This window comes from Coregonus clupeaformis, chromosome 18 (genome assembly GCF_020615455.1).
Source record: "Coregonus clupeaformis isolate EN_2021a chromosome 18, ASM2061545v1, whole genome shotgun sequence".
NCBI classification, from domain to species: Eukaryota; Metazoa; Chordata; class Actinopteri; order Salmoniformes; family Salmonidae; genus Coregonus; species Coregonus clupeaformis.
Genome location: NC_059209.1, coordinates 1,612,681 through 1,756,859, shown reverse-complemented (window position 1 = coordinate 1,756,859; position 144,179 = coordinate 1,612,681). Strand labels below are relative to the sequence as shown.

The following is a 144,179-nucleotide window of genomic DNA, read 5'->3' as shown; positions in this document are numbered from 1 at the left end:
TGCCGAGGCTGATGAGAAGCAGGTGCGGTTAATCGAGAGATCACCCGCCTAGCAACGTCGCCCGGCAACCGGACAGGGTGCGTTCAGGCACCTACAGGAAACAGGAGATACCGAGCAGAAAAACGGCAACACAGGCAGGAACAGACTCAGGACGCAGGGTTCATGACAGTACCCCCCCTCCGATGAACGCCATCGGGCGGACTACCCGGAGCGCCAGGATGGAGGTGGTAGAAGTCACGAAGGAGGTCAGCATCAAGGATCTGACGCCGAGGAATCCAACTCCTCTCCTCAGGTCCATACCCCTCCCAGTCCACGAGATACTGGAAACCCCGGCCCCGCCGTCTGGAATCCATGATGCGGCGTACCGTGTAGACAGGACCTCCTCCGATCATCCGAGGAGGAGGAGGAGGGGGCGGAGGGGGCAACAGAGGGCTGAGGAGAACAGGCTTGAGGCAGGAGACATGGAAGGTGGGATCGACTCTGAGCGTCCTAGGCAACTTGAGTCGAACCACAACCAGATTAATCACTCTCTCTACCACAAACGGACCAATGAACCTCGGCGACAGTTTCCTTGACTCAGTCCGCAGAGGAAGGTCCCGTGTAGCCAACCAGACCCTATCTCCGATGGCATAAGCGGGGGCTGGAATACGGCGACGATTCGCCTGGAGCTGACACCGGTCAGAAACTCGAAGGAGGGCCTTTCTGGCCCGATGCCAGGTCCGGTGGCAACGACGAATGTGGGCCTGGACAGAGGGAACCGAGAGATCCTTCTCCTGAGAAGGAAACAAGGGGGGTTGGTAGCCGTATAGGCACTGGAAGGGAGACATCCCAGTGGCAGAAGTAGGGAGAGTATTGTGGGCATACTCAACCCAAGGCAACTGAGAGACCCAAGAGGTGGGGTTGGAGGAAACAAGGCAGCGCAGCGTGGATTCCATCTTCTGGTTGGCTCTCTCCGCCTGTCCATTGGATTGGGGGTGAAATCCAGATGTGAGACTGACTGTAGCTCCAATGGCCAACAGAAGGACTTCCAGACAGCAGAGGTGAACTGAGGACCACGGTTGGAAACTATGTCACTGGGCAATCCGTGAACCCTGAAAACCTCCCTAATCAGGATCTTGGACGTCTCAGAGGCAGAGGGAAGCTTGGAGATGGGCACAAAGTGGGCGAACTAGCTGAATCTGTCCACAATAGTCAGAATGACCGTGTTCCCCTCAGAAGAGGGAAACCCAGTGACAAAGTCCAGGGCCAGATGCGACCATGGTCGCCGGGGGATAGGTAGGGGGTGAAGAAGTCGGACCGACTCAGGCACAAACAACCGACCGGGTGGACCGTTACTGGGGCCGGGCTGCGTCCGAAGGGCCGCCATAACCTCCTCCTCAATCCTCCACATAACGGCTCCTACGACAAGGTTCCGGGGAAGAATCGTCTCAGTCTTGGCCCCACTCTCCTCCATCTTGGAGAACATCCGGGACAAGGCGTCCGCCTTGCCGTTCTTTGACCCCGGTCGGAACGTCAAGGAAAAATTAAAGCATCCAAAAAACAACGACCACCTGGCCTGAAGGGAGTTGAGACGTTTAGCCGATTGCACGTAAGCAAGATTCTTGTGGTCAGTCCAGACAACAAACGGTTGCTCTGCCCCCTCCAACCAGTGGCGGCACTCCTCCAAGGCAAGTTTCACTGCGAGAAGCTCCCGGTTACCCACATCGTAGTTCCTCTCCGCAGACGAAAGATGACGAGAGTAGTAGGCGCAGGGATGGAGTTTACCATCAGTGGAGCATCGCTGGGACAGGATGCTCCACTGACGGGCAGTGTCAGGTTGAGAGAGAATCGGAGCGTTGGTGAATCGCCTCTTCAAATCCAGAAATGCTTGGTCCGCCTCAGGATTCCAACTGAAGGTTCTGGTACTAGAAGTCAGGGCAGTTAAAGGAGCGGCCACACGGCTGTAATCACGGATAAATCTACGATAGAAATTCGCAAACCCCAGATCTGCAATCTCGTACCGGGCTTGGCCCAATCCAGAACCGCCCTAACCTTCTCTTGGTCCATCCTAATCTCTCCCCTGGAGATGATGTACCCGAGGAAGGATGTAGTGTGGGCGTGAAATTCACACTTCTCGGCCTTCACAAACCGGCGATTCTCCAACAATCGCTGCAGAACCTGCTTGACATGCTGGACATGGCTGGAAGGCTCCTTAGAGAAGATAAGAATGTCATCCAGGTAAACGAACACAAAAAGATCGATCATATCTCTCAGGACGTCATTCACCATACTCTGGAACACTGCTGGAGCATTGGTCAGTCCAAACGGCATCACCTGATACTCGAAATGACCCATCGGTGTATTGAAACCAGTCAACCACTCGTCACCCTCTCTGATCCGGACCAGATGATACGCATTGCGTAGGTCCAGCTTGGTGAACACCGTAGCACCCTGTAAGGAGTCGAAAGCAGAGCTCATCCAGGGCAGGGGATACTTGTTCTTGACCGTGATATCATTCAACCCCCGATAATCAATACAAGGTCGAAGAGAGCCATCCTTCTTACTCACAAAGAAGAATCCTGCCCCCAGGGGTGATGACGAGGGACGAATGAGACCAGCAGCTAGGGACTCCTTTATGTAGGTCTCCAACGCTTCACGTTCAGGTCGGGAGATGCTATATAACCTTCCCTTGGGATAGACAGCTCCAGGGAACAGGTTTATGGCACAATCATATGGTCGGTGGGGAGGGAGTGACAGAGCCCTCTGCTTACTGAACACCTCCCCCAAATCGTGATATGTTTCGGGGACCAGGGACAAATCTGGGGGGTTAGCCTCAATGACCTGACTGGGAACAGAATGGGGACAGGCAGTCTTGAGGCAGTTAGCATGACAATCAATGCCCCAACTAGTTACCTTGCCAGTCACCCAATCGAATGTGGGATTGTGTTCCTTCAGCCAGGGGTATCCAAGGACCAGAGGAACATGGGGAGAAGGCAGATTGAAGAATGAGATAACCTCAGAATGATTCCCTGACAACAGCATCTTAACCGGTTCAGTCCTCATCGTGATACGTGCCAGACTACTGCCGTTCAGAGTGGTCACTTCAATGGCTTCCGGTAGTCGCTCCTTGGGAAGCCCCAGCTGTTCCACCACGTCGGCATCAATAAAGCTGCCATCGGCACCTGAATCGATGAAAGCGTTAATCGCTAAACTCTGATTCCTGTTCATAAGGGTAGCTGGGAAACGGGGTCTGACAGGGGTATTGAGAGGTTGAAAGCCGGGCAGTTTGACGGCCGCTGGGAACAAGTGGAGATGTAATGTCCCGAACTACCACAGTAGAGGCAGCGGTTGGTCTCACGTCTATGTTGGCGCTCCTCCTTGGTTAACCCATGCCGCCCCACTTGCATGGGTTCAGAATCTGGAGGCAGGACCTCTCCACTAATCCCGTGTGGTGGACAATGATCGACGCATTCTGGTCCACCTCCTGACCCGACTGGGAACCGAGAAGCTGATTGATTGGACGGGCCCCATTGCTTCTCCCTCCTTCTCTCTCTAACTCTGTTATCCACCCGAATAGACAAAGCGACCAAACTGTCCAGGTCACTAGGCTCCGGATAGGAGATCAGCTCATCCTTGAGTTGCTCCGACAACCCCTGATAAAAGGCCGCTTGCAGTGACTCTTCATTCCACCCACTCTCCACAGCCAATGTCCTGAATTCGATTACGAAGTCAGCAACTCCGCGAGCTCCTTGGCGAAGAGAAAACAGGCGCTTAGCTGCGTCCTTACCTTGGACATGATGGTCAAACAGCTTCCTCATCTCTGCCGTGAACTCCTGGTATGAAGCCATGCAGGTGTCCTGTCGTTCCCATACGGCTGAAGCCCACTCCAGGGCTCTACCACGCAGCAATTCAATGACAAAGGCTATCCTAGCCTTGTCTGTGGCATAAGAGTGGGGCTGTAGATCGAACACTAATCCACACTGCATAAGAAAGGAACGGCATCTTCCCAAATCCCCCTCATACTTATCAGGCGTCGGAACCTTGGGCTCACGGAAGGGCACAGCTCCAGAAGCGGCAGGCGAGATGGGTGAAACCGGTGGTGGATTCTCCACCGGCAAACTGAGCTGAGCCTGGATCTTCGTCAGACTGGTAGAAAAGTTCCGAACTGACAACGCTATCTCCTGTAGCGCCGTGCTATGTTGTCCCAACATCTTCTCCTGATGGGTAGTGGCATGGCGAACAGAGTCCAGGTCCGCTGGGTTCATTTCTGGCCGGATCGTTCTGTCACGGTTCTCAAAGACAGAACCCAGAAGCAGACCAGGACAAGGTGAGTTGAACGAAGGTGAGTGTTTATTTACAGATTCAAAAGATGCAGAATAATCCAGGAGACGGAGTGGGTGGCGGAGATGAGTAGATGGAGGTGAAGTGGCAGATTAAATGATGGCACGGCAGGGGTTGGGTGAAGGTTCCGGGAGAATGACTGTAGACAGAAAAAACGGAGGTAAGTACAAGGCAGATCAACAAGGTGCAAAAACAACAAAACTAACGCTAGTACTCAGAGGCTGATACGCTGACAAACATACTGTTAATGGCTAACGATCCGGCAGGGAATGGATGTCAGGTCAGAGCTTAAGAAGGGGTGATGATCAGGACCAGGTGTGCCGAGGCTGATTAGAAGCAGGTGCGGTTAATCGAGAGATCACCCGCCTAGCAACGTCGCCCGGCAACCGGACAGGGTGCGTTAAGGCACCTACAGGAAACAGGAGATACCGAGCAGAAAAACGGCAACACAGGCAGGAACAGACTCAGGACGCAGGGTTCATGACATGACACCTGTTTGAACTTGTTATCAGTATAAAAGACACCTGTCCACAACCTCAAACAGTCACACTCCAAACTCCACTATGGCCAAGACCAAAGAGCTGTCAAAGGACACCAGAAACAAAATTGTAGACCTGCACCAGGCTGGGAAGACTGAATATGCAATAGGTAAGCAGCTTGGTTTGAATAAATCAACTGTGGGAGCAATTATTAGGAAATGGAAGACATACAAGACCACTGATAATCTCCCTCGATCTGGGGCTCCACGCAAGATCTCACCCCGTGGGGTCAAAATGATCACAAGAACGGTGAGCAAAAATCCCAGAACCACACGGGGGGACCTAGTGAATGACCTGCAGAGAGCTGGGACCAAAGTAACAAAACCTACCATCAGTAACACACTATGCCGCCAGGGACTCAAATCCTGCAGTGCAAGACGTGTCCCCCTGCTTAAGCCAGTACATGTCCAGGCCCGTCTGAAGTTTGCTAGAGTGCATTTGGATGATCCAGAAGAGGATTGGGAGAATGTCAGATGAAACCAAAATATAACTTTTTGGTAAAAACTCAACTCGTTGTGTTTGGAGGACAAAGAATGCTGAGTTGCATCCAAAGAACACCATACCTACTGTGAAGCAGTAATGTCCTGGAGTGGCTTGAAAGTCTGTGTTGCCCAGCGACAGCCCCAAAACATCACTGCTCTAGAGGAGATCTGCATGGAGGAATGGGCCAAAATACCAGCAACAGTGTGTGAAAACCTTGTGAAGACTTACAGAAAACGTTTGACCTGTGTCATTGCCAACAAAGGGTATATAACAAAGTATTGAGAAACTTTTGTTATTGACCAAATACTTATTTTCCACCATAATTTGCAAATAAATTCATTAAAAATCCTACAATGTGATTTTCTGGATTTTTTTCTTCTCATTTTGTCTGGCATAGTTGACGTGTACCTATGATGAAAATTACAGGCCTCTCTCATCTTTTTAAGTGGGAGAACTTGCACAATTGGTGGCTGACTAAATACTTTTTTCCCCCACTGTATAGTGGGTATACTTTCCAAGTTACAGTACTTCCTTTATAACGTTTTTAATGACATCACAAAATAACAACCAATATGTCATTAGTGTTCTATAGATCGCCTCCGACCATTCCCCACGTTCTATGTTAGAAATATTGTTCCAGTATTCGCTTTTTAATGTGTTAAAGTTTCAGTGGGGAAAAGTATGTTAAACAAAGACATTCCTTTGGGGATCTTGAGAGGAAGAGCTGTTAACGGGTGAGAGGGGGTCTGATTTTAAGTTTTATATTGCAAACCTGATCTGACCTATTTGGATTCTCGTGGACAGTCATGACATTTATCATGGGGTGCTGCTGCACCCTCAGCACCCCTACTTCCTGCGGCTATGCAAGATTTGTCTATGTTCAAAAAACAATTTCTGTGGTTGAGATTTCACCCTCAGAACAACAATTGATGACTTTTTACAAATCCACGTCGCAATAATGTATGTTGACGAAGATTCCATGTCACAATCTATTGACAAATTACGTTGAAACAACGTTGATTCAACCAGTTTGTGCCCAGTGGGGTAACACCATATCAATAGCCATAGGAATGACTACAGTACGTCATGTTGGCACTGGCCCATATACCTCATACTGAAATGCCATACTGTATGTTGGGAGTGCTTTCCTAAAGTAGTGCTGGCTGTTGCTCTAGTCAAAACATATCAGTCTACCATACATCCTCGTTCTGCTTCAGTGTAGGTATTTGGTTCTGGTTCAACTTGTCATTTTTTTCCTTCTTTCTTTTTATGAACAACGTTTAACACACTGCCCGAGCCACTGTAATATCATGGTGCTCACAAAGCAGACTGACAGCAGCTGGTTACAATAGCAAATTAAGAGATAGTAAACAATACCTGGCCTGTGTCCCCTGAATTCCGCTGCCCTAATATATGTTGGGTGGCCCAAGTGAAAATATAATCTAAAGAGAACGGTAAAAAAAAAGGGCAGCATAAAAAAGTATTGAGTTGAGTTTGGCGTGCCCTTCCAACTCTCTGATCTGAGAACGAAATGTATTCTGCTACCGCAACACAAACCCCCATAATCCGCTGTTGAGACTTCTCAGAGCGCATCTAGCGGTTAGTGTCAAAAATATCTGCTCTACTCAGACGCCGAGTTCCCTTTTAATTGGATGGGGAGAAAATTAGAAAGAATGAGAGAGAGAGAGAGAGAGAGAGAGAGAGAGAGAGAGAGAGAGAGAGAGAGAGAGACAGGGGACCTGGAGGAGAGGAGGGGGTGTAGTACATAATGAGTGCATTTTTTTTGTGTTGCTCAAAAAACACAAATAGTTTATAGCGATGGTTGAGTTTAGATTTATTAAAGGGAATAAGGAGTTGACACATAGTTTTTGTGACGAAGTGGTTGAAATACCTACCCAGTGTTTTAGAAGTTTTCACATTGGTATTGTTGAGAGCGAAGATTAAATATTGAATTCAGCTTTGTAGAGGAGTGTGGAGACAACTCATGGAATCTCGGACAGTTCTTCAAGGTACAACTTCTTTTTTTACATCGTGATGGAAGGGTCGTGCTTCAAGCTAACACCTTGCCAAGTCGGTAACACTTTATTTAGATAGTCTGTAGAGCATCTACAGATGGACTATCTACAGACTACCAGTAACGTTTCAACTAACTATCTACTAAACCCTACCCTAGCACTAACCCTTAACCCTTATTCTAACCCTAAACGTACATTTTTACATTTTAGTCATTTAGGAGACGCTCTTATCCAGAGCGACTTACAGGAGCAATTAGGGTTAAGTGCCTTGCTCAAGGGCACATCGACAGATTTTTCACCTAGTCGGCTCTGGGATTAGAACCAGCGACCTTTCGGTTACTGCCACTACGCTCTTAACCACTAAGCTAACTTAACTCTAACCCTAGTCCTAACCCTTAGTTTAACCCTTAATCTAACCCTAACCCTAAATTTAGCAAGCAGTTACTTATCTCAGATAGTTTGTTGATAGTATGACTGTCTGTAGAGCATTTACAGATGGACTATCCGGACTATCCAAATCTAATGTGACCTAACTCGAGTTTCCCTTCCAGGAGAATGTGTTTTCATGAGCATCTCACTGTCCGAAGTAAACCAGGACTGCTTCTCTCAGCATCTTTACTGCTCGGTAGACCATTTCTGGGCAGAAGTGAAGGGTTAAAACACACCGTGCTGAAGACAAACATACTATTATGGTATATGTACTACTGATTACTATTTGTATGTAAATATAATACATGGTATATACTGGATATACAGTACTGTCACGGATTCTGCCGAGGCTGCCCCTCCTCGTTGCTCGGGCAGGCTGCGGCATTCGTCGTCACCGGAATAATAGCTACTGCCGATCTATGTTATATGTGTCTATGTTGCACCTGTTGTCTATGTCACACACCTGTTTCACATTTGTGTAATCACGCCTACCCTATTTAACCCAGGTGCTCCCAATGTGTCTTGTGTGTGGTTGTTTTTCGTTTCGTGTGTCGTTTGGTGAGCGGGTTAGTTCCTTCCTGCGTGAAGGTATTGCTGTGTTGTTTTCTTTACTCAAGTTCAGTAAAGTACATTTCCTCGAGTTCTGTGTCCTGCGCCTGACTTCGATCCACCGCATTACACTGACACTCGTTACAAGTACCTTCAGAAAGTATTCACACTCCTTGACTTTTTCCACATTTTTTGTGTTATAGCCTGAATTTAAAATGTCTTGAGTCAATAAGTATTTAACGCCTTTGTTATGGCAAGCCTAAATAAGTTCAGGAGTGAAAATGTGCTTAAGAAGTCACTGAAAAAGTTGCATGGACTGGGTAAAAAAAAAAAGCAGACTCTGAATATCCCTTTCAGCATGGTGAAGTTATTAATTACACTTTGGATGGTGTATCTATACACCCAGTCACTACAAATATACAGCCGTCCTTCCTAACTCAGTTGCCGTAGAGGAAGGGAATTGCACAGGGATTTCACCATGAGGCCAATGATGACTTTAAAATAGTTTAATAGCAACTTAGGATGGATCAACAACATTGTAGTTACTCCACAATGCTAACCTAATTGACAGAGTGAAAAGAAGGAAGTCTGTACCGAATAGAAATATTCCAAAACATGAATCATGTTTGCAACAAGGTACTAAAGTAATACTGCAAAAATGTGGCAAAGCAATAAACTTTTTGTCCTGAATACAAAGTGTTATGTTTGGGGCAAATCCAATGCAACACATTTACTGAATACCACTCACAAATATTTTCAAGAATAGTGGTGGCTGTATCATGCTTTTAATCCTTCAGGACTGAAGAGTTTTTCAGGATAAAAAAAAAACGGAATGGAGCTAAGCACAGGCAAAATCCTAGAGGAAAACCTGGTTCAGTCTTCTTTCCAACAGACACTGGAAGGCAAATTCGCCTTTCGGCAGGACAATAACCTAAAACACAAGACCAAATCTACACTGGAGTTGCTTACCAAGAAGACTGTGAATGTTCCTGAGTGGCCGAGTTAGTTTTGACTTAAATTTGTGTCACGACTTCCTCCGAAGCTGCCTCCTCTCCTTGTTCGGGCAGGCTTCGGCGTTCGTCGTCACCGGCCTTCAAGCCACTGCCGCTCCTCTTCTCATCATTCCATTTGTTTTGTCTTGTTTTTTACACACACCTGGTTCATATCCCCTCATCAGTCCCTGTATAAGTATTCCCTCTGCCCCCATGTCTTTGTGTGTGATTGTTTCCATGTGGAAGTGTCAATAGCTCGGTGGAGCATTATGTACTTTATCGCCGGGATATTCACCCGTGTGTTTTGTTTTTCCCAATGCTCCATTAAGTCGCACTGTAGTTGTTTTACGCATTGCTGCGAACCGCTGTATTGGCCGAATAAACCATTATTCTGTGATTTACACCTCTTGCGCCTGACTCCGTCCAAATCACCCGTTACAATTTGCTTGAAAATCTATGGCAAGACTTGATGGTTTTCTGGCAAAGATCAACAACCAATTTGACAGAGCTTGAAGAACCTTCCTAAAAAGAATAGGCAAATATTATACAATCAAGGTGTGCAAAGCTGTTGGAGACTTTCACACAAAGACTCACAGCTGTAATCGCTGCCAAAGGGGATTCTAGCATGTATTGACTCAGGGGTGTGAATACTTATGTAAATGAGATATTTATGAATTTATTTTCTAAAACCATGTTTTCACTTTGTCACTATGGGGTATTGTATGTAGATGGGTGAGCATGTATTTTATATTGAATCCATTTTTTATTCAGCCTGTAACACAACAAAATGTGGAATAAGTGAAGGGGTATGAATACTTTCTGAAGGCACTTCAGAATTATTGGTCTTTAAAAGTGCATTAGAAATTTAGAGTCAGGGGTTAGTAAAATGTTCATCCTATTTCTTCCATAATGCAATTTAGTATATTATTTAAATATGAAAGAAGATTTCACATTCTACTTTATGAGGATTCTGGATCCTGGTCCATACCAGCTGAACTATTGAACTACATAATACTATTAGTTCTGCAGAAATTGAAAGTTGTACTGAGACTGAGACTGTCTTAATGTGGACAGCGTACACGCGCGCACACACACACACACACACACATACACACATACAGTGCCTTCGGAAAGTATTTAGACCCCTTGACTTTTTCCACATTTTGTTACGTTACAGCCTTATTCTAAAATGGATTAAATACATACAAATACTCGAAATTGAGCTCAGCTGCATCCTGTGATCAATTCCATTGATCATCCTTGAGATGTTTCTAAAACTTGATTGGAGTCCACCTGTGGTAAATTCAATTGATTGGACATGAGTTGGAAATATACACACATGTCTACATAAGGTCCCACAGTTGACAGTGCATGGCAGAGCAAAAACCAAGCCATGATGTCAAAGGAATTGTACGAAGAGCTCCGAGACAGGATTGTGTCGGCAGAGTTCTGGGGAAGCGTAGCAAAAAATGTCTGCAGCATTGAAGGTCCCCAAGAACACAGTGGCCTCCATCATTCTTAAATGGAAGAAGTTTAGAACCACCAAGCTGGCTGCCCGGCCAAACTGAACAATCAGGGGAGAAGGGCCTTGGTCAGGGAGGTGACCAAGAACCTGAAGGTCACTCTGACAGAGCTCTAGAGTTCCTCTGTGGAGATGGGAGAACCTTCTAGAAGGACAACCATCTCTGCAGTACTTCACCAATCAGGTATTTATGGTAGAGTGGCCAGACGGAAGCCACTCCTCAGTAAAAGGCACATGACAGCCCACTTTGGAGTTTGCCAAAAGGCACCTAAATACTCTCAGACCATGAGAAACAAGATTTTCTGGTCTGATGAAACCAATATTGAACTCTTTAGCCTGAATGCCAAGCGTCACATCTGGAGGAAACCTGGCACCATCCCTACGGTGAAGCATGGGGGTGGCAGCATCATGCTGTGGGGATGTTTTTCATCGGCATGGACCGGGAGACTAGTCAGGATCGAGGCAAAGATGAACGGAGCAAAGTACAGAGAGATCTTTGATTAATATGAATACAGGTGTGCCAAGCTTGTAGCATCATACCCAAGAAGACTCGAGGCTATAATCGCTGCCAACGGTGCTTCAACAAAGTACTGAGTCAAGGGTCTGAATACTTATGTAAATATTATATTATTATTATTATTATTATTATTAATAAATACAATTTGCCAACATTTCTAAAAACCTGTTTCTGCTTTGTCATTATGGGGATTTGTGTGTAGATTGATGAGGGGGAAAAAAACATATTTTAATACATTTTAGAAGAAGGCTATAACATAACTGTTAGATTAATTTGTATTTTAAGAATAATGACTAAAGGATTTCACCCCAAATACAGTATAAATGTGTAAACTGTGTTAGAATTATGATGTATTGCCAACCTACTAACAGAGGGGGGCGGGACTAAACATTCCAGGGTGAAGGGGACTGAGAAAACAGGTTACAAAAAGCCTCCTAAAGGTGGGCGGAGCAAAATGCCTTTGCGTGTCAAGGGGTATAAAACAGGAGTGTATGGGTTTTGGCGCCAGAGCTCTCCATGAATAAAAATACAGATCATTCTTGCTGGTTGTGGACCTTGAATCATTTATGATTAAAACCAGAGCCTTACAACCTCTGGTAATGATTCAAGCTTAGGTTGAATTAGAGATAGAAATTCTCTTGACACAAACAAAATGTGGAAAAAGTCAAGGGGTACTTTCCAAAGGCACTGTATATATACAGTAGCAGTCCAGGGTTTTTCTTTATTTTTACTATTTTTACATTGTAGAATAATAGTGAAGACATCAAAACTATGAAAGAACACATATGGAATCACGTAGTAATCAAAAAAGTGTTAAACAAATCAAAATATATTTTATATTTGAGATTCTTCAAAGTAGCCACCCCTTTGCCTTGATGACAGCTTTGCACACTCTTGGCAGTCTCTCAACCAGCTTCACCTGGAATGCTTTTCCAACAGTCTTGAAGGAGTTCCCACATATGCTGAGCACTTTTCCTTCACTCTGCGGTCCAACTCATCCCAAACCATCTCAATTTGGTTGAGGTCGGATGATTGTGGAAGCCAGGTCATCTGATGCAGCACTTCATCTCTCTCCTTCTTGTTCAAATAGCCCTTGCACAGCCTGGAGGTGTGTTGGGTCATTGTCCTGTTGAAAACAAATGATAGTCCCACTAAGTGCAAACTAGATGGGATGGCGTATCGCTGCAGAATGCTGTGGTAGCCATGCTGGTTAAGTGTGCCTTGAATTCTAAATAAATCACTAACAGTGTCAGCAGCAAAGCACCCCCACACCATCTCACCTCCTCCATGCTTCACGGTGGGAACCACACATGCGGAGATCATCCGTTCACCTACTCTGCATCTCACAAATCTCTAATTTGGACTCATCACACCAAAGGACAAATTTCCACAGGTCTAATGTCTATTGCTTGTGTTTCTTGGCCCAAGCAAGTATCTTATTCTCATTGGTGTGCTTTAGTAGTGGTTTCTTTGCAGCAATTCAACCATAAAGGTCTGATTCATGCAGTCTCCTCTGAACAGTTGATGTTGAGATGTGTCTGTTACTTGAACTCTGTGAAGCATTATTTGGGCCTCCTGTAGCTCAGTTGCTAGAGCATGGCGCTTGCAACGCCAGGGTTGTGGGTTCGATTCCCACGGGGGGCCGGTATGAAAATGTCACAACGGCTGATGTAGATGTGGTGAAGGAGTCAAACGCAGACACAGAAGCTAAGTCCAATACTTTACTGAACACGACCAAAAACATACAAAACACTGGCCTCAAAACAAACAAGAGGCGGACGATGCGTAACAATGCGCAAAAGGCTAGTATTCCAAGGCGCACGAAAACAGTACAGTGCGACGACAGGGAAAACAACAAACAAACAACGAGCCGACCTGATGACAGGCGAACAATAACACACAACACAAGACTAACCAAACGAGAAACTTATAGGAGACATAATTAACCAAACAGGAAACAGGTGTACACAATCAGACATAACCAAACAGACATCGAAAACATCAAACGGTGATAGCTAGTACTCCGGGGACGACGACCGCCGAAGCCTGCCCGAACAAGGAGGAGGAGCAGCCTCGGCCGAAACCGTGACAGTACCCCCCCCTTGACGCGCGGCTCCAGCCGTGCGCCGACCCCGGCCTCGGGGACGACCAGGAGGACGCGGAGCAGGGCGCGTAGGGTGTCCACGGTGGAACTCCGTCAGGAGAGACGGGTCTAGGATGTCTCTCCTCGGCACCCAGCACCGTTCCTCCGGACCGTACCCCTCCCACTCCACGAGATATTGGAGACCCCCATCCGACGTCTCGAATCCAAGATGGACCGAACTGTGTACGCCGGAGCCCCCTCGATGTCCAGTGGGGGCGGAGGAGTCTCTCTTATCTCATCGTCCTGGAGTGGACCAGCTACCACCGGCCTGAGAAGAGACACATGGAACGAGGGGTTAATATTCTTATAATCAATAGGCAGTTGTAACCTGTAACACACCTCGTTCAATCTTCTCAGGACTTTAAAGGGCCCCCACAAACCGCCGACCCAGTTTCCGGCAGGGCAGGCGGAGGGGTAGGTTTCTGGTAGAGAGCCAGACTCGATCACCAGGTGCGTACACCGGCCCCTCACTGCGGTGGAGATCGGCGCTCGCTTTCTGACGACGGATGGCCCGCTGCAAGTGGACGTGTGCAGCGTTCCACGTCTCCTCCGAGCGCCGCACCCACTCATCCACCGCAGGAGCCTCGATCTGGCTCTGCTGCCACGGTGCCAGAACCGGCTGGTAACCTAACACACATTGGAAAGGGGTTAGATTGGTTGAGGAGTGGCGGATAGAGTTCTGGGCCATCTCTGCCCAGGGGACATACCTCGCCCACTCCTCCAGCCGGCCCTGGCAATACGATCTAAGAAACCTACCCACATCCTGGTTCACACGTTCCACCTGCCCATTACTCTCCGGGTGGTAACCCGAGGTCAGGCTCACCGAGACCCCCAAACGCTCCATAAACGCCCTCCAGACTCTGGAGGTAAACTGGGGACCTCGATCAGACACTATATCCTCGGGTACCCCGTAGTGCCGGAACACGTGGGTGAATAGTGCTTCGGCGGTCTGTAGGGCAGTAGGAAGACCCGGCATTGGGAGCAGACGACAGGCCTTTGAGAACCGATCCACAACGACCAGTATCGTAGTATTCCCCTGTGAGGGGGGAAGGTCTGTGACGAAATCCACCGAGAGGTGAGACCATGGTCGTTGTGGAACGGGCAGGGGTTGTAACTTTCCCCTGGGCAGGTGTCTAGGCGCCTTACACTGGGCGCACACCGAGCAGGAGGAGACATAAACCCTCACATCCCTGGCTAACGTTGGCCACCAGTACTTAGCGCTAAGGCAGTGCACAGTCCGGCCAATACCAGGATGTCCAGAGGAGGGTGACGTGTGAGCCCAATATATCAGTCGATCCCGAACCTCGAGCGGAACGTACGTCCGACCCACCGGGCACTGTGGAGGACTAGGGTCGGTCACGCAACGCCCGCTCGATTTCAGTATCGACCTCCCACACTACCGGTGCCACCAGACAAGACTCCGGCAGTATGGGAGTGGGCTCAACGGACCTCTCCTCCGTGTCATACCGCCGAGACAGTGCGTCTGCCTTACCGTTCTGGGACCCAGGGATGTACGTGATCTTAAATACGAACCGGGCTAAAAACATGTTCCACCGCGCCTGGCAAGGGTTCAATCTCCTAGCTGCCCGGATGTACTCCAGGTTACGGTGGTCAGTCAAAATGAGAAAAGGGTGTTGAGCCCCTTCAAGCCAATGCCTCCACACCTTTAGGGCCTGTACCACGGCTAACAGCTCCCTGTCCCCTACGTCATAATTTCGCTCCGCCGGGCTGAGCTTTTTAAAGTAAAAAGCACAGGGGCGGAGTTTAGGTGGCGTGCCGGACCGTTCCGAAAGTATGGCCCCAATACCGGCCTCTGACGCGTCAACCTCTACCTGAAATGGTAAAGCGGGATCCGGATGCGCCAGCACCGAAGCAAACAGGTCCTTCAGTCTCCCAAAAGCCCTGTCCGCCTCGGCTGACCACTGCAAACGCACCGGACCCCCCTTCAACAGAGACATTATGGGAGCTGCCACCTGTCCAAAACCCCGGATAAACCTCCGGTAGTAATTTGCAAACCCCAAAAACCGCTGCACCTCTTTAACAGTGGTTGGAGTTTGCCAATTACGCACGGCTGACACTCGGTCAACCTCCATCTTCACCCCTGACGCAGACAACTGATAACACAAAAAGGAGATCGACTCCTGGAAAAACAGACATTTCTCTGCCTTGACATACAGGTCGTGCTCCAACAGCCTCCTCAACACTCGGCGCACCAGGGCTACATGCTCGGCTCGGGTAGAAGAGTACACAAGAATGTCATCAATGTACACGACCACACCCTGCCCCTGCATGTCCCTGAAGATCTCATCTACGAAGGACTGGAAGACTGAAGGAGCGTTCATCAACCCGTATGGCATGACGAGATACTCGTAATGACCTGAGGTGGTACTAAATGCTGTCTTCCATTCATCGCCCCCTCTAATGCGCACCAAGTTGTATGCGCTCCTGAGATCTAGTTTTGTGAAGAAACGCGCCCCGTGCAATGACTCTGTCATAGTCGCAATCAGCGGGAGTGGATAACTGTATTTCACCGTGATCTGATTGAGACTACGGTAATCAATGCACGGGCGCAAACCTCCATCCTTCTTCTTCACAAAAAAGAAGCTTGAGGACGCAGGGGAAGTGGATGGCCGTATGTATCCTTGTCTCAGAGATTCGGCTATGTAAGTCTCCATAGCTCTCTTCTCCTCTTGAGACAGAGGATACACATGGCTCCGTGGAAGCGCTGCTCCTGCCTGGAGGTCTATCGCACAATCTCCCTGCCTATGAGGAGGCAACTTACTGAACACGATTGCCAAATCCTCATACTCAGGGGGAATGTGCAGTGCGGGCACCTGGTTTGGACTCTCCACCGAGGTCGCCCCAACGGAAACACCTAGACATCGCCCCACACACTGGAAAGACCACTCCTTAAGAGCCCTCTGTTGCCACGAAATAGAAGGATTATGGGTAATCAACCAGGGAAGCCCCAACACCACCGGATACGCAGGAGAGTCAATCAGATATAGCTGAATAGTTTCCTCATGACCCCCCTGCGTCCTCATCCTAAGTGGCGCTGTGACCTCCCTAATCAACCCCGATCCCAAGGGACGGCTGTCTAAAGCATGGACAGGAAATGGGGCGTCGACTGGAAGAAGGGGAATTCCTAGTTTTAAACAAAAATGTCGATCAACAAAATTCCCAGCTGCGCCTGAATCTACTAGCACCTTATGCTGGGAATGAGGTGCAATCTGTGGAAAATGTACAGGTAAACAGACGTGCACAACAGAGAGCTCTGGGTAAGTGGGACGCCTACTCACCTGGAATGACTCCCCAGTGCGTGGCCTGTCGTCCTCTCCCCTAGGAGACCCTCCCCAGCACCGAACCGCAGTGTGCCCTCCACGGCCACAGTTGGTGCAGGGAACAGCCCCCCTCGGGCTCCTCCTCCTCCTCTCTCTAGCGCCAGCACCTCCGAGCTCCATAGGGCTCGGCTCGGAGGTGCTGGAGGGTGGAATGGACGACCCCCACTCGGTGCGTCCGCGGGTAGCCAGCAGGGTGTCAAGCCGGATGGACATGTCCACCAGCTGGTCGAAGGTAAGATGGGAATCCCTGCAGGCCAACTCTCGAAGGACGTCCTCCCATAGACTACATCGGTAGTGGTCGATGAGGGCCCGCTCATTCCACCCTGCATCCGCTGCTAGAGTCTGGAACTCCAGGGCGAACTCCTGTGCGCTCCTCCTCCCCTGTCGAAGGTGGAACAGACGCTCCCCCGCCGCCTTCCCCTCTGGTGGATGGTCGAACACGGCCCTGAAGCGGCGGGAGAACTCCGCGTAGGTGATGGTGGCGGCGTCTATTCCCCTCCATTCGGCGTTAGCCCACTCTAACGCCTTGCCGGTGAGACAGGAGATGAGGGCGGAGACGCTCTCGTATCCCGAGGGCGCCGGGTGTATGGTGGCCAGGTAGAGTTCCACCTGCAGGAGGAACCCCTGACATCCGGCTGCGGTACCATCATATGCCCTCGGGAGCGAGAGCCGAATACCGCTGAGTTGATGTTGATGGTAAGGTGTGCGGAGGTGTGGGCACCTCTCTGGTGACCAAACGGTGCAGAGTGTTCGCCACCTCGTTCATGGCGGCCTCAAGTCGCCAGATCATGGTGTCTTGATGGCTGATCCGTTCCTCCAGCGACTTGGGTGCCGCCGCTGCTTCTGCTGACTCCATGGTGGTGTGTTATTCTGTCACAACGGCTGATGTAGATGTGGTGAAGGAGTCAAACACAGACACAGAAGCTAAGTCCAATACTTTACTGAACACGACCAAAAACATACAAAACACTGGCCTCAAAACAAACGAGGCGGACGATGCGTAACAATGCGCAAAAGGCTAGTATTCCAAGGCGCACGAAAACAGTACAGTGCGACGACAGGGAAAACAACAAACAAACAATGAGCCGACCTGATGACAGGCGAACAATAACACACAACACAACACGACTAACCAAACGAGAAACCTATAGGAGACATAATTAACCAAACAGGAAACAGGTGTACACAATCAGACAAAACCAAACAGACATCGAAAACATCAAACGGTGATAGCTAGTACTCCGGGGACGACGACCGCCGAAGCCTGCCCGAACAAGGAGGAGGAGCAGCCTCGGCCGAAACCGTGACAGAAAAATGTATGCACTCACTAACTGTAAGTCGCTCTGGATAAGAGCGTCTGCTAAATGACTAAAATGTAAAAAAATTGAGGCTGGTAACTCTAATGAACTTATCCTCTGCAGCAGAGGTAACTCTGGGTCTTCCTTTCCTGTGGCGGTCCTCATGAGAGCCAGTTTCATCATAGCGCTTGATGTTTTTTTTGACTGCATTTGAAACTTTAAAAGTTCTTGAAATGTTCCGGATTGACGGACCTTCATGTCTTAAAGTAATGATGGACTGTCCTTTCTCTTTGCTTATTTGAGTTGTTCTTGCATTAATATGGACTTGGTCTTTTACCAAATAGGGCTATCTTCTGTATACCAACCCTACCTTGTCACAACACAACTGATTGGCTCAAACGCATTAAGAAGGAAAGATATTCCACAAATTAACTTTTAACAAGGCACACCTGTTAATTGAAATGCTTTCCAGGTGACTACCTCATGAAGCTGGTTGAGATAATGCCAAGAGTGTGCAAAGCTGTCATCAAGGGTGGCTACTTTGAAGAATCTCAAATATAAAATATATATATATTTGTTTAAGACTTTTTTGGTTACTACATGATTCCATATGTGCTATTTCATAGTTATTTCATTATTCTATAATGTAGAAAATAGTTGTAAAAAATAAAGAGAAACCCTGGAATGAGTAGGTGTGTCCAAACTTTTGACTGGTACTGTAACTCACACTACAGTGCTACCAACACTCCTTGTGATAGTTAGGAACTTAGTAGCAGAAGGACCTTTAAAATGAATAAACTCTGTGTGACTCTTTCTGAGTATCAATATCCAGTAGACAGGTGCCCACAGCGATACGTATGAAAGCTAGTATGACAGCCAATTTAACAGACTGTAGTTGGACCTAAATGTCATCAAGTTGTTTTTAAGGAGAAAGAGAATAATGTGGCCTAAAAGGTGGATAGCAAGAAAAATAACTGGTGGAAGGTGAGTGAGAAGGGAATAAAAAAATATGTTTGGAATGCGGTTCATTAACAACAACTACAAAGGTTAAGGCTGGGAATGGGGTATGTGTTTGATTTTGTCCAGATCACTATCTTAAACTGAGGTGCTGTTGTAAGTATCAACTAAGACTATTTTGAAAAACTAAGTGCTAGGACTGTGTTTATATAATGTCCTGAAGAGGTGTTTTCAGCAGAACATTGACAGCGCATCAATTGTCTGAAATATGTCGATTTGGTTAAGAAGTAAACAACTGTCGAGTAAACAACTGCAAATGCCTTTAATTTCATCTCTGATTGTATATAACTGTCTTTCAGTCTACGTTATGTTTTACACATATAGTTGTGATTTCTTAAACTTTGTTATAACTGTAAATATATAACTTTGTATTTTTGGTGTTTATTCTGATGAGAGAAAAAGAAGACTTCTGTGAAAATGAATAATGAATGTCAATATTGTTAGTTTTTTACTAGTCAAATATAATATAGACCTATGAATATATGAAATGTGTATAAAAATTCATCACACAACTCAAAAGACTCAGACTGGTAAATAATTTATTTGCAAAAGGGTATTTTAAAAATATTTCTACAAGAATGCATTTTATTTTTTTTATGAATTTGTTGTTTTTGTCTGCACCATCATTAAATACATCTCAATGCTTTCAAAGAGGAACAAAATAATTAGATTTCTCAAAGTTTTCTTCCTTTTCCTCTCACTATACATGTACAACAATCTTAAACATCTCACTTCTTTTCGATATTTATTTGGAAAGTGACGAGAAGACAGGCATATTAAGTGAGTTTGTTAAAAATATTGTATATATTTATATAAAACAGTGACAGATGAATATTTTTTTGTTGAAAAACATTCTATAGGAAAAGGTTAGCGGTTAAAAGTCGTGGGGTTAGATGGGGTGGGGTGTGGAAGGATTAGGGGGTAGGTAGAGGAAAGTGAGGCGAGTGTAAACTCCCTATACTTTCAGAGAGATGGGGCGATTGGCACAGAGAGAGATACTGTATCTACCATAAATGTATAGACTGCTGACTGGATTGGTTCAGTAGAAAATTATAATACTAGCACCTATATCCACACACACACACACACACACACACACACCCACACTCCATTCACATATCAGCGCTAAGCAGATATACTGGTCTGTAAGATATGATTAAACAAAAACGCAGAATGATGAACAATCGTCACCTCTTGACAATTCAAGGTCCTAAGTATGAAACATCTGTTAGGAACATCTCCCTAAAGTGTGAAAAATCTATTTGTTCCAACAATATGTTCAGAGTTGATGTGCAAAGCATTTTAATCATTTTAAGATGTGTAGCTGCACCATCAGAGCTCATCACTCATTCAGCTTCTTTTTTTCCCAGAGCATAACCCAAGACCTAGCACAGCACGTGCAACACATCAAGAGTTCAACCAAGCTCTGAGCTGCCATTTTTCATGAGTAGGCATGTCAAACATCTGATTGTATTCAGCCTTCTCCCCTCTTGTTCACTGTGTATTTTTCTTTGCCACATGCTTGTGTGTAGGCTAATGGTTGAGGTTGGCTGATTGGGTGGGGAGAGATGGGAGAGGGGGAGGAATATTTCACTTTGAGATGTTGGTAAGTGAGTGTGTGATTGCTATTCCCAGTATCTGTTTATTCTCTCTTGATCCCAGATATATCCATTATCATGTATTAATGCATCTCTATATAGGCCTATAGGCTGACTGAATGATCTCAACGTTATTTGCCGAGTTCTATTAAGTCAATGTGCTAGCTGATGTAGCATTCGTACCTCACTCATCATGGAAAATATACTTGTCTTTACATAGTAGCCATCTATTCTTTTGATTCAAAGCCAAAACTACACAACCAGCATTCTGATAGCAATCATCTACATATTAAGGTTAGGAAAGTTGTTTCTGATGCACTTTGAGAGCATTATTTTTGTTATCACTATCATTATCGTACAGTGCAACTGTTTCGGGTTAGTAAGCCCATACATGGGACTCATTGAACTGGAAATGCCTCTATTTTAAAAGAAGATTAAATTAAATCAAAATAGGGAAAACATTATATTTTTGCATAATATCCTTGATGGCTTCAGAGGGTTCAAAAGAAAGGCTAAAAGAGTAATATGGCAAGACTTGATGCATGGACACTATGTCACACTACCGTTACACACAGGAACTAATATTATTCACGTATTGCATTGATCAACTCCTACACAGACAACAGAAACTGTCTGGAAGAGAATATGTGGGGGCCAGCACTGCAAGTACCACCCCTGCCCCATACAGGTGGTTCATCCCATCCCTCAGCCCCAAACCCCACTCCCCTCCTACTAGAACACTGATGGTATGGTCCTAGGTGATGCAGCTGCTATCATTTACAATGAGCGCTCCAGATTGCTGCCTGTCTCCAGGCCAAGGTTGTTGGTCCCCGCACTGTACTAATCAGGCAGAGCCCAGACAGAATGATTGCAGCCTGAACAGGAAATACAGATAATCATAGGCCGTCCGTCCGTATGTCTGCGCTGGGCTGTGAATGTATCCCTCGGAGCAACAGATTGGCCACTGCATTAATCAGTCTGACAAGCCGGGTCCAAGGGGCCACTTGTCTGACAAAAGTGGACTAGGGCCCAATCGCGGAGGTGCACACACACTGAGCCCCCTGAAGGCGCCCCGTCTACAGACCTATCGGTTTAAGAATGGTCTCTGTCACAGAGCTATACAGAGTGGGGGGGGGTGTAACGGACAATCTTGGTAACGGACAATCTTGAGATGTACAAACACACTTTTCAATAAAATCTCCATCGACCATTGGATGTGTTTGAGGAATGGAGGGAAGTCAGGAAGTTTCATTTGGATAGGTGCATGGAAGACAACTACTGACAACTTCACAGGGCTACACAATATAAACTTATTTATAGAAGATTGAGAGAAGGGATGGTGCAGCTAAAGATCCAGTCTTGGTGGACACCTATACAATTTGACCTGAAACACACACGCTCAACATACCCACTCACACACGGAAACATACACTTGAAAGGAGAGGGAGGTTGTTGGTGCAGCGTGTATACCCCTCGTGGTCTAACCACGGTTTACCCCTTGAAATGCTAAAATCATTGCAGCTGTCCCTAACTCCTCTCTACCGCTCCCTTCCTCACTTTCTCTCTCTTGTTCTATTAATCTTCAATCCCTCGCTATCTGCTCATTTCACTCAGAATCAAACGACATCTCACAACAACACTTTCCCAGTTTCTCAATTACCATTTTGTTTTCATGTTATTTATCAGATTTTTTGTTACCAAACATTACAGGCTGTTTAGAACAACAACAAAAATACAATATCCAATTTTATATGCACGTTTTTATAATAATCAATAATTTGCAGAATCCTCTTGGTTCTTTCGTTTCCTCTTGATTGTTCTTTGGAATAAGTCCACAGTTCGAATGGCCTCTTTTCCAAGTGGGAAGATAAATAAATACAGTGGGCGGAAGTACAGAAATTAAACTAAAGTTTTACATTCTTTTTACTATTACCTGGATAAAAAATGTAAGTTACGGTGTCTTTCGTGGTTGCTCTCAGATTCTGTACGATGCATATATATTTCCAAACGTTTGGATTTCAATAAAAAACATTAACAGTTGTCCACAGAATACAGCGAAATTGTTTCCGATATAATTGTTGCTTCTTGTCACTGTTCAGTTCATGCGTTAATTGTCCATGGTGGCGATGTAGCTGTAGCTGTATTGTACAGTATTTTGTTACATTCTCACATTCACACACACATACACACAAACACGCAGAAACACAAGCACACACAAAAGGCTGGTCGGTCTTTGTATTGAGTTGCCACAGTCCTCGCCTAGCTCCCTCCCCGATCACACAAAGTGTCCAACAGGAGTACTTAGCTCTAACCTGCCATCTTGAAAGACAAATCTCCCCAAAATGATGGAACAGAAAATCTAAATGGAGGACTGATTAAAACAAATTAACAGCAATTGTTATAGTAAGAAAAACACAGTTGATGAGCCAAAATTAGCCAATGGTCCCAAGCTATGAGACCATCCTGAGTGTGTTCCCCCCAGGTCTTAGAAAAAGGTTGGTCCGATACTTTTGGACCTGGTTAGGCCAAACTAGTGTGGCCAGCTCCAGCTCACATTTGACCTCTTGACCTCTGTGACCCTCTGACATTTACCCTCTTCCTCCACATCCTTCTTAGGCATGTGCCCTTGTACATAATAATACACCTTCAATATGAAGATGGGGAATAACACACACACACACACCCCAACAATAAAACAATTTCTAGCATGGGTAGGATTTTCATTTATCGTCTCGGTGTCCAAACACTTTTTTGTGTGTGAACACTTGTTCACGTTTTCTGCTTTTTAAAAACACTTTATTCTCAAACAGTGTTCATCCTCTTCCAACTGTAATGTCCGTCAGGGGGCTTTCCGACAGATGTTGGGGTAGGGTCAAGGATCAAGGATCAAGGATATGGATTTCCATAGGAGGAATACTAAGTTCAGGATACAAGAGGTGGGAGGGGAGGGGTTAAGTCCTGGCCAACCTCACAAACACGTATGCAAACGATTACCCCACACTGGACCAAGTGACGCCCGCATGGGATATGGGTTCTCTTTCTTCTCTTCAGACATTTTTTTAAACAAAATAATCCTGTTAAAAGTCTTATCGGATGTAAAAACGTTAGACTAATAATGTGGAACACAGAAACATAAAACGTTGGCGTGGAAGAAAAAAAAGAAAAAAAACTATGACTAGTTCGAGGCACTGCAAGCCAGTTTTGTTTTCGTCTGATTGGCAGAGATGGTCAGGCAGCTAGGGTTTCCTATTGGCTCTCTCTCTGGCACAGTTCCTCCCCATCCTGTCTGTCCATCTGTCTGTCTGTTGGTCCATCTCAGACCTGGACAGGCAGTATTTGGTTCATCTGCAGTCTCATGTCCTGAATGCTGCCTAGAATCTTTTTCTGGTGGCCGGCCAATGTCACTCCTATCCGAAGAAGGTCTCTGAGAAGAGAGAGATCGAGAGAGGTCGGTCAGGCATAAACAATAACAGGAGTATAAGTCTAAAACTAGAACCCACATAATTTTCCTGGTCAGGAAAATGTTGGGCCCTATTATAAGTCATAGGGGCCGATTCCGATGTAGGAATTTACGCTTCTCCTACGCATGCCTTTCCTACTCACTTCTCAGTATTTGGTATTCAGACATACCTTATTCAGTCACGTAACCTCTACAGGTGTGGCTACCTTGCGCGCTCTGAATAAATGTCATTCAACTGCTGAAAACCCTCACACTTGCTGGCCAACAGATCTTTCTTGTGGAGTTTTCATTCAATAGGCATCCCTTTAAATACGGTGTAGCTTTTAGACAGACTAGAATATATTAAGAGAACGGGTTAAATATATGCATATTCGTCTCCGTTTCAGCACCAATTGGTAGATTAAAAAATACTCTGATCTTGTAGATTATTTAGGTTTAGGAAAGTATTTATGAATCATAAAAAACAGGTTTGGAGAGCCTTTACGCACGAAAGAAAGGAGTGGAATTATGTTTTTAGACATTTTTACAAATTATGTAAAAATGAAAAGCTGAAAAGTATTGAACCAATAAGTATTCAACCCCTTTGCTATGGCAAGCCTAAATAAGTTCAGGAGTAAAATAAATCTTAACAAGTCACATAATAACTTGCATGGACTCACTCTGTGTGCAACAATAATGTTTATCATGATTTTTTTTTTATGACTACCTCATCTCTGTACCCCACACATACAATTATCTGTAAGCTCCCTCAGTTGAGCAGTGAATTTCAACACAGATTCAACCACAAAGACCAGGGAGGATTTCCAATGCCTCACATAAAAGCTCACCTATTGGGAAAAAAAAAAAAGCAGACATTGAATATCCCTTTGAGCATGGTGAAGTTATCAATTACACTTTGGATGGCGTATCAATACACCCAGTCACTACAAAGATACAGGTGTCCTTCCTAACTCAGTTGCACATTGATCTGGTACTGGTACTCCCTGTAAATAGCTCCATTCTTGTGTATTTTATTTTATTTATCTTGTGTTACTATTTTTTATGAAATGTTTTACTCTGCATTGTTGGGAAGGGCTCATAAACAAGCATTTCACGGTGAAGTCTACACCAGTTGTATTCGGCACGTGACAAATAAAATTTGATTTTATTTTCCGGAGAGGAAGGAAACTGCTCAGGGATTTCACCATGAGGCCAATGGTGACTTTAAAACACTTAAAGAGTTGAATGGCTGTGATAGGAGATTGTAGTTACTCCACTATACTAACATAATGACAGAGTGAAAAGAAGGAAGCCTGTACAGAATAAAAATACTCCAAAACATGCATCCTGTTTGGAATAAGGCACTAAAGTAAAACTGCAAAAAAATGTGGCAAGGAAATTAACTTTATGTCCTGAATACAAACATTATGTTTGGGGCAAATCCAACACATCACTGAGTACCACTCTTCATATTTTCAAGCATGGTGGTGGCTGCATCATGTTATGGGTATGCTTGTCATCAGCAACGTCTAGGGAGTTTTTTAGGATAAAAATAAACGGAATAGAACTAAGGACGGGCAAAACCTAGAGGAAAACCTGGTTCCGTCAGCTTTCCACCAGACACTGGGGGGCAAATTCACCTTTCAGCAGGATAATAACCTAAATCATAAGGCAAAACATACACCGGAGTTGCTTACATTGAATGTTCCTGAGTGGTGGGGGGGGGGGGATTGTCTTTAATTGTCTACAGTTCTGACTTAAATCTGCTTGAAAATCTATGGCAAGACTTAAAAATGGATGTCTAGCAAAGATCTACAACAAACTTGACAGAGCTTGAAGAATTGTTTAAATAACAATGTGCAAATATTGTACAGTCCAGGTGATTTACCTAAAAATACTCACAGCAGTAATTGCTGCCTAAGATGTATTGACTCAGGGGTGTGAATACTTACAGTACAGGGGTGTGAATACTTACAGTACAGTAATATTCTCCCTATTATAATTATACAGTGGCTTCAGAAAGTATTCATACCCCTTGACTTATTCCACATTTTGTTATGTTACAGCCTGAATTCAAAAATGATTTTTTTTAAAAATCTCCCTCATCTACACACAAATTATTTTAGAAACGTTATCAAATTCATTGAAAATTAAATACAGAAATATTTCATACAGTACCAGTCAAAAGTTTGGACACACCTACTCATTCAAGGGTTTTTCTTTATTTGCTACTATTTTCTACATTGTAGAATAATAGTGAAGATATCAAAACTATGAAATAACACATATGGAATCATATAGTAACCAAAAAAGTGTTAAACATATCAAAATATATTTTGTATTTGTGGATGTGCAAAGCTGTCATCAAGGCAAAGAGTGGCTAATTTGAAGAATCTCAAATATAAAATATATTTTGATTTGTTTAACACTTTTTTGGTTAATACATAATTACATATGTGTTATTTCATAGTTTGTCTTCACTATTATTCTACTGTATGTAAATGAGATATTTCTGTATTTCATTTTCAATAAATTGGACATTTCTAAAATCATTTGTGTGTAGATGAGTGAGATTTTTTTTTTTAATCCTTTTTGAATTCAGGCTGTAACATAACAAAATGTGGAATAAGTCAAGGGCTATGAATACTTTCTGATGCCACTGTAGTACCATAGTAGGCTATACCCTTTTCTATTGCCTGCACTAACCATAGAACTGTGTGATGACACGCCCAAGCATTGCAGCATGCATCAGGTTCAAACTGTTGCTGGTTGGTCTGCGCTCCGCTCTATAATGATTTAATTAGCCTACATGTATTTTTTTTTAAATATATTAACTGTTACTAATGATCCTCAGAAACAACCCCACGGCCATGACAGAGGAAGCAAATTAAGGTAAACAAAACAATGTAATTAAATGGAATGATAATATAGGCTATACTAACAGTAACTAACAGTAAATTGGCAGTTGAATGTCTGTGGTTATTAGGCCTACTGACGGTCGATACAGACAGTGGCTAATATTAACATGATAGAAATAGGAGACAGAGAAAGTCAGGGTAGCCTATAATTAAGACATTTGAGAGTGCCCATCCCTTCAAGTTAAAAGGCCATACAATTTAAATTCTGCATAATGGCACAGCATTTCATTAACTTTACTGTGGGAAAGTTGATATGCTTCAGTTTGTTGCCATATGACTGGTTTTATAAGGTAAAATAGATCTAAAACCAAGGTCAGAATACTCAGAGAGAAAAGTGCATAAAACGGGAATTACGTTCCATTTTCGAGCGCTTAACTCGGGTCGGAATCGTCCTCATAGTGAGTAGGGATGTGCTAAACTATCACCATATGCAGTATCAAATAGTAGGACATAGGGCATTACATGGACTCTCCGATTTGGTCCTGCCGTACATACCTACACGTACACTACGGTCACAAGATGCAGGCCTCCTTATTCTCCCTAGAATTTCTAAGCCTATCCATGTGAGAGACGCAGACTTGGTCTCAACCTTTACGTCTTTACTGAAGACTCATCTTTTCAGTAGGTCCTATGATTGAGTGTAGTCTGGTCCAGGGGTGCGAAGGCGAACGGCAAGGCACTGGAGCGACGAACTGCCCTTGCTGTCTCTGCCTGGCCGGCTCCTCTCTCTCCACTGGGATTCTCTGTCTCTGACCCTATTACGGGGGCTGAGTCACTGGCTTACTAGTACTCTTCCATGCCGTCCCTAGGAGGGGTGCGTCACGTCGTGACAGGCTTTTTTGCTCTATACTCGATTTGAGTGGGTTGAGTCACTGACGTGATCTTCCTGTCCGGTCTTGCGCCCCCTCGGGCTCGTGCGGTGGAGGAGCTCTTCGTGGGCTATACTCAGCCCTGTCTCAGGGTAGTAAGTTGGTGGTCTGTTGATATCCCTCTAGTGGTGAGGGGATTGTGCTTTGGAAAAGTGGGTGGGGTTATATCCTGCCTGTTTGGCCCTGTCCGGGGGTATCGTCAGATGGGGCCACAGTCCCCCCCCCCCCCCCCTCCCCCTCCCCCCTAGGTTTCTTCCTAGGTTCCTGCCTTTCTAGGGAGTTTTTCCTAGCCACCATGCTTCTACATCTGCATTGCTTGCTGTGTGGGGGTTTTAGGCTGGGGTTCTATATAAGCACTTTGTGACATCTGCTGATGTAAAAAGGGCTTTATAAATACATTTGATTGATTTAATTTGATTGACATATGCCAGTAGGTTTGCATGAGAACAGATACAGTTTGCCCTTGTGGAAACAGTTGCAGAGAGCAGTTCCCTGTGTACACCAATAAAATGACTTCCTAAGGTCATGTCAACAAAATGGTGACCTCAGGGCACTGATACCTGGGCCAGATGTAACATACTTCAATATCCCGGCAGATGGGCGAGAGGGGGAAAATAGTAATGGGGAAGGGAGGTTAATGTTTAAACAGTGCTTTCTGCCACTTTGGGCCAGCTGGTGCATTTCACATCACTAAAACCAATCTGCCAGCCAGCCAGCCAAACAACCTGTCAGTCGAGAAAACTAGTTAGTTATTGAGAAAACCAAGTGAGTGAGGAAGTCAGTCATGGAACAGTCTGTCAGTAGCCAATCAGTTATTTCTGCAACAGACTGTAAGTCAGTGAGTCAACTAGTCAGTGATCGAGAAAATTTAATAAGTTAGTAATTAGGTCAGTCAAAGAACAATCAGTCAGTAGCCAATGACTTATTCATATAACAGACTGCCAGTCAGTGAGTCAACTGGTAGGTCATTCGATGGTGATTCGTCTAGTCTTACACAGTCAGTTAGATGACAAATCGGTCTTGAAAGACATGACTGGAAGAGAACAGTCAGTAATCTATCCTTTCAATCAATCAATCAATCAATCAACCTTATAGCAGTCACCCAGGTTGACTTGTCATTTAACCGTTTCTCAAACTGTCGGTTTCTCAAACTCTCTTCGTAGTTCAAAGAGGACAAAGAGAGTTCACTCCGAAATGCAATGGAGGAAATATGAAAATGTTGATACCCACACAGCAGCCTTATTAAAGAATGGCAGCTATGAAAAAAGCTGTAGTACCTGTTTGGCCGCCGTCAGTCAGACAGTGTAATCTAATCGTCTCAGCAGTGTTAGTTTAACACTAAGGCCTCATGTACCGGATTGTTAGGAATAATATCACAGACTGTCTTTTCTGCTCTTTTGTTTGTTTTCCCCTTGCCGATAACAAAAAAGAGAGCAAACCACGGTCGGCATCTGGGGGGAACGATTAGCAAACCACAAGGGCCCAGCGCCTGTCTGAATCCTCTCTGTTCACACAGACAAAGACACACGCACACATTTATTCAACCTCGTACACAGATACCATGCCCTCTGCTTGTCTGCATGTCTCTGTTGTCCTCTGCATTTGCACACGCACACTGCATACTACCTCTTCTATTACTTCTACTACTTCTTATTTTGGACATGAGACTTTTATTGTTATTATTGATATTGATTAACGTACTGCATTGTTGAGGGAGCTAGCACATAAGCATTTTGCTGCACCTTTTGTACCTGCTGTAAACTGTGTCCATGACGAGTAAAATTTGATTTGATTTTGATTTGACACAAACAAATAGAGCACCATCCGTGGCTGCAATTTTGCCTAGATTGAATAAATTGTGTTTTTGTTTCCATTGCAATCCCTCATCAATCCAGCAACAGAGGATGAAACGATAATAAATGCAAGCCATTAGAGGAATTACCTGCCATTAATGGCAGGAGAGAGCCACTGTACAGCACACCTGTCGGCCTGCCAAATTGAAACAAATCACCTCCATCCCCTATTATCCGCCTAACGAGGATGATATATTGATAATTATGATCATAATTCCTTTATTTGATCATAACTGGCCCTGTTTCCATGACTTCTATTACACACATTTCCTGTTATATAAATAATGTGCCAAGCTGACTCTGAAAACCAGGGTCATGTTCATTAGGCCCCAAATGAAAGAAAGCGGACTGAAACAGGGAGGGACTACCAGGACTTGTCCAATGTCTCATTTTGTGCTGCAAAACTTTTTATAACGTTTTGTTTCCTAATGAACATAAGCCAGTTCTGTGTCAACTCTAGGTCATTATTGCTGGAAGGGACGGTGTCATGAGGTAACATGCACTATGGAGGAAGAGTGTGTGTTGTGTCCTTCAAGTCTCTCCAGGATGAGGAAGAACCTTCAGGAGAAGTGCTTTTTCTCGTATTGTGTTTTCACTTCAGGGTCATTTAGTGTTTGTGGACTCTTATCCCGAATGGTCTCTCACTCCAATCACATTCAGTGAAAAAAGCAACAACAGCAGCCACCATTATTCCCAAAGCGCCTCAATTTGAAGAGTATCTCTCGAGACCAACGCTGTCCTGGTTCATACTGTACAACCTGTGTGAGAACTGGGCCTCTGTGAGTAAATATTTAAATGCAATTTGAATGTCTCCAGTCATGTAGATTTCAAGGGCCATACTCTCATTGGCACCCTAAGGATGTCTACTCAAGTAGACCATGCTACAAGACCATGGTGCTGCTACAAGACCATGGTGCTTGCCTACGGAGCTGTGAGGGGAACGGCACCTCCGTACCTTCAGGCTCTGATCAGTCCCTACACCCAAACGAGGGCATTGCGTTCATCCACCTCTGGCCTGCTGGCTCCCCTACCTCTGCGGAAGCATAGTTCCCGCTCAGCCCAGTCAAAACTGTTCGCTGCTCTGGCACCCCAATGGTGGAACAAGCTCCCTCACGACGCCAGGACAGCGGAGTCACTCACCACCTTCCGGAGACATTTGAAACCCCACCTCTTTAAGGAATACCTGGGATAGGATAAAGTAATCCTTCTACCCCACCCTTACCCCAACCGAAACCCCAACCCAAAAACAAAAACAAACAAAAAAAACATTGTAAAGTGGTGATCCCACTGGCTATAAGGTGAATGCACCTATTTGTAAGTTGCTCTGGATAAGAGCGTCTGCTAAATGACGTAAATGTAAATGTAGACATCGTCTACAATGAGGCCGTTTGAATTCACCTGAGGTTAATTCTATGTGGTTGTTTAAAATGTACTACTTCCCAACTAGGTGGTGGGGCGACTCCGAAAACAGTGAAGTGGATCGATCTACTGTAGGAGGGAGGGGCAGATTTTTTGCATATGACAATATTCATATGATTAATGTAATATTTGTTGCCACCTTCAATTCTTGCACAAAATGTATACTGAACAAAAATATAAACAACATGCAACAATTTCAACGATGTTACTGAGTTACAGTTCATATAAGGAAATCAGTCAATTGAAATAAATAAATTAGATCCTAATCTATGGATAAACATGATGCATTCTCTATGGTGGTTATACAAGGCTACTATACAAAGCCTACAAATGATAACGACATTATTTATTATTATAATGATGATCATAATAATAAGTAATGTCGTTATCATTAGTAGGCTTTGTAAAGTAGCCTTGTATAACAACCATCGAGCTGTATTGTAATAATAACAATAATTGTAATAATAACAATAAGAAGGAGATCAAGAAAAAGGAGGAAATAGGAGCGAGAACTGCGTGCATATTATCTGTGACAAACAGGTGCTGTTAGGTTACAATATAACTTTTTCTGCCTGTTTGGAACAGTGTAAACAACACTAAATAAATTATAAGTAGTACCAGTCGGTTCTAATGAAAACAAATTGTAAAGCCTTTATTACAGCATAGCAAAGATTAAAAACAGCCAAATATGTGAAATTGCTTTATCCGACATTTTGCCATTGCATGAGGCTTGGTGCTCACGGAATCAGTAGGTTATTAAACAAACACTCAAACAGGCAACAGAAGCAAGATTTGTTTTATTTCTGTAGATATATATGGATGATTTATAAAGCCAGGCAAATTTAACAGTTAGACAATAAGGCTAAGCCCTATTTGCACGGGACAAGTTTTACTATAGAACGTTGGTTATGTAATTATTACCCCAGAATGTTTTTCAAAACTGCTCCATGTAATTCTTTATTTTTTTCCAATAAATTGACAGTTATGATGGAAGCCTGGAGTTTTTTTTCTCGGCGTGAAAATATTTCAACAAGTCCAGGTGATAACAGGGCTACACTGATAACTCGAGCTTGGTTCCCATGTTTCTAAACCATACAAAACCATCTTTGGTATAGTGTCGACATAATATGTGTGATCATAAGCATCAGGATATTTTAGCGATCCGCAGTAGACGTCCTAAATGCCACCCAGCCTTCAGATGTGAGCTAAACAGTGCACTTGCATTTGAGATGCGTTTTAAGGCTATGGATACGAAAGTGAAAGTATTATTTCCAAACACTTAGGTCAGTTGTATGCTGCTTAGCGATCTATTAACAGCAAGGGTTATATTAAATAGGCGCAATATTTTTTACTGATGCATTTGGCAATATTCAATTCATACACAAAAAACATATGAACAAAAGCATTCACTGTGAACGTTGATACGTGTAGACCCTTCATATATAGGCTATGAGCAGCACTTCGTTCAATTTATCGAATCAGTTTGACAGGTGTTGCTCAAACAGTGAGCAACACCTGTCAAACTCAGACATTTCTCTCAAACACAGGGATGTTGATTCGCACAGGCCTAGTATTATCAGAGGACCATGGAGTTTGCCAAAAAAACTGTAGGTTATTCTGGCTGGAATTGTTACTCTCCTGCCATGTACAAATTACTGACATGTCAGATTCGGACTGAACAAAAATTACAGATATGTTTTTTTGTTTTGTTTGTACACATAATTACATTTACCGACCACCCCCAGTAAAACTAATCCTGTCCGAATAGGGTTTAAGGCAAGGGCTGTTTCCTCATCTTTGCTGCTGCTGCCTCCACCGTATTGTTCTCAATCCCAATATGCTGGTTAATTTTGCTATTATGCACATAGAACCATAGGGAAACATGCCAATTCTACAGCGAATTGAAGATTATGTTTCAGAACCGGTGACAGCAACCATATCCAACGTGGGAGAAACCGTATTTGTAATAAAATAATATTCGATTTATTAGTGTTGCACCATTATTTTTACATAATATAACCATATACAATTTCAGTATCACATGTCTTGGACTGTGCCATCCCTGTGGCTTCCGCAATGGATTAGTCCACTGAGACAGGCGCAAATCAGACAGGTGTCTTTTGCACCATGAAACATGTTTTATAATTGCGACTGCTCGACTAAAGAAATCTCGGTCGACCAATAGCCTATCGACCAAACAATCGACCAGTTGACTGAATAGGGTCAGCCCTATAGCTTACACATATAGCACACCTTAAAATACAATCTTCTTGTATAATGTGCTCTGCAATAAGATAAACAGAGTTTGATTTCTAAACCAGATGAGTTCTCAAATAGCAACTGCCCAATACCATGGTGGGCATGCATAATATTGGATCTATTGGAATATAAAGTATGGACAATGACAAAGAGCCTGTAGGATTATAGAAAAACCAGTTGGGAAATTAATGTTTGAGTTTCAAATACTATATGTTCAGTGAATGTGATTATATTTAGGGGGGTTAAATTATTAACTTTCCTACTAAAGTTCTGTGCCAAAATCTTGCCAATCAATTCATTATTCTACTAACTATGACTGAGTGTGAGACATGTTTTCCATAATGTAAGTTTTATGCATGTACATTCGAACAAAGAACACCATCACAAATAGTGTTTCACCATTTATTGAGTACAGAGACAAATAGCAAAGATGTCTCAGTATTTGAAGTATTTAAATATAGTGTAACCTACCAATCAATTGCCGTGGAGGGCACGATCTTACAAATGTTGCAGTCCAAAAATGAGAGCTTTACCATCTATGCCAAAAGCCTGGGCCTCTGATGGAGACTGTCATCAACGCATGCTTCAGTATTCCCCCTTCTCTCTAGGGGCATTTGTGTGCCCGGGCCCCATAAGCGTATCGAAAGGTTCCCACCCTGGTCACCAATGTAGCTGACCGATGTATAGCGAGACAAGTGCCTTAACAGAATGCAAGCTAAAGCTTGTGTGGTCCAGAGACGAGAACTCTACCATCTATTGCAAAATCATGGGCTCCTGACGGGGACAATATAATTCTCACCACTGCATGTTACAATAGCAAAATTGAGTCTTTTAGATGCTCAAACAAGCACGTGTATTGTTCAACTCTAAAATGCACTAGACTGTGTAAGACAAAATCTACAAAGAAAAGACAACAGGCAAATGCATATGTGGTCCCAATGTCTAAATAGTGATGGCAGGGCTAGTTCAAACTGCAGTAGGATGGTTGTCCTCACAGGTGAGTGAATCAGCCCATGCTTGGTGAATAGCACTTGGTTGATCGCTGGGAGCAGGAAACAGGAGAGCTGAATAGATCATGTGAGACAAAAGTGAGAGAAAATAATTAATCAAATAAATCGTCACAGCAAAGGAATGTAGTTTGTGAGCTAGAAAATGAACATCCTGATAGTCTGAGGCAGGGTGCTATGCAATCATCCTACTCCAACTATTAACAGGGATAATGTAGGATTTCTTATTTGTCAGTATGAATGACATTTGTGGGTCCTGCATTGATGATTGTATTAGCTTTACACTACTTATCCTATAGATTTTTGTAGTCTTATTATTACTTGGAATAAACTGTTAGCCAAAATGCTCCTTGTCCCGGAATGACATGCTAGCTAGTGATAAAGCTATCTGCTCCTGCTAGCTAGCATCACATCTACTTGTTGTAACTAGCTAGCTAACTAGAAAGCTAGCTACATTACTAAGGTTTATGTGTTCTAAGTTGGGAGTCATTTTACAGCTTACATTGATGGTATCACGTTTCTCTAACTAAACAGTTAAATTACAAATAAATAAATACTTTACCTGACAGCAGATATCTCTCTCGAGCTGTCACCAGCTGTCTTCTACCTTAGGTACGGATAACATGATTGGCAGACGTGATGAGCAGAGATAGTACCATGGACAGTACACAAGTTTTGATTGGTTTACAGATAAGTTCTCAGCTGCGTTTGCCTGTCCAGTTAGCAAACATAAAAGTAAGCATTTTGAAAAAAATTGCTAAAATTGACATTGCCAACAAATGGAAATGTGTTCAGAAGAAATGAATATACACAATATGTAAAAAACTGCTCCTCCCTCGACAGAGATTGATCATCTAAAAAACTAAAGCAGAAAGCTTACTACGACCCACCGCCTAAACCACTCACCCACACTTGACTCCCTTGCCATATCAACGAGGCCTTTTGAACTGAACGAAACTGAATTGAGTTTGATTAATTTAAATCGACTATTCCTCGATTCCCCTACTCACTCTTCTATCTTGCCACATCAATGGGGCCATTTGAGCTGAAAGCAAAACAATTTGAAAGCGAACCAACTTCCCACCACCCATGTCAGTGAAGCCATTTGAACTCAATTAAACCGAACCAAATTTAATTAATCGGAATTGACTCTTTCTTCACTCACTCTGCTGTCATCTGGGCCACAAGATCGAAGGAGGCGAAGCCGGCATTGAGGAAGTTGTCGCGATAGCGGCTCATCTTGATGGCATCCAGCCAGTCTCCCACGGTGGTGAAGGTGGTGTAGTCAGGGACGCATCGGTCGAGCAGGGGCTGCGACACCCTACAGGGGGGGAGGAGGGAGGAGGGGATTGAGACAAAAGAGAGAGGGTTAAGGTCACACCTCGCCTCCAGCACCAATGAAACCTCACCCCCAAACCCCCCAAACGCCACCTCGCTCTCCCCCTCGCTGCCCTTGTAGGGTCAAGGGTCAACTGCCCCCGTCGCCCGACGTAACCACCTTTGGTTACCATTGGATACTGGCTTGGCCGGGCGTGTGTGTGTGTTCTCTTTGGCGTGATGACCAAAGCCAACAAGACAAAAGGCATGCATGCACCAGAATACGGCGAAGGTGGAAAGACATTTCCTCAAGAATCTCCTGGACAGCATGGATATATTTGTGGACTGTCAACATGTGTGTGTGTGTGTGTGTGTGTGTGTGTGTGTATGTGCACGTGTGTGTATGTATACACCTGTCGACACTCAACGAAGCCCTCGGACTCTCCCAAAAACCCAACCACCCCTGATTGATGTCATAGATAGGGGGGCCACCTTGCAGTTTTAATAAACAGCAGTGGAAGTTTGAAAAGAGAGAGGGAGTGCGAGGGTGAACGATGGAAGGGGAGGGGGGGGATGGGGGGGTAAGAAAAGGACAAAGAAAAAGTATCTGTCTCTCTCTCTCTCTCTCTCTCTGACCGCTCTCTGCTCTGTTGATCCTTGTCGTCTTTTGATGGCATTAGATTCATTAACAATTAAAGGGGGATAGAAAAAAGAGAGGGAGTGAGTTAATAAGAGTCAATACAGAGGCTCCATTGAAGTGTTGACTGCTGCAGAGGGATAGGAGGAGTGCTCTTTAATAAGGCCTGTGCTTCAGGGCCCCGAGGGTTCGGGCTAGCCACCATCAACCCTCAGACACAGTTCCCTCTTAATAGAGCATTGTTAGCCACTTTCTGAAGTCTCGCGCTGAAGGGGAAGCTATCTAGCCTGATCCGAGATCTGTTTGTGCTATCTTGCCAACTCCTTATGGTCAGTGGAAAGACAGCCCAAACAGAGGATCTGGAATCAGGCTAGAAGCTGTCTAGAGTAGTCAAAGGAAGCCAAAGGCACTGGGAGAGGCCACTAAGACCGTATGTCTCATGTTATGAGGGGCAGTTACCTGAGTGGATACTCCAAAACTGGAGCTCAAATTGCAAAGATGTTGTGACTGTTTCCTCATAGTTTTTGGTTAACGGTTTCCTATTTGAAGACTGTTTCGTTTGTCTTCAGTGTAAGTTGTGAAAGACATGGATCATTGGATTTTTCCGTGTCAGGCAACATGGGTATGCATTATGAAAATACAAAAATGCTCACACACTCACACACTTCCTCACAGGCAGACACACCTGACCGCACAACTCCCCAATCAGTGACAAAATAGCTACCACTAACCACTACAAGGCACTAATGTCACACCAGATGTCACGGCAGCTCATCTCTCACTCACTCTTTCCTCGTTAGGTTTGGCGTGGGGCACACCTCTCCGCTGGCCCATTTAAAATATTTTTGGCAAATAATTCAAAGCGTTCCCGTCTTTTTCACATCACTCTTAATCTAGCTAATTACTAACTAATTACTCTCGCTTAATCTTCTTAGCCATCGCCATAGCTACAGCTCCTGATCCCCAATGGAATCACCCCCCCATTCCTCCTCACCCTCTTCCCCCTTCGGGCTCTTTCCAAGAAAGCTACAGAGGAATGTAGCATGAGGCTATGGCTAAATCTGTGAAACCATCGATCTAAGAACTTCCTTGTAGGAGCTATGGTTGCCTCGAGCGCTTTATTGAGCAACGGCAATTCTACATTTGCATTGATAACATTGACCAGTTTTTTGGTGGCTGAATGTTTTAGCTTTGGGAAGCAATGTGTACTGTAGGCATTGCTGAGTCACTGACTCTCATACACTCCTGTCAGTCAATTTGGATAAGGATATTTGTCCAGTGAAAGTGTTATCATTGTCGGCAAGACTCAGGTGATTATTGAAGTCGGGTAACTCTGGTATCACAGTCACAGATAAAAAATGGCATTGTCACTACTAAACCCAAGTCCAGGGGACGCACTGTATTTGCAGTAGACAGCAAACCAAAGAAACCCATTTCACATAAATATATTTCTTCCTATTCTCTATAATGTAATCCATCACATACATTCACTATATATACAAAAGTATGTGGACACCACTTTAAATTAGTGGATTAATTGATGACAGCTGTATAAAATTGAGCACACAGCCATGCAATCTCCATTGACAAACATTGGCAGAATAATGGTCTTACTGAAGAGCTCATTGACTTTCAAGGATGCCACCTTTCCAACAAGTTAGTCAAATTTCTGCCCTGCTACAGCTGCCCCGGTCAACTGTAAGTGCTGTTATTGTGAAGTGGAAATGTCTAGGAGCAACAATGGCTCAATTGCGAAGTGGTAGGCCACACAAGCTCACAGAACGGGACCGCTGAGTGCTGAAGCGCATAAAAATAATCTGTCCTTGGTTGCAACACTCACTACAGAGTTCCAAACTGCCTCTGGAAGCAATGTCAGCACAATAACTGTTCGTCGGGAGCTTCATGAAATGGGTTTCCATGGCTGAGCAGCCACACACAACCCTAAGATCACTATGCGCAATGCCAAGCGTCGGCTGGAGTGGTGTAAAGCTCTCCGCCATTGGACTCTGGAGGAGTGGAAACGCATTCTCTGGAGTGATGAATCACGTTTCACCATCTGGCAGTCCGTCGGACGAATCTGGGTTTGGCGGATGCCAGGAGAACGCTACCTTCCCCAATGCATAGTGCCAACTGTAAAGTTTGGTGGAGGAGGAATAATGGTCTAGGGCTGTTTTTCATGGTTTGGGCTCGGCCCCTTAGTTCCAGTGAAGGGAAATCTTAACGCTACAGCATACAATTACATAGTAGACGATTCTGTGCTTCCAACTTTGTGGCAACAGTTTGGGGAAAGCCCTTTCCTGTTTCAGCATGACAATGCCCCCGTGGACAAAGCGAGGTCCATACAGAAATGGTTTGTTGAGATCGGTGTGGAAGAACTTGACTGGCCTGCACAGAGCCCTGACGTCAACCCCATCGAACACCTTTGGGATGAATTGGAAAGCCGACATCAGTGCCCGACTTCACTAATGCTCTTGTGGCTGAACGGAAGCAAGTCCCCGCAGCAATGTTCCAACATCTAGTGGAAAGCCTTCCCCAGAAGAGTGAAGGCTGTTATAGCAGCAAAGGGGGGACCAACTCCATAATAATGCCCATGATTTTGGAATGAGATGTTCGACGAGCAGGTGTTCACATACTTTTGATCATGTAGTGTATATGAAGAACTATCACAAAGGAGTTAGAAGCAAACAAGAGAAAAGTCTATAAAACCAAGCCTTTTCACCCCATGGACGAGTCTCTTCTAGCCTATACATGGAAGCAAATTCAGATGGCAGCTGCCCCTATGTGGTATTGAACTTCCTACCTTCGTGCATAGTGGTATGACTGAGGTAAGATGAGATACATGCTACATACTTTAAGCCAGTACTTAGAGTTGCAAAATTCCCAGGTTTTCTAGAAATCCTGGTTGGAAGAATCCCAGGATATGGTTATTCTGGGAAACCTGTGGGATTTTGCAACCAGCACCAGATTGAAGTAGCTGCTAACTAGGCTGAGATGTGGCAGACTGTTTGACAGTTGATAGGCTTACCTGGAAGATTGCGTGCTGCTGGTGACCACCTTGAGGCTGGCGGCGTTGCGGATGAGCTTGTCCAGAGTTGCTACGATCTGGGAGAACTTAGGCCGAAGGTTCCTTTCCTTGACCCAGCAGTCGAGCATGAGCTGGTGCAGCGCTGTGGGGCAGTCCATGGGCGGGGGCAGCCGGTAGTCCTGCTCCACTGCGTTGATCACCTGGAGGGTTGGAGAAGAGTTAGATTGACAAGTGGGCTAGAATGAGACCTGGATCAAAATATATAGGTAAAATCTAGGGAATTATGGTTTTGAATTATGAGACTAGAAAAGGATAAGAAACAGGGTGATGACTGGGGAGAGAAGGGATGGGAGAGAAGGTGGGTTTAGAGTCAAGATAAGAAGAGTCAGGAGAGAGGGAGGGAGGGGGGGAGGGGGAAGATAAGAGAGAGCATGAGAAGGGAGAAGGGGGCAGGGGAGAGGAGGAAAGGGAAGGGAAGGGGAACAGAGAAGGAGAGTGACAGGTTGAAGATGTTACAGTGTTTTTCAGGAACGTTGAAGTCAACGTAAGCAAAGTCAAGTCCAGTAAAGTAAATTAAAGTAAGTTCCACTCACATCCTGGTTGCTCATGTCCCAATATGGCCGCTCTCCGTACGACATCACTTCCCACATGACGATGCCGTAGCTCCACACATCACTGGCCGAGGTGAACTTCCTGTAGGCGATGGCTTCGGGGGCCGTCCAGCGAATAGGAATCTTGCCTCCCTGTGGATATGCGAATGAGTAGGTGAGTGTGAAATACTGGGGATGAAGTCACACACACAGAGTTACACACATACAGAGGGAAGAGAGGGTGAGACAAACTTACACCGTTTGAGACACGTTTGATATTGATAAGATGCCAGGTAAAACTGAGGGATACACAAATACGTATACACACACTCATACACACATAAACACACAAAACTCTGAAAAACAAGTGCATTGTGAATCTTATTGACTGTACAATTTGTGATTGAATACAAAAAAGGAAAAAAAGAACACACTGATGAAAAACTGAAACACACACTAAAACCAATTTATTACCATTCATTCAAGACTTGACAAACAGCATACTGTATATACAAAAGTATGTGGACACTCCTTCAAATGAGTGGATTTGGCTATTTCAGCCACACCCATTGCTGACAGGTGTATCAAATCGAGCACACAGCCATGCAATCTCCATAGACAAACATTGGCAATAGAATGGCCTTACTGAAGAGCTCAGTGACTTCCAACGTGGCACCGTAATAGGATGTAAACTTTCCAACAAGTCAGTTCGTCAAATTTCTGCCCTGCTAGAGCTGCCCCGGTCAACTGTAAGTGCTGTTATTGTGAAGTGGAAATGTCTAGGAGCAACAACGGCTCAGCCGTGAAGTGGTAGGCCACACAAGCTCACAGAACAGGACCACTGAGTGCTGAAGCGAGTAAAAATCATCTGTCCTTGGTTGCAACACTCACTACCGAGTTCCAAACTGCCTCTGGAAGCAATGTTAGCACAAGAACTGTTCGTCGGGAGCTTCTTGAAATGGGTTTCCATGGCTGAGCAGCCACACACAAGCCTAAGATCACCATGCGCAATGCCAAGCGTCGGCTGGAGTAGTGTAAAGCTCGCCGCCATTGGATTCTGGAGCAGTGGAAACGCATTCTCTGGAGTGATGAATCACGCTTCACCATCTGGCAATCCGGTGGATGAATCTGGGTTTGGTGGATGCAAGGAGAACGCTAACTGCCCGAATGTATAAATCAAATCAAATTTTATTTGCCACATGCGCTGAATACAACAGGTGTAGACATTACAGTCAAATGCTTACTTACAAGCCCTTAACCAACAAATAGTCCGGGTAGCCATGATTTGCTGTTCAGGAGTCTTATGGCTTGGGGGTAGAAGCTGTTAAGAAGCCTATTGGACCTAGACTTGGTGCTCCGGTACCGCTTGCCGTGCGGTAGCAGAGAGAACAGTCTATGACTAGGGTGGCTGGAGTCTTTGATAATTTTTAGGGATTTCCTCTGACACGGCCTGGTATAGAGGTCCTGGATGGCAGGATAGAGGTCTAGGCTTTGTCGTGCCCTCTTCACGACTGTCTTGGTGTGTTTGAACCATGATAGTTTGCTGGTGATGTGGACACCAAGGAACTTGAAGCTCTCAACCTGTTCCACTACAGCCCCGTCGATGAGAATGGGGGCGTGCTCAGTCCTCTTTTTCCCTGTAGTCCACAATCATCTCCTTTGTCTTGGTCACGTTGAGGGAGAGGTTGTTATCCTGGCACCACACGGCCAGGTCTCTGACCTCCTCCCTGTGGGCTGTCTCATCGTTGTCGGTGATCAGGCCTACCACTGTTGTGTCGTCGGCAAACTTAAAGGGAGTACTGGAGGGGACTGGACACGCACCCCTGAGGGAACCCCGTGTTGAGGATCAGCGTGGCAGATGTGTTGTTACCTACCCTTACCACCTGGGGGCGGCCCGTCAGGAAGTCCAGGAACCAGTTGCAGAGGGAGGTGTTTAGTCTCAGGGTCCTTAGCTTAGTGATGAGCTTTGAGGGCACTGTGGTGTTGAACGCTGAGCTGTAGTCAATGAATAGCATTCTCACGTAGGTGTTCTTCTTGTCCAGGTGGGAAAGGGCAGTGTGGAGTGCAATAGAGATTGCATCATCTGTGGATCTGTTGGTGCGGTATGCAAATTGGAGTGCCAACTGTAAAGTTTGGTGGAGGAGGAATAATGGTATGGGGCTGTTTTTCATGGTTCGGGCTAGGCCCATTATTTCCAGTGAAGGGAAATCTTAACGCTACAGCATACAATGACATTCGAGACGAATCGGTGCTTCCAACTTTGTGGCAACAGTTTGGGGAAGGCCCTTTCCTGTTTCAGCATGACAATGCCCCCATAGACAAAGCGAGGTCCATACAGAAATGGTTTGTCGAGATCGGTGTGGAAGAACTTGACTGGCCTGCACTGACCTCAACCCCATCGAACACCTTTGGGATGAATTGGAAGAGTGAAGGCTGTTGTAGCAGCAAAGCGGGGGACCAACTCCATATTAAAGACCATGATTTTGGAATGAGATGTTCGACGAGCAGATGTCCACATACTTTTGGTCATATGTGTGCCCACACACATGCATACACACACACTACCACAGCGTCCTTCACACTCACCAGTGAGCTGGTGTAGGTGGGGTCCGTGGCGTCATCTTCGAGGAAGCGCGACAGGCCGAAGTCAGACACCTTACACACCAGGTTGCTGTTGACCAGGATGTTGCGTGCAGCCAGGTCCCGGTGGACGTAGTTCATGTCAGACAGATACTTCATGCCCGCGGCGATGCCACGCAGCATGCCCACAAGTTGGATCACTGTGAACTGCCCGTCATTGAGCTGGCAAAGACAGAGAGATAGAAAGACAAAGATAAGCAAGCATTATATATTATTATTCAATAATTAGTTTAAATGTTTAACATACTCCTATTCCTCTGTAGCTCAATTGGTAGGGCATGGTGCTTATAACGCCAGGGTAGTGGGTTTGATCCCCAGGACCACCCATACCTAAAAAATGTATGCACGCATGACTGTAAGTCGCTTTGGATAAAAGCGTCTGCTAAATGGCATATTATATTATTATTATTCCCATCTCTTTCCCGCTCTCTCTTTTTCCTACCAACTATCTCTTTTGTTTTGTCTCTTGCTCTCTCACAGTTTTTATCCCTCACTCGCTTTCTTATTTCCCCATCTCTCTACCTGTCTCCCCTCTAGCTCTCCTTCTGTTTCTCTCATGTCTCCTGTTTCACCCCTTTCTCTCTACCCTCTTTCTCCTTCCTTCCCTCCATCTCGCTCTCCCTCTATCTTCCGCTCTCTCTCTCTCCTTCTCAGTGTCAGATAATGTTTTATATGAAAGAGAGGCAGTGGTTCACAGGCTAGTGAAACATCTGTAAATGTCAGAGATAGCGAGAGGAGCGGCACATTTGTCAGATACTGTCAACAGACGAGGGTTAGGGCCTTTTCCACAGAGATGGAGAGGGTGTGGAACATTATTAGGGAAGATTAGGGAGACATGTTTGGGTGCTTTGGCTTGGTTGCAGTGCAGATGATGTGAAGATTACAGATACACATTTATGAAGTGTGTTCAAGAGTGTCAGTTCTCTGGGTGTTTTTATATAGTGCATGTTCTTGGTTTCAATGGATTTAGTATGGAGATTGACAGCAAGGTAGGCCTTTGTTGTCATGAAAACATTTTGGGGTTACAGTAGGTGGTGGGTAATGTTAGCAATATGTGAAATTATGTTTGCTTTTTATTACCATTGCCAAACCCTGAGCTCAATGTTTCATATCATTAACTAATTCTAAACATATCCTTGTGCGTGTGTGTGTGCACCCACCAAATTATTATTATTATTTATTAATTATTGTGTGTGTTCCACAGGTTCTCTTACCCTCAAGAAAGAGTCCAGTGCCCCGTTCTCCATAAACTCTGTGACAATCATGACTGGTCGGCTCTTGGTGACCACGCCTTCCAATCGAATGATGTTGGGGTGGTCGAACTGTCCCATGATGCTCGCTTCGCTCAGGAAGTCCCGCCTCTGCCGGTCGGTGTAGCCCACCTTGAGTGTCTTGATAGCCACAATGATCTCACGTCGGCCGGGTAGCTTGCAACGCCCGCGACACACCTCCCCAAACTCTCCTGTGAGAGCGAGGAATGGGGGACAGCGAGAGAGAGAGAGAGAATAGAGAGAGAGACGGAGGGGGGAAGAGAGGAAGGATCGGAAGAGTGGAGGAGAGAGGGGAGAGGGACAGTTTACTGGTTAGAACCAAGGAAGGGAAGCGGGAGACTGCGCGAGAGAGGGGCTAGGAGTGGCAGAGAAAAGGGGGGATGAAAGAGGAGGGGGAGAGTGAGGGATGGCCGAGGGAGAACTAAAAACGTAGTGATGAGTGGGTTAGCGTGGGTAGTTTGGGGGTGGGGGTAAAGCTTGATAAGAGAGTGGGGAGGTGGGAGGCTAGGGATATAGGTGGGGGTAGAGGGTTGGTTGGGGAGATTAGGCTTCTGAGGGGGCAGGGGCAGGGGCGTAAGAAGAGGCTGGAGGCGAGAGAAGTGTGTGAGAGAGAAGTGTGTGTGAGAGAGAAAGAGAGAGAGAGAGAGAGAGAGAGAGTGTGTGTGTGCGAGAGAGGTAAATAAGGGAAGTGAAGGAGAAGGGAGGGGGTGGAGGGAGGGAGGGTAAAGGTGAGGAGCAACAGGGTTTGGGGTTTGTCACTTAAGGCGAAGGCTGGGAAGCGACGGGTTCAAGTAGCAGCAGTAGATGTTAAGCCATCGTTGTGGTAGTGGTAGCAGTAGTAATAGTAGAGCGGAGGGGGCTCAACTGCAGGCGAAGTACACCTCAAAATCCAAATTCCCATCACCACAAGCCTTCATTCGGCTCAGATACAAGGCTAATTCTGAGTCGACAACAGTCCTGCAGTATTACTAATATTTCAAAATATCAAGATTTTAAGATTCAAGATTTCTAACTAGCACATCAAAAAGGGGTGGAGGGAAGGAGCAAGGGTGATCTAGAAGTAAACAGGAAGGATGGCCACATATGAAAATAAGCCAATAAGTGATGAGGTCAAGGGTCAAAGGGACTTTGGAGTGGCCCCCTTTTAGTGGCCCTCGAGACACTTAAAGAGGGGGGCGGAGTTTAGAGATGAACAATCCTGGCCCTGGAAGGCTGCTGTTCTAGCTTCTTGAACAGCCAATCAACTCTCCAAGATGATGATTAAGTCAGTTAGATTCAAATAGGGGAGCTAATCAATTGAAGTGATTGATTAATGACAGTTGAACAAACAAAATAACTTCCTACTACAGAGCACCTCTCCAGGACCAGGAATGGGCCGTTCTTAGAGGTTAAAGGTTTAATAAAACAAAGAGATTCACAAAGACAAAAAGTGGGGAAAGTAGGTAGTAATCATAAAGGCACTTAGGTGCCAAACTAAGAGGGAGTTACAGTTGTGAGTGAAGCGAATTAGGGGGGTGCTAGGACGCAACATTTTCTGCAAAGGTGTAAGTCCGTATTTGTGATTGGGGGGTGGGGGTGGGGCGCTGATAGTGCTGGGGGGATGCAGGGGTTTAAGGCGGGGTTGGGACGATGAATTGAGTGAAAGTACCGCTTGGCGTGAAGTCCTCTAACGGTATGGCCTGGAGGTGACTAGCATTCTTCCCCCTGTAGCTCAGGAGCTTTTGTTGGTTACCTGCGCCAATGACTTCCTCAATCTTCACGCAGGAGATGTCGATCTCCTTGGCAAACTCGCGGACGGCCTCATTGGGGTCCTCATAGGTGAAGGGGTCGATATAGACCTTCATTCCCGGCGTGACTATAGGGGATTCAATAGTGGGAATAATCACATGAATCAAGGCCGTCAAGCAGAAATTACCATTCAAAATTATATGTACAGCATTGATTGTTAACCAATGAAATGCATGAAGGCAGCCTATGGGTTGTTATGAAAGCTTTGCTTCTAATGATAATGGATTGGATTAACAGAAGATTTTACAGTCGAGGCACAAAACCAATGAGATCCACAACCACTACACTCTTAGAAAAATGGGTTCCAAAAGGGTTCTTCGGCTGTCCCCAGAGGAGAACCCTTTTTGGTTTCAGGTAGAACCCTTTTGAGATCCATGTAGAACCCTCTGTGGAAAGAGTTCTACATGGAACCGAAAAGGTTTCTTCAGAGGGTTCTTCCATCGTCCCAGTCGGTATTAAATAGAACGTTGCGGCCCCGCCCGCCTGTGGGGAAAACAGCCCTTGGTTATCTTGGTTACCCAATTGACTCACAGCAAAAACATCACCCTTTTCAACCGCAATTTTCTTGATGTCTGCTTGTTTTAGTCATTTACAAAACAACATTTAAGAAAAGTACAACATGTCTAAAAGATGACTTTTCAACATTGCCTGCTCCCAAGCGTTCTCACTACTTAGAAAAACGTAATATTTTAGGGCTTCCCTCATGCCCCTTTTCATGATGGCGCTAATGTTAGCTACGTGAGTGAGTGCTAGCTAAATTTAGTTACCAACCAGAACATTAAGCTAGCCAAGACCAACAACACAAACAAACAGAATATATAGCTACAAGTAGTGAGTGGAGTTACAAACGGACTATACTAAACAAGTTAAATCTCTAACCTGTGATGAAATGTTTTCCACACACATAGCTACATGTAGCCTACTTGGACATTATGTCCCCACATTTCCCACTCTTCCACACCGAATAGCCTGAAGCCACAGGGCTCTTCTCGCAGGCTCTATTTCCCTATTTGTGAGCATTGCGAACCATAGGTTGGAATTTTTAACCTGGTTACATTGAACAACACAGCAGCTTTTCAGCATGTTTTGTTATTTCTGTAAAACAAAAAATCAGTGATGAAGTTGGCTTTTTTACAATGGGGGTCAATGGGAAAGAATGTTTGTTTTCCCCAATTTGTGGGCGTGATCGAGGGGAATTCCTTCTTATGACATGAATATCGACTCAGAGTATGGGGACAGCCGGTTAGGTTCTAGATAGCACCTTTTTTTTCTAAGAGTCTACCGATGCTGCTTATATAATCTGTGCCTGTTATATGAAATAAACCGTCTTTTCCATTATGTGGATATAGGATGCTTGTGTTATGACTGGCTTTTGACACGTAGTGTGTGGATATACTGTTGGATGTAGGACTAAGTCTAGCTCAGAGGGCGGCGGTTAGAATGTGGAGCATGTGGATAGCTTATAATGGAGGACAGGCAGTAGAGACTTACTGTACTGCTGCAGTTTCTCTGTGTACTCCGACTCAGAGCCATTCCTCTGCTTCCTTTGGGGCAAACCAGAGTAAAAACACAAAGTCAGTCAAGTGCCGTATGTTGCAATACTCAATGGAGCAGGATTTTGTGGAGATGATTTCGGCAGTAGAAATAGAGAATTGCACTGTATTGCTGCTCACTATGATATCTTTATATTCAAAGCTAAGAAATACAGAATTTCAAGGTAAAACTACAAAATAAGAGAATATATCGGACAGGGAAAGTAGGACTCTGTTTGTATGTCTGAAATGGCAGCTGAGAGAAAACATAATGGCCCAATACGAGAAGTGAAGGACAAAGCCTCATCCAATGGCAGCCTCAGCTGTCTCCCTCAACACCCAGCTTAACACTCCCTCCTGCACGCTGGTTCAGACTAATAAACTGTTCACTCCCAATCACCCCCATATCCTCTATTCATTCTCCTCTTTCATCAGTATCTGTCCATTAATGCGGGGGAGACGGCTATGACAGGGCGAGGGGGGTGGGGTTGTTGAAATTACATGTTAATGTGGTTCCTTTGTTGTCTAACCAGTAACCGGGGCAATAATACCCGCCGGTGATTTGCATCTCATTTCCAATTCAAATGCAGTTACGGAATATGCCAAGGAGGCTCTGAGTTTTCCCTCTTTTTTTTCTCTTCTCTAGTGGCAGATGCTAGCGAGCTAAGCTAAGACAAAGAAAGAGACTATTCAGCCTGACAGGGCCCGGGCCTGTCAGAGCGGGCGGCTCACAGCGAACCATGCCACCGCCGCCGTGAAGGCGGGTGAGTGCCAGCCAGTCACCAAAAGGGAGGGTGTCAAACTTGTATGCTTCGCCAACCTGCAGCCTCCCAGTGACAGATGAGTAGTACTACGTAGAGTTGAAAGACCATGGTGAGACCAAGCCAGGCTTTTACAGGAACTGAATGGACATTAAAGTTAAATGGACTAATATCCTACAAGTGAATAGGAGTCAATAGGAATCAATAGGGATGGGCCGTGTCCAGGTTTTTGGGACCGGGCACTCGATGACAAGGGCATGAGGGCAGGCCTATTAGCTTCTAGCAGCTGCAGCTCATGCTGTGTCCAGTGGGCTAGCCTAGTGAAGGATTGGGAGGGAAATCTGTATGGACTATCCACTGGATAGAGCTAATCTCCTACTCACAAAACTCTTAGTTAACATTTCCATTTTGTTTTTGTGTGGGGGTTTCAATCTGTAAATCAAATATGCCAGGAATTGCCAGAAATATGGTGTTTTCTCACTTGCTAACATTGCTATGCTAACATTGTTTCATCCACAAACTGAAGTATGGCTTATTGCCAGCTATTATTGTATGAGCTTGGTGAACTGCTTTTGATCATGTTTATCAATGGGGTAAATCCTAGAACAAAAAATGAACTTGGCTTCAACTTCAGACGTAGATGCTTTTTCAACGTTGTCTAAACGACAAAGTGTTCACTGGGTAGTATCGACTATGTTTATTCTCACCTGAGGCAGACGATGGCGATGACGACGACAGCGATAATGAAGACTAGACTTGCAGTGGCCGAACCCACAATAAGGGGCAGCTGCTCCTGAAGAGACTTCTTGGGGTCACCTAGAGGTCAAGAGGTTAGATGTCAGGGTTACCCAAAGAACCTGTCACCACTATCACATAAATACACACTACACCCACACGGCCCTCACACCCTCCGACTAGGCGAATGCCGACGATACTTTGTCCTTGTGATGTATACGTGCATCTCCCGCCTGTATATGTACAGATGTAGGATCTTAATTTGAGCCAGTTTGCTACAGCAGGAAATGTGAATTATTATGGGGATATTATTAATGGACATTTTTGTAGGGGTTGATACATTTTTCGTAAGGGAAAATCAAGTCTGAAATTTCAAAGTGGAAATTACAAACTTCAGAAGCCTTTTTAAACCTCAAATACACTACAAGTTTATCGTTTCCTGCATTGCAGGAAAGTTCTCCTGCAACAGGGTGCTGAAATGAAGACCCTACATCTGTATAGGCTTTCAACCCTACACTTCAGCTACTCCTAGAAACCACTCCTACACTTACTCCTAGAAACCATATGCTTATGTAAAGACAGGCATGCCCTTGTGTTCACCACTCTACATCAAAGAGAATGGGAAGGATGTTTGCAGTTTCCCAGTGTACGTTTTGTATGTTTCAACCTTTAGATTCACAATACAGTACTCTAGCCTAACTGGCTCTAATATAAACTGGAATGACAGTCAAATAATGGGAGACATTGTCATAAATGATTAGGCAGACAGGCACCAAAGGTTTATTATTTCAATGATAAGCCTAAAGAAGTATAAACCTTTTGTAAGGCTTTTGAGCCTCTACATACTTACAGTATAAGCGGGGGCACAGGACTAGGAAGTGGAGGTAGGAAGTAAGTGATGTAATATGGTCAGTTAGCCGATGCGTTAATCCAAAGCAATTTACAATGAACACATATACAATAGGCTATATGAGGCCTTCGCAACAAGCAAACCCACAACCTAGTGTTGCAAGCACCGTGCTGCTACCAAGTTGTCAGTCATCATCGCAACCACAAGAGATGTGAACCTGTTTTTCAGTGTGTGAGAATTTTAGTAGTATTCTGATGCAAGCTTGTGTCAATGCCGTCCTTGTATGTGTCTTAGACTATTGACAAACCCCAATTTCCACTCATGGGGAGCAATAAAGTTCATTCAATCGTACTTTTTAGGTTGGTGCTGAAGTCGGCGGGGCTGCTATAGCGGCCATACCCAGCCACTGTGCGGGCCCGGACCTGGATCACGTATGGCGTGCCCGTCTTGAGCCCCTCGATGCGGGCAGAGCTCCTTTGGGCTGTCATGGTGTGAGCGATGGCCTCACCCTGGTCCTGCCAAACCAAACACACAGAGAATGGTTAAGAAATGCTTCAAAAATGTACTAAACAAACAACATCCCCTCATTCATCATCACCTTCCATCATCGCCTTCCCTCCACCCGTTTTGTGGCGCATTCCGTGTCCAACAAGGCAGCACGAGGCGAGAGTAGCTGGAGAGCTTTAATCGGTGAGTACAACACAACAATAAACATAGAGAGAGACACTAACCAGGTTTCCAACCTTTTTATGCGAGTAAAGTACATGTCAAATAAAACATGTCACGACAGGGCTGATGGAAACAGCAAATTTGTCGGTAAACTTTCCATTTGTCGACAAATCAAAATACGCTAGACAAGATGGTAAACTTGGAGTCATGGGATATGTTGTGTGGTCCTCCCACTACAACTGGGGAAAGCATGCAGTTATATACAAATAAGTTATGATGAACTTCACAGAGTGGTGTACAGTAGGTATCCTACCCATACTGTATCTGCAAACTGTTGGTTAGAGTGCACGTGCCAAGACCAGAGTGGGCACATTCGCTATATAACACAACATTTATTTTGACAAAACCACCAGAGTTAAAAATGTGATGAAAACCCATTTAACTTGTATTTTTTATTCATTACATAGGAATGTAACCACAAAAGCAATATTTATGTGCACTACGTCATCACGCACAGCCTTTTATCCTCAACAAGTCAATTTGATAGAAACAGAACTCTAGTAGGAAAATGCACATATTGTTTTTATGCAGATTTTAGAATATTTGCATGGGGGGTAAACAGAAAAGAAAAGGAGGAGGAATTGGGAGGGGAAGAAGGAAGGAAGGCAGAAAGGAAGGACCAACAAAACGGCGGGCGGACAGAGGGACGGGATTAAGACTTTGTCATAACTGTTGTTATTATTGTTGTGGTGTTGAATTATTTCCTATGGGGCAATATTATTACAGCATGCAACAGAGGCAGAAATAAGACTTGTGAAATAGGATGTGGAATTAAGAAGCGTTGATTTACATTGTTGTTTACCTTCTCATGGTACTTAATCTCGTAATCCAGAATGATTCCATTGGGTTTCTCAGGGGGCAGCCAGGAAAGACTCATGGTGCTCGCTGTGGCCCCCATCAGTTGAACTGTAGGTACTGCAGATGGAGCTGTAAGAGAGTGGTAGAGGGAAGGAAAAATGCACTTTAATTCACTATTGTGTGTTTTACGAGTTTTACACCCTTTGTATATCTATTTGATTTGATTTGACAAGCCTAAGCATATTGATGCTTTGTGATGTGCTGTGCTTGCTATACTTGGTATGCTATGCAGCCAGCCCTTCTCTCCCTATAGCTCTGCTGATCCTTTTCCAACTCCGCTGGGAGACAAGGGATCTGTGATTCTTTCTCAGCAACGAGGGAATCAATCAACAAACTGGTAGCGCTTAGTATTTGGAAGATCCAGTACACACCCTGTGCGGCACACACACACGCACGCACACATGCACACGCACGCACTCACACATAAACGACTCCACCCACATCAGGTTCAGTTCTCTACCCACTCTTTTATTTGTGACCTGTGTATGACTACACAAACAGCAGTCTGTCACTCTCTCTTCCTTTCTAAGTCCAGGCTTGTTTTGTTTCTGAGTCACTCCCATGTACTCTCCCCAGATCCCTCCTCACCTCCCTAGTTCCTACCCTATCATTCTCATTTATATAACATCCATTGTCCCTTCAGTCCTTTTTTAGTACGCTCAAAAATGTCCCCCTCTTTTTTAATGATTCCCTTCCCCAGTTTCATCTGTCTCTTTTCCTCCTAGTATTCCCTACTGTACCATTGCATCACCCCCCGGCCTTGTCATTGTCACCACCACCACCACACTAGACCTCCCTGTCTCTCTCTCCCCGCTTTCTCTCTTTCTTCTCTAAACCGAAGCTCCATCCCCACATAGTAGCCTACCACCAGCCACCCATCCCTCCCTGAAAATCTCAAACCTCTCCCCATAGAGAATCCTCCCTGGGCAGATTCCCCGGTCACTGGGGTCCTCCTCCTGGCCGAGACACTGGGGAATAACCAGTAACCATGGCGGGCCTCACATGGCTTATCGCCTGTATTTATTTTTGGTCTTAAAAGGTGAATGTGGAGAGCCCTGAGAGAATGGTAGGGAATCTAAGGATAATCTGATCGGGGTGGTGCCTCTCCTGCCCCCAGCCTGCTCCCCCCTGACCTACACTCCTCCTGGGGGGTGCATCGTGTGGGATGGGGGTCCCTGTCACCATGGGCGCCTGACTTTGTCTGAAAGTGGGGGTGCAAAAGCTTGGAGGGGAGAGGGTGGGGGTGGGTCAGTATATTTTTTAAATACATTTCCCTGCAATTCTACACTGTTTCTTAACAGAACACAACTATTTTTCTTAGGTTTTTCCACAATAAATTATATTGAAAAAGTGTTTTAATGACTAGATTACTAATCTACCCCCTTCCCAGAAAATCCCACCTCCAATAATTAATTAACAGGTCTGAAACCCTCCCAACCCTGTGACTCACAAACATCCTGCTCCCTCCCTGAAAATCCCACCCATAGTGATTGATTGACAGGTCTGAAACCCTACCAACTCAGTGACTCTCACAAATATCCCTGACAATCCCACCCACAGTGATTGATTGACAAGCCAAACTGTTAAGAATGTGGCCAGGATAACACATGACAATGAGGAAATTAAATCGAAAATGGGAGGAATAATATTGTTTTACCCAATAAGGATTTGAATGTGAATGATTGTAGGTTAAGAAAAAGCACTGTTCAATTGTTAAGTTTCCATTTTATTTTTATCAAAAATAATGCGATCACAGTAATTTAGTACAATTAAAAATGTGAACTTTGATTTATCTTTTAAACATTGTCTTTCTCAATATGGCAGTGTTATCTGGTAGGGAACAAGAACTGTCAACTTGAAAATGTAAACTGGAGTACATGCAAAAAAAAAATTATAATGTGAGTTACTCATATACAGACTAATTTGTTGTTGTTGTGTAGTCCTAATTTGATTAATAGAATCAAAGAACAGCACTACATACATAATCTAATCACGTCTTGGTTCTTAAAACCACACAATCCTTCTACTGTAGCCTACCTCGAGAATATTGCCTTTAAAAGATGAGAGAAAATAAAAGGGTTTGACATTTGAACAAATCTGTAGCCTGCAGTTACAGTACTAGGCTACTATCAATTATTTTCAAATTGTCATTCTGTTTAATAGTGGCCATTTGAACAACACACCACAGTGAGTATGCTACATATATGACAATAAATCGTGAAAAAACATAATAATCATAACAAGTATGAGAAATAAAAAAAAGTGTAGTCTCAGCAAGCACATTAATGTTCCAATTTTACTCAGACATGGACTTTTTTTGGCAGCGTTGTTTGAAGCGCTGTCACCATGAAAAATGTGTAAGAGCAACTGACGGCAATAAACAACTTCTCTCATAGAAAATTGCCTATATTGGCATCAATATGAGTCAGAAACATTTATTCTAGTGTCAAAATTGACCACAAAGTGTAAATAGGAAAATGTTAGTCATTAAGTCAGTCTCGTCCTAAATAGGGTTTTGTAAATGAGTTTGTTACGACGTACTTGAGGGTTTTGGTATGGATTACTTACATGCCCACTTTTGCCAATGATGCCAATTTCCCAGAGACAACACATTGTGGTCCGCCCCCATGTGGAGTTTTTGGACAATGTTGTCAAGTTTGCAACTGGGTGCAACGCACGCACATAACATTTTCGCATAACTCATTTAATCTCGGACAAAGATATTGATAACTAACCCGGATTTGCAAATTAGGTAGCTAGCTAGCATTCGGGGGCCGTCTGCCAACCCAAAACAAAATGCTTGTTCTCATAAAAGTTTATTATGTTTTTTCTAGGGAAAAAATAAATGAAGGATGGTACTTGTCTACTACAAATATGGCTCTGGCAGAAAATAACAAAACGTGTCAGCAAGCATTCAGCAACGTACACAGCTGGTTACATAGAAACGGAATTAGCATCACCGGCCTAAATCTATTCTGTACTTACAGTCCCCCTATTAGCATAGAAATTACTTCCAAACTAGAGAAAGTTATTTTTCTTGCTATATGTTTATTGAGTGATGATATTATATTTAATTCTGATGATATTATATTTAATTCACAGGCTACAACCTGGTGGATTGGTTGTTCAGCAGCATCGTGGGAAACCTCCTACCATATCAGGAGCTGTTACAGAAGGCTGAGGCAGTGGCCAGACACCAGTCCCGTTTCAGAGTAATGGAGGACAACTGGAATTCACTTAACCACCATTGATAATGTAATCAGTGCTGTGTGTATACAGTTGAACTCCGAAGTTTACATACACCTTAGCCAAATACATTTCAACTCAGTTTTTCACAATTCCTGACATTTAATCCTTGTAAAAATTCCCTGTTTTAGGTCAGTTAGGATCACCACTTTATTTTAAGAATGTGAAATGTCAGAATAATAGTAGAGAGAATTATTTATTTCTGCTTTATTACTTTCACCACATTCCCAGTGGGTCAGAAGTTTACATACACTCAATTAGTATTTGGTAGCATTGCCTTTCAATTGTTTAACTTGGGTCAAACGTTTCAGGTAACCTTTCCACAAGTTTCCCACAATAAGTTGGGTGAATTTTGGCCCATTCCTCCTGACAGAGCTAGTGTAACTGAGTCAGGTTGGTAGGCCTCCTTGCTCACACACGCTTTTTCAGTTCTGCCCACAAATTTTCTATAGGATTGAGGTCAGAGCTTTGTGATGGCCACTCCAATACCTTGACTTTGTTGTCCTTAAGCCATTTTGCCAACTTTGGAAGTATGCTTGGGGTCATTGTCCATTTGGAAGACTCATTTGCGACCAAGCTTTAACTTCCTGACTGATGTCTTGAGATGTTGCTTCAATATATCCACATACTTTTCCTTCCTCGTGATGCCATCTATTTTGTGAAGTGCACCAGTCCCTCCTGCAGCAAAGCACCCCCACAGCATGATGCTGCCACCCCCGTGCTTCACGGTTGGGATGGTGTTAGTGGAGTCTGCCAATAGCATAGTCAGTGTAGTCAGCTCAGCCATACCCATTGAGACTGTGTCTGTGCCTCGACCTAGGTTGGGCAAAAACTAAACATGGTGGTGTTCACCCTAGCAATCTTATTAGGATAAAGACCTCCTCCATTCCTGCCATTATTGAAAGAGATCGTGATACCTCACATCTCAAAATAGGGTTACTTAATGTTAGATCCCTCACTTCAAAGGCAGTCATAGTCAATGAACTAATCACTGATCATAATCTTGATGTGATTGGCCTGACTGAAACATGGCTTAAGCCTGATGAATTTGCTGTGTTAAATGAGGCCTCCCCTCCTGGTTACACTAGTGACCATATTCCCCGTGCATCCCGCAAAGGCGGAGGTGTTGCTAACATTTACGATAGCAAATTTCAATTTACAAAAAAAAAATGGCGTTTTCATCTTTTGAGCTTCTAGTCATGAAATCTATGCAGCCTACTCAATCACTTTTTATAGCTACTGTTTACAGGCCTCCTGGGCCATATACAGCGTTCCTCTCTGAGTTTCCTGAATTCCTATCAGACCTTGTAGTCATAGCAGATCATATTCTAATTTTTGGTGATTTTAATATTCACATGGAGAAGTCCACAGACCCACTCCAAAAGTCTTTCGGAGCCATTATCGACTCAGTGGGTTTTGTCCAACATGTCTCTGGACCTACTCACTGCCACAGTCATACTCTGGACCTAGTTTTGTCCCATGGAATAAATGTTGTAGATCTTAATGTTTTTCCACAAAATCCTGGACTATCGGACCACCATTTTATTACGTTTGCAATCGCAACAAATAATCTGCTCAGACCCCAACCAAGGAGCATCAAAAGTCGTGCTATAAATTCTCAGACAACACAAAAATTCATTGATGCCCTTCCAGACTCCTTCTGCCTACCCAAGGACGTCAGAGGACAAAAATCAGTTAACCACTTAACTGAGGAACTCAATTTAACCTTGCACAATACCCTAGATGCAGTTGCACCCCTAAAAACGAAAGACATTTGTCATAAGAAACTAGCTCCCTGGTATACAGAAAATACCCGAGCTTTGAAGCAAGCTTCCAGGAAATTGGAACGGAAATGGCGCCACACCAAACTGGAAGTCTTCCGACTAGCTTGGAAAGACAGTACCGTGCAGTACCGAAGAGCCCTCACTGCTGCTCGATCATCCTACTTTTCCAAATTAATCGAGGAAAATAAGAACAATCCAAAATTTCTTTTTGATACTGTTGCAAAGCTAACTAAAAAGCAGCATTCCCCAAGAGAGGATGGTTTTCACTTCAGCAGTGATAAATTCATGAACTTCTTTGAGGAAAAGATCATGACCATTAGAAAGCAAATTACGGACTCCTCTTTGAATCTGCGTATTCCTCCAGGGCTTAGCTGTCCTGGATCTGCACAGCTCTGCGAGGGCCTGGGATCGGGAGAGACACTTAAGTGTTTTAGTACTATATCTCTTGACACAATGATGAAAATAATCATGGCCTCTAAACCTTCAAGCTGCATACTGGATCCTATTCCTACTAAACTGCTGAAGGAGCTGCTTCCTGTGCTTGGCCCTCCTATGTTGAACATAATAAACAGCTCTCTATCCACCGGATGTGTACCAAACTCACTAAAAGTGGCAGTGATAAAGCCTCTCTTGAAAAAGCCAAACCTTGACCCGGAAAATATAAAAAACTATCGGCCTATATCGAATCTTCCATTCCTCTCAAAAATTTTAGAAAAAGCTGTTGCGCAGCAACTCACTGCCTTTCTGAAGACAAACAATGTATACGAAATGCTTCAGTCTGGTTTTAGACCCCATCATAGCACTGAGACTGCACTTGTGAAGGTGGTAAATGACCTTTTAATGGCGTCAGACCGAGGCTCTGCATCTGTCCTCGTGCTACTAGACCTTAGTGCTGCCTTTGACACCATCGATCACCACATTCTTTTGGAGAGACTGGAAACCCAAATTGGTCTACACGGACAAGTTCTGGCCTGGTTTAGATCCTACCTGTCGGAAAGATATCAGTTTGTCTCTGTGAATGGTCTGTCCTCCGACAAATCAACTGTACATTTCGGTGTTCCTCAAGGTTCCGTTTTAGGACCACTATTGTTTTCACTATATATTTTACCTCTTGGGGATGTTATTCGAAAACATAATGTTAACTTTCACTGCTATGCGGATGACACACAGCTGTACATTTCAATGAAGCATGGTGAAGCCCCAAAATTGCCCTCGCTAGAAGCCTGTGTTTCAGACATAAGGAAGTGGATGGCTGAAAACTTTTTTACTTTTAAACTCGGACAAAACAGAGATGCTTGTTCTAGGTCCCAAGAAACAAAGAGATCTTCTGTTAAATCTGACAATTCATCTTGATGGTTGTAAAGTCGTCTCAAATAAAACTGTGAAGGACCTAGGCGTTACTCTTGACCCTGATCTCTCTTTTGACGAACATATCAAGACTGTTTCAAGGACAGCTTTTTTCCATCTACGTAACATTGCAAAAATCAGAAATTTTCTGTCCAAAAATGATGCAGAAAAATTAATCCATGCATTTGTTACTTCTAGGTTAGACTACTGCAATGCTCTATTTTCCGGCTACCCGGATAAAGCACTAAATAAACTTCAGTTAGTGCTAAATACGGCTGCTAGAATCCTGACTAGAACCAAGAAATTTGATCATATTACTCCAGTGCTAGCTTCCCTACACTGGCTTCCTGTACAGCACTTCGAGATATTAGCTGATGTAAGAAGGGCTATATAAAATAAAATTGATTGATTGATTGATTGATTGTTCTTCGGCTGGCAAGCACCCCCTTTTTCCTCCAAACATAACGATGGTCATTATGGCCAAACAGGGATTGATTTGCACCTTTCGCACCAAAGTACGTTCATCTCTAGGAGACAGAACGCGTCTCCTTCTTGAGCGGTATGACGGCTGCGTGGTCCCATGGTGTTTATACTTGCATACTATTGTTTGTACAGATGAACGTGACTTGTGGAGGTCTACAATTTTTTTCTGAGGTCTTGGCTGATTTATTTTGATTTTCCCATGATGTCAAGCAAAGAGGCACTGAGTTTGAAGGTAGGCCTTGAAATACATCCACAGGTACACCGCCAATTGACTCAAATTATGTCAATTAGCCTATCAGAAGCTTCTAAAGCCATGACATCATTTTCTGGAATTTTTCAAGCTGTTTAAAAAGGCACAGTCAACTTAGTGTATGTAAACTTATGACACACTGGAATTGTGATACAATGAATTGTAAGTGAAATAATCTGTCTGTAAACAATTGTTGGAAAAATTACTTGTCATGCACAAAGTAGATGTCCTAACTGACTTGCCAAAAACTATAGTTTGTTAACAAGAAATTTGTGGAGTGGTTGAAAAACGAGTTTTAATGACTCCAACCTAAGTGTATGTAAACTTCCGACTTCAACTGTATGTGTGTCTTGTATGTTGTAAGAAGGTACCCCTTTCCACTGTGCCAATGGATTACTCCTGGGCCAGAGTGAGTAATGCCAACCATGCTATCACGTGTCCCTTGTGAATCAGGATCTCTGATTGGCTATGTCCAACCGTGTATTTAATGTTGGCTTCCATAACTGTGTGGTGACAGTCTTTCTCTCCCTCCCTCTGTGATATAGGAGCTGGGTCGGATATAGGAGCCGAAGTCAGGATCCTTCATGACCAGTATCTGTGACGAGAGGTGCCTGGAGCTAATCTGCGCTGCCATGCCCATCAGGCGTTGGCAAACACCACAGAAGGGACAAAAGGTGATTACTTATAAGATAGTACATCACAAGTGTTTAGTAATATCACCCTTTCAATACATGTGTCACTCATCAAGGACAGAAGATATGCTGTTGAAATGGAGTCCTCTGACTGAAAGACTGGTTCATACTGATGTCTGAATTGATGATACAAGACACATCTATTACTTTTTATTTAAAAAATTAATCATAATCGAATGGTACTATCAATAGGGGGGGACCCTGTGTATTCTTCAACATGTCAGGGAACTCCTGTCTTATATGGGACACCACACAGTAAGGTATAATATTTGCATATTGTTATATTAGCAGAACACTGCTTCTACAGTATTATGTGAAGTATGGTTTATTCTACATGGAACTGTTACACTTTAAAGTTATCAAAACACTTTTGTTTAGAATAGCTACATAACTTTAGCAATTGCACTCTTCTCATATTACTCTGTAGGCTACTGACTGATGCAAAGCTTCTTCCTGGTCAGTAGCCTACAGAGTGGTATGAGAAGAGTGCCACCCTCCTCCATATCACATCTGCCTGTAGTTATTGAACATTGTCTGCTGGACCCATGGGTTGAGGCAAACTCGGTCATACCCAGGATGGAGTGTCATGCACTCTATCCCTCCTGCCACCTGACTGCACCTGTCCATAACCTGTAATACATTACATAGATGGAAGGGACTTCATCACCCACTGGAGACTTGAAGACAGAACCTCACCCCAAAAGCTGTGCTTGTCAGTGTGTGGTTAGACAACCAAATCCTTAAATTTGGCCAAATAGACAAATAGAATGCCATTCTAGTTCTGGTTAGACAGCTAAAGTTGTATTCTACACACAACTTATTTGTATTTTCTAGGAAAGTGTAGTCATACTGTCTTTATAAGCACATCAATATTACATTTACAGCATAAAATGTTTTGTTCACTATACCAAAACAGTTTAGTGCGGGAGCGAAACAAAACTTTAGAGTGGTCAAAACCACTCATCTTGAGGTGACGGGGGAGGGGTGCAAAATGCAATCTGTTAATTATTATATCATATACAATATGGACATATCTATTTCAATACAGACTAGCTCAAAACATTACTAATCATTGAAAATGACAAATTAGAAGTCTGCAGCTGCTCCGTTTGCTCCATTGCTCTGGTGTCTATGCCTGTCACCCCTGTGGCACCCGGTGCCTGACCCTTGCGCAACAATGGGGGACTACGGAATCCCCACCGGACCTCCAGGCGCAAACAGGGGGCCATTCCCATTCCTTTCATGAGGCTTTGAGGAGGAACAGAAGGGAGATGAGGAACAAGGGACACACGGCTGTGGAGAGGGATAATCCTAGGGTCTGCCTGAGCCTGTCTATAGAGCAGACTCTACATAGAGACCCATACACAAACCCCAGCTACACATCAGAGACTTACACACAAACCCTGGCTATTGGCCTCCACCAGGGCAAACTCTACACAGGAACCAACACACAAGCCCCAGCTACAGGCCTATAGAGCAAACTCTACATAGAAACTCATATGCAAAACCCCAGCTAAAAGGCCTATAGCAGGGGAAACTCAACACAGAGACCCAGACACAAACCCTGGCTATATAGGCATAGAGCAGGGAAAACTACACAACAGGGAATAATACACAATACAGACACCCACACACAAACTCCATACAGCAAACCAAAGAAAGATTGCATCGGGCTTGGTGGTGCAGATTGCTATGGTGGCCTAGTTACTGAAGATGCTGTGGGTTGACAGTGGGTTGATCGTTGTGGGCAGAACAGTGTAGGTTCAATGCCTAGCCATACAAGCAGCACTGCCTCGCTATTGCTATTTGCGGTGGTGTGTGCCGAGCGCTGTGGGCGTGTGAAATGGTCCTTCTGTAAATCTCATTCAGATGTTTTTCTTCTCAATCTTCACTTAAAATACATATACTGTATGTAACCCACACCTACATGCAGAGGAACTGTATCTGAACAAATGTCTGCTTTTACCTGCCTTGCTGCTGTAAACGACTATCTATTTTTCCTTGAAGCAACCATCATCTAATATTGAAAAATGCTTCAACCTATCGTAACATCACCGATTGTAGCACACTGTCATTGTGCCCTTGAGCAAGGCACTTCACACCGCTAACCTGCTTCAAAACCATGTTCTGCAGCTGACCATGTTTTGCTTCCATTCATTCTCACTCTGTACATGTGTCTTATCTTTTAGGTTAGGAACAACACAAGACATTCAAAAGACAGCCGTCCGTTTGACAATGGAACAATAGTTATATTCAATCCTATAGACTAGCCACGGTTCTACCTACCAGCCTGGTTGGTGGTGATGTTGACGGCGGAGAACTGCGGCGTGTACGGGCTCTTATTCGACACGCCGTTGACGGCCTGGATCTCAAAGCTGTACTGGGTGTGTGCCTGCAGGTTGCGGACCGCCACACGACGCTGCGTCAGGCCCAGGTGGCGCGGCGAGATATCCACGTTGTCGTCGCAGCGTGAGCACATACCACGCTCGGGCAGGCACTTTTTGCAGATGATGTTATAGAAGATGTCGCCGCGACCGCCGGAGTCACGCGGCTCGCTCCACTCCAGGACCAGGGAGGTCTCATTGACGTTGGAGATAACGCTGCGCGGCGCAGAGGGGACGGCTGTGGGGGAAGGAAATAAGAAGAAAAGAAAGGAAGCAAACAATGTCAATTCATTTTAATTCAAAAACACTTTATCGCCATGACAGAAGTATTGCCAAAGCAACAATGTTGAACAATTCAACAGGACATAAAATATATTTAGGACAGGGGGTAGAATCTAATAGATTCTATTTCAATACGACTTTGGTGGTAGTGGTAATGGATGAGGTTAGGGTTAGTTCTCTCTGTGTTTTGAGTGCTTAGAGAAAGCTCAATATGAAATAAACAGACCTTGCAGTTCTTTCTGTAAGGAGGAGAGCGTGTGAGAGGATGTGTGTTTGTATGCGCGCACGTGCATTAGTGATGCGCGGGTTGACTCATAACCCGCAGTCCCCGTGGTTATATCGGGGCGGGCGGGTTTAGGGTCATGAAATATTGTGTGGATGAAGGGCGGGCAGGTTGAATAAAGAGAAAACAATACCTTAAAAAATCCATAAATGTATAATTCTTGTGCAATTTATATCTATAGGCTACATTGAGGGTTTTCTTTCATTGTTTTAGGCTATCTGGCATTAGTGTGTAAGCCTAAGCTTTAGGCCCTGTAGACAAGCCAAAAACCCTACACGCCAAATGCTTTTGGGAACGGGCAGAAAAAGTTAAAGTTGATCCACAAAAAGGACAATGTCGGAGTTTAATTCAATAAGAGAAAAGCTGCAAAATGGAGAGTTGAAAATATAGAGAAGGGAGGTCCAGAAAAGTAATGCTAGGGAAAGATTTGGTGAAGTGGTAAAAGAGGACGACAGCAGTGCTGGCTACGTTATATGTGATGATTTTGAGGCGCTATACAAATTCAACAGTCACAAGAGGGGGACTTCAAATAGCTCTATGGCACGTCAAGGGAACTGTAGCCTACTGTTCAGATTAGTTAAATGGAAAATGAAATCTGGACTGACTGTAGGTCTATAACCTCTCACATAGACATAATATGAACTCCTGCAGAATTAAGCATTTCTTGCAGTAAAATTATAAATCAAATGTAGGATTTTTTTTTACTCGGGAACAGGAGTGGAGAAATATGATTTATTTATTTCAGCATCTTGAGAGAATTTAAATGCACAGTTAGATACCGTCTGTAGAGGTGCTATCTTTATCAGCATCATAAAAGTTTTCACAGTTTACCTTGCAACCGGTCAAACTGATGTCATTTGGCAATTTTTGGGGGGGCTATTGCATTTTCTCCCCGGTGCCTAAATGTCTTTGCAGAGGTGACAGAGAAAGGAAGCAGAGGTGACAGAGAAAACTTTACCGATGTCAACTAGATCAAAGCATTCATTCTCTCTATGTATGATGTTATTCTGGTGAGCAAGGGTTTCATTACTCTTCTAGGGCAACCAACATATAATGACAGAAGAGAAGCTGCATATATGTAATGATAGACAAGTTGACTAACAAATAGCCTACCAAAATGTCGGTAATTATATGCAGAAACATATCTAAATCAAGCAAAAAAATTATTCAACCCCTGTCAAAAAAACGTTCCACCGTCTCTGACTGTAGCCTACAGCACATTTTCTATATTAGCGGGTCAGGGTCGGTTGCAGGCCTCAGATTTTCACTTTATCACTTATAGTCGGGCGGGTGCGGATGGGTTAACAATTGCGGGTGGGTGCGGGTGAACAAACAGCTGACCCGCGCACCACTAACGTGCATGCCTGCGTGTGCACGCCTGTGCGCATACATGAATATGTGTGCTTGTGGAAACAGCTAAGGGGGACAAGAGAGACTCTTGGCAGTGGCGAAGCAATTGTTATCCAATTACTGTGGCCTTATCTCTGCCTGCTCTGTGGGAGAATCAAACACACCTCCTAACAACAAGAGAAAATAGGCCCTCCGTCCACCACCAGTGAAAGGATTACTCCCTGTATGTGTGTGTGTGTGTGTGTGTGTATGTGTGCTCTCTTTGCTCTTAACTAAGACACATCCACTAGATAAATTCCTACACTCTGCCAGTGAGAGGTGGCGGCAGTGGGCAAAAGGCACCAATAACGTTGGGATAGCGCTTGGAAAACATTGGGAGACGGCTGTGTTTGTTGTACATGTGGCACTGTGGGAATGTTCTCAGGCCCTTCAGAGAGTGGTGATAAAGGTAGTGAGTGAAGGTCATAGTCCAGAGAGAAAGGACTCGTTTTTTTTGAGTCTTAGAATGGCTTAATGGCTGCAGAAGTGAACACACACACACACACAACCATACCCACAACCTCAGTGTATATTCAGGCCCTTGAGTGTAGTAGCATACTTTAATGTTTGTTGTTTGTTTGTGTGTATGCAGACAGCAACTCAATGAGCAGAAAAATTAAATAATACTTACTGGTGCAGGCATTGTCAGGTGAGTCTGTGTCTGAGCGGTAGTAGCCGTTTCTGCAGGAGCACAAGCTGGCTGCTCCAGAGCTGGTCCGGCTGTTCGGTGGGCAGGGAGTACAGAAGCCCTCACCCTGCTTGGATTTGAACGTGCCCGGGCTGCAAGCTGAGAGAGGGAGAGATCAAAGAGAAAGGAGTGAGTCCAAAAGCCAGGAACTACACAGATAAGGTGGACAAGGTTAACACAGGTGAATGAAAGCACTAATTTGAATCTCAAGCATAGCAATATTGTATCTGTGTAAAGCTAGGTTGTAGTTGTTTGTATTTGCATTTGCGCGTGTGTGTGTGTGCATGCACGTTGTCTTGGCACTCTCTCTGAGCCTCTGTGATAAACTATGGCTTCCGACATGATTGACAGCTTTCACTGCCGTGTGTGTGCGTTTGTTTGTTTTTGTTTTCCCTTTTTCCGCCTCTCTGGAGAGCACATCCCCCAGCAACATTACAAGAAGAGGGTGTTTTAAGCAACATGCAGTCCTTTGCATAAACCCGTGCACACATGCACACACTGTCATCCCAAATTACTAACACACCCCTCAGCCTTCCTCTGAACTCCTTCCTTTACTTATCCCTGATATACACACAAACATATGCACACACACACACATATATGCACGCTTGCACACACGCACACAGACGCACACACACATATATGCATGCTTGCGTACACATATATGCACACTTGCACAAGCACACACATATGCACACATACACACACACACTTCCATGACACTTGGGAACAGCCTTCACTTCCCATTAACATGCTCTCAATGCTAAGAAGCTTTTCTCAAAAGTGTGCCTATCGTATTCCTTTTTTCAAATCAATCCAATTTACTGCACCACTAATGGTTAAAATATTTGTCATAGAGAGAATATGTTCTCAATGCTACCTGGTAAAAGTAATACATTAATACATAAAATAAATACATAAATAATGCCTCAAGCAGAGAGTGCATAGTTTCTCTGATGGATAGAGTGATAACATTGTCGACCGGTGCCCTTTGTAGACTCCCTATCAATTTTTACAGGGCCTGTTTAGAAGTTTATAACTCAGGTGATAAGTTATGAGCTAGCGTGCAGCACTCTGATCCGGAACTATCTATCTATCTATCTATCTATCTATCTATCTATCTATCTATCTATCTATCTATCTATCTATCTATCTATCTATCTATCTATCTATCTATCTATCTATCTATCTATCTATCTATCTATCTATCTATCTATCTATCTATCTATCTATCTATCTATCTATCTATCTATCTATCTATCTATCTATCTATCTATCTCTAAACTAAACTGTCTTGTTAAAAGATTAATGGAGCCGCCGTGGTATGTTAATAAAAAAGGGAGGGGAAGGTGAAAGAGCAAAGTTGCTATGCCGCTATCTCACTCGTCAATGTCAAGGTTGCTTTGTTTTGGTTCAAAATGTTAATTGCCGTGTTGCTACTGGGTTTGTTTGCTTCCTGTTGAAAGTATCATTTGGAAATGAGGTCAGTGGTAGAACTGTGGGACTGGTTCTTGTCACATTTGTCACCGTTTTGCAATGTGTGAAGGTTAAATATTGGTACAAAGCCGCATTAGCCTGCTGAGCGGTGTGCATTAACACTGAGTGTGTTTGTTCTTCCACCAATGGCTAACAAAAAGCACTAACATCCTGGCATGATAAAATTTTACCTCACATAACACTTGTCTTGTTAATCATGTTAGTGAACATGCTAGTTGTGCTTGTGAACTTAGCAACTATGCAAATTGTTTTTTCAAGGTCGCTATGACGTTACAATGCAGGCTCTCTATCATATTCTATCATATTGTCCTGTTAAAAAATTATAATAATTGGTCAATGAGATCTTGAAAGAGAGAATAATCAGGTTCGATTGGGCACTATCCCAACAAAAGCTTCCCCTTTAAAGCTGCAACCCGATCGAATTCGTATAGAATTGTGAGTTATAGAGCTGTCATTCTCATTGAAAACAAGTCTAAGAAGTGATAGATGTGTTCTAGGTGCGCTATTTCTATGCTTCTCGTTTTTAAGTTTTGTTTTTGCGTCTTTTACTTTCAGTTTTGTATACCAGCTTCAAACAAGCTGAAAATACAATATGTTTGGTTATTGAAAATATATTTCAATAACCACAACAGTTTAGATGGTACAATTATCCACACTATACATTGCTTGTTTTGTCACATCAACTGAAATTAGGAGAACTATTAGAAATTCTGCATATTGCAGCTTTAAACGAGGCAAGTTGTTATGTGTGAAGTACTGAAAGTGCTGATCAATCGCTTCCAGTGAGGTAAGAAGTCATCCCCCTTTGCTTTCATCCTCCCTCCCCTTCGAGCACCACTCCTGACATTGCAAAGGGGGAGAAGGGAGGATGAGGAGGGAAAGGCATAGAAAATGCTAATCTTGCAGGCTCTTTTTTTTGCAGATCTCTCCCTCCTCTCTCTTTCCCTTCCCATCTCTCTCTGTTTTCTTTCTTTCTCTCTCTTTCCTTCCCTCTCTCTCTCTCCATCTCTGTCTCTTACCCTCTTATGCAGAGCATAGGGCTTAAGGAACCGATTAGGGTGTGTGCTGAAATTGGAAGTGAGGAAGAAAAAAAATGAGTGGGTATAGAAATGTGGAGCGGTAGGCAAGGAAAAGAGAAAAAAAATAGTATTGATCCATTAATATTCATGTGGATGTCCTCACTGTGCTCTGGTAGGGAATTAATGAGAGCTTTAGATTAAGGGGAGAGAGAGAGAGAGAGAGAGAGAGAGAGAGAGAGAGAGAGAGAGAGAGAGAGAGAGAGAGAGAGAGAGAGAGAGAGAGAGAGAGAGAGAGAGAGAGAGAGAGAGAGAGAGAGAGAGAGAGAGAGAGAGAGAGAGAGAGAGAGAGAGAGAGAGAGAGAGAGAGAGAGAGAGAGAGAGAGAGAGAGAGAGAGAGAGAGAGAGAGAGTTTCAGGTAGAAATACAGAGAACGTCATAGGGAGAAAAAAAGTCAGAGAGAGAGAGAGCAAGGGCTCGGAAGAGAGAGCAATATATAGATAAATACTATAGAGGGAAAAAGAGAGAGAGAAAGAGGGTAAGGAGAGAAGGAGAGAGACGACAGGGAGATTTATCCCCTGTGGTTTCTGGTCGACTTGATTAGGGAGAGTTTTATCAGGCCCAGTCGCCAGGGCTTTGCCCTTGAGCTGCCAGAGGAGTTTTTAACCACACACCTACCACTAGCTTTACTGTGTCCACTCCCCTTTAAAGGTGGGCACACATTCAATAACCTCCATTCAACGCCATGTAGGGAGCTGGCGACATGAAGAATACTCCTCTCTCTCTCTCCCTTTCTGTTCTTCTTAGACTTCAAGATCCCCAAGTCCCCTTCCCTACTTCACACTTTCTACCTTTCTTTTATCTCTTTCCTGAATCTCTCACCCATCTCCTCTTTCTGTTAGCAGGGTGGTATGAAGTACAGGCCTGTGTGCTTTTTGACACATATGCACACCATGCATCACAATCAGCCATGCCAAACGATAACTGACAGTGGCCTACCTCTCATCTCCCCTGCTCTCCAACGTTCCACAACCCCCTCCTCTTCCTCCCACTCCCTGCCTCCCCACTCTGTCACCTGTACATTTGAGTACACCTGCTGTTTTAATTCACCTTGGTCTGGACTTCTGTGAACCTGTTATGTTCTCTATCAGATCTGGCCCTCCTAGATCTCTCCAGTTTGCTCCGGTGTCATATAGGTTACTGACAGCAGCACCCACGCTTTTATTTATTCATCAACTCACTGTCTGGGAAAATTGAGGTCATGAGAGTAGAGGCTCGGTTGAGAGAGTGCCACTGACTATATGATGGGTTGTGTTGTGTTTCTCGCTGTTTCATGATAGTTGGGTGTAAATGTACAGTATCTGGATGCATTTGGCACAAAATGGCTGACGTCAAAAGGAACAAGAACATTGGGTGATGACCCAAAAATGGCCGGCAAAAAACTCACCCTGACATTGAGTGTCCTTGATGTCACACTCACCCTGACACTGGGTGTCCTTCATGGCGGGCTCGAACCCGGATGCACAGGTGCACGAGCCAACAGGAACCATCCACTCACCGTCCCCATTGCAGTACAGCTTGAGAGGCACGGACACCTCGAGAGCGTTGGAGACGCATGTCCCTGGCGCGATGACCAGCGACGTGGCCTCAGCCCCCGTGGCCGTCTCGGGGAACATGGCGAAGTTCGCAATGGTGGTTGAGCACTTCTTATAGAAGACCCGGACGGATATCAATGACATACAAGCCCCCAGGTCCTGGAATGCCAGGTAAAACCCAACCTTGGATAGAGGTCCGAAGCTCCGCACTTTCGTGTTCACCCTTCCCGACTCCAACATGGAGAAACTCTCATCGGGTGCGATGGTGTCCACCTTCACATAGGGGTTCTCCATCCAGAATGGACTTGTCTCCGTGGCCGAGTCTGAGTCGGACTCGTAGTAGAAGAGGTTGAAGGTCTCCTTGCAGGAGCCTGGGATGTTGGGGATGCTGTTGCAGTCGCGCACAGTGAACTTCATCTCCACGTAGACACGGAGGACATCCTTGCGTGGGATGAAGTCACTGCGAAGCCAGTTGTTCTGGTTGCTCTCCCGCACGTTGCACACCTGGTACGTCCGGATGGGGTTCATGGCATCGTCGTAGCCGCTCACCTCCTCCCACTGTGGATGGAGAAAGAGGGAGGAAGAGAGGGGGGTAGAGGGAATAAAAGAGAGAGAGAGAGAGAGAGATGAGTGTTAGGGTCAAACAAAGGTCAAATGTCCTATAATGTACTGTATGCATTCTTAAACACATTGGCACACATACACACTCTCACACACAGGATAGCTAAGGAATGATTTAAGGAGTGTGTTAATAATAATACTATGTCCACTAATGGGGGGGCGTTAGGAATGGACAGATGAAAGAAAAAGGAAGTCAAATTTTCGGTTTGTGCCTTTTCAATTACGCCCGAGCGGCGCTGTTAAGTCGAGGGCCGTTTCCACCCGCACCGCTGCCTTTCATCTCTGGTTACCGCAGTGATGAGGCAGGAAACAAGGGACATCGAATTCATCACAATTACGGCGGAGTGTCAATCCAGGTGCATCCCAACCGAACATCACTGGTTGTTTACCTCATTCTCCAGGTTCGGAGTAGTCGCCCGCATCGCTTCACAAGCAATTACGCTTCAATTATGGAGCTATGATCGCATCGTCCTCTACAGCTCGTGAAAAGAAACGTGTATCCTTTTCTCTCTTTCCTTCCTACTTCTTTATCTCTCACTGTTGGGAGCCAAATACATAAATTACTGAGGCAAAGCTCTGATTACGGGTTTCATTAAATGAAAATATGAAAATATGTATGCAAATAGTCAATATATACAGAAAATACATAAAAGACCTGTTTGGGTCTATCTTTGAACGGCAACTAGTTTAACTTCATGTGTTTCTCAATACATGGCTTCACTTGGCTGAGGAGGTTTAGAACGATAACGTCAATCGAAGCAAAACAGTCTGTTCAAGTTGGGCCAAATGGAAAATGCAAACATGCTTGGTACTAGAGAATGTCATCCCATACCCTGGGCTTCCTCCTACACTCTAGCTTGAATCTGTGCTTGTCTCAACTGTATGTGTGAGGGTTGCTGTTTGTATTGCATTGTAAAGAAGTCAGTCAGAGTTGACGTGGGCCATTATTCACACAAAGAGATGCCTCCCTGGCCACCAGTTCATATATCAAAACTATGTTTGCATATAATGACAAGAAATTATAAACCTATGCTGGTATTTGGTGCATTATTTAATTGTTTATTAAATTATATTATTCTCTAAATATATTACTATTTAATAGTAGTAGCCATAATGCATAAATGGCACCATGCAGGGTTCTATATGGAACCATTTTGGTTCAGTGAAGAAGAACTGCTAGGGTGATGATCAATGAACCCTATAAAAGGGTTCTATATAAAACTTTTAGGGGTTCCATATATGAAGCATACGATAGAACCCATTTTTTAAAGACTGTAGACAATGCAATAACAAATCTGGAACAACTCTCAGGCAATGGCTCAATACTGGACAACAGCAGTAACGCCAGTCTTTGGAACATGTACAAGAGCCAGGTTTGAATAGGCCTTCAATTTGCCACCTCTGGGGGAAATTAGTTTACCACAGAACTTTGGACGCTGCTGAAATACAGACAGCAAAAAACAGAAAATAATGAAAGTTTTCGCTCTGAGGCTGAAGACTCTTAATTAGGGGCCTAATGTGGATGTAGCGGAGATAGGCAATTCATCCAGCAGGACCCTCTAGACCTGTGCTCTAGGCTTAGCTGAGGATCAGGCCCAGAGAAGGCATTAATACGTGGGCTATCTGCTGGAGAAGGGACCGGCGGGGGAATCGATAATCACCAGCCAGGTCAATGGGACGAGAGAATGCATGAAGTGTCAATGGGTATTTAGTTCAGTGTAATAAATTGCCCAGTGTGCAAGAGGGAGATAGAGGAAGAGAGGGAGTGTGTGTGTGTGTGTGTGTGTGTGTGTTTGAGCGTGTGTTTGTGTGGAGGTCAACCCCATGAGACCACATGTACAGCACAGATGCGGACACTTCACACCAGCCCTGCTTACCAAAGAGGGTCAAATTCTTTGGCATCGATTTGGATCAAGATGAATAGTTATGCAAGCTTTACAAGTCAACTCCCTTTTCCCTTTGTCCTTTCCAGTCAAATGCACTACATTTTACTTTCAGATTCACTGGGACCTTGGTGCAGCCATAACAGAGGATGTGAGGGGGATGTGAGGACTCAGGCCTTCTTCCAGACCTGCATACCAACCAAGGCAGCTAGATAACAGCTAGATAACACATAGTCAAGGATTAGCCATGAATGCTAGTTGTCACACTAGTTTCCTCAAAGCTTAGTATGTAGCAAAGTTAACATGTACCTAGCATGTACCAACCTGTAAGCCCATGTGTGGTCTGCTAATAGAACCATGCTAACAACAGTCATTAGAGCTGTGGGCTCCTGCATGCTACATGCAACATGCTACAACTACAGTGAGGGAAAAAAGTATTTGATCCCCTGCTGATTCTGTACGTTTGCCAACTGACAAAGACATGATCAGTCTATAATCTTAATGGTGGGTTTATTTGAACAGTGAGAGACAGAATAACAACAAAAAAATCCAGAAAAACGCATGTCAAAAATGTTATAAATTGATTTGCATTTTAATGAGGGAAATAAGTATTTGACCCCTCTTAGTACTTGGTGGCAAAACCCTTGTTGGCAATCACAGAGGTCAGACGTTTCTTGTAGTTGGCCACCAGGTTTGCACACATCTCAGGAGGGATTTTGTCCCACTCCTCTTTGCAGATCTTCTCCAAGTCATTAAGGTTTCGAGCCTGACGTTTGACAATTCGAACCTTCAGCTCCCTCCACAGATTTTCTATGGGATTAAGGTCTGGAGACTGGCTAGGCCACTCCAGGACCTTAATGTGCTTCTTCTTGATCCACTCCTTTGTTGCCTTGGCCGTGTGTTTTGGGTCATTGTCATGTTGGAATACCCATCCACGACCCATTTTCAATGCCCTGGCTGAGGGAAGGAGGTTCTCACCCAAGATTTGACGGTACGGTACATGTCCCCGTCCATCGTCCCTTTGATGCGGTGAAGTTGTCCTGTCCCCTTAGCAGAAAAACACCCCCAAAGCATAATGTTTCCACCTCCATGTTTGACGGTGGGGATGGTGTTCTTGGGGTCATAGGCAGCATTGGCAACACTTTCACCCAGTTCTCCTCTGAATCATTCAGATGTTCATTGGCAAACTTCAGACAGGCCTGTATATGTGCTTTCTTGAGCAGGGGGACCTTGCGTGCGCTGCAGGATTTCAGTCCTTCACGGCGTAGTGTGTTACCAATTGTTTTCTTTGTGACTATGGTCCCAGCTGCCTTGAGATCATTGACAAGATCCTCCCATGTAGTTGTGGGCTGATTCCTCACCGTTCTCATGATCATTGCAACTCCACGAGGTGAGATCTTGCATGGAGCCCCAGGCCGAGGGAGATTGACAGTTCTTGTGTGTTTCTTTCATTTGCGAGTAATCGCACCAACTGTTATCACCTTCTCACCAAGCTGCTTGACGATGGCCCATTTCAGCCTTGTGTAGGTCTACAATCTTGTCCCTAACATCATTGGAGAGCTCTTTTGTCTTGGCCATGGTGGAGAGTTTGGAATCTGATTGATTGCTTCTGTGGACAGGTGTCTTTTATACAGGTAACAAGCTGAGATTAGGAGCACTAATACTTATTTCCCTCATTAAAATGCAAATCAATTTATAAACATTTTTACATGCCTTTCCTGGATTTTGTTGGTGTTATTCTGTCTCTCACTGTTCAAATAAATGTACCATTTAAATTATAGACTGATCATTTCTTTGTCAGTGGGCAAACGTACAAAATCAGCAGGGGATCAAATACTTTTTTCCCTCACTGTACATGCTGCATAATAAGGGCTACATGCTAAAGGCTACAGGCTAAAGGCTACAGGCTGTCTGGTCACTAGCAACACCTTGTTTTCTGTTTCTGTGAAACCCCCTGGAGGCTACATACTGAGCCCAGGGAGAGCCATTTACCGCGCTAGAGCTTGGAATTCCCCCTTCAACGCCCATCTGTTTGGGGAGAAATGGCATGCCACATGTGCATGCGTGCACAGACACATACACACACACACACACACACACACACACACACACACACACACACACATACAGACACAGACAAGAGAAAGATCCAGACGCAGACATAAACAGACATACATAACAATAACACACACACACACACACAGCTCACTTTACGTACACATTGCATACACATACACACCCTTCCAAATCTTGGGTAGAATGGTATGTGGAGATACTGTCTATCACACACACACAAACAGAGGTCAATTTGTATCAGGCCCTAGCAGCACCACGCTGCGTCACACTGGTGTGTTTGCCTCTAGACCCTCCAGGCCTGTTATTGTCATGTGGAGAGATGCCGCTCAGTCTATATCTGTGTTTGTCTTCCTATGTCTATACACACAGCTCTGTAACAGACTTATGTACAAAGCGAGAAGAGGTGGCCTCCCTACATGTAGAATGTGAAAGAGAGACAGTGACTCAGACCTGGACGCGTACCTTCTCACATACATTCTCTCTTCTCTGTTAATACTGCTGCTGGAGTCACTATAATTAATGTTTTGTCGGGCAGGCAGAGCAGTGGCGCTTATGAGCATAAGCAGAGAGCAATCTGGGAGGAAATGGAAGAGGAGAGGGAGATTGGTCTCTGGGCGGCTGCAGAATGCAGTAGGAGACCACTCCGATTGGTGCGCACGTTAAAGACTAACACTCAAGGCTCCTAATAATGGCCGGAACGGAGCAAATGGAATCGTGGTAATGCTCCAGCCATTACCACGAGTCCATTCTCCCCAATTAAGGTGGCACCAACCTCCTGTGACTCAATGCCACCTCGCCACCAACCACCGCTGTCATAATGAAAGGAACACAGAGATAGGGGAATAGGGGAGTCTCTCTCTCTTTCTCCTCATTCTCTCTTGCCTCATTCTCTATCGCTCTCCCTCTCTCTCACCCCCTCTCTCCCCCTCTCTCTCTCATCCCCTCTCTCTCCCTCTCTCTCTGAAATAAGTGCATTCCCTCTCTGTGCGTTGTTTAGGTTTTCCCCACAACCACCACATTGCCACCAATCTCCTCTGTAGAAACCCTTGTCACCCTAAATAATTAGAGTCTGACACAAGCAGACAGCACAGACAACCAAAATAAATAAATGTGGGCATGCATCGTAAATAAATAAAGAAAATACAAAATGAAGGGGATCCCTGCCAATTGAGACAGCAGGACCATCACATGTGGGATGAAAATAAGAAAAGGAGAAGAGAAGAGAGGGAAGAATGAGACGGGACAACCACCGTCTGTGGCGCATTCCACAGAAACACAAAGACGAGCGAGAGGGAAATATATCGCCATGTGGACAACGGAATCATCCAACCCTCTGTTTTTAGAAAGGGGGAATAGAGGAGGGGGGGCCCACTGTATGTCCTGAAAATAAGCATATGTTAGGGTGTGGTGGGGAGGGAAAAGGGGGGGAACTGGTGGGAGCATTGGTAAGGTTTATATGAGGGGATGGGGGAGCATGGAGGGGGTGAGCGGGAGTTCGGGAAACCTGCTGATTGTTGTGGCTGAGGTCACCCCAGTGTTTCCCTGTATTAGTGCTAGGTTGCTCGGAAGTAAAGTAGGGGATGGAGGGTTGGGAGCAGCTGGGTTGGCATTGCCAGGAGGGTGAGAAGGGGATTCTCTGTTAACCCGAAGCCACAAGATAAGGTCTAGAGTCCACAGAAAGGCGAGGGGAGGGGGGGACACTATCTCCCATTGTAGGGGGACACATGGGAAACCAAGATGGTGTTGTCACTGTTACTTTGTGTGCGGGGAGATTTGGTGGGCCGTGTGTGCAACAGGTCACCCTTAAAAGTATTTTAGGGTTAGTTAAATAGAGCTGGTTGGCATTTTTCAAAAATGTCTCAAGTGCAGAGCACTTGAAAGGATCTCTGTGATAGGCGAGGGGTGAGATCAGATCTTGTGGTACTTGTCTATGATTTTCATCTTAGTACACACACATGCTGTGGTAGTCACACATATCCTGTGAACAGATCTCCTGGTAAAAATGTACTGTAGCTATGGACACCTACACACGTGCATACACATACACACACATGCATTGTGCACACACACACACACACACACATACATACACACATGATCACTGAAACAAAGAGAGACACACACACAGACACACTCCAACAACTTACCCCAGTTTCAGGATGTGCGGTCCAGGCTAGTTCTGTTGTGGCCCACTTGGTGTCCATTAATGTTTCTGCAAACAGACAAAAGGAGACAAACACTTTAGCCAAAAAGGAACTGACACAGATGAAGTCAAGTAAACCTTCAACAGTTACCAAGATAACAGCATCATTCAAACACCAGTTCGTTCTGAAGTATTCTGCCATAATGAATAGATTCATTGACATTCCCCCAGTAGCCCTGACCAAAGTATGCTGAATCCAGGTAACTACCTTGTCCAAGGAGAGGAAATGACTTATTGATAGATAATAAGATAGTTACTACCACTCAGTAAGCTGCTGAACTTGAATAATTAGCTGAGAAAAATATTCTACATTTAGCGTAAAACTAATTTCATTTAATTACACATGTTTTTACAGGGCCAGGAAACAACAATGAGTTTCACTGAGAGACTATTCCGCTTCTTTCGCACGTGCAAATGAGGACACTCACACACACACACACACACATACACACACACACACACACACACACACACACAATCACACACACACACACACACACTTTGGGGTAACAATTTATAAAACTCAAGAAGATACTGTATATAACCTGAATAGAAGGCAAGGATAAGGGTGTCATAAACCCCCAGTAGCACAAAATAAAATCTCTGAAAGGTCAATATACTTAAATTTCCCTTGCTTTTTAAAAACCAGCAAATCCCCTTTCCCTCTTTTCTCTCTCCTTCTACTCTTCCCTCTTTCCATTGCCTAGGCAAACAGTCTTGCTGTGTGAGAGAGAGAGAAGAGAGAGAGAGTGTTGGGAGGGGAACACTATAAATGAACTATTTTACTACCTGGCACTTGGGAAGCAGTATTTAGCAACAGCATGTGTTATTATCCTACCACTCTGCTGTTCTACAAGACAGTAAAGATCATGGAATGGTGCGATGCCAAAAGTGAGCCAATGTTTGCATGTTGGCTCTCTTTGTCTCTGACTGTAAAATCGAAAGATGTTCCTTTTTTTCACAATTGCATTTTCCTTGAGAGAGAGCTTTTTTACATGTTCTCTCGCTCTCTCTCTCTCTCTCTCTCTCTCTCTCTCTCTCCTCTCAATTGAATTTCAATTCAAAGGGCTTTATTGGCATGGGAAACATATGTTTACATTGCCAAAGCAAGTGAAATAGATCATAAACAAAAGTGAAATAAACAATATAAAATGAACAGTACACATTACACTCACAAAAGTTCCAAAGGAATAGAGACATTTCAAATGTCATATTATGGCTATATACAATGTTGTAATGATGTGCAAATAGTTAAAGTACAAAAGGGAAAATAAATAAACATAAATATGGGTTGTATTTACAATGGTGTTTGCTCTTCACTGGCTGCCCTTTTCTTGTGGCAACAGGTCACAAGTCTTGCTGCTGTGGTATTTCACCCTATAGATATGGGAGTTTATAAAAAATTGATTTGTTTTTTAATTATTTGTGGGTCTGTGTAATATGTGTCTCTAATATATTCATACATTTGGCAGTAGGTTAGGAAGTGCAACTCAGTTTCCACCTCATTTTGTGGGCAATGTGCACATAGCCTGTCTGCCAATGGCGGCTTCTCTCAATAGCAAGGCTATGCTCACTGAGTCTGTACATATTCAAAGCTTTCATAAATTTTGGGTCTGTGACAATGGTCAGGTATTCTGCCACTGTGTGCCCTATGTTTAGGGCCAAATAACATTCTAGTTTGCTGTTTTTTTGTTAATTATTTCCAATGTGTCAAGTAATTATCTTTTTGTTTTCTCATGTTTTGGTTGGGTCTAATTGTGTTGCTGTCGTGGGGCTCTGTGGGGTCTGTTTGTGTTTGTGAACAGAGCCCCTGGACCAGCTTGCTTAGGGGACTCTACTCCAGGTTAATCTCTCTGTACGTGATGGCTTTGTTATGGAAGGTTTGGGAATCGCTTCCTTTTAGGTGGTTGTAGAATTGAATGGCTCTTTTCTGGATTTTGATAATTAGCGGGTATCAGCCTAATTCTGCTCTGCATGCATTTTTTTTGTGTTTTATGTTGTACACTGAGGATATTTTTGCAGAATTCTGCATGCAGTCTCAATTTGGTGTTTGTCCCATTTTGTGAATTCTTGGTTGGTGAGCGGACGCCAGACATCACAACCATAAAGAGCAATGGGTTCTATAACTGATTCAAGTATTTTTTGCCAGATCGTAATTGGTATGTCAAATTGTATGTTCCTTTTGATGGCGTAGAAGGACCTTTTTGCCTTGTCTCTCAGATCGTTCACAGCTTTGTGGAAGTTACCTGTGGTGCTGATGTTTAGGCCGAGGTACTGTATGTATAGTTTTTTGTGTGCTCTAGGGCAACGGTGTCTAGATGGAATTTGTATTTGAGGTCCTGGCAACTGGACCTTTTTTGGAACACAGATACACAGCTTTGTCTTACTGAGATTTACTGTCAGAGCCCAGGTCTGACATAATCTGTGCAGAAGATCTAGGTGCTGCTGTAGGCCCTCCTTGGTTGGGGACAGAAGCACCAGATCATCAGCAAACAGTAGACATTTTACTTCAGATTCTAGTAGGGTGAGGCCGGGTGCTGCAGACTCTAGTGCCCTCGCCAATTCGTTCACTCTTTCTCTCTCTCTTAGTCTGTTTCAAGTGTACCAGGTGAATTGACAGGACATTTGACATGAAAAAGGGAGCTAAAACAAATCTCCTTTTCCGACTGCAAATTCCTGCATTGAAACACTAACGCTGACAAAAGCAGATATTCTTGCACCGCATCAAACTCAAAGACCACTCTCTGTGAGTCAGACAAGCTTTGTAGCCTCTCTTTCTTTTGCAGAAATGTCCCATTGATGTCACCCTGTTAAGTATGAGTGATAGCATCTGAGAGAAAGTGTCAGTGTGTACATGATAGTATGTGTGTATCCACTTTGCTTAGGACTTCCCCATCTGACTCACACAACATTACAGTGTTATTGTCAGACCCCTTACAAGCAAGAAACCACACAGGGAGATGATGAGGTACAAAATTATACAGTGTAAAGCTACTAAAGTACATAGTCTTTTAAAACAGACCATGTACACCCTACATTACTGCTGACCTCACTGATAACGGCAGTGTGTGATACACACACACACACACACACACACACAGAGACAGTGCGTGGAAGGCCTGACTCAGTGTTAACCATGGAACATTCAGGACAGGAGTGTACGCACGTGCAGTGGCCCAGCCAGTAGGTTCTGCAGCTTTCTGTTTTGTTTGAGCTCTCGGCTGGTGTGTAAACAGTGTATACTACGGCAAAGCCCCCTCATTGTGCCCAGCAATGAAGAGTCAATCCTGAGTCAATGGGGCAGTGCACTGCCACAGTGACCCCTCCATAACCCGGATCGTCATCACTCCCCAAAATCAGAAAGGGCCACAAGGCCAGCAAGAGGGCACACACCGTGTCCATCCTCACTATGGAACTGCAATACAATCACTATGAGCCCGACATAAATGTTTTCCATACAAAATATAAGCCAAAACAACATAGTTTTTTTTTTTCTTCTTACTGGGCCATTGCAAAAAAAAGTATACACAGAGAGCTAACATGACTAACATGCTAGGCAAGAGAGCTCTTAAAGGCCCTGACAAATAAAACACTGACAGACAACTCTTGAAAGAAACAAAGATACACAGCTAAAAATATATTTTCCATCGTATCATTTTTAGCCCATTTTAACCTTCCAACTGTCCTTTTGAAGTTTTACGATGGGACACCACAATCTGAGAGAGTAACACTTGAGGATGTCAGACAGAGGATAAAACATCGATAGAGTAACGCTATAAAAGGCGGTGTCATAAAAGCAGTGTACTACATAAACTGGGGCAGTTGGCTATAGGATAGTGGCCAAACTGACATGCAAATTTATTCCAGTAAAAACTACATCATGGGAGGTGGCCCCCGGAGAGCCTGTCAGAGAATACAGATGCATTGGTGCTTTTATGCTTTTAATCCATCCATCCATCTATCTCTCTTTCTCTACCTCTCTTTCTTTACAACCCTTCATTTCTCTTTCTCTCTCTCTCTACATCTCTTTCTCTATCTCTTTATTTACTCTCTTCATACAGTATGTGAAGCTTTAGCTCTGTTGACTGTGTAATGATGGATGGTACAGTAAGTCTGGCCAGAGGTAGATGTTTTCCAACCACCTATACTGTACTGGTCCTCTGTAGCTCAACTGGTAGAGCACGGCGCTTGTAACGCCAAGGTAGTGGGTTCGATCCCCGGGACCACCCATACACAAAAATGTATGCACGCATGACTGTAAGTTGCTTTGGATAAAAGCTTCTGCTAAATGGCATATTATTATGATGGGCGGAAGATCCCTGAGTCATAGGGGATTGCTGAATAAAAGTGTTATTTACGATGTAGGTTAGCTCTACCCTACCTGGATCAGCACTGTGTACAGTGAGGGAGAGGTGCGGAGGAGGAGTGACACAAAAGCTATGATATAAACATGACTCACTGACCCTGGTTCATACACAGAGAATATAAACACCATGAAACATGGATGATAAAGGTAGTGCCGTGAGAACTGACACAGACAGACATCACACACACACACATACGCAGGCACACATATTAACATACAGGCAGGCAGGCACACAAACACACACACACACACACACACACACATACCCGACAAGGCCGGCCCCTATACTCTAATCTCCTAATGACAGAGCAGGCCTAATAACAGGGGGAGCTATTGAAACACTCGTTCCTATTGAGTCCGAAACACACAAACACACACACACAGCACCCAGGGTTACAAACCTCTTAAAATATTTATTTGTTCAAACAACCAGGCATCTCAAAAAAAGAAGAAAGGGGAACAGGGAATGGGGGAGAGGCAAAAGCACCATTATTGACACAGAAGAATGTGTCGTTTCATAGGCCTAACCTAACTCCCAGGCCAGGAAGAGCAGACAGGTGAGGGATTATCTAGTAGTGTGTTGCTAGTACCTACAAACACGTTGTTGTTATTTTTTGCAAGTAGCCTCTTTTTACCGTTGACCCCTCAACAGTTCAGTTACGGGAGGAGATATTTTCTAATTTGGTAGGGAATGTCAATGGATATTTGTTTGTGTTTCAGTGACTTCTTGAATGCTAAATGTTGTGTTAGCTCAGTTACGCTAACGTTAATTAGTGAATTCTCTCCAAAAACACGGTCAGCAACTACACTACAGTTTAGCCTGTCTTCAAAATTCTGATGATCTTTCTTTTTTCTTTTTCAGCATAAACCGTTGAACACACACTTCAGCGTTTCTGTCTCGAGTTCCTCTCTTTCGCCAGTTAATTATCGTTTTTCTCTCTTCCGAGCGCCTTTGTTGTGTCATTCCAGAGAAACACACCGGCACATGGCAACTCGGCTTCAACAAAGGCCAAGCCTGCACCGTTGCCAAACACTTCAGCTCTGTTTAGCCACAAAACAGTGAAATGTGTCAACAATGACGAGAGGACCCCCAACGTTAAACGTATTAGTGCTATATTAGCCTAATTGCTTTGTAGGCTGCTTTTGTTGCTGCTGCTTTTATCAAGCCAAGAGGAGAGGGCGAGGCAGAGAGAGAGAGGAAAATAGAGAGAAAGAGAGAGAGAGAAAGAGGAGAGAGAGAGGAAAAACCCTATTTAAATTCAAATGGGGCAGGCAGCCTCTCTCCCTTTGTACCGCGGTACACTGCCATGATTAGGAGGGGACCCCCGTTTTGTGCTAATTGGTTGACGGGCTTGATGTAGGTGGCTGTGGAATTCCCTCAAAAGACCCCCTTCTACCCACCCCACACCTCCCCCCAAATCACCCCATCTCCCATGACACCTCGCCCCTAGCCCCCCTACTCTCAACCTCGCCACTCGCTGTCACTCATGCCACAATGGCTGTCGCAGAGCGCTTGCCTCTGTGTACTAACAGGGTTCCACTGTCAATGCTGGGTAAATGAGCTCTCTCACTGCGGGCTACACTAATGAACACAGTCTTCAGGGGCCACACAGTTTGTTGGCCCCCACATTTACTTGGCTTATCAAACAGATTCCAGAGTTAATAGTGTTAAAGGTTCCTCTGACTGTTTGCCTCATTGCTTGGTTGGCTAGCCATTTTTATGCAGCGTTTAATAAATGGTGGCGGTGTGGTGACTACGATAAAATGCAATTAATATATTTAATTTTGTTGGCAGCCTAGACAGCGGTGGCAACAGTAAAGTAGATGACGGGATAGAAGCAAAGGCCTTTGACGTGACAAACAAAACATAAAGGGAGTGTAGGAATTGAGTGGGGATCTGAGTTCACGTAGGCATCATGAAGGGAGAGGAGTCATGGCCACGGGGAGTTAAAATGAAGACTGGAGCTTTGATCACGTTGGTGGAGTAGAGTCTCAGACATGGGCTTGTTCTCAAACTGAAACAACTGAGAAGGGAAAGGCTGACTCAAGCACAATATTCCTCTGGTGGTGTGTGGATTTTTGGAGTGTGTGTATGTGTGTGCGTGCCTGTGTGTGTGTGTGCATGCGTGCGTGTGTGCTTTCAAGAGCTCATGAAGTCTATACTAGTTCCTGTATTGCCAGTGGAATGGGTCTCTTTTGTCTTTTCTGCCATTCTTTCTTTCTCTCGCTCAGCCCCCCTCTCCACACTCCCCCTTTTCTTTCGCTACAACTTGTAATTACAGAGCAGAGAGGATCTGACGAACAGGTAGCCCCTAGGGCGGCTGTCTGCAAACCAGGTGTGCCTGTCCTGTGTGTGTGTGTGTGTGTGTGTGTGTGTGTGTGTGTGTGTGTGTGTGTGTGTGTGTGTGTGTGTGTGTGTGTGTGTGTGTGTGTGTGTGTGTGTGTGTGTGTGTGTGTGTGTGTGTGTGTGTGTGTGTGTGTGCGTGTGCGTGTGTGTGTGTTTGTGTGCAGTACTGCTGATGCTGACAGTATGATGACGGGACTTTAATGATAGTGTTCAGGTCTTGTCTAAGGGGAAGCTAACATGTCTAAGAGAAGACTAACTGCTTTTATGGCCATGTTTCACCGTATGACGTTACGCTGTCGGGCTGCGCACGCACACAAACACCGAAACTCCTCCCCTGCTCTGCGATGTAGTCATCCTCAACCCCAAACTGATTTATGACACTCAGACCATGTGATTTCAAATAATCTAGATCCGCCATGTATTGGGCTCTAATTACAGGAAATCACGCATTGGCTTGGATTTCTGAGGGACCATTTTTTCACTATACCAGATCTTAAAGGATTAGTTCACAATTTTTTAAATCAAATCTCTATTTTGATGTAAATGGCAAGGGTCCAGACACTTTTTTTAGTGATTTCACTTCGTTTTCTCCCGAGTGGTGTAGTGGTCTAAGGCACTGCATCGCAGTGCTAGCTATGCCACTAGAGATCCTGGTTCGTATCCAGCCTCTGTCGTAGCCGGCCACGACCGGGAGACCCATGGGGCAGCACACAATTGGCCCAGGGTAGGGGAGGGAATGGCCGGCAGGGATGTAGCTCAGTTGGTAGAGCATGGTGTTTGCAACGCCAGGGTTGTGGGTTCGATTCCCACGGGGGGCCAGTATAAAAAAATTAATAAAAATAAAGGTATGCACTCACTAACTGTAAGTCGCTCTGGATAAGAGCGTCTGCTAAATGACTAAAATGTTTTGAGAAACTATTCCCACCCACAATAAACTTCCTCATTGCTTGATCTGCAGTTTTCCCTACCAGCTGTGCTGCTTCTCTGTGTAGCCCACACAGCACAGCTGGTAGGGGAAACCGCTCGAGTCACACATAATGGAATATAATGTTGTAGATAAAGTTCAAAATAACACAATTTCATGTGTACAACATCTAAAGACCTGCATCACTATACTGAGTGCTTTGCTGTTTCTAAGGACGTATTTGGGTGTTTTGGAGCCTTTGTTCACGTTTTTACGTAGCCCCCATACTGCAGAACGAGCAATTGCGGTTGGAGTAAGTTTCTCAAAACCAAGTGAAATTGCTAAAATATTGTCTGGACCCTTCTATAATATGTCATTTACATCAAAAATAGAGATTTTGTTCAGAAATAGTGAACCAATCCTTTAAAAGGATTTCATTCCACTTTATCCGATTAAACTTTCCTCCATTAATATTTCTTTACTTATTTAACCTTCTTCAGAGATAATGTTTGTCTTACTACTTCAATCTAGTAATTGCACACATTTGCCATCGCAGCAAACATGAATACAGTGCTGTATTTAGTCTAGTCATCAATCAATCTTCAAATCACTGTGTGAGTTGTTTTCAAGCAGTCTCGGTCTGCCAGTATGTCTGTTTGATTCTATAATCTGATATTCTCAGCGATGACTCAACTGCCTGGGTTGAAAAATACAAACCAAGGTAGGAGCAGGTTTACCCTTGCCCATAGCATCTGCATATGGAAATGGAGATCTGACCGCTGTGTGTGTGTGTGTATGTGTGTGTGTGTGTGTGTGTGTGTGCGTATGTGTGTGTGTGTGTGTGTGTGTGTGTGTGTGTGTGTGTGTGTGGCCACAAGTGTGTGTGTTAATGTGTGTGAATCTGCAAGTGTGTGTGTGTGTGTGTGTGTGTGTGTGTGTGTGTGTGTGTGTGTGTGTGTGTGTGTGTGTGTGTGGCCACAAGTGTGTGTGTTAATGTGTGTGAATCTTCAAGCCTGTGTGTGTGTGTGTGTGTGTGTGTCTGTACAGCCAGCTGTTGGTTGAGATCAGTATAAGCTCACACTACCTTCAGGCTACAAGACCAGGATTATGATTCATATTTAAACACACTGTAACCACAACCCTTGTGTATTGATTGATTCATAGTACCTACTCCATAATCGTGACAGATAAGCACGCGATCACACACTCATTCTCAGGTACACGTTCCAAAATCCTATAAAAAGCCCTCCATGATACCGAAAATAGCCACGTGCTGCACGCTCCATAATATCAAACAGGCCATTACCCAGCTTTCAATCCCGTCTATTTATACCTCGACTCCTCTCTACCATACCATTTTAACATCACTTACTTTGGCACCCATTCCCCACAGCTATTCTCCTATGCCGAACAACATTTCTCTCTTTAATTACACTTTTAGAACCGATAGCGGCCGTCAACGTTTGGCTGTTAGGTTTGGCTGACCAGGCCAGCTAGCTTGAAAAGTTGTGTGGCTGTAAATGTGTGCTGTGCTCACGAAATGTCAATCTGTCACTGTCACTACTTTAGCCATACAGACAACCAGCTAACTAGCCACGAAATAGAGATTAGAATAATTGATATTTATCTGTTGGATTTAGGTTATGGTTTGTCATGTTTGCTAGTTACAGATATTCATAGGCTATACATTGCCTCGTTTCCCTATTATTTGACAGCTTGCTTAGCTGTCGCGTTATGGTAGAAGCCCGCACAGTGGAGCTCAAATGATATTGAGTTACAGTGACATTTGTTTATATAGCCAGTTGCTTGTTTTGTCCTGTTTCTACTGGTGCTATTCATTTTTAACTAATCGGCTAACATTATCTAACTCTGTAGTTGTCTGTCAGGCAAGAAAACGAGAGTTGAGTGGAGGCGACAACATTGTGCTTCGCTCGCGACGCTGTCACTTGATCGTCTCACTCCCTCCCTACAAAAACAACCAGCTAACTAAGTCATCTGACCATGGGTCTTACATTTACATTACATTTTAGTCATTTAGCAGACGCTCTTATCCAGAGCGACTTACAGGAGCAATTAGGGTTAAGTGCCTTGCTCAAGGGCACATTTACGTCATTTAGCAGACGCTCTTATCCAGAGCGACTACAAATTGGTGCATTCACCCTATAGCCAGTGGGATAACCACTTTACAATTATACTTTTTTTTATTTTTTTTTATTTAATTTAATTTTTTTTAAATTTTTTTGGGGGGGGGATTACTTTATCCTATCCCAGGTGTTCCTTAAAGAGGTGGGGTTTCAAATGTCTCCGGAAGGTGGTGAGTGACTCCGCCGTCCTGGCGTCGTGAGGGAGCTTGTTCCACCATTGGGGTGCCAGAGCAGCGAACAGTTTTGACTGGGCTGAGCGGGAACTATGCTTCCGCAGAGGAAGGGGAGCCAGCAGGCCAGAGGTGGATGAACGCAATGCCCTCGTTTGGGTGTAGGGACTGATCAGAGCCCGAAGGTACGGAGGTGCCGTTCCCCTCACTGCTCCATAGGCAAGCACCATGGTCTTGTAACGGATGCGAGCCTCAACTGGAAGCCAGTGGAGTGTGCGGAGGAGGGGGGTGACGTGAGAGAACTTGGGAAGGTTGAACACCAGACAGGCTGCGGCATTCTGGATGAGTTGTAGGGGTTTAATGGCACAGGCAGGGAGCCCAGCCAACAGCGAGTTGCAGTAATCCAGATGGGAGATGACAAGTGCCTGGATTAGGACCTGTGTGTACCATATATAGCCTTTATGGTTATAATCTAACTCTGCTGGTCATCTATGAGCATATTTATGAACGTCTTTTTGTGTGCTCTATGATGTCTGAATATCCATCAGTCTAATGAACATATATGCACACAGTGAATCGAGACACAATCTGGCCACTAAGGGCTTTATAAAATGATTTTGATTGATGATTGAATAGTTGAATGCAAGTGCTGTATTGCTTTATGATGATTATAAGTGTGTTTGTGTGAAATGGGATTTGAAATGGGATTGATTGAAAGTGCTGTATAGCATCATGATTTAGTTTAGTTGATTAGGATTCCCATTAGCTATTACACATGCAGCAGTTACTCTTCCTGGGGTACCACATGATTATACTATATACTGTGTGTGTGTGTGTGTGTGTGTGTGTGTGTGTGTGTGTGTGTGTGTGTGTGTGTGTGCTCTGTCTGTCTGTCTGTCTCTCTCTCTCTCTCGCTCTGTTACTCTGTTCCTCTAGGTCAGTGAAAGTGAGGGAAGTGATGTGGAGAGTCAGGGCTCAGCAGCAGAAGGCAGGGAGGAAGAGGAGTTAGAGATGATTGGAGGGATAGAGATGTGGAGCGAGGACAGAGGAGTGTTGCAATGCAACAAAATAGGAAAAATGCCAAGGGGGATGAATACTTTTGCAAGGCACTGTTCCTATGTATAGTACCCTGAGGGCGGCGTCGGTAGACTAGTGTGGGGGACCCTGCAAAGGCCCCTTCCCAGAAACCACAGGCGCTGGTCCCTGAAGGCATTCAAAATGCAGCTTGTGCATACACTTTGTGATGGCTACAGTGGCAGGAGCCAAGAGTGTGGCACCAGGAGGTTTGGACCGAGTTGTCACTCATAATTTGAAAGGAAACCACTCCCTGGTGAAGTTTGAAGGGCGCAAGAGAGGGTGTGTGGTGTGCATCTGGAGTGGATGCAGGGCAAAGAGTGGGAGAAGTGTAGAAACCTCCTTTGGGTGCTCTATGTGTTCTGTGCCACTTTGCAGGATGGGGCTGTGCTTTCAAAAGTCCCATGACATGTTGTAGGCTAAATGCAAACACTAAAGTGACGGTGTAAAATACGAATTTGTCCTAGAAAACGTTTAGGGAAATTGCGTATTTATATATTTATATATTAAAGAAGAGGTTAAAAGTAAGTTAACTTGTAATTGTAATTTGTTCCTTGTTTTTGAGCTATGTCTGTTTGTTTGAAATGTTTGAGAAAAATAGCTTTATCTTGAATATTCTCAGTAATCTACAAAAACATTATAGAATTCTATTGGGGTCTAAAGGGTTAAATGTGTTTCCAAAAAGGGGAATAGGGTGGTGGAGTAATTTATTGGATAAGATAAGGGCGTAGTGATATGCTTTGATTTGTTTCTTTGTCTGGCCCAAACGGCTAGGCTTCTGATGAATCCTCAGTAGATCTAGCTAATGAGAAAAGCCGCTCGCCGTTAACAAGCCCTGATAAGAGCCATATGAGGAAGTGTGGACAGGAATATATATGAGGCCTCAAGCCCCAGGGCTAGTTCTGTCTCCTGTCTGTCTGTCTGTGTGTGTGTGTGTATGTGTGTGTGTGTGTGTGTGTGTGTGTGTGTTTGTGTTTGTGCTCGTGTGTGTATGGACGCATAGTATGTGTGTGTGCATGTGTGTGTGTGTGTGTGTATAAATTCACCTGGCGCCTCTCTCTCTTACAGGGATTTTTGCTTTTAAGTGTGTGGATTATGGTTGTGACAGTGGGTGCCAAACCTCAGTGACACCGTCCCGACATATTTAGTTCACAAACAAACACGCAACAAGCTTTACCAGCCAATATAATCCTAGAGCCAAGAATCTCCCCTTAGGTCACCTATACTCAAAACATCTCTCTCTCTCTCTCTCTCTCTCTCTCTCTCTCTCTCTCTCTCTCTCTCTCTCTCTCTCTCTCTCTCTCTCGCTCTCTCGCTCTCTCTCATATATATATATATACAGTGGGGGAAAAAAGTATTTTGTCAGCCACCAATTGTGCAAGTTCTCCCACAAAAAGATGAGAGAGGCCTGTAATTTTCATCATAGGTACACGTCAACTATGACAGACAAATTGAGAAAATATTTTCCAGAAAATCACATTGTAGGATTTTTATTGAATTTATTTGCAAATTATGGTGGAAAATAAGTATTTGGTCACCTACAAACAAGCAAGATTTCTGGCTATCACAGACCTGTAACTTCTTCTTTAAGAGGCTACTCTGTCCTCCACTCGTTACCTGTATTAATGGCACCTGTTTGAACTTGTTATCAGTATAAAAGACACCTGTCCACAACCTCAAACAGTCACACTCCAAACTCCACTATGGCCAAGACCAAAGAGCTGTCAAAGGACACCAGAAACAAAATTGTAGACCTGCACCAGGCTGGGAAGACTGAATCTGCAATAGGTAAGCAGCTTGGTTTGAAGAAATCAACTGTGGGAGCAATTATTAGGAAATGGAAGACATACAAGACCACTGATAATCTCCCTCGATCTGGGGCTCCACGCAAGATCTCACCCCGTGGGGTCAAAATGATCACAAGAACGGTGAGCAAAAGCCTACCATCTGTAACACACTACGCCGCCAGGGACTCAAATCCTGCAGTGCCAAACGTGTCCCCCTGCTTAAGCCAGTACATGTCCAGGCCCGTCTGAAGTTTGCTAGAGTGCATTTGGATGATCCAGAAGAGGATTGGGAGAATGTCATATGGTCAGATGAAACCAAAATATAACTTTTTGGTAAAAACTCAACTCGTCGTGTTTGGAGGACAAAGAATGCTGAGTTGCATCCAAAGAACACCATACCTACTGTGAAGCATGGGGGGTGGAAACATCATGCTTTGGGGCTGTTTTTCTGCAAAGGGACCAGGACGACTGATCCGTGTAAAGGAAAGAATGAATGGGGCCATATATCGTGATATTTTGAGTGAAAACCTCCTTCCATCAGCAAGGGCATTGAAGATGAAACATGGCTGGGTCTTTCAGCATGACAATGATCCCAAACACACCGCCAGGGCACGAAGGAGTGGCTTCGTAAGAAGCATTTCAAGGTCCTGGAGTGGCCTAGCCAGTCTCCAGATCTCAACCCCATAGAGAATCTTTGGAGGGAGTTGAAAGTCCATGTTGCCCAGCGACAGCCCCAAAACATCACTGCTCTAGAGGAGATCTGCATGGAGGAATGGGCCAAAATACCAGCAACAGTGTGTGAAAACCTTGTGAAGACTTACAGAAAACGTTTGACCTGTGTCATTGCCAACAAAGGGTATATAACAAAGTATTGAGAAACTTTTGTTATTGACCAAATACTTATTTTCCACCATAATTTGCAAAAAAAATCATAAAAAATCCTACAATGTGATTTTCTGGATTTTTTTCTTTTCTTCATTTTGTCTGTCATAGTTGACGTGTACCTATGATGAAAATTACAGGCCTCTCTCATCTATTTAAGTGGGAGAACTTGCACAATTGGTGGCTGACTAAATACTTTTTTCCCCACTGTATGTATATATATATATATATATATATATATCACTAAGCTGAATAGGCCTATGTGACAGAGCTTGATATGTGGCCATTGCACATTTTAAGACCACTGCATGAGCCCATAGAGCCACACATTGCATATAAAGCTGCATTCAATGTATTGCCACATACATTCCCAGTGTGTGTGAGAGAGAGAGAGAGAGAGAGAGAGAGAGAGAGAGAGAGAGAGAGAGAGAGAGAGAGAGAGAGAGAGAGAGAGAGAGAGAGAGAGAGAGAGAGAGAGAGACTATTATCTTGTCTCTGTGTTCCTTTCATTACGAAAGCGGCAGTTGGTGGTGAGGTGGCCTTGAGTGTTAGTGTTTAACATGCTCTCTGATCGGAGTGGTCTCCTACTGCAGTCTGTAGCCGTCCAGAGACTCATCTCTCTCTCCTCTTCGATCTCCTCCCAGATTGCTCTCTGCTTATGCTCATAAGCACCGCTGCAGCTAGCGACTGGAACGAGCTGCAAAAAACACTCAAACTGGACAGTTTTCTCTCCATCTCTTCATTCAAAGACTCAATCATGGACACTCTTACTGACACTTGTGGCTGCTTCGCGTGATGTATTGTTGTGCTGTTGTCTGTGCCCAATAATGTTTGTACCATGTTTTGTGCTGCTACCATGTTGTGTTGCTGCCACGTTGTTGTCATGTTGTGTTGCTGCCATGCTGTGTTGTTGTGTTAGGTCTCTCTTTATGTAGTGTTGTGGTGTCTCTCTTGTACAGTCGTGGTCAAAGGTTTTGAGAATGACACAAATACTAATTTTCACAAAGTCTTCTGCCTCGGTTTTGATGATGGCAATTTGCATATACTCCAGAATGTCATGAAGAGTGATCAGATGAATTGCAATTAATTGCAAAGTCCCTCTTTGCCATGAAAATGAACTTAATCCCCCAAAAACATTTCCACTGCATTTCAGCCCTGCCACAAAAGGACCAGCTGCCATCATGTCAGTGATTATCTCGTTAACACAGGTGAGAGTGTTGACGAGGACAAGGCTGGAGATCACTCTGTCATGCTGATTGAGTTAGAATAACAGACTGGAAGCTTTAAATGGAGGGTGGTGCTTGAAATCATTGTTCAAATCATTGTTCTTCCTCTGTTACCATGGTTACCTGCAAGGAAACATGTGCCGTCATCATTGTTTTGCACAAAAAGGGCTTCACAGGCAAGGATATTGCTGCTAGTAAGATTGCACCTAAATCAACCATTTATCGGATCATCAAGAACTTCAAGGAGAGAGGTTCAATTGTTGTGAAGAATGCGTCAGGGCGCCCAAGAAAGTCCAGCAAGCGCCAGGACCGTCTCCTAAAGTTGATTCAGCTACGGGATCGGGGCACCACCAGTGCAGAGCTTGCTCAGGAATGGCAGCAGGCAGGTGTGAGTGCATCTGCACGCACAGTGAGGCGAAGACTTTTGGAGCATGGCCTGGTGTCAAGAAGGGCAGCAAAGAAGCCACTTCTCTCCAGGAAAAACATCAGGGACAGACTGATATTCTGCAAAAGGTACAGGGATTGGACTGCTGAGGACTGGGGTAAAGTCATTCATCTGATGAATCCCCTTTCCGATTGTTTGGGGCATCCGGAAAACACCTTGTCCGGAGAAGACTACCATCAGTCCTGTGTCATGCCAACAGTAAAGCATCCTGAGACCATTCATGTGTGGGGTTGCTTCTCAGCCAAGGGAGTGGGCTCACTCACAATTTTGCCTAAGAACACACCATGAATAAAGAATGGTACCAACACATCCTCCGAGAGCAACTTCTCCCAACCATCCAAGAACAGTTTGGTGACGACCAATGCCTTTTCCAGCATGATGGAGCACCTTGCCATAAGGCAAAAGTGATAACTAAGTGGCTCGGGGAACAAAACATCGACATTTTGGGTCCATGGCCAGGAAACTCCCCAGACCTTTATCCCATTGAGAATTTGTGGTCGATCCTCAAGAGGCGGGTGGACAAACAAAAACCCACAAATTCTGACAAACTCCAAGCATTGATTATGTAAGAATGGGCTGCCATCAGTCAGGATGTGGCCCAGAAGTTAATTGACAGCATGCCAGGGCAGATTGTAGAGGTCTTGAAAAAGAAGGGTCAACACTGCAAATATTGACTCTTTGCATAAACTTAATGTAATTGTCAATAAAAGCCTTTGACACTTATGGAATGCTTGTAATTATACTTCAGTATACCATAGTAACATCTGACAAAAATATCTCATAACACTGAAGCAGCGAACGTTGTGAAGACCAATACTTGTGTCATTCTCAAAACTTTTGACCACGACTGTAGTGATGTGTGTTTTGTCCTACTTTTTATTTATTTTGCCCCCGTTCCCACAGGAGACCTTTTGCCTTTTGGTAGGCCGTCATTGTAAATAAGCATTTGTTCTTAACTGACTTAACTAGTTAAATAAAGGTTAAATAAAAAATGTAAATACCCGACAAAACCTACCCGACAAAACATTCATTATATTGACTCCAGCAGCAGTATTAACATCTAGCCCGGATGGGTCCCAGACCAAATATATGAAAATGTGATAGCAGGAAGCACCACGGCTATCCAAGGGGAATGGGGAACACAGACTGTCTGTGTGGTTGTATTGCCAAGGGAGGCCCATCTCCCTCTCCCGCTCCCTCTCCCTCTCTCTCTCATATGTATAGCAGACTCTAAAGAACACACTCATGCAGGCACTGGACATGCATGCACACACACACACACAAACCATCCTTCTGCTTGCGCAGGGAGAACTGGGGACATAGTCTGTGAAGGTTACTTCCCATGCTAATGCGAGGTTCCACTTGGTTTGTGGATCAACACCTTGCACAGTAAACAGTGTGCTGCTATCACATGAGAATGTGAGCCACCGTGCACGTACACACTCGTACACACACGTAGACGACGGCCATCCCTGATACAGTACATGCCCCAATTTATACACGCACGCACACACACACACACACACACACACACACACCGATACAGGCTTGTCCAATGACAAAATCCTGCTTGTCCTCTGTGTAGCTTAACACTGAATGAGTCTGAATGGGGACTGGCTCTATATAAAAAAGAGGGCTTAACTTCCAGCTTAACTGTTCTGTATGAATAGCTATTGAGTCTCTTTTTAACTGCCGTTATGATTATCGGCCTTTGATATAGCCATCATGCCAACATATCGGATTGTCTTACAGTCTTTACAGTCCACTTGTACAGTACCATGTAATGATTGTGTTCAATCTAATTAGCGATCACTGCTTCAACGTTTCTATGAACAGCTGGTTGTCTGCAGTGGACGGCCGTGATGTGGTGGTTGCACATTTTCCACATACCAGTGGTTTTCAATTACTTTATAATGGTCGACAATATACCATGGAGAGCTCAAAACCCTTGAGGTTTGAACATGTTTTTATTTGATGTTTCCTCCCTCTTGAGTAACATAAACAAAACAAGAAAATACCAGAATGTAAAATGCATGGGCTCTCAAGCTTTTAAGGAGGAATTATGAGACTATCCGAGCAACTGACATTGATTTATTAAGACGTGCCAGCTAATTTTTTTGTCAGTTATCACCTGTGAGTGATGTTAATTTCTGAGGTATGTCTTCATGTACCTGGGAGAGAGAAGAAGAAAAAAGCTATCCTAAGAGTTCCAGCTTTACCACAGTGTAATAGATGAGTTTTTTCCCCTCTCTTTTTTCTCTGTATTTCTATCCCTTTCTTTTTCAAACAGGCTGCTAAGGAGCTCCAGGTGAGGCGATAGCCTCGGGGCGAGCTAGCTAGCCAGAGCTCGACTGGCGGTTCTCACGTTATGATCATTAAAAAGAGAGAGAGAGAGAGAGAGAGAGAGAGAGAGAGAGAGAGAGAGAGAGAGAGAGAGAGAGAGAGCTCGTTAATGTTTACTTGCCCACTCATTTCCCATTCAGGTCAGGAGCACAACAACAAAGGCAAGGTTAGGGCAGTTACAGGCAGGAATGCAGCCAGCCAGGTCAAGGCTTTAGGGCTGTGTTGCTGGCTGCTGACACAAGCTCTGACACACACACACATACACACACACCTATGTGCACGTATACACACAGGTGGCTAAGGAGGCTGACACGCACAGGCAGGCACACACATACACACAGGTAGCCACACACACGCAAATTTAGAGGCATACACCACACACTCTACAGAATTTGTGATACAGACACATGACACGCACACAACTGGGTTTGATTAAGCAAACCTAAGCAGGGTGCCTGGCATCTCCTTTCTTCTTCTCCCTTTCTTCCTCTCCCTCCCCTGCCTCTCCCTCCTTCCCTCTCCTCTGTCCCTGTGACAGATTCTATCCTTCACGCATGGCTCTCCTCCCTCTCATCCCTCTCTCTCTCCAGGTCCTCCCTCGGGGTGTATAGCCAGCTAACCAACCTGAGATTCAACCCCCCCCTTCCCTCCCTTTCCGTTGGGCCTATGCCCATGTTATCTCTCTCTCTCTCTCTCGCTCTCTCCACGTTTGTTAATTTTTTTATACTTAATGGCCTATGATGACAAACAGCTGCGGGTTAATTATGAGGGATTTATATATTTATTTCTGCCTTTTTGAGGACTTTTCGTTGGCAAAAAAAATTGTATTTGCTATTTGGCATCATTAACTTTCAGAGGGGGGAAGATCATTATTATTTATGGTTATTTTGTTTCGCTGCTCCCAAATGGCTCTGCGAGATAAATCACGTTGATTTGTTTCTAGCGCTCCCCAGCGTTACTTTCAGGATATCTTGTCTGCTGCATTCCTAATCGCCACTCACTTAATTAATCTCACACTTGGCTGCAGTAATAACTTGACTTGTTAGACCTTTCCAAATGGGCATTGCTTCTTTAGCTCTGAGGCCCGTCGCTAAAGTGCCAGAAACCCAGAGAGAGAGAGAGAGAGAGAGAGAGAGAGAGAGAGAGAGAGAGAGAGAGAGAGAGAGAGAGAGAGAGAGAGAGAGAGAGAGAGAGAGAGAGAGAATAATTTACCAACTAACCATTCCCTTATCCCTGATCCCAGACCTGTGTTTTCAGTCTCTACTCTTTATCTGGTCTGGGCATCCTTTTACAGAGCCTTCATAGCGTTAAGATCATCATTAGAACCATCTTACGATGTATCTTCATTAGTAACGTGGCTCCTAAAAACCTTTGCACATCCACGAGTGATCCAGACCACTCGTAGAGCAGCCAAAGTGCATTGTTAAATGCTTTTTTGCCCTTCCACGTCACTTAATTCAGAGAAGATCTCCATTAAAAATAGAATCAAGATGTTTAGGCTAGGTGTCTGTCTGACTGTGACCTCTAATAACTACAAATACAAAGTCGCCAAAGTATTTGCTTCAAATCGAAATTGAGATGACTGCATTAAAAGATACATAGGCTACATAGGTTTATATAGGCTATTTCAATCACACTTAAATCAATTTCATGTGCAATCAATTGAGTTCAATTTTGCGACTAGGCTACTGTCTGTAATTTTTTGCCTCAATGTATTTCATGATGTGTGACAACATGTGTGCAATGATGTGCCAAATCTGTGATTTAGCGCATTATTATTGGGTGAGCATAATAAGCCGCCTCAATAGCCTATTTGCAGCCATAGGTGGTAATATCTCTCTAGGAGCTGATCCGTGGTCAGTATTGTGGAATAATTATAATGTTAAGTTAACATTTGAATGGAGAAAGCTGATCCGAGAGCAGTGTGCAATTTCCTTTTGATCTTATCAGTATCGACACATTGTCTAAAGACGCACTTAGCGAATGTTCTCTCTACGTGCTTGATTTGGAAGCACTTGATTTGGCTCGTAAATAACGATGCATCTGGTACGATCACTGTAATGCTTAAGTTACATCGCTCTGGTGCATCGCCACGACACAGAGATAGCTAGGGGCCCAGGACAGCAAATGAGGACGAATAAATCACACAGCACTTAGGAAGCCAGACTGTCTCTGTATCCGTCGAGAGAACTTGTCTGTGTACGCGTGGAATTTTGTTTGTTGGTTATTCTGTCTGTGTGTGTTTTTGTCTGTCTGTCTGTCTCTCTGTCTGTATGTATGTATGTATGTATGTATGTATGTATGTATGTATGTCAGGCATTATATCTGTATGTCAGGTATTCTGTCATTCAGGCATTCTGTCTGTCTGTCTGTCTGTCTGTGTCTGTCAGTCTGTGTTTATCTGTCTGCCTGGGCTCCTAACTAATCGAGAGCTTGGGACTATAAGGTTCAATCTACTAAAATATGATTCTGAGATAATTGGATTTAATGTTCCAAACCCTCATTGGTTTGAATGATGTCATCAATTCTTATCTTGCATTCTTTTGAACATCACAACATGAATTGGGGTATTTAGAGTACAATATAGGTAGAGGACATTGAACAGAACAAGGCGAACAACATTTTAACAAAAATGCAGATATAACCTTATCATCTTGCTGTTGTTTCCAGGCGGTCAGTCACAATCTATCTGATTGGAACACTGTCTGTACAATTTGCACTCAGCCATTAAAACTGGGGTGGATGGGTGTCACTTGCATCTGTTGACCCACAAGAAGAGAACACTGCCAGCAACTGCCCTCAGATCAAGTGAGTCTACTGAACCAGAGTTGATGCATGCATCGCTCCCCTTGTCATATATCCAGGGACTGGTGTTGTTGTTTAGCTGGTCCCATACCATATATCTGAATTAAGGGGGGATGTACTGTAGGCAAACAGGTTGCAAAGCAGGGTGGGATCTCCTGGGTTGGATGTAAAAGAAAGGGGGGGCAGATGCTGGAGATGTCTCTCTCTCCCTCTACCTCTCCCCCCCTCTCGCTCCCCCCTCTCTCCCTCTCTTTTTCCTTATCTCTCTCGCTTTTTCTTCCCTTCTCTTCCTTTCAGCAGTAGAGGGAGAGTGGAGAGTATAGGCCATGCTGGCTAATGTATTATTCACCCCTCACTGATATGTAACTAAAGCTGGCGGTTAGGAAGAAGAGTACCACTGATACCCCCCACAGAAGCCCAGGCCGCAAGGCCCCATTGATTTATGTAATGACAGTCAGATGCACACAGCCTGGGCAGGATTGGACTGAGTTAAGCGTGGAGTGTGTGTGTGTCCAGTTTGTGTGTGTGTGTGTGTGTCCAGTTTGTGTGGGTGTGTGTGCATCACAGGAGGTTGGTGGCACCTTAATTGGGGAGGACGGACTCTTGGGAATGGCTGAAGCAGAATCAGTAGAATGGTGTCAAATACATCCAACACATGGTTTCCATCAGAGTATGTGATCAGAGTTGAGCGGTCGGAAATCTGGCTCATCGCTCATGGAGAGGTGCTTGCGCACCGCTCCGGCGCTCAATGTCCTTTCCAACCGCTCCACTAAAAACCACTCAGTGTTCACAGAAGAAAACCGCCGCTCCAAATTCGCTCTGTTCATTAAAATCACAATTTAACCAACACCCATCTATTTTGTGACAACCTGGACCTACCATTTGGTTTTGAAGTATTGAAACCAAACCATATGGATTTGAATGACTAGTATTTGAATAAACATGAAATTGTGAATGTAAGAAGCGCACATCATTTCAAATAGGCTACAAGTCATATTAAACATCATATAAACACTCTAAATAGGTCATGAGCCAGAAAGAAGGAACGAAAATGAATTATTTAGGCTATATTATTTATATTATTTCAAGGCTATAACCTAAAAAGAAATGTGTGACACAATTGGCTGGTATGGACATAAAGCGCTCAGCATTTAAACATTTTGTTGTATTAAATCATTATAGTCTATAAATTGCGCATATAGGCTGTGATTTAATTAGAATTAAATACAAATCAAATGACAAATAAGACTTATTAGTGCCTTTGAATTCATTTTTTGAATTAATTTTTAGAAACACGAGTTTGGTCAGTCTGCTTCAGGCTCATGCGATGGTGCCTGGAGAGCAGGCCAGCAGCAGAGAATATCCTCTCTACACTTGCAGAGCCACTGGGGATGCTAAACATCCTTTTGGCCACTCTTGCCAGGCTGGGCAGAGATACAGAGTTGTTTATTTTATTTTTCTATAGGTAGGCCTAAAGGTTTTTAGGAAAAATAACCCAATCAAAACGGAAAGCTCCTTGAACGTGGGAATATACCAGGACTATTGGGCCAAAATCAATTGGCCCAATAGGCCATTATATTTTGTATAGATAATATAACAAAAATAAACGAAACGTTTAAGAGATCAGATTTTTTGTTTATAAATACTTTGCTACAATAACACACTTAGTTATCTACCCACCTCGTTCATTTCTTTTAGCATGTGCACATAGTAAGTACACCATAATGCTTTCATGATACGTGTCTTTTCAGATTCCACAATGATTCTCAAGTTGTTGACAATACATCACCGCACTCCCTCTCTTGCGCTTGGTCCTCATCTTTGTAAGTCACCTTGATTTAGTGTTTTATCCGTTTTTTTATGAAAATAGTTAGCGAACTCCATGACAGTCGCTAAAGCAAGGGGCTATAGCACCACACAAGTAGACTACAAATGAATGCTGAGCAGGGCATGCCCTGAGCTCGCGAAGTGAGCACTACTGGAGCGCTACTGGAACGAAATTGGAGCAGGTGAGAAGGCCGACGCTCCAACCTTCGGGAATCTCGCTCCAGTCAAATTGGGCATGCTCATGCTCTGGCATGTTGATGGTGAAGTCTCCAAATGACACACACATGCATGCACACCACATACTCTGGTTTCCATGTGTTTGATGCTATTTCATTCACTCTGTTCCAGCCATTATAATGAGCTGTCCTCCCCTCAGCAGCCTCCTGTGGTGTGCATGCATGTGTGTGTGGAGACTCCCCCATCAACATGCAAGAAAAACCGAGCTGATCATGTGCAGAGGCATCATGCCCATAGGGGGAATGGGGACACATGCCCCCTCAGATTTGTCCTGTTTTAAAAATATATATATATAAAAATAAAAATAAATCTAACAATTATAATGTATACAGTGAGGGAAAAAAGTATTTGATCCCCTGCTGATTTTGTACGTTTGCCCACTCACAAATACATTATCAGTCTATAATTTTAATGGTAGGTTTATTTGAACAGTGAGCGACAGAATAACAACAAAGAAATCCAGAAAAACGCATGTCAAAAATGTTATAAATTGATTTGCATTTTAATGAGGGAAATACGTTTTTGACCCCTCTGCAAAACATGACTTAGTACTTGGTGGCAAAACCCTTGTTGGCAATCACAGAGGTCAGACGTTTCTTGTAGTTGGCCACCAGGTTTGCACACATCTCAGGAGGGATTTTGTCCCACTCCCCTTTGCAGATCTTCTCCAAGTCATTAAGGTTTCGAGCCTGAGGTTTGGCAACTCAAACCTTCAGCTCCCTCCACAGATATTCTATGGGATTAAGGTCTGGACACTGGCTAGGCCACTCCAGGACCTTAATGTGCTTCTTCTTGAGCCACTCCTTTGTTGCCTTGGCCGTGTGTTTTGGGTCATTGTCATGCTGGAATACCCATCCACGACCCATTTTCAATGCCCTGGCTGAGGGAAGGAGGTTCTCACCCAAGATTTCACGGTATATGGCCCCATCCATCGTCCTTTTGATGCGGTGAAGTTGTCCTGTCCCCTTAGCAGAAAAACACTCCCAAAACATAATGTTTCCACCTCCATGTTTGACGGTGGGGATGGTGTTCTTGGGGTCATAGGCAGCATTCCTCCTCCTCCAAACACGGCGAGTTGAGTTGATGCCAAAGAGCTCCATTTTGGTCTCATCTGACCACATTACTTTCACCCAGTAGTCCTCTGAATCATTCAGATGTTCATTGGCAAACTTCAGACGGGCCTGTATATGTGCTTTCTTGAGCAGGGGGACCTTGCGGGCGCTGCAGGATTTCAGTCCTTCACGGCGTAGTGTGTTACCAATTGTTTTCTTGGTGACTATGGTCCCAGCTGCCTTGAGATCATTGACAAGATCCTCCCGTATAGTTCTGGGCTGATTCTTCACCGTTCTCATGATCATTGCAACTCCACGAGGTGAGATCTTGCATGGAGCCCCAGGCCGAGGGAGATTGACAGTTCTTTTGTGTTTCTTCCATTTGCGAATAATCGCACCAACTGTTGTCACCTTCTCACCAAGCTGCTTGGCGATGGTCTTGTAGCCCATTCCAGCCTTGTGTAGGTCTACAATCTTGTCCCTGACATCCTTGGAGAGCTCTTTGGTCTTGGCCATTGTGGAGAGTTTGGAATCTGATTGATTGATTGCTTCTGTGGACAGGTGTCTTTTATACAGGTAACAAACTGAGATTAGGAGCACTCCCTTTAAGAGTGTGCTCCTAATCTCAGCTCGTTACCTGTATAAAAGACACCAGGGAGCCAGAAATCTTTCTGATTGAGAGGGGGTCAAATACTTATTTCCCTCATTAAAATGCAAATCAATTTATAACATTTTTGACATGCGTCTCTCACTGTTCAAATAAACCTACCATTTAATTATAGACTGATCATTTCTTTGTCAGTGGGCAAACGTACAACATCAGCAGGGGATCAAATACTTTTTTCCCTCACTGTATATAAGAAAGGGAAGGGTCTGAATACTTTCCGAATGCACTATATATATATATATATATATATATATATATATATATATATATATATATATCATACATATAGTACATTCAGAAAGTATTCAGACCACATTTTGTTACGTTACAGCCTTATTCTAAAATTGGTTAAATAATTGTTTTTCCTCATCAATCTACACATAATACCCCATAATGACAAATTGAAAACAGGTTTTTAGAAATTTTAGCAAATGTAAAACAAATACAGTGGGGGAAAAAGTATTTAGTCAGCCACCAATTGTGCAAGTTCTCCCACTTAAAAAGATGAGAGAGGCCTGTAATTTTCATCATAGGTACACGCCAACTATGACAGACAAATTGAGAGAAAAAAAATCCAGAAAATCACATTGTAGGATTTTTTATGAATTTATTTGCAAATTATGGTGGAAAATAAGTATTTGGTCACCTACAAACAAGCAAGATTTCTGGCTCTCACAGACCTGTAACTTCTTCTTTAAGAGGCTCCTCTGTCCTCCACTCGTTACCTGTATTAATGGCACCTGTTTGAACTTGTTATCAGTATAAAATACACCTGTCCACAACCTCAAACAGTCACACTCCAAACTCCACTATGGCCAAGACCAAAGAGCTGTCAAAGGACACCAGAAACAAAATTGTAGACCTGCACCAGGCTGGGAAGACTGAATCTGCAATAGGTAAGCAGCTTGATTTGAAGAAATCAACTGTGGGAGCAATTATTAGGAAATGGAAGACATACAAGACCACTGATAATCTCTCTCGATCTGGGGCTCCAAGCAAGATCTCACCCTGTGGGGTCAAAATGATCACAAGAACGGTGAGCAAAAATCCCAGAACCACACGGGGGGACCTAGTGAATGACCTGCAGAGAGCTGGGACCAAAGTAACAAAGCCTACCATCAGTAACACACTACGCCGCCAGGGACTCAAATCCTGCAGTGCCAGACGTGTCCCCCTGCTTAAGCCAGTACATGTCCAGGCCCGTCTGAAGTTTGCTAGAGTGCATTTGGATGATCCAGAAGAGGATTGGGAGAATGAAACCAAAATAGAACTTTTTGGTAAAAACTCAACTCGTCGTGTTTGGAGGACAAAGAATGCTGAGTTGCATCCAAAGAACACCATACCTACTGTGAAGCATGGGGGTGGAAACATCATGCTTTGGGGCTGTTTTTCTGCAAAGGGACCAGGACGACTGATCCGTGTAAAGGAAAGAATGAATGGGGCCATGTATCGTGAGATTTTGAGTGAAAACCTCCTTCCATCAGCAAGGGCATTGAAGATGTAACGTGGCTGGGTCTTTCAGCATGACAATGATCCCAAACACACCGCCCGGGCAACAAAGGAGTGGCTTCGTAAGAAGCATTTCAAGGTCCTGGAGTGGCCTAGCCAGTCTCCAGATCTCAACCCCATAGAACATCTTTGGAGGGAGTTGAAAGTCGGTGTTGCCCAGCGACAGCCCCAAAACATCACTGCTCTAGAGGAGATCTGCATGGAGGAATGGGCCAAAATACCAGCAACAGTGTGTGAAAACCTTGTGAAGACTTACAGAAAACGTTTGACCTGTGTCATTGCCAACAAAGGGTATATAACAAAGTATTGAGAAACTTTTGTTATTGACCAAATACTTATTTTCCACCATAACTTGCAAATAAATTCATTAAAAATCCTACAATGTGATTTTCGGGAATTTTTTTCCTCATTTTGTCTGTCATAGTTGACGTGTACCTACGATGAAAATTACAGGCCTCTCTCATCTTTTTAAGTGGGAGAACTTGCACAATTGGTGGCTGATTAAATACTTTTTTTCCCCACTGTATATATATTTTTAAATAGCTTATTTACATAAGTATTCAGACCCTTTGCTATGAGACTAGAAATTGAGCTTCTTGTTTCCTTTGATCATCCTTGAGATGTTTCTACAAAATGATTGGAGTCCACCTGTGGTAAATTCAATGGATTGGAAATTATTTGAAAAGTCACACACCTGTCTATATAAGGTCCCACAGTTGACAGTGCATGTCAGAGCAAAAACCAAGTTATGCGGTCGAAGGAATTGTCCGTAGACCTCCGAGACAGGATTTTGTCGAGGCACAGATCTGGGTAAGGGTACCAAAACATTTTTGCATCATTGTCCCCAAGAACACAGTGGCCTCGCTCATTCTTAAATGGAAGATGTTTGGAACCACCAAGACTCTTCCTAGAGCTGGCCAAACTGAGTAATTGGGGGTGAAGCGCCTTGGTCAGAGAGGTGACCAAGAACCCGATGGTCACTCTGACAGCCTCCCACTCCTCTTTCTATTCTGGTTACAGCCAGTTTGCGCTGTTCTGTGAAGGGAGTAGTACACAGCGTTGTACGAGATCTTCAGTTTCTTGGCAATTTCTTTTATGGAAAAGCCTTAATTTCTCAGAACAAGAATAGACTGACAAGTTTCAGAAGAAAATTATTTGTTTCTGGACATTTTCAGCCTGTAATCGAACCCACAATTGCTGATGCTCCAGATACTCAACTAGTCTCAAGAAAGACAGTTTGATTGCTTCTTTAATCAGCACAACATTGGAACACAGGACTGATGGTTGCTGAAAATGGGCCTCTGTACGCCTATGTAGATATTCCATTTAAAATCTGCCGTTTCCAGCTTCAATAGCCATTTACAACATTAACAATGTCTACACTGTATTTCTGATCAATTTGATGTTATTTTAATGGATAAAATAATTGCTTTTCAATCTTTTACCCAGATTTTACTAGAGATGCAGAGAAGCATATTTTGTTTATTTAAAAAAAGAAACACCAGTCACAAGGATACAGACAGCTCAAGAGGTATGCTTAGATATGCAGAGAAATATACATATTTTTGACATAGAATTAAGCATTATGGTTATGCTCTAGATTGCAGGAAAAAGCTGTTCCGGGTGTTTGAAAAATGCAACTTCCGGACTGGTGGCCTAGCCCCCTCTGGACCGCCTCCCAGCAGACCCGGCGCCAGGATAAAGTGACTAAGTGGGCTGTTGACATCGCAGAGGGGGCAAAACAATTTTGGGTTCTTGCACTCAAATTATAATGGATTCTGCTTATATAATCACGCTATACCCTAATAAACATAACGTTCAAATGCTGAGACTCTGTTGCGCTGCATCAGCACAAGGGACAGCCATCTACAGCAATGCCCTTTTACAAACAGCCTATGTAAATGCACAGTACACACAGCTGTCTTACCATGATAATGCAAACGAAATGCTGACATTAGTAGCCTAGTTATTCATCCATGCAAACCAAAATACTGAATAGCAGTTTGGCTTAGAATACCGACACAACTGTGAATGCAAACGAATGCAAACAGAACAAAACAGCGGTACCAAGTAATAAGCCTAGTAAACAAAATTTCTGATCGATAAAGGCATGACACAATCTATATTTAGGCTAGTTACATTAACATTAAACAAAAGGCGATTGGAGATCCAAATAACCAAAACATAGCCTACAGCCTACTACAGTGAGATGCAGCCATGCACAGCTGTCTTGCCAAATAAAAAGCCCTACGCTTCAAACATGGAAAATCCTGCCGCTCGCTCACGTTGTGATATGGTAAATACACTTCTGTGAATCAAATTCGACCCACATAATCAATTAAGCAATGCCAGCCTACCATAAACACGTTTCCAATACATAAAGTTTCATTTACAGCAATGAAAAACCAATAAGCTACCAATAAAACCATAATTGTCACGATCGTCGTAATAAATGGACCAAGGCGCAGCGTGATATGCGTACATCTTTTATTGAGTACTATAACAATAACAAAACAACAAAACGAAACGTGAAGTCCTCGGTCATACAACACAAACCTAAACGGAACAAGATCCCACAAATGACAAGTGCACAACAGGCTGCCTAAGTATGGTTCCCAATCAGAGACAACAAGACACAGCTGCCTCCGATTGGGAACCACCCCGGCCAACACAGAAATACACGATCTAGAAAAGAACACATAGAAAACAAAACATAGACACTACACATAGAAACTAACACCCTGGCTCAACATATAAGAGTCCCCAGAGCCAGGGCGTGACAGTACCCCCCCAAAGGCGCGGACTGCGACCGCGCCAACTAAACCCAACAGGGGAGGGGCCGGGTGGGCATTCCGCCTCGGAGGCGGATCCGGCTCCGGGCGTGACCACCACTCTCTAACTACCCCCCCGTAGCGCCCCTGGTCTGGTCTGGCCCCGCTGGCTGGAGCTGGACTGGACATCGGTGGAGCGGATTGCTTAGGCTCCGGTGTGGAGCAGCTGACCGGTACCTGACCAGGCACCGGTGAAACAGGCACGGGCTGTGCCGGACTGACGACGCGCACCACAGGCTTGGTGCGGGGAGCAGGGACGGGCCGGACCGGGCTGGCGACGCGCACCACTGGCTTGCTGCGGGGAGCAGGCACGGGCTGTGCCGGACTGACGACGTGCACCACTGGCTTGGTGCGGGGAGCAGGAACGGGCCGGACCGGGCTGACAACGCGCACCACTGGCTTGGTGCGGGGAGCAGGAACGGGCCGGACCGGGCTGACGACGCGCACCACTGGCTTGGTGCGGGGAGCAGAAACAGGCCGGACCGGGCTGACGACGCGCACCACAGGCTTGGTGCGGGGAGCAGGAACAGGCCGGGCTGGCGACGCGCACCACAGGCTTGGTGCGGGGAGCAGGAACAGGCCGGGCTGGCGACGCGCAACACAGGCTTGGTGCGAGGGGCAGGAACAGGCCGGGCCGGGCTGGCGATGCGCACCACAGGCTTGGTGCGGGGAGCAGGAACAGGCCGGGCCGGCGACGCGCACCACAGGCTTGGTGCGAGGGGCAGGAACAGGCCGGGCCGGGCTGGCGACGCGCACCACAGGCTTGGTGCGAGGGGCAGGAACAGGCCGGGCCGGGCTGGCGACGCGCACCACAGGCTTGGTGCGGGGAACAGGAACAGGCCGGACCGGGCTGTGGAGACGGACTGGAGGTCTGGAGCGAAGAGCTGACACAACCCGTCCTGGCTGAATGCCTATTTTTACACACTCTGTGTGAGGCATCAGCACAGGACGTACAGGGCTGTGTACTCGTACTGGCACTACAGCACGTGGCACTGGCCGAGGAGGGGTACTGGAGGCCACGAGCGTTGAGCCGGCACACTCCGTCCTGGCTGCATGCCCACCTTAGCACGACAAGTGCGTGGTGCTAGCACAGGACGTACAGGACTGTGCCGGACCACTCGCGGCACAGTACGCAGCTCCGCATACCTCGGAACCTGCCCAGTCTCACGCTGCCTAGTCTGAGTACGGGGAGTTTGCTCTGCTCTACCTCTAGGCTCCGCCAACCTCCCTTCCAGCCCCCCAAACCCGGTGGCTTCCTCTCCTAATCCACAAACTCGCCCTGTAGCTGCCTCCAGCAGCCCCGTCGTCCATGCCGTGTGCCCCCAAAAAAATTTTTATTGGGGTTGCCTCTTGCGTGTCCGACGTCGGCACGGTTGGCGCCGCTGCTCCTCTCTATGGCGCGCCTCCACCGTCTCCCCCCACGGACGGCGATCCATTCCGGCCTGGATTTCCTCCCAAGTCCAGGATCTCTGCCCGTCCAAGATCTCCTCCCAAGTCCAGGCTGTCTGCTCCTGGACACGCTGCTTGGTCCTGTTATGGTGGGATCTTCTGTCACGATCATCGTAATAAGTGGACCAAGGCGCAGCGTGATATGCGTACATCTTTTATTGAGTACTATAACAATAACAAAACGAAACGTGAAGTCCTCGGTCATACAACACAAACCTAAACGGAACAAGATCCCACAAATGACAAGTGCACAACAGGCTGCCTAAGTATGGTATGGTTCCCAATCAGAGACAACAAGACACAGCTGCCTCCGATTGGGAACCACCCCGGCCAACACAGAAATACACGATCTAGAAAAGAACACATAGAAAACAAAACATAGACACTACACATAGAAACTAACACCCTGGCTCAACATATAAGAGTCCCCAGAGCCAGGGCGTGACAATAATAGAATGTAGCCTTTCTATTTCTATGATGAAACATACAGATTTCTACAACGGGTGGGTCTAAACCTGAATGCTGATTGGTTAAAACCGCATTCCAGCCGGTGTCTATTCCACAAGTTACCACCAGCTAAATCTATGACGTTAAAATGCCTATTTACACTGTTCCATCTGACTGCGCAATCCACTGTCTCATCAACCCAGTCAGGCACTTTATAAACTTGATCTCCACTATAAAAATAATCTAGACATTATCTCACATTACTTTTAAACTAACATTTAGTTTTCAACAGTGGAGATTTGTATAAACCTTGCTGTCTGTCTCTCCGACATTTGCAACACTGTTTCAATATTCAAATTCGATCTCCTGCTGTCCATAGTATTGAACGTGTCAGGAGTCGGGACGAGACAGAAAGGCAGGCAGCATTTCACAGCTGGTCGAAATCATGAATCAGATGGCATAATTTTTATGGATATACACAAAAACAAAATCCATTGAAAAAAGGTACAATCACACGCAGCTAATGTGCAGTCTTTCCAGCCTCAGTTTGAAGTGATTGTGTTACTGTAGCTGTGTTGTTGTCTAGCTGTCACGACTTCCGCCGAGGCTGCCTCCCCTCCATGTTCGGGCAGGCTTCGGCGTTCGTCGTCACCGGCTTACTAGCCACTGCCGCTCCATTATTCATCATTCCATTTGTCTTGTCTTGTCAATCACACACACCTGGTTCTTATCCCCTCATTAGTCTGTGTATAAGTGTTCCCTCTGCCCCCCTTGTCATTGTGGGTGATTGTTTAATTGTGAGAGTAGTGTAGCTCGGTGGAGCTACTCGTACCTTGTTATTGCCGGGGTAGATATTTCCCCTGTGCCTGTTATTGTTTGGAGCTACCGTTACCTTGTATTGCCAGGGTAGATTTTCCCCTGTGCCTGTTTTGTTTGTCGCTATCCAACGCTATTTGTGTACGACAGAATAAACTCTGCATTTGGTGATTACCCTCCTGCGCCTGACCCCTTCTATCACACTCATCACACTAGCTCCTCTGAACAACAGTGTTCTGACGAGTGAACACATTCTCTATGAACAAAAAGACTGAACGACTGGGTCGCGTCTCTAGCAACCCTAGATTTGTGTTAGGAATATATCTTGTGGAAGGATGAAATAGTACTAATAAATTAATCAAAAGAACGTTTTTAATGAAAATATGTCAATGATTATTTGAATATGTTGGTAACCCGTTGTATAAAAGTGATAATGCCCTCGAAGCCGGTGTTTGTTGGCTATATTGGCACGGTTGGCTATAACAACACCTGTGCCAAAATATCCAACAAACACTGGCTTCTCTGGTGTTATCACTTAAATGTAGCTATACCCATGGGTGTCATTTGGGTTCTTGCATTGGAATTATATTGAATTCTGCTTATATCACGCTATACCCTGATAAACATAAAAGTTCAAAAAATGCTTTTGACAAGTGACAGGTTCAATGGCACAAAATCTTGGTGCGCTCTATCAGCACCATGGGCAGCGCCCTACACAATAAAGCAAGATTTAGCTAAAAACAACCAGCTGGATTGTTTCAATCTTACCGTTTCAAAAGATTTGCAGCTTCCTTGATGCTCTGTGAAATTTCCTGAGTAATCGATCATTCCATTCTCCCAAAAATCTTCTTGTAAGATCCCCCTCAAATACAAGTTGGATTAGTTGAGCTTTACTCGGGTGCAGCACGCTTCTTCTGTGCTGACTGAACACGTTTGTCAAAGTGGAAAATGAGTTATCGCATGTAGCTGTGGACGTCCCAAAAGGAACTCAATAATGCCCACAATCGGCGACAAATATATTCGATTTCTTGCCAGCTGCCCATCATTAACAAGTGTTGACACTGATGTTCCCATAGCACTTCAAACTAGTTTTTATTTCCACAGTGCAGTGCATTTCAAGTGCTCTTTGCTTGATGCATGCCTAGCCAATACTTTGGTACTATCAATAGCATTCTTCCAGTTAGAATACCCAGTTTGGGTGAAGGCCTTGTCTACGTCAGCATTGGACCCAACACAGAACTTTCGATATGAGAAACAAAATGCAGCATCTGCAGTAACCGAGTATTCCAGCCACTCTCTTCCTATGAACCAGTCGCTATTAAATGAATGTTTTTGGACAGAATACCTGTGGCTAGGGTAGGATTCTAGGTTAACCTGGGCTGGCTCCTCTGTTCCAAGAGCCATTATGGCGACACTTGCGGAAGGGTGGGTAGGTTCTGCACACGGAGCTAGCTGGAGCTCGGGAGCATCAGTGGTTTGATGCTGCTGCTGCTCTTCGCTCTCCTCCTTTGTTTGGATACTTTGGCAAAGCCAATTTCTGATATCCATCATGGCAGATTAGCTGGTTCGAGCTAGCTAAATAGGCTAAGGCTAATAACACTAACACGTTTTACAGCTATAACTAAGAGTGAAGCAGTTTCAACGGTAAACTTGACCCCGCCCTTTTAAATCAAAATCAAATATTACAGTCGGAGGCTTATCACGGTATTCACTTAGCCTACAACAGAGATGAGAGATGAGAAGCGTTTTTTCCCACTTTTATGGAAACCCAAAGGAGTTCTACCTAACCGCCCAGTGGCTTTCCATTGCCCCTGTCACGGTTTCGGCCGAGGCTGCTCCTCCTCCTGGTTCGGGCAGGCATCGGCGGTCGTCGTCCCCGGAGTACTAGCTGCCACCGATCTATGTTTCATGTTCGTTTGGTTTGGTCTTGATGTTGTACACCTGTGTCTAGTTAGTCCTCATTAGTGTTCTATTTAAGTCTCGTTGGGTGTGTCTGTGTTTGTGTGTGATTATTTTCTGTCGTGTGTTGTGCTTGTTTTTTTCGCTCGGTTGAGTTTCACTCCACTTTGTTGGAGCGTTTACGCACCTGTTTAGTGCGCCTTTTGTTTGTGTCGCCTTCGTGCGTCGTTTCGCCTTCGGGCAAGTTTTGTTCGTATTTTCCTTGTTGGAATTTGTACTAAAGTCTTTTGGACTATACTTCGGTGTCCTGCGCTTGATTCCACCACTACACCCACCTACAGCATTCTTGACAGAATCACACACCATTAAGAATGGAATCAGCAGGAGCCGCAGCAGCCCAGGCGACGCTGGAGGACAAGGTCCGGGAACAAAGTGACCAGATCCTGCAGATGGGGTCCGCACTGCAGGAGGTGATCACCACCATCCGAGGCTGGGGGACTCCTCCACCGCCATCCTCCATGCCAGCACCATCGGCCAGTCAGCCCATTTCCGTTCCGGAACCCCGAGGAGTTCGACTCTCACTCCCGAGGGCCTACGATGGGACCGCGGCCGGGTGTCAGGGATTCCTTCTCCAGGTGGAGCTGTACCTGGCCACCGTGCACCCGGCGCCCTCGGGACATGAGAGCGTGTCCGCCCTGATCTCCTGCCTTTCCGGGAAGGCGTTGGAATGGGCCAACGCGAGTGGAGGAGGATCGACGCGGATACCATCACCTACGACGAGTTCTCCCGCCGCTTCAGGGCGGTGTTTGACCATCCCCGGAGGGGAAAGCGGCGGGGAGCGTCTGGTCTTCCTCCGGCAGGGGAGGAGGAGTGCCCAGGAGTTCGCCTAGAATTCCGTACTCTAGCGGCAGATGCAGGGTGGAATGAGCGGGCTCTCGTCGATCACTACAGATGTAGTCTTCGCGAGGACGTCCGTCGGGAGCTGGCCTGTAGGGACACCAGCCTCTCGTTCGACCAGTTGGTCGACATGTCCATCAGGCTGGATAACCTGCTAGCTACCCGCGGACGTTCCGAGGGGGGTCCGTCCATTTCACCCTCCAGCGCCTCCGAGCCGTGCCCCATGGAGCTCGGGGGCGCTGGCGCTAGAGAGCGGAGGAGGAAGAGCCCGAGGGGGCCTGTCTCCTGCACCAAGTGCGGTCGTGGAGGGCACACTGCGGCCAGGTGCTGGGGAGGGTTCTCCGAGGGAGAGGACAACAGGCCACGCACTGGGGGGGCCTCCCAGGTGAGTAGACGCCCCGCTTACCCAGAGCTTTCTGTTGCGCACTTTTGTATACCTGTTGGTTTTCCACAGGTTGCACCTCATTCCCAGCATAAGGCGCTAGTAGATTCAGGCACAGCTGGGAATTTTGTTGATCGAAAGTTTTGTTTAGAGTTAGGGATCCCTCTCCTGCCTGTTGACAAACCTTTTCCCGTACATGCCTTAGATAGCCGCCCGTTGGGGTCGGGGTTGATCAGGGAGGTCACAGCGCCACTTAGGATGTGTGCGCAGGGGGGTCATGAAGAGACTATACAGCTGTATCTGATCGACTCTCCTGCGTACCCAGTGGTGCTGGGGATTCCCTGGTTAAGCACCCATAACCCTGCTATTTCGTGGCAACAGAGGGCTCTCGATGGGTGGTCTGCTCAGTGTGAGGGGCGATGTCTGGGTGTTTCCGTGGGGGCGACTTCGGTGGAAAGTCCAAACCAAGTGCCCGCACTGCACATTCCGCCTGAATATGGGGATTTAGCTCTTGTGTTTAGCAAAACTAGGGCGACGCAGTTGCCTCCCCATAGACAGGGGGATTGTGCGATTGATCTCCAGGCAGGAGCAGCGCTCCCACGGAGCCATGTGTATCCTTTGTCTCAAGAGGAGAGGAAAGCTATGGAGACTTACATAGCCGAATCTTTGAGACAGGGATACATTCGGCCTTCCATTTCCCCCGCCTCTTCGAGTTTCTTTTTTGTGAAAAAGAAAGATGGAGGGTTGCGCCCGTGCATTGATTACCGTGGTCTCAATCAGATTACTGTGAAATACAGTTATCCACTCCCTCTGATTGCGACCATGACGGAGTCATTGCATGGGGCGCGGTTTTTCACAAAATTGGATCTCAGGAGCGCGTATAACTTGGTGCGCATTAGGGAGGCGATGAATGGAAAACGGCGTTTAGTACCACGTCAGGTCATTTCGAGTATCTTGTCATGCCATATGGGTTGATGAATGCTCCATCAGTCTTCCAATCCTTCGTAGATGACATTTTCCGGGATATGCAGGGACCAGGGGTGGTCGTGTACATTGATGATATTCTGGTGTACTCGTCTACCCGAGCCGAGCATATAACCCTGGTGCGACGGGTATTGAGGAGGCTGTTGGAGCACGACCTATATGTCAAGGCAGAGAAATGTCTGTTTTTCCAGGAGTCGGTCTCCTTTTTGGGTTATCGGTTGTCCGCGTCAGGGGTGAGAATGGAGGTGGATCGTGTGTCCGCTGTGCGTAATTGGCAAACTCCAACCACTGTAAAAGAGGTGCAGCAGTTCTTGGGTTTTGCAATTACTACCGGAGGTTTATCCGGGGGTTTTGGACAGGTGGCAGCTCCCATCACGTCCCTTCTGAAGGGGGGTCCGGTGCGCCTGCAGTGGTCAGCTGATGCGGACAGGGCCTTTGGGAGACTGAAGGACCTGTTTACGTCGGCTCCGGTGCTGGCGCATCCGGATCCCACAATTCCATTTCAGGTTGAGGTGGACGCGTCTGAGGCTGGTATAGGGGCCGTTCTCTCTCAACGGTCCGGCTCGCCACCTAAACTCCGCCCCTGTGCTTTTTACTCCAAAAAGCTCAGCCCGGCGGAGCGTAACTATGACGTTGGGGACAGGGAGCTGTTAGCTGTAGTTCAAGCCCTTAAGGTGTGGAGGCATTGGCTTGAGGGGGCTCAACACCCTTTCCTCATTTTGACTGACCATCGGAACCTGGAGTACATCCGGGCAGCGAGGAGACTGAACCCTCGCCAGGCTCGATGGAATATGTTTCTCACCAGGTTCGTATTTAAAATCACGTACATCCCTGGGTCCCAGAATGGTAAGGCAGATGCACTGTCCCGGCGGTATGACACGGAGGAGAGGTCCGTTGAGCCTACTCCCATACTACCGGAGTCTTGCCTTGTGGCACCGGTGGTGTGGGAGGTCGATGCCGAGATCGAGCGAGCGTTGCGTACAGACCCCAGCCCTCCACAATGTCCCGAGGGTCGGAGGTACGTTCCGCTCGAGATTCGGGATCGACTCATCTACTGGGCTCACACGTCACCCTCCTCTGGACATCCGGTATTGGCCGGACAGTGCATTGCCTTAGCACTAAATACTGGTGGCCTACTTTGGCTAGGGATGTGAGGGTTTACGTTTCCTCCTGCTCGGTGTGCGCCCAGTGTAAGGCGCCCCGACATCTGCCCAGGGGTAAGTTACAGCCCCTACCCGTTCCACAACGACCATGGTCCCACCTCTCGGTGGATTTTGTAACAGACCTTCCCCTCTCTCAGGGGAATACCACCATCCTGGTCGTTGTGGACCGGTTCTCTAAGGCCTGTCGTCTTCTCCCTATGTCGGGTCTTCCTACTGCCCTACAGACCGCTGAGGCCCTATTTACCCACGTATTCCGGCATTCACGGGGTCCCCGAGGATATAGTGTCTGATCGAGGCCCTCAGTTTACCTCCCGTGTGTGGAGAGCGTTTATGGAGCGTCTGGGGGTCTCGGTTAGCCTTACCTCGGGGTACCACCCGGAGAGTAATGGGCAGGTAGAACGTGTTAACCAGGATGTGGGTAGGTTTCTGAGGTCGTATTGCCAGGACCGGCCTGAGGAGTGGGCGCGTTACATTCCCTGGGCCGAGATGGCCCAGAACTCTCTCCGCCACTCCTCTACTAACCTAACCCCTTTCCAATGTGTATTGGGTTACCTGCCGGTTCTGGCACCATGGCAGCAGAGCCAGATCGAGGCCCCTGCGGTGGATGATTGGATGAGGCGCTCGGAAGAGACGTGGAACGCTGCCCACGTCCACCTGCAGCGGGCCGTCCTTCGTCACAAGGCGGCGCCGATCTCCACCGCAGTGAGGGGCCGGTGTACGCACCCGGAGATCGAGTCTGGCTCTCTACCAGAAACCTGCCCCTCCGCCTGCCCTGCCGGAAGCTGGGTCGGCGGTTTGTGGGGGCCCTTTAAAGTCCTGAGAAGATTGAACGAGGTGTGTTATAGGTTACATCTACCTGTTGAATATAAGAATATTAACCCCTCGTTCCATGTGTCTCTTCTCAGGCCAGTGGTAGCTGGTCCACTCCAGGACAATGAGATAGGAGAGACTCCTCCGCCCCCATTGGACATCGAGGGGCTCCGGCGTACACCGTTCGGTCCATCTTGGACTCCAGACGCCGGATGGGGGGTCTCCAGTATCTCGTGGAGTGGGAGGGTACGGCCCGGAGGAGCGGTGCTGGGTGCCGCGGAGGGACATCCTAGACCCATCTCTCCTGTCGGAGTTCCACCGGGACCATCCCGCGCGCCCTGCTCCGCGTCCTCCTGGTCGTCCCCGAGGCCGGGGTCGGCGCACGGCTGGAGCCGCGCGTCAAGGGGGGTACTGTCACGGTTTCGGCCGAGGCTGCTCCTCCTCCTGGTTCGGGCAAGCATCGGCGGTCGTCGTCCCCGAGTACTAGCTGCCACCGATCTATGTTTCATGTTCGTTTGGTTTGGTCTTGATGTTGTACACCTGTGTCTAGTTAGTCCTCATTAGTGTTCTATTTAAGTCTCGTTGGGTGTGTCTGTGTTTGTGTGTGATTATTTTATGTCGTGTGTTGTGCTTGTTTTTTCGCTCGGTTGAGTTTCACTCCACTTTGTTGGAGCGTTTACGCACCTGTTTAGTGCGCCTTTTGTTTGTGTCGCCTTCGTGCGTCGTTTCGCCTTCGGGCAAGTTTTGTTCGTATTTTCCTTGTTGGAATTTGTACTAAAGTCTTTTGGACTATACTTCGGTGTCCTGCGCTTGATTCCACCACTACACCCACCTACAGCATTCTTGACAGCCCCCCTGCTGCAACCTGGTCTCAGAGCATTTTGTATTATTCTGTACGTAAATCTGTGAAACTCCATTTAGTATGATATGTTACATTTCGTATGGTATGTATTAATCTGAGAATGTCCATCATCAATTTTTATATGATATGTTATGATTTCCAATTTCTCTGATATGTTCCGAATTTGCTAAATGTACAATATGTTATGAATTTGCAAAAGGTACAATATGTTTTTGACTTATCACTGCAATACATATTTTTTTGGGGCAACTCGTGCGAATTGACATAGAAATATTGAGTTATAGACCTGTCATTCTCATTGAAAGCAAGTCTAAGAAGTGTAGATATGTTCTATGTGCACTAGTTCTATGCTTCCCATTCTTAAGTTTAGTTTCTGCATCTTTTACTTTGGGTTTTGTACACCAGTTTCAAACAGATGAAAATACAATATTTTTGGTTACGGAAAATATATTTCACAATGGTTAGATGGTACCATGATTCTCCACACAACGACTGCTTGTTTTGTCACAAACTGAAATTAGGCAAACTATTAGAATTTTAGCAACCAGGAAATGGCTGAGCGTTTTTTGCATATTGCACCTTTAAGTAACCTTATGTCTTATGTTACCATACCAAACGTAACATATCATACTAATTTGAGTGACCCGGATTTACTTTTACTATGTTACGTCTAGTCTATGAGACCAGGCTGTCTACATACAGGGACACAGTGCAGCAGAGATACAGAATTCTTTGGTGAGCCAACCTGTCACTCAATCCTTTTAACTTATTTGCAATTTTTTTATAGGGACATAAAACTAATACTGAGGGGGCTAAAGTTTGAACTGTGGGGGCTAAACCCCCTTTAGCTCCCTCGTGGCCCCGGTCAGATTTCTGAGGTGCATGACGCCCCTGATCGTGTGTGTCTGTGTGTGTCTGTGTGTCTGTGTGTGTGTGTGTGTGTGTGTGTGTGTGTGCGTGTGTGCGTGTGTGTGTCTGTGTGTGTCTGTGTGTGACTGTGTGTGACTGTGTGTGACTGTGTGTGTCTGTGTGTGTCTGTGTGTATATCAGTGGAGGCTGCTGAGGGGAGGGCGACTCATAATAATGGCTGGAACGGAGCAAATGGCAACCACCTGGAAATCATGTGGTTGATGTATCTGATACCATTCCACTAATTCCGCTACAGCCATTACCATGAACCCGTCCTCCCCATTTAAGGTGCCACCAACCTCCTGTGGTATGTGTAGCCCCTGAGGCAAACATCCTATGAAGCCTGTACTAGTTTATCTAGCGGCTAGTGTGATTGAGGGCGATAGAGGCCAAAGCTCAGCAGGGAGGCAGAGGGGGAGCGAGGGAGGGAGATAAAAAGGACAGAGGGAGCTACTGTGGCTATATGGCTCGAGGGATAAATAACAGAGGTTAAAGGACTGGAAAGGTCATTCTATATCCACCCAGAGTCAATCGCTGATCTATACATTAACCCCAACTGTTTCGACAGTTCACTTTAAGCTGTTGAGTCAATTGCCTGATAGGCTGCCAATCACATTGGGTGATGGTATGGGATGTGATTGTGGATAGACTGACTCACCCACACAGACTCAATAATATACACTCAGGGATGGAGGAGAACAAAGGGTTAGGTAACCCTGACGAAAAAGTTGGTTCATCACAAAGTGCTCGTGGTGAGCGAGAAGGATTAAAACAGTTTAGGTTTGATCAGAGGTCTCTTTCTCTCAAACACATGTACACACACACACAGGCAGAAAAACATGCATACCTTTGATTCTCGTTTGGCGGTGACAGTCATAATTACAGACCTCTTGACCATACCCATGTTCCTGTCATGCTCGTCGCTACAAGTTAATATTCACTTCTAATGTTTTACCCCCCATTAAAACTCAGACACACCGGTAAGATTGTCAAACGTTTGCCTGCCGACAGTACTTAGCACCTCTGAACAGTGTCGGCAGTCAATCTCTTTTGTGTTCACACAGCAAAGACCTTGGATATCGTCAGCCACTCAGCCTTGTTAAAATTCTCCAGAAGGTTGAAGTGTTTGGCATTGCATGGCATATATAAATATCTGTGCGTTTGGCTAATGGGCTTTCTGCGCTAATGTTGCTATTTTGTAGAAAGCCCTTGTTGATACTAGCCTGATGGCCACAGCTACATAACTACCTAGCAAGAAACATTTTAATGATGAAGAAACAATTTAATTCACTCTCCATAATCCCATACTGCCAGTGCCAGCCCATAGTCAAATGTTTAGCTAGCTAGCTAGCTAACGTAAGTATATTCACTAGCTAGCACAACATGGCTAGCTGTGACTTAATTATAATGTCAATACTAGCTACAGTGGTTAGCTAGCTTGGGGGAAGTATTTAGTGTTGTGTGCATTTAGTGTATTGTCATTGAGTCTGTGCACTTGGCTACCATCCCATAGCCTTCATTGCATATGAAGTGAGACTGGCTCATCTGTGGCTGTGTGGAGAAAATTCCCTTTTTTCCTTATTTTTTTGTTGGCTCCCCCACGTTCGTGCTCTCTAATTGGCTCAAAGTCAAGTTGTTGGCCACTGGCGAGCATTGCGATTCTACAAGTAGAATCGGTAGGTTTGTCGCTACTGAGTCGCTACTGAGTCTTTCAAGAGAAGGAATGGCCACCCACTGTGATAAGTACCTATCGGCAATCTATCGGCAGTGAGTTTCATGCTTTAATGTTCACTTCCAATGTTTTACCCCTCTTCCTCACTGTGATCCCTGCAACAGTGCCCGTGGCAAAGCCAACAGGCAAATTAATAAAGATCATATTCTGATGACTTGCCTCACCATTCAGTTATAGCTGTTAGTTCAGTTATTTCTGTGGCCACAGCTGAGGGCTATAAGAACTATGACAAATGAATTGGCTACAAATTAATTGGCTATTCAAATACAAGACTGCTTTCTTGAAAAAAAGATGTTCATCTCAATGTGATTTGCATGGTTAAATAAAATAAAATATTCTAAATGTACTATACCTACCTATATGTCAGACAAAATATGCAACCTAATTCAATGAACACACATATGTATGTGCCATCTACCTTAGACACACACACACACATACGTATGAGAGCTCTTGGTGGTCTGGTTTAGGTGGGGTTCGTTTGGGACTGGCCGAGTCAGTCCAGACCGCAGGGCGTGGATCATCCCCTGCTTGACTGGTCATAGGTTGCTTCCCAAATGGCACCCTATTCCTCATGTAGTGCACTACTTTATATAGGACTCTGGTCAAATATAGTGCACTATATAGGGAATAGGGTGGCATTTGGGACGCAAACACTAGACCTGACCCTGAACCACAAAGAACCACTAAGAGTGGGCAGAAACTAATGAGGCCCAAAGCCCAGGTGCCTGTAAATCTGACTCAGGACCTGTGTTTATAGCTCTAAAAGCCACACCACACAAGGCTGCAATGGATAGATGGATGGACTCACTGTCCCTGAGCAGTGATGTCACCACCACCACCAAAACTAGACTAAACTTAACTAGTCTGCGTGGGGGTAGTGTGTTGGTTACAGGACTGATGTGGTTTGTGCGTGTGACGTCTTACTGACCCGCATTGTCAGGGGATGCATGATTTTTCCAACCTGCTAGTCTATGAATGAGCATAACAAACAAGTGAGGAAATGAGTTGGGAGAATGTTTGTGCCACATCCTGACTTTCTCTGTTAGTACTAACGCTGTGGAGGAAATCAAAGGGCATGACACCTCATCCCATTTGATCTCTCTTTAGGCTTGTAGTCAAATGAAACCAAGCACACTAAGACGAGGATCTGGGAGAGAGAATTAAATACTGTAGCTTAAACTCAATTAAGATTAAAAGTACCTACTCAAATTGGAGATGCAGAAAAAAAAATTAACTATGGAAATAATGTTCCAGGAGGGGGAAATTCTCAAATTTGTTCTCAAACAAGCAACACAAGACCAGAAGTAAAGGTCAGAAGAGAGATGGCATGTAGCGGCTGACCGTCGATGTTCAGATTGTATGGATCGTCTAGAAGCTCAGCCATTAGTGATGGACTAATTAGGGTTTAGAGTCGAGTGACCTAGTGGTCTCCTGCACCGATCGAAGTGAAGATTCATGAATAAGTAAGTGCAGTGGCTGCTTTGCCGCTTAATTAGCAAAGCAGAAAAAACGCCTACTCCCAAGAGAACAACCCAGTCTGGTTTTAAAGGGCTGGGCTATCAACAGCGCTCGCCTTCCTCCTTCCAGCACTGATTGATGGAGAGCTAAATTGAATCTCTAATCATCACCACACTTTTAGCCCCCGGTCCCATAGGGATTCAGAGGGGGCAAAAGTGGCTTTGGGGTAATGTTTTCAGATCCGTCTTCTGACACCAATGGTATAAACATTGACCCCCTTGTTCACTGACCATTCCCATCTGGTCGGGGGGTTATTTGACCCCACTGTGTGTTCCTGCTCACTTTCATGTCCCTGGCGATTGGTTTCACACTCTTCAACGTTCTGCCGGGTATTGAAAACCTGCTACACCTCAAGTGCCTTGCACTTAGGCACCCTCCGACCCCCTACAGCAACAGATTGAATTACAGCCCATTGACATCCTCGTGTGTTTTCCTACATTTGTACTAATCTCTCCTTTTGTGATGTCTGACAAATGAGGAACCTGTTCTTGGAGAAGCCAAGGGCGATGGGGACAGGTTGAAAGAGAACGCCATGGCAAACATGTCATGTAAGTGTCAGTGCTTGAACTCAAACTGCATGTTTTGCATACAGTCACGTCATTTCGCGTTCACATGAAACAATGTCACAGAACGAGGCAGAGACCTGCAGACTCCTCTTTCCGCTTCAATAGAGGAAGTGAGTCGTCTGACTGTCAGCCCTTATGAACAAGTGGACACAACAAAGGACCATGGGGCAGTAAATAGCCCTGTCTCCTAGCTTCTGGGATTTCTATATCACAAGGCTGGCAGATAACGGGAAGGGAAAATATTACTACAATTACAACCAAACTCAGATAAGGTTCATTCAAAGGGGGGAAGGAGTGAAGAAGAGCAAAGGGAAGGTAATAAAGAAATTATTAAAGGATGGGAATCAGGGGTACAGTAAAGGGTGGGAAAGGACAGAATGAAAGAGTGACAGGGAGATGAAGAAAGAGAAAGTAAACAGAGGAGATAAAGAGAAGCATTGTCTACTGTGGTTTGTTTAAAAGTCTACCTGTTTGAATGAGGACCGGTGAACCTTTCGTTCTTCCTCTTTGGCATACCACAGTGCCAAGCTGTCTACCCAGCTACAAGCTCTGGGCCTAAACGGCTGCCTGTGGATAAGCCCACTGAGTTCTGTTTACGCACTAAATCATCACAGAAGGTATACAGCCCTATAGTTCCTTGAATTAGGCGATAATAAAAGTTATTGGACAGTATAATCTCATAACCGGCTGAGCAAAAGCAAACAATGCCTTTTGAATTTTTGCCCTAGCACTACATAGCTGATTATCTTGCAGTCTCTCTGTCTATTTCTCTCCTTCTATCTCTCCATCTATCTCTCTTGCAGTCTCTCTCACTCTCTCTCTGACATGGTCAGAGATGCTGTCTTGAAAATTATGGCACAATGTTGCCATTGATCGGCACTCGGTTGTTTTGTCAGATTCATTAAAAACACTGGCGGATTCCTTCCAGCCTGCATCACAGCCCAGACTTTTCATCTGGTAACAGGGTGGTGAGCGAGAGAGAGAAAGAGAGACGGAGGGAGGGAAAAAAATAAAGAGTGCTGGATCTTTCTTCCCAGGCTAGAGCTGGATTAAGCTAATCTAATTGAAGATGTAGCGGATACAGTAGATATGTGGCACTGGTCCAAGGCAGGAGATAAAATCTCCCTTCTCTGATGCTCACACCTTCCCAGAGCCCACCACCATCCCCAACCCCCTTTACCCCTCCTTCCTCACCCCCTCTTCCCCACTCATTTTACCACAGCTCCCCCCAATCTCACCTCGGTCACTCTGTCCTGCATTGTCAACACTCTCAACACCCTTTGAAATAAACTGGCTGGCCAATACTGAACAAGTAGCTTTCTCTCTGCCTCTCTGCTTCTCTCGCTCTGTCACTCTCTTTATTTCTCTGTTGCTCTCTCTCTCTCTCTCTGTTCAGGTTCAGGTTCAATAACTGATAAGCCTTTCGACTACGGCTCAGCGGAGAACCAGAGTGCGGAGCTCAACCCTGCAATCATACATCTCTCACCCGGCATGGGAGGCTTCTCGCAGGGCAGGGGGTTTGTGGATAATCCCTGTAGAAAAGGGCAGCCCTGGGTGAACACTCTCACTGCCTTGCAGATGTAGCTATCTACTGGACCCATGCCTATGGGTCGAAAGGCTTTGATACACACAATCTGTGAGCTGGTGTGGTGGTGTGGACCCCAGAAGGTGATTGGAAGTTCAGTCACCATATGGTTTCATCTTAACTAGATAAAGGTATATAGCGTATTTCTCTTTCTCTCTCTACTATCCATGTCTATCTTCATCTCTTTCTCTAGCTCCATCAACCACTATATTCCAGTGAATCCTTTAAGCGAGGGGTCTTTGAACTGTCTGCTTGTTTCAAACCCCTTCCCCATGGGGATGGAGAAATTGAGAGAGGGGCAATGAATGGATCCGTCCGATTGATTAATTAGGAATAGGGGGATTGGATCTGGGCACTGAACCTGGTTAAGTGGGAGGTGGTGTGTGTGGGAGGGATGTGTGTGTGTGGGGGGGCTGTTAGTAGCCTGACTGGGCACAGAGGGAAGGGGTTGACATATTTCGTTCAGTCCTTTTATCTTCTAGGTTTTACAACATCTACCAATGATAATAATAGAAGTCACATCAGTGTTGATCAAACCACTCTCAGAAATGCCATTCTTTCAAATGCTACACTAAGATTGAATCCTTCAAAAAGATATCTGCACACTCTTCACAAACACTTGACATGGACACTCATTCGCTGCGTGATTACAGCTTGCCCTAGATAAACAATCTACAGAGGAAACATTAATATGTAAATAAATCACAATGACAAGACATCTCCTGTGAGGAGATTACTACAGATAGGGGTCCCTTAGGCGTATATATTAAACCTATTGCCTTGGATTGCGTAAAGCATTTCATTCCACTATAATAGAGAAACTTATCTCAATAGCCCTGTGGGGGAGAGCACTCTGTGCCACCCAGAGGGGCTTGTGCCACTGAAAATACACTGTGTTCACACACACACACATACACACTCAGAGACAAAGACCAAACATGCATACACATAGTCAGAGAAACACACACACCACACACACACACACTTCACAGCTCCCTCAGTCCCGTCTCCCCAATTGGAGAGGTGTCAGATCGGCTACGCAGTAAAACAATGTCTGCCTCAACTCAACACCAAGACATTTGGTGTTTTAGTGCACAGGATGCACGAAAGACAAAAAGTTGCCTCACCGGTTTGGCTTTTGCATTTTTGTCTTTTTCCCCTAACTTGGTATGCTTATTCATGCATTTATTCATGCATTTATTCACGTCTTTAACGTTCAATGCAAAGGTTAGCAGAACGCTTCCCACAGACAAAACCTTCAGGAGGTTGTAGTGGGAACTGGGACGATTATCGTCACTCTCGACTATCGTACATTCTGTGCAAGCTGCATCACGTTTAAGTCATTAAGAGTGAGTACCATCAACGTCGGTAAGTGGTAATAGGGGGTATGGTAAAGTCTGCACCCGTTCATGAGAAGAAGCTTCCTTTTGGCAGTGTGTGTTGTTTGAAGTGTAGATTGCGAGCAGGTGGAGCTGGTTGTTTTAAGTCTTAGGAGAAGGAGTGAGCGGATGGAGTTTTAGTGCCCGCTGTAACTCTCGACTCCCATGCCATGAAGATACACACAGGCACATTGAACATACACACACACACCACCATTCACACACACACAATACACACTCGCTTCACACATCTAGTCCCCTTAATCAAAGTGGACGTTCACACCTAGCACACTAGCTACGACTTCAGTCGGGGCCTCCAAGATCCCCTATCATCACACCTTCTCTTTATGGCAGTCATTTTGAAAAGTAGCTAAATGTGTTGCCAGTCTTTAAAACTTCTCCAAAATACAACCAAGTACCCGGAGCTAAAGCTTACATTCAACTCCCATCATCAACTATTTCAATATGTTAAAAATATCTCAGAGTTGGCCCCTTTTCTTCTTTCTCTTACATTTTAACAAGACTTGCGAAGCTGAAACCAGGTGATGGCCTTTTCCCTCCAGGCACTCAATTTTGGAACGGCCGACAGATGTGACTTTTTAAAAAAAAAGACAAATATCAAAGATCCCTTTCTGCTCCATCAGCAAAATGTGTTACAAGAGCCTGTAGCTCGTAAAAAATGGAGGGGGGCTGAATTGGATCAAACCACTGTGCATTGCAGAAGGAGAAGTCTGCTCGGCTCTCGCCAAGCGACTCTCGGCAGAGTAATGACCGTGGCATGCCCATAAAGTGTGTTAGTCATCTCCCCCGAGTGCACCCGACCTACATGTGAATAGCACATTGGCCCTGAACTGCTAGCTGGCGGCGAGTGATGCTCAAGCACACTTCAGCGCTATTGGCTTGTCTGTTTGTGTCCTCGCATTAGTGTTTATGTGTGTTGACAGGCATGAGTGGCTGTGCATGCATATTTCCCTGTACAATAAATACACATCACCACTGGTTTCCTTTTTCATCCTTATTCCATTTTTATTCAACCAAGCTGGACTTAGAGCATGGCCCCAAGGGTTTGATTTTGTTTGGGCAGCCATTGTTACTGAGTAACAAGACTGGCTTGGTTAAGATGCAGTGACTGCCTTGTTTTGACCCGATAGAAGGTCAAAGGGCGTAGGTCCTCCATTGCAGCAGAAGAAAACACACTGGGGCCTAACAGAGCCACGTTCAGCAGTCAAACGCTGTGGAACGATGCAGATAGAAATGTCATGAAATAGAGACGACACGATTCCTTATTCTAGATGTCAGAGAGGCAAGTTTGTTTTACATAACATTTTCTATCTGATCATTCTACAACGTTGTTCCCAGCTGAACGCACCCCCATTCTAACCCAAGCGAGTTGTGACACATGGTCATTTCAGCTGCGCTTTATGGACGTCCGATGTGGAAGGGGCCTATAAAATGCCTACTTTGATGGCAGTTCATATTATGTCTACCATTTCATCAGAATTTTGAAACTCATTAATATGGTTCCAGTTGGATGGAAACATATATTTTTTTTAAACGACAGTGGACTAAGGGCCAAGTGGTAACACATCCACCCTGCACGCACATACCCACACTCATTTTTAGTCACACATTTTCGGTTGAAAAACTTTTATAGTCGAATTGAAAGGGAAAAACCCCAGAGAAAACACCTTCTGACTTTGACAGTGACTAAAAAGGTAAAGGAGTGGCGCTACTACCCTAACGTCAGCCGCCGTCTTGTGACTTTGTTTAGGTGGCTTGAGCTGTCTCTGTTGGCCTTGGCAGTTGGCACAGTGATATAAGACACGGTCCAAAAGCTGTGCCACAGCCACCCATCTCGCTCTCCCCAGACAGAGTGCAAGTCCTCTCTCTCCTTCTCTTTATTTCAGTCCCTCTCTTTTCTGTCTCCCTCCTCTCCCTCATTCCGCTTGACTGGCTGTAGACAGCACCAGTGGGAATTTGGCAGCGGGCAGGCCCAGACACATTTGCTCCTCACGCTCTCAGGAGCAAGTGTTAAAGACTTTCTATTCGACAAGACCCTTCATCAGCTGCAGGACAGCCCTTTAGAGGAAGAAAGGGGAATCTCCGTAAGCACACACACACACACACACACACACAGGAAGGTCTGCAACCAAGCACTTCTGCATTAATTAGCCAGCCATTCACTTCACAGCACAATCCATCCAGAATATTCTGTCCTTATGGCGTCCAAAATGTAGGCTTTACAGTAACCCTTATAGACCCACTGTCCATATTGTCCATCCATGAAGGTCACCTAGTTTTCTTTTATGACATAGAAGTTCCTGGAGTGCGACTGTTGTATACGGATATGTGGATATGTGAGCAAACGTTTGTGTGCTACGTGAGCCGTACCATCAGCATTCACATCCCACCAGGCACACACTGGTTGAATCAATGTTGAACCAAAGTGGTATAGACGTTGAATTGACGTCTGTGCCGAGTGGGATGTGAACATTCACATGAGCGCTCCTGAGTCCCATAGCATCTATAAGCCTGTCAGCTCTCTCTTTCTCGCTGCACAGCCCTTCACCCCACCAACCAACCCCCATCTGAGCTCCTTACGCCAATCTGAACCAAAGACACTGTACATCTGTTCAACATGGCCTCTCCTTAGCATGTGACCTTCAACTCAATGGGGCCCTATCTAACCTATACAGGGCCAGAGTGGGGAAGATGCCATTGTTTTCCAGATCTTTATGAAAATATCAACTTTTTACGTTTTTATTCTTCTCTTATAGAGGATTTGACAATTCCAGGCTGAATCATGATTTGACAATTGTGAAAATAAATTGGATTATAATGATGGAATCATAACATTGTAGTTTTACATTAATTATACTACTATTATAAGTATCATCATCACCAGTATCATTCCTAATATTATTGCCATTAGATTATAAGAGCTCAATTACTCTAAAATCCAACAAATTCAGATTAAATTGTTTACTTAATTATATTGCTTTTGAACTTAACTAAAGTTTATAATATTTCTGACAGACAAAATGTTTCACATGAAAAATTATCACTATGAAATGATTTGTTATGCATTAATTATAGTCTAACAATATAGTGTATTGTATTTTTAATAATGGCCAAACTCTACATGAAAAGAAAATGTTCAATAAACAAAATTAGATGATAAAATAGGCTACAACTATAATTCACGGAATGGAAAAACAGAGACCATAACCGTATAGTAATAAACCTATATACTATCAATTTATGAAAAACCAAAAGGCTTCATAAATAAACTAGGCTTTTCGTAATTAATCAATCTAAACTAAAAACTGAAATTATTAAAACAAATTCACCCACGTAATTCAGAGCGGCCTACGTGGCAGTTAGATTGGCCAACTCATCCCCTGTCTATCAGCCAGACCATTTGATTCCAACTGCCTATTATTAAATTGCTTTAATTGGTGCACTTCAACGTTTCATTCTGTGGACTCGACTGCAATAAAGACCTGCCCTCTAATAGATTGTAAGGCCAGGGACTTCAACTGGTCCCAAGTCGCATTTGGTTCACAGACGATAGGAAGGAAGCCAATCTCTTGCATCACTCTGTTGATTTTCAGGTTAAAGGCCTAAGCAGCGCGGTTGTCCTTGATCAATTAAGCCACATCGATTGCGACACTCTGGCTGTAGAGGGGAGTTGAAATAATTAATACTTTCAATAGTTCAACAAAGCATGCAACCCAAGAGCCAGTTTATACAAAGTATTAAAGCAAAGTAAAATAAAATATTGATAATAAATTAAATTATGATATTATTAGCATAGGCTATACATATAATGAGGCTATTATAATATAATTATAACAATTAGTTTTATAACAAACTGCACAAATAAATAAATAAATCCAAAGCACGCAATTAAATCCACTGTACTTTTTAGCCATGTATTTCTCATTTTGGTTTGGACAGTATTTTGTTTAGGCCTAATGGAGTCAATCTAATATATATATATATATAACAATAACCAGTGGACAGGAGTCTACATTCTGTCGATTCTGTCACATTCAACAGTGCCCCAGAAAGGTCTCCATATTGAAAGTGCTAGTTGCGGCTTATTGTGTATTGTTTTACAAATTCAGGCCCACGCCTCTCCGCCGTCCATTTCCCCTCTCGACCCCTAAGAGGGTTTGGTTGTTACAGTTGTTAACCTTAGTACTAATCTTTATTTTGTCCATTAAATAATGTCCATTATTATCCCTAACAACGTTTGTTGAGCATTTACCTTTGAATGCATAGGCCTATGTAACATAGATTCTCTGAGGTGTGCGCTCTGCAAGTGATCTCTCTGGACGCAGTAAAACGTGTACAAAAATCCAAGTTCATTCAAACAGAATAGGCCTGTCGCATGTTCTAGAAAAGCTGGGTAAGGCTTTCCTTAATTTTACCCAGAACAAGTTAAGCAATAATAATGATGATGAAGAGTCTTCCAGGCACGGTGAAGAGAGAATGATTAAACCACCTGGCTGAGAGAGAGAGAGAGAGAGAGAGAGAGAGAGAGAGAGAGAGAGAGAGAGAGAGAGACAGAGAGACAGAGAGACAGACAGACAGAGACGTTGAATTGAGAGAGGGAGTGATTCGCCAACTGCAAAGTAAGGACAGGAAATTAGGTCTGCAGAGGTGTGATCTTGGGCACAGTATAAAAACACAAGCTGGTGCGTACGAGGCCCAGGTCACTCGCCGTCTATTGACGCACACCACAACCAAACATAAATAGCAACGCTAAGAGACAGAAAGATTATGCCATTGGCATGGGCTAAATATGGTGAAAAACGAATCAAAGCTTATAATCAGCACTTTAGTTGGGGGAAATCCATACAAAATAAACTTGATAAGGTTTGCACCTGTAAGACAATCTACAAACATGCAAGCAGTGAAAATGGTAAGTCAAATCAGTTCCAGTAAATTACACGGCTTCAAAACACTGGTGTTGTGAGGTTAGCTACACACTGTCTGGGAATTCATCAACTGAGGAGGGGAGGGTGGGCTAATGGAAAACGAAGTTCAACGTACTTGAATTGAAAATGCTTCTCCCTTCTCTCGAAAAACAATAGGCTGCAAGGTGAAGGATGGGACCTATAAGTGAAATTAAATACGCGTCAAAGTGGGCAAACGCGGTTCCAGATTGCTTGCAAATCGTGATAGATGTTGTTGTGTATGCTGTGTGCACCGCTAACATATCTGCTTCTGCCTCTATCATAAACCTCTATCATAAACATACTTTACAATGGGGAAAGATTAAGGAATCCCCCGGTGCACTAACATGTCATCGGGACAATTTATGTCTCAGATGGGGCGCGGAGAAAACCGATAGTCACAGAGCTTCATCCAAACAACTCCCGGTTGTTGGCCACTTTATCTATGTAGCCATGTACAGTAGAGTAGGCCTCGCGAAGTCAAGGGCATTTTAAAGCCAACCATATTGCGTAAAAACGCTCAATATGGCTGGAATATGAATTGTTTTGACAGCTATAAAAGTACTGAATAGTCTATACTGAAAAAATATTTGCTTAGGCCTACATTGAAGGTGCGAAAGATAGCCAGGTGTAGCCTGATTCATACATGCGCCTTTGCTTTTGTTTCTGAATAAATAAAGGAGAATCTTCGTCATTTAATGACTTTATTGGTTGAGTTGAAAAACGGACTATTGCCACAATATCCATGGCTCATTTTTGTTAAGCAAAATATTAAGCTGTAGTCACATCGTCACACTATGACATTTAGGCCTAGTTCATGTGTCCACAATTAGGCCACGCAATAGACCTATGGGGGTATCAATTTATTTAATTAATCAGGAATATGCTCATGAATAATTGAACATATTCAACGGAATCGTGAACGGGGATGCGAGCCTACGAAAAAACATGACCTATAACGCAAAAAAACTAAAGGTATTTTCTTTTCAATAGGCTATAGAAAAAGTATTATCCAAAACGGTGCAGTGTTACCTTGTTAGTAGCGGCTGTAAATTGGGTAAAATATGGGCATTCTCTCGTTTATAGTTCCTGGTCAGACCAGACGCTCCATGTGGTCGTGTATTGGTCCCCCGGCGGTCGCCTCTCCCGAAATCACCACAAACTAGGGTCCCTCTCAGAAAAGTCTCCAGCGCATGTCATAAATCACCTGGCCATGTTAAACGCTTAGCTAAGCCCCAAACCAGGTCAGCGAAGAGAAATGTATGGCATCACTTATGGTGGAAATAGGTTGTTCTAACGAAATACATCAACTTCAGCCAAAATCTGCACCCAGAATTTCGGTGCCGTTATATACCCTGACACACCACTCAAAATGAGTGCCTCCAACTAGGCCTATCTTGAATGCTACCTCGTACCGGTGGAATAACAGGCCTAATATAGGCTACATAGGCTAGGTGAACATGAGGATACCAATTCATAATCTACCGCTTCTTTTTGACATGAGTTGGTCTATAATCTACCTTATACAGACTGATTGCGGGCACCAATGAAACAACAAAGCTTATCAGATAAGCCATATAGGTCTACATTATTTTGACCCACGCTATAGCCTACTTCACGTTACCACAACTTCAAAGGCCGACTATGAAAACAACAGAACAACCGATTGTTTAAAACACTGTCTAAACGTAATTATGTTATAATCACGCACAAATGTAATGTAATTTTATATTATGATCTGAAATCGGGTCAAGGCTCGTTCGTAATAAATGATCCCAAGAATCAGAAAACAGTGCATGCTATTCGGTTTCTCTCTCAAGTAGAATCGAAGTTCAACACCGTGGAAAGCTTATCTTATCAGTGTAAATTCAAAGGAGTTGAAAATGTATTGACAAGTCATGAAAGTAGACAAGAAAGCTGTCCTACTTTTCTAGTGGCAACAGTAACACAAACCAGCCGGGTAGCCTACAAGCCGCCTTGCTACGGCGATAGCCTACAAACTGGCCCATTCAAACGCACTGTGTGCCAGACCTGTTTCCCCATTCTACACCAATGAATAAATGTTCCACTGTTAGACAATACAACGCTTTTCGTTTTCATATGTTTGCTGCATAACATAAAAAAAATACTAAATTCGCTAATATTGCTCTACATATTAACGAATGCAATTAAAATATATTTCACTGTGATTTTGTAGACAAATAGTGTATTATCCCAATTTACATGACTCAAACGCCTTGCTTGCAATTAATCATCATTCAATAGCAAAAATAGCTACAATTAGGCTACACCTTGATGTAATGGTTTGAAAGCAAAAACTGCTTAAAAAGTACTTAATAGGCTTCTTGTCAAACTGATCCACTATTTTATGCAATTCTGAACCTTCCAAAATACTAGAATAAATTATAGTGTCTGCGGCACCAATTGCGCTGCATACCCGGGGAGCTGCAACCTACATAGAGCTCCGACTCCCCGTTGAGATATAGGCTAGTGTTGCGCTAATTTCCTTAGGGTAAGAATGAAAAGGCAAGCATCAAGGAGAATGAATGATCTTAACGAGAAAAATACACAACTATCCTTGAAAGGATATGACTGGTGAGCATTACAAATGTGTATTGAAAATGGGCAATGGTAAGGCACTTGGGGTTGTTTGGGGTTGTCTGCCATTGCGCAAAGCTATCTGTGGGAGCCAGTTAATTTCTGTTCAAAATGTTCTCTCAGAGCCTGATAAAATAAAATAATCTCGTTTAAAATGCTAAAATAAAAATAAGAGAGCTATAGCTCGATGAGGGATAAACTTGTGTTACTCGGCTTCGGCTACTACCAATAAGGTAGTAGCCCATTGACGGACCTCATGAGAGCTTCGGCGTAGTGGGTCTTAATGCAAATCCAAAAACCAGTAGCCAATAATAAACCACGAAAAATATGAATGTGTCTTACCTTCAACAGCTGACGCCATGGGAAGCAAGAGGCTACATAAAACCAGAAAGTAATCCATTGTCATAAGGCAGTCAGCTTGGACATGAAATAAAGCCAGGGGAGAGAGGGAGGGAGGAATACAATCCGAGGTGTTCCGATGCTCCACGCACCCAGTCTAACCGCGTCTAGCACCCAAACCCAGAGTTACCTCCATAAAACCAACAAGAAAAATATAAATATGAGGAAGGTTTGAGAAGCTTTGTGCAATCTAGGATCCCTCTCCTTTTTCAATAATTTCCAATGGGTTTATGCAAGAAACGGGAACGGGCAAAAGTTGTCCAACCCGTAGACTTCGCATTTGGCAATCACCGAAGAGAAGTTGCCCCGTTCCCAACAACCATTCGGTAAAATCCCCGATAATGTTTGTTATTATCGATATGCAGGGCTATGTAAATCCGTTTCACGGGGTCCGTCGGGAATAATCCAAATACTTTTTTGTAGTCAAGACGTTTGATATCTCCACAATTCTTGTATCAATATCATAATGTAGTCCAGCTATGTATGTAGTTTAGCCTACCCGTTTACATGATCAAGTGTTATTCCCGAAAACAATCTCCTTGGTTGATACATTGTAGTAATGTCCCTGATCGAATTATCGGCGTGGCTGCAGAAAGCTTATGCTCCGCTCGGTGTGTGCATTGGAATTGGGAACGGTTGTGCAGAAACAAGGGAAGAGTAAAAGAGAGAGAGAGAGACGGGGGACATAAGAGGAGGGGTTATGGTTAAAGCAGCAGTCAGTCTCATACGGTCACACCCCCGCAACTAGCTTGTAAAGCTGATGCTCCAGGGCCACTGCCTTTCTCGGGAATCCCAGATCAGGCAGGGACACAACGTTTCAGCGGGGACATAGCGCCCCCCTGCGGGATACTCATATTTCAGTGGTCAATTTAAAGCAAAACTATGGAGTTTCTGCTTATTTTCATTTTGATAAAATAATTTTCAGCTATTCCAGCAATTATGTGTCTAAACAGAGTCGAATATTCAGGTTGTTCAATGGACGTTGTGTGTTATCGAAATGCAAAGCCCATTGAACACTGTGATTTTATGTAAGTATAATTGTGCGCAATTCTCACCCAGTGTACAGACCTACACTTTCAGAATCTCGGTTTCTGAAGAAATACAAATTATAATTTGCTGAATATAAAAAAAAAAGTTGCATATTGATTCATTGTAGTTTACCGAGAACAATAATTAGGCTACACACTTGAAGCGCATGTGCCCATGTGTAAAAACACCGGTTCTGCTGAAATAGATATGAAGACATCTAAAAAGTTTACAAACTGTACAGTATAGTTTAGTGAAACACTATTGTTGCTTTAGCCTCTGTCATATATATGTTTTAATCTTCATTGGCATATTGAGAAGGCGCATTTGAAGAACAGTCAGTAGGCTATGACAATGGGCACATGGTAATGTTTTTCTTCTTCAATAAACCTGGAATAGAGGTTTCTCTTTCTTTTGAAAACCAAAGAAAATAGCATCTGGGATGAGGATCTTTTAGTGCCCTTTGCTTGAACTTTACAGTGTTTACGGTGATTTTATTGCATCATTGTGTCATTCACTTCAATTAATAGGTAATAATAGCCTATACAAATTAGTCGAACATCATGCCAATGCCAATGATGAGCCCTTCTGTCTTCGAATTTGAGAAAACATTTTCTAAATTGTATTTTTTTAATTAATAAGTTTGTTCATAATTATGAAATACAATACTTCGAGTGGTAGCCTAATACATTAAATGCGTGCATGGCTTTTTTCAGAAGTTAAGGTGTTAAAGTTAACCTTAGGTCAATATATAGCCTCTGCAATAACATTTTATTGTCATTTTATTGTGCTGGAGAATGCTTTGATTAAAATAAAAATTTGGTGGTCCAAAATGGTTAACAACTGCGGATGTAACTCCTTCTCATGCCCCTCAAATAATAAAAATTCCTGGAACAAATATATATAAATATTTTTGAGATGTAGGCCATATCGAAAACTATTAAAACCGAATTGAGATAGGCCTACAGTTTTTCAGATGTAGGCCATATCGAAAACTATTATAACCGAATTGAGATAGGCCTATCTCAATTCGGTTATAATAATTTTCAATATGGCCTACACCTCAAAAACATTTATTTATATGTTCCAGGAACTTTAATTATTATCTCCACATGAGAAGGAGTTACATCCGCAGTTGTGCACCAAGTAGATAAAAAAGCCATATATAAAAATATATATATATTTCAGTGTTGACTTCAGGAGCGAGAGGAATGGCTTCACAAGGGCGGTTTCCTCTCCGTCCCAAAACCTGGCTCCAGCCCCGGCCTTTGCCTCGTCTTCTCTGGCTCCCTCTACTCAGGGCCCGCCGCGCACCAGCAGGGTCTCGATAACGGCCCTGTGTCACTGGGTAGAAGACAACAGGTGTGGGTGATCCGCAAGGGGACAAGAATGGCTGATAAAGACAATGTTAACTGGACTAAGACTTACATTTTGCACCAGAGTGGCAGTTCTTCAAAGTTATGCAAAACTAATAGCCTACTTCACTAACCATGTTATCATGAAGCCTATTGTTGTTAGCTCTTTGCAATACCAAAATAGTATTGATTGACATTTTGCCAATAATTTTGAGAGGCATTGGACTGTATTCACGAATAAAGATAATAAACAAATGGAACGACCAATAATAGATTCATGATTTGGCTATACAGTTTGTATAATATCTATGAAATTAAATAAATACAAATTAGAAAAATGTCCAACATGGAGAAGGCCTATCACCTATGGCTGGTCACTCAAATTAGATAGCGATTATCATGATTTGTTGGCCAGTTACTGTAGCCTAGATCAAATAAATAAAATATATCTAATTAGGTAATCATATGTTTGGTATTTAAACAAAAAAAAACATATGAATTGAAATCAAAATGGTAGATTTCCATTCAGCGTGTCTCTAAAGACTGAGTGCACAGCTGAAGGCCCTAGCAAGGCTTGACTGTCATTTCCTGAGCAGGAAGATTGCTCAAGAGTGACTTTGAAATTGGATGTCTATCCTTGTCCTGAGGATGTCGGGAAATGCCTTCAAAACCGACCACTAGGGGCAACAGTGAGCACAATTATCATCAAGTAGGCTTGGGTTTTGCTAAGTCATTGTGGACGGGGTGGCAGATGAGTGTAATTTCATGATTCTGGATCAGAAAGTTGAGTTTTCGATCCAATGGTGGACACTCATTTGACATGTTTTGGTTTTTAATCTTATCCCAAACCTTAACCCTTACCTTAACCATTCGGAAAGTGCTTAAACTTAATGTCTTAACCCTATCCAAAACCTTAACCTTCTAAATTTGAGATTTGGAGCAACTTCAAAATTTGACGTTTGGAGAAACGGAAAGATACTGAGCAGAAGGAGTCAACCCAGGGTGTCAAAAACACTGAAATGTGATGTTTGGAGAAACGTGGATAAACGTCTAATGCTGCAGTGAGACTGTGAGAGCTTGTTGTTCCTGAGAGGTGCAAGGGTCTAAGATACACGTCAGGGAGAGTGTTGTTGTCTGTATGGTCACTGGCTGGGCTGGCTGCAGTGTTTGTTGTCTCATAGTGTTATTATTGACACTGGGGTTAAGCACTCCAAATATCAGGAGTCACTGTCCCTTCCTCAGGTGTCCACAGTCACACATCAGTCAAGAGTTAAGAATAGCTTGGAGAACACCAAAGTCTGGCTCAACTGACTGTTCTGTACGCCAGTTGATTTTACAGCATCTGCTAGTGCTTTTGTTTGTCCTTCAATAGAATTCAGTCAACTTGATTAGATTGAGTTGATTGAATAAACTTTTGTATTGAGTTTTGCGGTGAAACATGCAGTGTAGTAGGCTAGTCACTGTAGTCAGACTTTAGGGTGGCCTTTTCAGTTCAAAACTTGAGTTTGTTTGCTTTTTAATTTTGAATACTTGTAGGTTATGTAGTGGAGTACACCTCATTTGTATCATCTGTTCAGGGATTATATGCAATTTTTGATATTGTGTTGTACAGATACACATATTGTTTTCCATTATGTCATATAGGCCACATTCCATTGGTCACACCCACAGAGAGAAACAATAATTTACTTATACTGTAGTTTAAAATCAACATAATACCCAAGGCTGTAAATATAAAGTTATAATGCTGTAGTTTAATATCAACATAATGCCCAAGGCTGTAAATATACAATTATAAAATCTCTTACGTCGAATGCATTATTACATTCACCATACAGTGCCATGTGAGTTTTTTCCCCTGTGTTCTCTTTTTTAGTCATGGCATGGCACTACAAATGAGTATTCTTGTCATAAATCTTCTCTTTCCCTCCTTCCCCCCTCTCTCTTGCCCTCTCGCTCCTCAGTATGCTATAGAGGCACCACCTTTGTAAATACTGGACTATCTGGGATCAAAATAATGAAGAAAAAAAAGCTTGCTCTTATATATATTTTATTTTCACCTATAATTTATGTACAGTGGGGAAAAAAAGTATTTAGTCAGCCACCAATTGTGCAAGTTCTCCCACTTAAAAAGATGAGAGAGGCCTGTAATTTTCATCATAGGTACACGTCAACTATGACAGACAAATTGAGAAAAGAATATCCAGAAAATCACATTGTAGGATTTTTAATGAATTTATTTGCAAATTATGGTGGAAAATAAGTATTTGGTCACCTACAAACAAGCAAGATTTCTGGCTCTCACAGACCTGTAACTTCTTCTTTAAGAGGCTCCTCTGTCCTCCACTCGTTACCTGTATTAATGGCACCTGTTTGAACTTGTTATCAGTATAAAATACACCTGTCCACAACCTCAAACAGTCACACTCCAAACTCCACTATGGCCAAGACCAAAGAGCTGTCAAAGGACACCAGAAACAAAATTGTAGACCTGCACCAGGCTGGGAAGACTGAATCTGCAATAGGTAAGCAGCTTGGTTTGAAGAAATCAACTGTGGGAGCAATTATTAGGAAATGGAAGACATACAAGACCACTGATAATCTCCCTCGATCTGGGGCTCCACGCAAGATCTCACCCCGTGGGGTCAAAATGATCACAAGAACGGTGAGCAAAAATCCCAGAACCACACGGGGGACCTAGTGAATGACCTGCAGAGAGCTGGGACCAAAGTAACAAAGCCTACCATCAGTAACACACTACGCCGCCAGGGACTCAAATCCTGCAGTGCCAGACGTGTCCCCCCTGCTTAAGCCAGTACCTGTCCAGGCCCGTCTGAAGTTTGCTAGAGTGCATTTGGATGATCCAGAAGAGGATTGGGAGAATGTCATATGGTCAGATGAAACCAAAATAGAACTCTTTGGTAAAAACTCAACTCGTCGTGTTTGGAGGACAAAGAATGCTGAGTTGCATCCAAAGAACACCATACCTACTGTGAAGCATGGGGGTGGAAACATCATGCTTTGTGGCTGTTTTTCTGCAAAGGGACCAGGACGACTGATCCGTGTAAAGGAAAGAATGAATGGGGCCATGTATCGTGAGATTTTGAGTGAAAACCTCCTTCCATCAGCAAGGGCATTGACGATGAAACGTGGCTGGGTCTTTCAGCATGACAATGAGCCCAAACATACCGCCCGGGCAATGAAGGAGTGGCTTCGTAAGAAGCATTTCAAGGTCCTGGAGTGGGCTAGCCAGTCTCCAGATCTCAACCCCATAGAAAATCTTTGGAGGGAGTTGAAAGTCTGTGTTGCCCAGTGACAGCCCCAAAACATCACTGCTCTAGAGGAGATCTGCATGGAGGACTGGGCCAAAATACCAGCAACAGTGTGTGAAAACCTTGTGAAGACTTACAGAAAACGTTTGACCTGTGTCATTGCCAACAAAGGGTATATAACAAAGTATTGAGAAACTTTTGTTATTGTCCAAATACTTATTTTCCACCATAATTTGCAAATAAATTCATAAAAAATCCTACAATGTGATTTTCTCATTTTGTCTGTCATAGTTGACGTGTACCTATGATGAAAATTACAGGCCTCTCTCATCTTTTTAAGTGGGAGAACTTGCACAATTGGTGGCTGACTAAATACTTTTTTCCCCCACTGTATTTCCCTGGGTTTCTATGGGGTTAACCTTTTTACTCTTTACGTTCAACATCTAGCCAGTTCAAGCCTCCTCACAGCAGAACATTGTCCTCTGAGTTTAAAGGGGAAATGTAATTGTTTATTGTTATATTGTTAAATAATGGTTTACTCCAAAGTAAATGTATTTCTTTGTGTAGCTATTGGCTGATTATGGCAACCTTGTCCCAGTGCTTTGTTGAGTAATCATTTTAAGTCACATAATTTTAAAGTCACAATCAGGAGTCTCTTTTTCAGCCGAACAGCATCCCGCTACTTGGTTTGGTAAAGCTGAGGGACGGGACTGTGGAAATGTGACCATTCTCAAACTCATAAACAGAGCAACGGATACTGTCACGCTCGTCGGGAACAGAGGAGGACCAAGGCGCAGCGTTGCAGGCAAACATACTCTTTATTTAGCGATATATTGACAAACTAAACAAAACGATAACGTGACAGTTCACGGTCATACACAAACCAACTAGAAACAAGATCCCACAACTACTGTGGGAAAACAGCCTGTTTAAATGTGGTTCCCAATCAGAGACAACCAGCCACAGCTGACACTCGTTGCCTCTGATTGAGAACCACACTGGCCAACATAGAAATGAACCAACTAGAACCACAACACAAATCTACACACCCTGGCTCAACACAACAGTGTCCCCAGAGCCAGGGTGTGACAGATACAAAGACTGACAGTCTATAAGGTCAACATGATAGTTTTTAACACATATTTTGAAACTCTGGATTGTTTGTTTAGAATGACTCAAATGACAGAAAACATAAATAAAATAGTGCAACAACCATTTTGTCTTATGATAGAATAAAACATTTGTACTAAGCTCATGCATAAATTATATCAATAAAAAAAGTTATACTCCTCAAGAACCAATTGATATTCACTACCCGTTCAAAAGTTTAGGGTCACTTAGAAATGTCCTTGTTTTCGAAAGAACAGACATTTTTTTGTTCATTAAAATAACATCAAATTGATCCGAAATACAGTGTAGACATTGTTAATGTTGTAAATGGCTATTGTAGCTGGAAATGACAGATTTTTAATGGAATATCTACATAGGCAGCTTCATTAAATAGTACCCGCAAAACACCAGTCTCCACGTCAACAGTGAAGAGGTGACTCCGGCATGCTGACCTTCTAGGCAGAGTTGCAAAGAAAAAGCCATATCTCAGACTGGCTAATAAAAAGAAAAGATTAAGATGGGCAGTCTGAGATATGGCCTTTTCTTTGCAGCTCTGCCTAGAAGGTCAGAATCCCGGAGTCTCCTCTTCACTGTTGACATTGAGACTGGTGTTTTGTGGGTACTATTTAATGAAGCTGCCAGTTGAGGACCTGTGAGGTGCCTGTTTCTCAAACTAGACACTCTAATGTATTTGTCCTCTTGCTCAGTTGTGCACCGGGGCCTCCCACTCCTCTTTTTATTCTGGTTAGAGCCAGTTTGCGCTGTTCTGTGAAGGGCGTAGTACACAGCGTTGTACGAGATCTTCAGTTTCTTGGCAATTCTCGCATAGAATAGCCTTCATTTCTCAGAACAAGAATAGACTGATGAGTTTCAGAAGAATGTTCTTTGTTTCTGGCCATTTTGAGCCTGTAATCGAACCCACAATTGCTGATGCTGCAGATACTCAACTAGTCTAAAGAAGGACAGTTTTATTGCTTATTTAATCAGCACAACAGTTTTCAGCTGTGCTAACATAATTGCAAAAGGGTTTTCTAATGATCAATTAGCCTTTTAAAATGATAAACTTGGATTAGCAAACACAACGTGCCATTGGAACACAGGACTGATGGTTGCTGATAATGGGCCTCTGTACGCCTATGTAGATATTCCATTAAAAAACAGCTGTTTCCAGCTACAATAGCCATTTACAACATTAACAATGTCTACACTGTATTTCTGATCAATTTGATGTTATTTTAAATGGACAAAAAAATGGCTTTTCAAAAAAAAAAAAAAAAAAAAAAGGACATTTCTAAGTGACCCCAAACTTTTGAACAGTAGTGTATATACAGTGGGGGAAAAAAGTATTTAGTCAGCCACCAATTGTGCAAGTTCTCCCACTTAAAAAGATGAGAGAGGCCTGTAATTTTCATCATAGGTACACGTCAACTATGACAGACAAAATGAGAAAAAAAATCCAGAAAATCACATTGTAGGACTTTTAATGAATTTATTTGCAAATTATGGTGGAAAATAAGTATTTGGTCAAAAACAAAAGTTTCTCAATACTTTGTTATATACCCTTTGTTGGCAATGACACAGGTCAAACGTTTTCTGTAAGTCTTCACAAGGTTTTCACACACTGTTGCTGGTATTTTGGCCCATTCCTCCATGCAGATCTCCTCTAGAGCAATTATGTTTTGGGGCTGTCGCTGGGCAACACGGACTTTCAACTCCCTCCAAAGATTTTCTATGGGTTTGAGATCTGGAGACTGGCTAGGCCACTCAAAGACCTTAAAATGCTTCTTACGAAGCCACTCCTTCGTTGCGCCGGTGGTGTGTTTGGGATTATTGACATGCTGAAAGACCCAGCCACGTTTCATCTTCAATGCCCTTGCTGATGGAAGGAGGTTTTCACTCAAAATCTCACGATACATTGCCCCATTCATTCTTTCCTTTACACGGATCAGTCGTCCTGGTCCCTTTGCAGAAAAACAGCCCCAAAGCATGATGTTTCGACCCCCATGCTTCACAGTAGGTATGGTGTTATTTGGATGCAACTCAGCATTCTTTGTCCTCCAAACACGACGAGTTGAGTTTTTACCAAAAAGTTATATTTTGGTTTCATCTGATCATATGACATTCTCCCAATCCTCTTCTGGATCATCCAAATGCACTCTAGCAAACTTCAGACGGGCCTGGACATGTACTGGCTTAAGCAGGGGGACACTTCTGGCACTGCAGGATTTGAGTCCCTGGCGGCAAAGTGTGTTACTGATGGTAGGCTTTGTTACTTTGGTCCCAGCTCTCTGCAGGTCATTCATTAGGTCCCCCCGAGTGGTTCTGGGATTTTTGCTCACAGTTCTTGTGATCATTTTGACCCCACGGGGTGAGATCTTGCGTGGAGCCCCAGATCGAGGGAGATTATCAGTGGTCTTGTATGTCTTCCATTTCCTAATAATTGCTCCCACAGTTGATTTCTTCAAACCAAGCTGCTTACCTATTGCACATTCAGTCTTCCCAGCCTGGTGCAGGTCTACAATTTTGTTTCTGGTGTCTTTTGACAGCTCTTTGGTCTTGGCCATAGTGGAGTTTGGAGTGTGACTGAGGTTGTGGACAGGTGTCTTTTATACTGATAACAAGTTCAAACAGGTGCCATTAATACAGGTAATGAGTGGAGGACAGAGGAGCCTCTTAAAGAAGAAGTTACAGGTCTGTGAGAGCCAGAAATCTTGCTTGTTTGTAGGTGACCAAATACTTATTTTCCACCATAATTTGCAAATAAATTCATAAAAAATCCTACAATGTGATTTTCAGGATTTTTTTTCCTCAATTTGTCTGTCATAGTTGACGTGTACCTATGATGAAAATTACAGGCCTCTCTCATCTTTTTAAGTGGGAGAACTTGCACAATTGGTGTCTGACTAAATAATTTTTTCCCCCACTGTAATTAAAGGTGCACTATGCAGAAATCGTTCCGCCATTTTCTGGTTGCAAAAATTCAAATAGTTCAGTTTATGTGACAAAACAAGCAAGTATAGTGTAGAGAATCATTGTACCATCTAAACCGCTGTGAAATATCTTTTGCATAAAGGCCTTTGCAGACTGTACGATTTTAGCCGTCTTATGCCACAATTTTGCTGTCCCAGACTACATTTCCACGTTGTGGGCAAATTCTTAGGCCGTAAACAATTGTTGGACGTCTTGGCTCGTTCAGTGTGACAGGGTATAAGGTCTGCCAATGAAGTACCGCTTCGTGCGGTCGTAAGCGCAGACAAAGTTCTAGCAGTGTCAGAATTGTTTTGCCTTTATCGTGTAGTGTGTGGCTGGTGTTACAAGCCAATCTCTGTGACTGACCAATAGGAACATGGCTGGCACTGAGTATGCACACAATAATATGATTATTGGGAATAGTCAGATTAATATAATGGTTTGATTGAAACATTTCGCCTACATGCTATGCAAGAAGAACGATTTCCCTACCTGGTGGGATTTTGATAAATGCACAAAATCGCCAATCAAAATAAATGTTATACCACAGCCACCATGTTATTTTGTGGAAGCCTATTTGATTCTGAGTTCGGACATATAAAGTTTGTATGTGAAAACTATTTCTAAGATGCATACTTTCAGTTTTTCCAAACTCACTTGACTCGCGCATAAGCATACAGTGAGGCTTGTGCTGCTGGCACATGCGCAGATCAAACACACCGCTGCAGTTGACGTAGCCTACATCAGCTGACGTAGCCTCGTAAGCCTATCGCAGAATGTGACGACAAAATTGAAGCAAATTGAACAATCTAGCCAGGTTTATATTTTAATTTGGTAGCATCGCACAATCCTACATACAGTCTGCAAAGGCCTTAACCAATAATACTGTATTTTCAGCAGTTTGAAGCTGGTGTACAAAACCGAAACTAAAAGACGCAAAAACGAAACTTAAGAAAAGGAAGCATAGGAATAGCGCACATAGAACAGATCTAACACTTCTTAGACTTTCTTTCAATGAAAATGACAGATCTATAACTCACATTTCTATGTGAATTCGGTATGGTCACCAAAAAAGCCACATATTGCAGAATTAATTGAAATGACAATTGAAGAGCAGAAAATCATCCAGATTGTGCCTTTTGTTTTGGAGAGCTTTGGACAAAAAGAAAACTATGTTACACTGTAACATCAATGAGAAACAGTATTGGACACTGCAGATAATACAGTCTGATCTGTAGGCTAGGAATATTTTATATTTTATAACACACAAACAATTAGGCCCTATGAACCCAAATTTGTTCATACAGTGGGGAAAAAAAATATTTAGTCAGCCACCAATTGTGCAAGTTATTCCACTTAAAAAGATGAGAGAGGCCTGTAATTTTCATCATAGGTACATGTCAACTATGACAGACAAAATGAGAAAAAAAAATCCTGAAAATCACATTGTAGGATTTTTTATGAATTTATTTGCAAATTATGGTGGAAAATAAGTATTTGGTCAATAACAAAAGTTTATCAATACTTTGTTATATACCCTTTGTTGGCAATGACACAGGTCAAACGTTTTCTGTAAGTCTTCACAAGGTTTTCACACACTGTTGCTGGTATTTTGGCCCATTCCTCCATGCAGATCTCCTCTAGAGCAGTGATGTTTTGGGGCTGTCGCTGGGCAACACAGACTTTCAACTCCCTCCAAAGATTTTCTATGGGGTTGAGATCTGGAGACTGGCTAGGCCACTCCAGGACCTTGAAATGCTTCTTACGAAGCCACTCCTTCGTTGCCCGGGCGGTGTGTTTGGGATCATTGTCATGCTGAAAGACCCAGCCACGTTTCATCTTCAATGCCCTTGCTGATGGAAGGAGGTTTTCACTCAAAATCTCACGATACATGGCCCCATTCATTCTTTCCTTTACACAGATCAGTCGTCCTGGTCCCTTTGCAGAAAAACAGCCCCAAAGCATGATGTTTCGACCCCCATGCTTCACAGTAGGTATGGTGTTATTTGGATGCAACTCAGCATTCTTTGTCCTCCAAACACGACGAGTTGAGTTTTTACCAAAAAGTTATATTTTGGTTTCATCTGACCATATGACATTCTCCCAATCCTCTTCTGGATCATCCAAATGCACTCTAGCAAACTTCAGACGGGCCTGGACATGTACTGGCTTAAGCAGGGGGACACGTCTGGCACTGCAGGATTTGAGTCCCTGGCGGCGTAGTGTGTTACTGATGGTAGGCTTTGTTACTTTGGTCCCAGCTCTCTGCAGGTCATTCACTAGGTCCCCCCGTGTGGTTCTGGGATTTTTGCTCACCGTTCTTGTGATCATTTTGACCCCACAGGGTGAGATCTTGCTTGGAGCCCCAGATCGAGAGAGATTATCAGTGGTCTTGTATGTCTTCCATTTCCTAATAATTGCTCCCACAGTTGATTTCTTCAAATCAAGCTGCTTACCTATTGCAGATTCAGTCCTCCCAGCCTGGTGCAGGTCTACAATTTAGTTTCTGGTGTCCTTTGACAGCTCTTTGGTCTTGGCCATAGTGGAGTTTGGAGTGTGACTGTTTGAGGTTGTGGACAGGTGTCTTTTATACTGATTACAAGTTCAAACAGGTGCCATTAATACAGGTAACGAGTGGAGGACAGAGGAGCCTCTTAAAGAAGAAGTTACAGGTCTGTGAGAGCCAGAAATCTTGCTTGTTTGTAGGTGACCAAATACTTATTTTCCACCATAATTTGCAAATAAATTCATTAAAAATCCTACAATGTGATTTTCTGGAATTATTTTTCTCAATTTGTCTGTCATAGTTGACGTGTACCTATGATGAAAATGACAGGCCTCTCTCATCTTTTTAAGGGGAAGAACTTGCACAATTGGTGGCTGACTAAACACTTTTTTTCCCCACTGTATGTCTGTCTGAATTCCACAATGACTTCCAATAAACGACAGTCTCTTTGAAAGAAAATCTGTTTATAACTGCTTGGGACTTGCGTAAGAGGATCTGTAGAGTCTGTAAAGGAGATTGTCTCGGTTGTAGCCAAAACCATATTGCTAGCCTTGAGTCTCCTGGTCTGCATTAGGGGCAAAGGAGGGGAGAGCTGGTTCACTGCTACCACCTGTGTTGTTCACGTTTACATCTCAAACACTAACCGTGCCTATGGGAAAGGTGATAGGACTACAGGAAGGGGGGTAGAGACTACTATAGGGACCAGAGAGAGAAATACTTTGGGTGTAAGTGGGCTCTTTAAAAGCATGGCCTGTTGTTGGAATGTCTCAAAGAGTGAATCTGTTGTGCCCTTAATGGAACCCTCTAGAAGATCAGAACAAAGACTCTGTGCACTCTGCCCATGAACACAAGGATTCAAACTCTTACTCTGGAGGCCTGAACTTGAATTCTTGCCGACGTAAAAACAAGAAGTGTGTTAAACCATAAATATGGGTTGGGTATAAACCCATACTCCAGAGGGCTGTTTGTATGAATGGAAAGTCCGACTTAATAAATCGGTCACCCTGTACTTTACAGCTTTGGTCGGTTTTACGAAAACTTTTATAGTCCGGTTTATTTTTCTAGCTGTTTTTTAATGGTTTGTGTTGTTATTTGGGTCCGCTTTGACTCAGTGTTTTCTTGGCTATGAATGGCAACAGTGAAACGGTATATAGCCTACGTTATATAATCATTTCTTTTAAAGAGTCTGTTTTTCGTAAAGGGGCGATATTAGTCTCTGAAAACGTTCCCCGTTTGTAAAGGGGTCTGCCGAGTGACTCCGACAAGAACGCCACCCCCGCACCTGGTGTGCATTAGAAACTCAATAAGTTAAGTGGCAGACATTTTATTGCCATATGGACATTTCTCAAGCTTACACGCTCCCCCCCAAAAAACCCCTCCAGTCTCTTGCCTTCAACCTTCCCCTTCCAATCCCAGAAACCCCATTCCTCCCAACTCCCCTTTCCCCTCCCTTGGTTAGCCTGGACCGTCTAATGGCAGCACTAATATGATGTGGATGTGAGCGGATCGCTTTCCTCTCAGAACATAAGGAGTGGCTTGGTTGGGCTCATGTGTGTGGGTGTGTGTGTGTTTGGAGGGGGTGGCAGGAGATGGGAGTAGGTTCTGGAGAATCTCAGAGAGGCTTTGAGCCTGAATTCCAGGCTGAGGAAGCGGAGAGAAAAAGGGAGAGAGGGAGAGACAGTGAGGGTTTCACGGGGCGTCTAATCCCTGGGTCTCCCCCAGCAGCCAGGCACTTAGGGCTGGATCACAGAGGCCCCCCTCCCTGTCTCGCTCGACCAACCTCCTCCCACCCCCACTAGACCCCACCGTAAATCAGCACCTCCTTTCTGCCCCCACTAACTCCCTCTGCTGAATCACCCCTCAAAACACTCACTACCTACAATAGGAGAGGATAGCTATATGATTTATTCTATTTTATTTATTTATTATTTAGTCTTTATTTATACAGGTTTTTCTCATTGAGATAAAATCTATTTTTCAAGAGAGACCTGGTCCAACAGCAGCAGGGGGAACAAAGTTTCAGACAAAACTACTTACATACACTAACACAACATTGAACAAAACTATAGACACACATACAGTACAACAATTACATATTACGTAAATAAACACGAATGTCATAACTAAAAAACAGCTGTCCTAAAGACAATTACACTCTTGTCACGACTTCCGCCGAGGCTGCCCCCCCCTCCTGGTTCGGGCAGGCTTCGGCGTTCGTCGTCACCGGAGTACTAATTACTGCCGATCCCATTCTCATCACTCCACTTGTCATATCTTGTCAATCACACACACCTGGTGCTCATTCCCCTAATTAGTATGTGTATAAGTGTTCCCTCTGTTCCCCTTGTCTTTGTGAGTGATTGTTTGTTGTGAGAGTGTATAGCTCGGTTGAGCTACTATTCTTAGTGTTTATGCCAAGGTGGATGTTTTCCCTTGTTAGTTTCGTTTTGACGCTTGGAGCGTTTGATTTATGTAAACGGAATAAACTCTGGACTTCGGTATTTTACCTCCTGCGCCTGACTCCTTCCTTCACACCTCGTCACAGAATCACTCACCCGCTGAATGGAGTCAGCAGGAGAAGACCGCATGCCTGGAGTTGTGGCAAGGGTCCAGGAGCACTCCTCAATGCTGGCCAGCTTGGGGAAGCGATGGATCGGGTTCTTCAGATAGTAGAACGCCTGGAGAGGAGAGGACCCGATCTATCGAGACCAGCTGGTCAGCGGGGTCCAGCCACCTACACCCCAGCCCATGGAGGGATCCAAATATCCCGGCCACCGGCGTTTGATGTGACTGCCGCACGATGTAAGGGATTTATGCTCCAACCCGAGCTGTATTTCTCCAGCATCAGGCCGGCGCCCCGGGAGCGGGAGAAGGTATCCGTCCTCGTTTCCTGCCTTTGTGGGAGAGCCCTGGAGTGGGCCAACGCGGTGTGGAACGAGGGTGGTACCGCGTTGGAGGACTATGGGGAGTTTGCTCGCCTCTT

At 44.3% G+C, this 144,179-nt stretch overlaps 1 protein-coding gene across 3 annotated transcripts; it reads right to left on the bottom strand.

The window, feature by feature from the left end:
- Positions 1-23,545: 23,545 nt before the first annotated feature.
- On the bottom strand, positions 23,546-129,585 carry LOC121533787 (ephrin type-B receptor 3-like). Of its 3 annotated transcripts, none has more exons than XM_041840022.2 (16): positions 128,901-129,585; positions 74,924-74,988; positions 68,049-68,754; positions 64,032-64,187; positions 61,349-61,684; positions 51,205-51,329; positions 50,026-50,188; positions 48,796-48,904; positions 47,287-47,339; positions 45,740-45,874; positions 43,951-44,198; positions 42,683-42,898; positions 40,100-40,249; positions 39,507-39,706; positions 35,693-35,848; positions 23,546-24,187 (listed from the first exon to the last, which is right to left on the bottom strand). In XM_041840022.2, the coding sequence occupies exons 1-16, from the start codon at positions 128,962-128,964 to the stop codon at positions 24,079-24,081; spliced, it is 2,991 nt and encodes a 996-aa protein (XP_041695956.2). In that variant the 5' UTR covers positions 128,965-129,585; the 3' UTR covers positions 23,546-24,078. The 3 variants fall into 3 exon arrangements, with proteins under 3 accessions (XP_041695956.2, XP_041695957.2, XP_041695958.2); XM_041840023.2 differs by having other exon boundaries at positions 68,082-68,754; XM_041840024.2 differs by having other exon boundaries at positions 45,740-45,862; positions 68,082-68,754.
- Between the last annotated feature and the right edge of the window lie 14,594 nt (positions 129,586-144,179).

Bases quoted from the DNA above. Each gene is read 5' to 3' on its own strand.
- LOC121533787 (XM_041840022.2), bottom strand. From the start codon at position 128,964: ATGACAATGGATTACTTTCTGGTTTTATGTAGCCTCTTGCTTCCCATG. The intron at 45,875-47,286 runs GTAAGTCTCTAC...TTCCCACTATTG, and splicing joins AGAGAAACTGCAGCAGTACA to AATCCCCTATAGTCACGCCG. The intron at 35,849-39,506 runs GTAAGCCTATCA...CCCCCCCTGTAG, and splicing joins AGCAGCACGCAATCTTCCAG to GGTGTCGCAGCCCCTGCTCG.